This window comes from Pinus tabuliformis, chromosome 4_2 (genome assembly GCF_031772625.1).
Source record: "Pinus tabuliformis cultivar Carrire ecotype Pingquan chromosome 4_2, CPIR1, whole genome shotgun sequence".
NCBI lineage: Eukaryota > Viridiplantae > Streptophyta > Pinopsida > Pinales > Pinaceae > Pinus > Pinus tabuliformis.
In genome coordinates, this window is record NC_142304.1 from 691,390,757 (window position 1) to 691,534,935 (window position 144,179).

Consider the following 144,179-nt stretch of genomic DNA (forward strand, 5'->3'; position numbering starts at 1 on the left):
TGGGTAGCATTAAACTGAAACACAAAGATCGCAGCTAGATGCAGTCATTAGATTATGAAAATTCAGCTTTTAGATGCAAAATATGTCGGCAAACTGGTCATCTCAAAAATGATGTCTAGAATACAAAAAGATAGAAAGAAGAAAACTGGCAGCCAACAAAAGGGATGGAAATTCAACCATTCAGATTCGGAAGAGGAGGAAGAGGAAGTACTTGGACCAAATGAAAGTAGTCAAACAGAAATCCAAACGGAAACACAAAAGACTACTACTCAAGAACCCATGGAATTACAATCCAGAAAGAGCTCAAATACAGGGGAAATCAGTGGAACCAAAAGGCAGCATTCTTCAGATTCCTCAGACCCAAACAAGGAAAACCCCAGACCTAGCAAAGAAAATTCACTTCAACTTGTTCCCATAACCCCGTCCCAAGAACAGTAGCAAAAGGTCGAGAAGAAAAAGGGGAGGAAGACATGACCTCTCAAGTCTAGCTCCTATGTTCTCACTTTTCACATGAAGTTTTGGTTTCTATTTTTTTGGCTTTTATTGTTGCTGCTAAACATCTCTGACAAGCACTGGGCTGATATTTTCCTCATATGACGAGGTTGTGCATATGCTCAGGGGTGCTCTCTACTTGCTTTTAGCTGGACTGAATTCTCAGCCAGTGAGCTCTATGATCCGTAGATTATGGAGAAAAATGAATGCTTCGGCATATACTATGTAACTTTTTATCCCAGTAATAAAAAGTTCAATTTTTTCTTTGGAAAAAAAACCCAACACAGGTTCGGAGCATAAGGCATAGTGCCTTCTAAAACCATATACAATCACCAAACAGTCCTCAAATATTTCATTACAGACCAAGAAGGGTTCCTGTGACCCAGGACCAACTAAACAAACAGAGATGAGACCACGCTCAACAACCAGAGCTGAACTGCACAAAATCACATTCAAGTTCTCAACTAAAATCTCAGCAGAGCCACGACACCAACGACCAACTAACAACCCAAAACTTTCAATGGACAAACAGAACTAAGGACCAATAAAGACGAGACCTCATCTCTATAAAACCAACCTACAGGAACTGTACAAAATCAACAGGAAGGACCCTACCCAGTTCAAGTGGAGACCAGAACGGAAGAGTGAAGGAATAGAAACCATCAAGGACCAAACCCTTGCCACCACCACAGAAGAGCGAATCACCTGCACAACCAAGAGACAACGATTAGAGAGGCAGCATAACCAGTAGATGGAGAGTAAACCGAGAGAAGGGTAAAGAAGAGTACCCTTAAGGTTACCTGAAGTGGAGAGAAGGTTCCATAATCGAACCCAGAACCGACAACGTTCGAGCCATGGCCACAGAGCCACGAAACCCCAGCTACTCACAAGGAGCGGAATTGTTAGCAGGAGAAGAGCAAAGAGGGAGCCTGAAATCGGAACAGAGAGGTTACCTTGTGTGAGAGCTGAACTGTCTCCAGGGAAGTCGGGCTGAGGACCTAACAAGAATATGCACCATGGACACAGTCAAACGCGGTAGAGACAAACCAAAAGTGCAGCAAAACGACTAAAATAACAGAGTAATCACCGCATACCCAGGACGGCCACAAAGCCCGACATTTTTTCGAGAAACCACGCAAGAAGCAGCCACCAAACCCGTCGGTACAAAATCATTACATTTCCCAGTAGCATAGAACCAGAGCCGAGACCGAAACCAGCAGACAGTGGGAGGCAGAGAGCCATTACCTTCGGGCAGAAGAAACCAGGTAAGGGCACAGAGGATCTAAGCAAAACCGGCAGCAACAATGACCAAGCTACAATCAAAGACTCGTTCCTTAGAACCATAGCATGGTGACCAAGACAACCTCGAGAAGGTGGCAAAGATAATGCCCCATTAAGACCTCACCAAAAACCCCAGTTGCATATGAGCGCAAGAAGGGATCACGTGGACTAGTTGCCACGAAGGCACCCACCTCAACTTTGGGGTGAGTCATCAAAAAGCTTCCCCGAGATGGAGACATCTTCACTATTCGAAAAACACCTAGGGGGAAGAAGAGTGCAAGACTCCATGAAATATATGCAAATGTTCAAAACTGGATGAGAGGACACAGTTTGTCATCAGGCCCTCCTTCTAGCACCAGAAATGTTGACGGTGCTGGACCCGCCAGCATGTTAAGGGGATCTCCCGGTAAGAATTCCCAACTAGACCTCAGTCCGTTCGGTGTAGGAGTCCCAGCAGTGGGTCATAAGGTAATGCCTTGACTACAGTGTCGCACAGAGGCAAGTAGAATAACTCTGTCAGCAGCAAGGGTATGACTAATGTAGTGAGTCAAGGAAGGTGTATGATAGGTTCCAACACTTCGAAGGGGGAAGAGGTGAATGTGAGTTCTAGGCTAAAAGGGATCAGTCCAAACTCGGCTAGGAACACACAACATAAAGGACATGCACAGCTTCTGGTGGAGCAGTCCACTCGGATGCGGAAATCACATCATACAAGGTAAGATAACACGTACAACACTCACGGATCAATCCAAGACAAGTGTGACGGTTGTTATAGCAAGGTTCAAGTGAAAGGTATGTCTGATTTCTGGCATAGCAATCGACATGGACGGTGACAACATTAACAACATATGAAACACATTAACAACAAGATTCATATAATTGCATGTGAATCAATTCATACTCAAGTACAAAAGTTAAACAACACATATCATTAAAGCAACCGGAGCAGTCCAACTACAATAACAACATATGTATGTAAATGTGTTGGCTCTTATTATATAAAAGAAGTGTAAGTCACAATCATATAATACATCCATGTAAACCTACTAACCCCAATAGTGGAACGTTACAACCACATCCGCTTGCTCCTCCAAAGAGATGTACTAGCTCCGTGTAGTGGAGAAGCCTAGGCAGGTTACAATACTGTCCAAGCCTTCTTCAAAATAGTCTTAATAGAAGCTTGGCTGGCCAAAAGCCTATACAATGAGTTATGAGGGACTATTTATAGCAAAGGGTGGGGTGACCCTTGACATTCCCCTTTGTGAAAATTCAACTACCCTCATGACTATTCACCTACTCTATGATTGCTACATCCAATTGTTGACACTTGACTTACACTTGACATGACTGAACATTACAATGCGCATGTACTCATGTGAGACAACATGGCTTTAGCAAGCCTTGAAAGACATCAGTGACACTCAGTCCGCTGTGGTGGGACCAACTCCTTGACATTCTTGTGATGGTGAATCTGGTGAGCTGATGCCAGGATTGGTCATTCGTGATGGTGTGCATGCACCTCATGGTGACATCTTGTTGAAGAAAACTCTTACTTTTGTTGCAACCGGTGCATTGATTTGGCCCCTTCATCCAACTCGTCTGCTAACATGCGCATGGTCTTCTTGGGTGTGGCTAAACTAGAAGCACACTGATGTATAATGTTCGTGTTGATCTTCAAGTGTGTGATGGTGGTCATGCGCATCAACTTGCCGAAGTACCCATTCGACTCCAATTGGACTTGCTTCTTGTCTTCGCCTTGGTGAATGTTTTGAATGGGTTGGATTGCATGTGTGCACACAATGGCATGCATGTTGTTGAATCCCTTACATGCCATCAACCACACTTCTCACCATGTCTGCTATGTGTTAGCTGCTGGGATGGATCTTTAACTTGTCCAGGCGTAGTTTCATCCGTGAGCACACATTGTGCCCAATGCTGTTCTTGATCCTACGACAACTCATTTGTTTGTTTGTGCAACTTCATGTTCTTCCTGAGTTTCTACTTTAGAACATACAACTCCTTCTTTGTTACATCTTCTACCTCCACGCGATCTTCATGTCGCACCGTCACTCCATAGCTGGAGTCTCCAAGGTTTCTTTCATCATCAATGGACCTGCTTGTGCTTGCAACCTTGTTCTGCCTCCTTGTTGTCAATAACTCTCCTCTTGCATTTGTTGCATTTGGTATATTGTCTTCAGTTGTATTTCATGATGCTGCCCATTGTGATGCTTCTACTTGATGTCCTTGTCTACGAACAACTTGATGTCTTCATGAGTAGGTAGTCTCCTAGAAACCATTATACCTGTACTGCTGAGAGGCAGATGAACACCTGTAATACCTGGAGACATGGCAACACTCATAGCAAGCAATCGATCAGTTGAAAACCAAAATGAACCTGAGAACTGACTTGCAACATACCTGGGTGAATGATCATGAAGGTTGCGCAATTTCGGTCGGGAGGTCAAGAGACCGACTGCTCAAGGCATAGTCTGGGTTGTTGGGAGACTGGTTGACTGTTGGAATTGTGCAATGCACAGTCCAGTCAAGCTGCTAACTGTTGGGATTGCGCAATGTTTAATTCTATCTGGAAAGGATTACTGGCCTAGGGACAGATCTGCGCAATTTCTTGGGCCACGTAGCCATTGTCCTCTAGAAATGTGCAAAATAGTCCTAGAGGCTAGTGTCGGGCAGGCATGTGCAAAGCTATGGAGGAAGGTGAGCCTTCCTTTCCCAAATTGCACAATGCATCCTTGGTGAAGGCAGAACCTGGGCCAAGATTGGCCCGACTCACCAAAGGGTGACCGAAAGCAAGTAAGTTAGTGAATGCATGGCGACACTAAGTGAAAGCAGAAGTGATTGACATTGCATGCAAAACATGAATGAAATATTCAGCAAACAGATCAACATGCATGTGGGTGAGGAAATTCGCTGGTTGGGCGAAAGTTTGTGCAAAACAGTTTCATGCATGCGACAACAGTGGGATAGCAACAAAAACTGAAACAGAGCTAGTATGTATGTAAACGATAGAAAGAGTTCAAAGAAATCAAGAAAACAATACTCCCTCAAGCGAAAACATGAAAAGTGACAGAAATGAAGCACAAGGCATGGGAAGTGAGCTTACCCCAAAACAGCTCAGATGAATGTGTCGATTGCTCCTATATGTTATGTGTGATGCCAAAGCTACAAGGTTGATGTGAGGAATGAGCTCTGCAGCATTCAGTTGAAGAGTTTTGATAACATCGAGGTTGTGATGTGCATGCCACGAATCTAGGGGAAGCAACACTTGGTGGGATGTTTCGGAATTTCTCCTTCCATGTAACCTCCAACTACTAAACATAGATCCCTGAAACAAGGGATGCCATTGCATGGTGCCTTGGGAGAAGAAGCCCATGCATGAAATTCTGTTTTGCTCAGTCCCGGAGGGAATCGGTCAACTCAACTGCACATGCAAGATACTGCTCGACTGCTGGAGAAAAATGCGCATTTCTGGCTGGGAGCTGGGCTGGTTGCCCATGAGATTTGCGCAATTTCTAGGCAGAGCAGTTGACTGCTACCAAGATTTGTGCAAATCCTGGGGTGAAGAGCCTGCTGCTGGGAAAATTTGTGAAAATCCTGCTAGGAGGGTTGGTTGGCAGGGTTGTGCAATCCTAGATCCCATCAGGTTGTCAGAGAGGATTGCACAATTCCTAGAGGGAAGGCTAGTTTCCCTCCAGAAATGCGCAATTTTCAAGGGGAAACTGCTCAGCCTGTAGCTGGACCAAGTCTGGGTGAGCAGCCTGTGAGGAGAATGGATCAACTATGATTAACAGTCTGGCTTTGTGCGAGGAAAATACTAAAGCTTGAGTACTTGACGAAGCAAGATAAAGTGTTGTGTAAGGCTGGTAAGGAGGCTCCAAAACAGGCACTTTTACTGCAAATGCAAATGATGAAACAACTAGGCTATAGGGTACAGACACACAACACAAAGACAATTTAGACAGAAACAGAGGAACCAACAGAGAGTCACAGCCACACAAAAAATTTCACTGCAAATACAAAATAACTTCGAACTATTCGTTTGAAGCCCAGGCCATCCCTCATGTATTTCAAAAAATTTGTGATCCATTAAAGGAGAGGATCAACGTCTAAATGAAAAAGCCTAATATGCTTTTTCTTGAAATTCCAGTTTTTCTTGAAATTCTCGTGTTAGAGTTGTCTTTTAAAGGCGCATATTATATTGTGTGTTAATTTGTGTGCACTCTGTATATTGTGTGGCGTATTTGTGCTATGTTTTTGCTATTGTGTTTTCTGTTGAATCCATGGGAGGAAAGGAGACAAGATTAGGGTGCATTATTATGAAAGTGACGATGAAGTTCACCTCACCATGCTTCTCCAAAATTGTTCACCTCACCAATCGTCTAGACTAGGGATCGAACTTACGAGGTACGAGGTAATGGCAGTGGCCAAAATTCCTTTAAATTTCTGTAGGATCAGGGTATAAGTCCATAAAATTTGCATAGATCTTTGTTCACTGGATATATTGCAATCTATAATTTAATTTTCAAATTCTTTTCCTGATTTTGAAAGACATCTTTCTTTCTCTGGTTTTACTTCAAACTTCGGCGATTTCTGTGATTTATCCTTAAATTAAATAATTGAAGGCTTAATGAAATATTTCCTCTCTTGTTTATGTTCTTTGAATTAATCTTAAATTAAGTAATAGATGCTTAAAGAAACCATTCTCTCTATTGTCGTGTTCCTTGTTAATTAAATAACCAATGCTTAAAGAAATCATTCTCTGATTTTATTACAAATTATTCCCACTGTCTGCAATTTACCTGTAAATCAAATGACTAAAGGTTTAATAAATTATGTTTCTTTGGCTTTACTACAAACTATTGGGCCTTGTGTGATTTATTTGGGCCTTGGGTGATTTATTTGTATTTATTTAATTAATTAAAGGTTCAAAGAAATCTGCAATCTCTTGGAGAGAGTTTTGTGATTTGTCCATAAATTAAAATTTAACTTGCTCACGGCTTGAATGATCTTAATCATGTAGGTTTATTGCAAGATTTTGGTTCATTTGCACATTTTCAATGTGATTTATCTGTGCAGGACATAGGGTAATCTTAAAAGGATCTTTATCTTGGAATTTATAGCAAATTTCTTGAGTCTTAGCTGCAATTTTCACCCTGATTTGCTCTCACCTTAAGAAAACTTTGCTTGATGCATTGCTTAGGTCTTTTGTTGGAGTTTTGCATCATGTTGAATTCAGTTGGAAATCATCCTGTCAAAAGCATAGTGCTTCTTCTGTTTTAATGTGAGATCTGTGAGGCTATTTCATTTTATTAAAGGAAATATTGCTTTCATTTTAATTTGAAGATGTGTAAGCCTATTTCATTCTGTTGAAGAAATATTGCACTCTTAGGATCTCTCCATTTCTTTATCTCCTACCACAAGCGCTCTGTCTCTCTTGTGTTAGTTATGTGTTAAAAGGCACCCTGTGTTCTAACATGTGTGCGCTCTGTGTTCTTTCTGGAAATAGAGTTGTGCGTTAAAATGCGCCCTATATATTGTGTGTTAATTTGCATACGCCCTGTGCTCTGTATATTGTGTGGAGTCTGTGTGGGGTCTGTGTGTGGAATTTTTTTTCATTTGTGTGTATGTCTTCAGATTTATTTTCTTTGTATCTATGATAAGTGAGAAAAGAAACTATATCAGGGTGCGTTATTATGAAAGTGACAAGAAGTTTCCCTTGTTCTTTTCGGATATTTTTCACCTGTACGTACTGGGGAGTTTGAGTTTTGTGATTTGTCTGTAAAATAGATCATTTAGATTTACTGCAAAATATAGGTTAATTCGCACATTTGCAATGTGATTTAGATGCGAGGCATATATTTTCATCTTAAAAGGATTTTTACCTTGGATTGTTACATGTTTTCCATATAATTTATTCTTAAAAATGTCTAAATGAAAATTAAAAGAAACCTTTACTATTTAAATTGCGATTTATTTGTAAATTCCTAATCTAAACCTCAATGAAACCTTTCATATCCATAAGCAAGTGCTTTCTCTGAATTTTCGCCATGATTGGATCTCACCTTAAGAAAACTTTGCTAGTTTCATTGACGCTAAATTGTTAAGAGAATTACTAATTCGACGGGAAATTAGTGTCATACACTTACTCTACTTTCAAGGTAAACCTATTTTACTATGTGAAAGAAATATCGGTTTCATTTTAATGTGAGATATGTAAAACTATTTCATTTTATCAAAAGAATAATCCTCAGAATCTAGAATTTTGTAAGTTATTGTTTGTGAGTGCAGTTTTTTATAACTGGTTTCTACGTCGAATTTTTATAACTTCTTATCTTTCTTAATGAGCATGAAACATTTTAGGCCTCTTAGTGTTGAAATTTTCAAAATCCTGTCGTGTTCTCTCCCCACAAACAGATGCTTTCTATGATTAACTTAAATAATTGAAGGCATCAAAAATTTCCTCTTTTGTATCTGAAGTAATCATTCTCTCCTGTTTTACTGCAAACTATTGGCATGTTCTACATTTTACATGTAAATTTTCTTAGCCAAAGCCTCTAAACTTCTCTTTAGCTTGTCTTAGTGCAAACTATATTGCCTCATTGTGTGAGTTATCTGTATTTTATTAAATAACTAAAGAATCAAGGAAATCTCATCACTCCTCTTTTGTTTCACTGCAAAGAATCTTGTGATTTATTGGTAAATTAAGTCGTTTGAAGCTTTAAAAAAATATTGATTATATAGACTTATTCCAAAATATTGGTTAATATGTTCATTTTTCTGTATGATTTACCCATAAAGAATATACTCTAACCTTAAAAAGGATAGTTATTCTTGACAAATTAGTGTTTTATTTGCAAATTTTCTATATAGTTTATAAGTAAACTATCTAAATAAAAAGAAATATTTTTTTATTTGGGATTTATACAGCAGGGTCCGTAACTTGCACAAACAAATGAAACTGTGCCTGTACAGGTAGTAGACTCATCAAAACTGCTGGCATCAGGCAGACAGGGTGAACCATCGCAAGAGCAGGACTTTGCTTAGGAGATAGAGCGAGCACTTGAACAGATGGATACAGATATGGAGAAACAGGAGTTAGAGCAAGACATCGACCTCATGCCTCATCACCAAGAGGTTGACCCACCAACTTCACCGAATCCAGAAGAGGAGCAAGTCCCAAGCAACCAAGGAAATGCTGAGATCCTTGGAGATCAGCCGGAAGGAGGGATGCAAAACATCTCATTCAACGAGTCTCAACATAGAGTTGTGAAATATCGTAGAGTGTCGACTCTGGATGATCATACATCAACTACGTAGTTTGAGGAACGATTGATCGTGTCTAAAGTGCACAAACATCCAGCAAAATTGGTTGATGCTACTAGAGCATATGCTGAAGCCACTAGCTCGAGTGTTTGCTTCCTAATAGCTGAGAACGAGTGAATGGCTAAGGAGCTACAGACAGCCAAGCAAGGAGGAGAATTGGTTACAGCATCCACCTGAGCAGAATTGAAGAAGGAAATACTAGATGAAGTATTGTCCCTTGACACAGTCATGCGGGCGTTGTATTCCAAGTTTGGTACCATGCATAAGGTAGTCGTCCATCTCAATGTTGGCAGCAACGATGTTCTAGAAGAGCATGTATCATGTTGAACGTGCATGATGTTGTTGATTACATGCAAACATGGACGATGAGATACAAGGGATCCCCATTACACTTGCCTAAGATGATGAAGCCCAAAGCGGTTGCACTGAACGAACAAATCAGGAGTCAAATCCGAAACTATGAAGATCTCCCGCAGCTCATCACTAGTTTATAGGCTTCCCATGCACATGTATTAAATATTATGGATGTTGTTGTGTGCGCACATGTGATCCCATCTATTGGGACACTCACCCAAGTGAAGACAAAGGCACAGGTCCGATTGGAGCTTGACTCATACTTTGACGAGTTGATGTGCATAGCCACCAGCCCAGACTTGTCAATCAGTGTAGACACCATGCATAAGTATGTTGCTGGTCTGACCGCACTCAAGACGATGATGCACATGCTATCAGACGAGTCAGATAGAGGAGCCCAAGAAGTGTACCCGGATGCTATGGAGGTAAGAGTTTGTTTCCAGAAAGATGTCACCTTAGAGTACACGGGCACCATCGCGGACTACTAAGCTTGGCATCAGTTTGCTACTGTCAACCACCATGAGGATGTCGAAGAGTTGGTCTTCCAACAATTGTATGAGTCACAGTGATGTCTTGCATTCCTTTCTCAAGCCATTTTGTCTCACATGGGTACATGTGCATTGTAATGTAACGTCTTTTCAAGTGTAAGTTCAAGTGTCAATAGTTGGATGTAACAGTCATAGAGTAGATGAAGAGTCATGAGGGTAGTTGAACTGCCAGTAAGGGTAATGTCAAGGGCCACCCCACCCTTTGCTATATATAGTCCCTCATAACTCATTGTAGAGGATTTTTGGTCAACCAAGCTTCCGATAGGACTATCTTAGAGAGAGCTTGGACAGTATTATAACGGGCCTTAGCTTCTCCACTGTGCAAGGCTACTATATCTCTTTGGAGGAGCAGGCGCAGTGATTGTAATGTTCTGTTTTTGGAACTAGTGGTTGGACATGGATGTATTGTATGACTAGAACTTACACTTCTTAATATAACAGAGCCAACACCTTTCATGCATATGTCGTATTTTATTTCAGCGATCTTGTTTACTCTAAATGATATTTGTATTTGTTTGCTTACGCATGCATGTGTAGCTATTTTCTATATATGTATGTATGAATATCTCTGAAATGTGTTGTTGGTTTAACCATCACTTTCGAAGCTTACTTGCCTTTCATGTTGTGATGCATCTTTACTCGTGTGTTCCCTTCTTAACTTCGTGCTTTCACAGGTTTCCAAGGGGCACACTCACCTCACCCTCTGTTGGGCAGCAGATCCCCCCATAGCAGGTTTTTGGGACTTAAAGCCGAGTTTTGGGTCAATGTAATGTAAGACCCCGCAAATGAAGGCGCGGAGTGCGAGAGTCCAGGGTAGTCCACCCTAAAATATTGTAATTTAATATAGAATGTGTCGGCCTACCCATGGTCCGTGGACCATGGGAATGTATAAATAAAGTGAGGCTCTAAGGGTAGAAAGCAGTTTTTGGTAGTTTTCATCTTAAGTGTTATGGGGTTTTGATTAAGGAATTTGCTCTGAGTCTGTAAGTCCAAGTTGTGGTTTGTAATAGTGAGCAGAGGCTCTACAGCTTTGTGCGCAGAGGCCTGGTAGAGTCCATAGCTATGTGCACGGGCCCCTGCAGCTGAGTGTGCAAGGCAGAGTTGAGGTGGTAACAGAACAGAAGCTTAATAAAAGATAAGTTGGTTCTAAAGTATTGTGCATCTGCTCATAGATCTGTGTTTTTATTCTTCTGTCATATTCTTATGCATCCCTTTACAGTTTATGTTTGCGTGCACTTGTTATGAATATTGAATGATTGATAAAGACTCCTGGACCCACAAAATTAAGTTAGATCTATAATAATAACATACTAAGGGTAAGGGATCTAGACAGCGCCTCTTTGCGCTCGGTACAAGAGCTACGCGAAGGTCGGACAGCTACGCGGAACAGTACAAGTGTGCAAGATTGTTTCGTGAACTTCCCAGACCTCATAAGGACATCCCTAGGGTGTGGAAACCTGGTTCCAGCACCCTCCCATACAACCTTGGGTGAGAGCTCAGTCTGCCCTCCACGAACTGTTTCCGAAAGGGCCGGTAGCTTCAGGATTTGTTTGGCTAAATCACTTTTGACCCTGGGTCAGGCCCCAATACGCCAACAAATGGTTCTGTTGCCAGTACCAGGATCTGCCTAAGGGATGTCTGATGTCGAAACACTGGAACCCCACAAAGAAGGAAATTGAAGAGTGGTTGGATCGGAATCTTAGTGAGTTTATGGCATAGGAAAACAGAACTCCACAGATATCCGAGAAAAGGTGGCTGGATCGCTACATATATACGGAAATCCACAAGATCTTCTTCACGTCCTTCTCTTCTGAACTATATGAGTGGATTGTGAGGTTAGCCGACAGCCAGGGAAGGTATAAGCTCGATCAACCGATAGTGTGGACTCCAGAGTTAGTGCGCAGGCTAGAGGCATCAGAAGATAAGATCGCATGAGTTGTGGACCATTGGCTCGATCAGATAATAGGGGGATTTATTACTAAGTTCGCGATAGACACGACCATAAGCTATAACGAAGCAGAACGACGTTTTCTCAAGGGACCGCGAGGTAGGTACATTAAATCTCTGAACACCTAGATTAAGATGTTGTTATGTGAAAAGCAGGTTATGCGAATACATTAATGTTTGGAATGATGCGAATTGGAAAGATCTACCAAGGTATTGAAGGATTAGGAAATAGTCCCTTAATTTCACCTTCACGAGAAAGCGAGGAAGAGCGTGCTTGGGTTTCTCCGAGAAGTGCGGTTAGTTTGATAAGGCAGCGCATTCGGAAGTTATCACCTCCACTTACGCCATCACCCACTTCACCTACTTCACCTCCATCTTCAACCATGACACCTCCACCAAACCCGCAGTTCAGCATGGCGAGCGTGATCAAGCTACCCGTATTCAGAGGAGTATGGAATGAGGATACGGATTAGTTTTGGTTCATGGTAAGAGCAATGTGGGAAGCACACGGGGTTACGGATGACAACATTAAGAAGGCCACATTGGTTAGCACGCTGCAGGATCACGCGTTGACATGGTATATCAAGCATTGAATGATCACCCAATTGCAAGAATAGCAGAGATCCAGAATGCGCTGAACAGAGAATTTAACCGGCCAAAATCAGAGACACAGTCAATCATCGTATTTAAAGATATCGCGATGCTTCCAGGCGAGACCCCCTGGGATCTGGATCAAAGACTGAAGAGTACAATCTGCAAGGCTAAGATGATGCTAATGGATGCGCAGCACAGTGCATGGTTTGTGGCGTCTTTGACACCACATCTGAGAACGACGTTGTCATAGCAGAAGCTTTCAACCCAGGCAGAATCGTTGGAAATGGCAATGAGGTTGCATTAAACACCAATACAGGATTCAGGATTGGGAGTACAACAAATCCATGCGCAACTATAGAATCTATGCTTAGAGATGCAGAGTTTGAAGCGGGACAGGGCGCCACAGCCAGAGGTGCGCGAAGAAGTGTGGTGCATAAAATGCAAGGGCCAGGGCAATGACAAGGATCACTGTCCAGTATTCGTGAACTACTTAGCAGGAGGGGGACCAATGCCGTTGAGAGCAGAGGCACAGGCAGGGCCAAATATGGCACCCGCGCTCTGGTGCACGATCTGTCAGGTGGGAGGAAAGCACACGATGGACAGCTATCATTTGTTGCAGAAGTATACGCAGACCCCCCAGCAGTTGTTTTGCAATTTTTGTCGATCGGTGGGCCACGACAAGCGTACATGTCGTAGCTATGAGTTAATGATGGAGCAGACCCCAACATATAGAATGCAAATGAAAACGCAAGGCCTCGACCCAATCGCGGGAATGGCACGCGTTGGATTTCAAGGGCGAGGTCGAGGACGGGAGGAATGGGACCAGGAAGGGGCCGCGGATAGTTAATTTGTTATAATTGCGGAGGACCAGGACACTACGCTCATGATTGTACCAACCCAACGAGAATATCTTGTTCATACTGTGAGCAGTTTGATCATGAAATGGTAGATTGTCCTACGTTGATCACACAGATGTGTGAGAAAGGTGTACTATAGACTACTCCAACTCAGAATATCCAAATGATGAGGTCTGAACCGCGCGAAGAAGACCCCAATGTGAACATGGTACTCAGAAGTGGCGCAACCACAGGGGAAGATAAAGGGAAGCAGCCCGAGGAAGATACATGGGTTCGCAAGGCTCCTACAATGGAACCTAAGTTTGACTTGGAACGCGTAAAGGAGACGTTTATGGAAACTAAGAAGAGCTTCACGGAGGCCTCTACTTCAGGTAGTAAGGATCAACCAGAGTCGGGAATGGATCCTTCTATGCTTACTACCTTTTTAGACATGCATGAAGCTACTGCTCAACAATAAGGCAGTTAAAGGACTACAAGCGCTGATCATTAGGTGCGCAGGGTCGGGTGAATCGCGCGTAGTCCGGAAGTTGGGAAAGCATGCATTGGGCACTGGGAGGGAAATGAGATTGACGGTGCAGATTGGCGAGTATGAAATGGATCAAGTAATCCTGGACCTAGGTTCGGATACGAATGTGTTACCAAAGCAGATGTGGGGACGCATGGGCAGTCCCGCGTTATAATGGTCTCGTATTCAATTATAGATGGCAAACCAACAAAATATCTTGCCCATGGGGAGGTTGCAAGGGGTAACAGTGGATATCGAAGGCGCAAGCACGCAGATGGACTTTGAGGTAATAAAGATTGTGGATGAAGCAACCCTTACCCTGCGTTGCTAGGAATAGACTAGGCCACTAATATGAATGGAGTCATCAACCTAAAGAAGCGGAAGCTGATATTCAAGAAAAAGTCTCTACGTGTAGTAGTTCCACTAGATCCAGCCGAAGGAGCGTGCTACACTGAACCGGTGCGCGACAATGACAGCGACGATGAGCTGGATTGCATTTACCAGATAACGGCATAAGACCAGGACCGGGTAAACTTGACAGTAGATGGGAGAATATCATGGGAGTGCGACAGTTCCTGTACTTCGGATTCAGATGAAGATATAGAACGATGGCAGAACCGGTTGCACAAAGTAACAATGCTGAATTGCAACATGATGATTAGATCACTGCGGTGCGTGACGACCGAAGCCAGGGAACTTCCAACAGATGATGGGGTAACAAGAGTGGATGAATCCTTAGACAAATTTGAAAGTGCAGTACCGAAACAGCAGCAATGCGGTGCACTAAAATGGGCATTGCGCGCGACACCCGCACGATGGGGGCATACACATCAGAAGACTATGGGGAACTGGTGCGAATGTAGAAGACAGATGCACTTACGGTGTGGAAGTCCCCAGCGTCGAACATGAGATGGGCAGCTAGGATGAAGTAGTTTTCGATGGGTTTGGACATGTGTTGTGCAAGCATACCCCAGATGAAGGATCGAAAATCAGAACCCGACGCTGGGAACGTGACGCATGCCACAAAAATTCCACGTTGGAGCCTTCACAAAGCTATGTGGAATCATGAACAGAGTTTACCAAACGGGACGAACTGATTGGGACCTGCACATGCTAGCGGTCAGATGGGCCTATGGGGCCATGTGCATTAACCTGGGCACGGAAATGGTTCCGAAGATGACGAGGAGAGTCAAGGTCGGGGTTTTGGGGAAGAGTCCTCATGCACTCACTCCCATAATGGTGACAGCACGCGAGGACAAGAGCGAAGAGATTATGCAGCTGCGCAAGGACGAACATATGCAGATTCAAGAGGCCATTCAGCAAGGGAACATTGAGCTTCGCAAACTCGAAGAAGATCAGGTACGACTGAAGCAAAAAAGCATATTAATGGACGAGGAGATCAGAGAATTGAAAACCAAAATCTCACAAATCTTATGCGTCGACCATAGTACAAGGCCCCGTATGGGCAACCATATCACCGAAGATTGTTGTTGGGGGTTCTTGTCCATACTACCATGGCTACAACCGCACCTTATCAGGAAAAACAACCCAGGAGGCGCACTGCATAAGGAAGAACGCGAGGCGATGATTAGTGCAAGGGTAACTAAGGGAGGCTCTCGGACTGGGTCGGAAGATGACTTGAAGCCTCGCACCAATAGTGCGACCACCTGACTATCCATAGGAAGCACAGTCTCAACGCTCCAAGCAGTTGAAAGAAAGCACGGGACTATAAAAGAGTCTGTATGGGAGCTGCGCGACCCGAAAGTTGCACGTAGGATCAATATGACACACAAATTGCGTTCGCGCACAAGGGACTGCGCTGTCAGGCGGATAGGGTGGAAAGTGACCACTGGTGTCACTGTTCATGACAAGATGTCCAATTCAAGGCAAAGAGGAGCGGATGGAGGGAAATTAAGACCACGGAGTCAGAACTAGATTTGAAATGATCTGCTACCAATATAGCATTAATGAGCCAGAAAAGGGGGGAACGATCGAATTTGAATTCCAGCAGGCCTATAAATCCCATATGAGCATCCACCGCACAACCCTTGGCATCTTGAGAATTCTGTTATTGTGCATGGACTTTACGGCTTTAGAGGCTTTAACAGCAAGTTCGATATTTGAAGCATTACCGAAAGAGATGTAGGACCTACTGACCAGAGCAATGTCGACTGCCAAGGAAGCCGCACCGAGCCCTATGTCACCAGTGGGGGACACGCCGAAAATTCAAAATTCACCCCGGACGCCGAGGCCCAAAAAGGATCCACAGGGAGCAGGACCAGTCTGTATGTCTCCACGAAATCTGCGGTTTGGCAAACTGTCGATGGAAGAAAAGGGCAAAACAGTTAATATTGAGAGTGATGATGAGGAGGAGGAGCCTCAGATCTTTGTAGAAGAGATAGAACTAGAGGAAGATATGGAAGAATACATCCAGCCAGTATGCGCCACAGCAAAGCTGCCCAAGTATGTCCCTCTGCGAAAAGGGAGGGTAAAGGTACCTAAAGATTTGGATGTCGTTAAGAGCACACTCAACACCCCGTTCCTCCCCACGGGAGTTCTGTTTGAAGGTTTGTCTGTGGGCCGCGTACCCACTATGAAGTTTGAAGACTGGGACCTCGCAGATAGCTAGAAGTTCCCTAATTTGGAAACTAGCTAGTTGATGGAACAAAGCACAGAGGGGGCAGTTACAACACTGCAACCACGGAAATGGCTGCGTGGGGTGGAGGAAGTTGGGCTACTCCAGCTCCTATCAATTCCACACTTTCATCGAGCCCCAATTACGATATTTGTCATCAGGAAACTGCTTTGCCTGGTGCATGATGGGTACTTGTGGCTGGAGGAGCCCATTCCCATCACGGTGGAGCTCATTCATAGGATTTCTCGGCTTCCCTGTACGGGAATGGACCCCGCATAAATAGTTGTTACAAGTGGAGACTTGGCGATTGCAGATGCCATGAAAAAGAAATATAAGTTGGAGAAAAAGTAGAGGGGTTACATTATTACTAGCATTCAGGACAAAGGGGTTTGCATCGCTACCCAGTTGTTGGCAGGAAAGGTGATGAGAAAATGATGTGGCAATGAGGTACCAACAATGGTCATCGCGCTGGCCAAGCAATGCGCAGAAGGGGTACAATTCAACTGGGCACAATTCCTCTGCGAGGAGTTCCTGACGAACTGCAGGGAGGCCCAGGAACAGGGTAAGACCTTCCACTACGCGTGGTTTCTCTTATCCATCCCGTTGGTTACAGGAGAATTGTCTGAGGATAGTCAGTTTCCTCCCCTTAACCAAGACTGGACAGAGGCAACAAAATACGCATCGCTATGGGCAACGAAGGATGCCACGCGCATCTGAGAAACCAAGATATTATGGGTACTGATGGAGGCGAGCGTACGACTATGGATCAAAAAACGGCCGCACCTATCCCCCTTGGTATATGATAGTTTGAGGAGCTTTGCAGACTTTAAAGCAGATATGCACAATGTGTATATCATGGCGCGAAAGGATCCAAAGCAGAAGTGGACCACGCTCCCCTTCATTGTAATAAATGACGTTGTTTTCACGCTGCTCGACACATGGCCGCCGAAATGGTGCGCAGCAAATGTGGTAGTACATGATGAGACGGAGATTCAATAACAGAAGGTTGTCGCCAAGAGGCTAGCACAACAGAAGTGGAACGAACAACTAGTTGAAGAAGTACGGGCGTCCCGGGAGGCAGCGAAGGCCATCGTAGAAAAGCCAGCATCGGTAGGGGCCACTACGATGCGGGCAGAAAGAGGCCTGGACCTAATCACAGAACAGGGGATAGATGATACAACGAAAGGCGTGGACCCAAGCACCACCTCGACACAATTGAAATGGCCGCACGGGACAGAACGAACAGGGCCACAGGAGAAGACCAAAGCTTCTAAGCTAGATGGGGAGCGTATTACACTAACCGAGGGTGACCTATACGACATTGGTGATGCAGTTCGTGAAGTCACCAGGGAGGCACTCCAGCAGGAAATGACAGACCAGCAGAATGTGTTAGGGGAGCTCAGGGCGCAACTCCAGGAACTTCAGGTGCGGGCACCACAGCAGGGAACGGTAGCCGGGGTTACGGGTACATCAACAACCGAGCAATTGCTGCGGGCCAAAATGGCAAATACCGTTGCACTTCTAGAAGGAGCACTTACAGCAGACAATACGGAGGACAGAGCCATGGTAAGCTGGCTCAAGGGACTGGGTTTAAACTTGGTTGCCCTGCCGTGAGAAATATTATACCAGCTGCAGGATGGAGCGACGACAGAGCTCCGTGCTAGGGAAGGACACGCAGTACAGGTGCTCAGTGAACAGCGAATCAACATCGAGCAGCTGAGCCTCCAACGCGATGAAGCGATAGCACAGGCCCAACAGTTGGAGCAAATCATCGAGGAAGCATGTCGCCGCGTCCCCGAGCTAGAGATTGCAGCAAACTTACCAATAGGTATCCGGATCCACAAACTGGCCAGTGGATTCTGCGAGGCAAAGGAGGAAGCAACAAGGATCTAGATGGACCTCAACCTGTAGATCGCAGAGCTGAGGCTAAAAGCGTAGCCCTCTACATCGCTGGAAGTTAGAGAGCAGCGGCACCGCAACATTCAATCAGGGTTGGAAGCAATAGAGCGCGCCATATAGGATTGCACAGGCTTGTTAGATCAGTCACTCTTCACCCTCACTTCACTGCAGGAAGACCCAACGCTACAGCGGTTAGAGACAGAATTGCAGGAATTGCAGCAGGTTTATGACAATGTTCGGGGGACCGCGCAGAGGGTCACCCTTACTCAGCGACTAGCCAAGATGACGGAGGCCTAGGCTCTCAAGAAGCAAGTGGACGTCACGTGTCAGAAAGAAGCAGTGCTTAAAGAACGCATCCAGCCTTGGCTCGAGGAAGCATTCATGGTCACAACCAAGATCGAGGGAAAGTTGGCACAGATGCAGGGCATATATGCACTTAGGCAAGGAATTTCACCTAACAACGAAGCATCAGAGATACGCGCACAACGGGTACAGTGGACAACGGAAGAATGTGTTGCGGACGTAAGCGAAGCGTAGAGGTTGCTGGATGAACTTCGCGTGAAGATCACCGCACTAGCCGAGTGACTTGGGACGAGTCACGATGATTGTGTTGGGGGCCTATTGGGCAGCGGATCCCCCCATAGTGGGTTTTTGGGACTTAAAGCCGAGTTTTGGGTCAATGTAATGTAAGACCCCTCATAATGTGGGCACGGAGAGTGAGAGTCTAGGGTAGTCTGCCCTAAAATATTGTAATTTAATATAGAATGTGTCGGCCTACCCATGGTCCGCGGACCATGGGAATGTATAAATAGAGTGAGGCTCTAAGGGTAGAAAGCAGTTTTTGTTAGCTTGATCTTAAGTGTTATGGGTTTCTGATTAAGGAATTCGCTCTGAGTCTGTAAGTCCAAGTCGTGGTTTGTAATAGTGAGCGGAGGCTCTGCAGCTGTGTGCACAAAGGCCTGGTAGAGTCTGCAGCTGTGTGCGCGGACCCTTGTAGCTGAGTGCGCAGGGCGGAGTTGAGGTTGTAACAGAACAGAAGTTTAATAAAAGATAAGTTGATTCTAAAGTATTGTGCATCTGCTCGTAGATCTGTGTGTTTATGCTTCTGTTATATTCTTATGCATCTCTTTACAGTTTATGTTTGCACGCACTTGTTATGAATATTGAATTATTGATAAAGACTCCAGGGCCCACAAAATTAAGTTAGAACTATAATAATAGCATAGTAAGGTTAAGGGATCTAGACAACACCTCTTCGCGCTCGGTACAAGAGCTATGCGAAGATCGAACAGCTGCGCGTAACAGTACAAGTGTGCAAGATCGGTTCGCGAACTTCCCAGACCTCATCAAGACATCCCTAAGGTGTAGAAACCTGGTTCCAACACCCTCCCATACTACCTCGGGTGAGACCTCAGTCTGCGCTCCGCGGACTGTTGCCGAAAGGGTTGGTAGCTTTGGGATTTGTTTGGCTAAATCACTTCTGAACCTGGGTCAGGCCCTAATAAGCCAACACCCTTCGTGTGTTAGAACCGCTCATGCACCTTCCTTGACTTACTACATATGTCACACCCTTGCTACCAACATGGAAATCTTACTTGCCTCTGTTCGAAACCGCGGTCAAGGAAATACCGTATGACCCACTGCTGGGACTTCTACACCAAACGGTTTGAGGTCTAATTGGGACTTCTTACTGAGGAGATCCCCTGACATGTTGGTGGGTCCAGCACCATCAACAGAATTGTAGTAAACCAGTAACACCATTTTTCTTCAACAAACAAAGGTTGTCATAGTTCAAGTGTCCAAATCTAGCATGCCACAAAAGACTTGATGGAAATGTACCTTCATCATAGTGAGAACTATATGAAAAGTCTTGTGCACAAGAAAAGGTACCTTGCAGCTTTAGAAGTATTTCTTCTTCTATCCCCGTCATGACAAGTGAGTGATCTGATGCTTTTATGACCTCAACATTGCCATCAAATATATGAATGGAGTGTCCTTGCTGTTGCATGTGGATCAAAGACAACGAGTTTCTTCTCAACTCTGAGAGATATAGAACATCATTTAGAAGAAAGTCTAGAAGACCAAGCAGTTTGAACCTGATGGTGCCCATCCCTAATTGCTTGAGTTTTGACTTGTCTACAAAATATAATGCTCCAACATTGTCAGTGAACTCTTCAAAAAAATCTCTCCTAAAGGTCATGTGGCAATTTGCTCCTGAATCAAACAACCAATCATCTTTCCATGAAGCAAATGAAGCATTAAAAAAGTCTTCATTTACTCCATTGTTACAATGTGCCACAACATAATGAGCGGATTCAGGTGCTTTACCTTTCCCTTTGTCATTGGTTTTACCTTTCCCTTCATTTATTTCCTACTCAATTTTGTCCCGAGGAAACTTACATGTGGATGCATCATGTCAATCTCTATTTCAACGTATGCAATGAATATCAGACATTTCTCCTTGAAACTGTTTGCCCCCCCTGCCTCTAAAATTCCTTCTTCCTCTTCCTCTACGACCACCTCTTCCTCTGGAAGAATCTTGTGCATGATTATTCTCCTTTTGTGCAAGGCATACAACTTCTTCATTAGATTGAGGAGTTGTCTTCTTCCCAAAATCCTTCTCTCTTTCAGCAAATTTATTCTCAAGGGAGTCAAAGGTGATCTCCTTAAGTTGGCCACTTGCTTTCAAAGATTCAAGATAATGTGAATAAGTGGGATATAGTGCCTTGACATAAGTTATGAGAGGGATATCTATCTCAACACTGGTGGCCTTTCTATCATGCATAATTGATCTTTCTTCTGGTCCTAAGGCAAGAGGGTCATCATTTTTCAATTCAAGGTTGGAAAACTTAATCATCAATTGAACAACTTCAAGTTCAGAGTGTGAGTCATACAATCCATTCAACTTCTTTAAGGATTCAAAAGCATTTGAAAATGGCGAAATATGTCGACTCACCTATTCATTTACAGATCTTGCAATCAAGGCATAGGCCTTGCTATTCTTGTTTTCCCAAATGGTAAGCTCCTTATCTGAATTGGGCATTTCAGGTGCATTGTCTCCTTCTCCTATGCAAACCCCTTTCCACCACTCATTGAAAATGAGGGTGTGTTTTATCTTCTGGGACCACTCAGGATAGTTCTCTTCGCCAGTGAGAACTACTCCCACTATAGATATGAGTGAATGCATCATAAAAAACAAACTTTATTCACAACTTTATTTGGTGTCTTTCACTCTTTATTATGGAAATAATCAATACTTTAATTATATGACTTATATGATGGTCCCTTCCCTACCATATAACCATTCCATACCATATATTCATTAAAAAGAAAAGATCAACAATAAATGCATCACACCACAACCTCTTTTTTTTTAATTCCATTATTTACCACTCAATAGAAAGATCTTAATGAAAATCCAAATAGGCATTCAAATTGACTCACATAATTCATATACATAGTGCCTTCATCTAATATATTGCTAGGTACTACCATATTATAGGCTTGCACGGTGATCTGGAAAGGCACACAAGATGGGAGGCGATAAGCAGTCAAGTGACTCCAATCGAAAGAAATGACAGAACTACTTGGTGGGGGTATCATATGATTGCCCCCATGCTCTGTAGGAATAGAAGAAATACTCCCCTGAACAACAGGGGCGGGAGGGTCATTCTTTTATTCATGAGAATCTAAGGAGACGAGAAGAACATGACTAGTATGATCACTACTCTCTTCCAGAACAGAGTGAGCAACTGGTGGCGAAGCCAAGTCATCACTCTTTTCGACCAATGGTTGGTCGGGAACAGACACAAGAGAGTCAGGCTCAGGAAGAGCAAGATGGGCAAGAGATGAATCCAAGTCAATCTCTTTACCAACCGGGGGAGGGTTAGAAGAAATCCTCTGATAACCAACAGGGAGTTGGGGTTGAGAGGCTGCAAGGTCTTCCAAAACTTTGGAAGCTTTATCCATAAGCGGACAAAGGTGAAGAAGATGTTCCCCTTCACATAACCTACAGGGAAATCTAACCTTCCCTTTCTTCTTACCATCGCTAGCCAAGAGTGCAGCTTCGACATGATCTCCAGTGGTCGATGGGGATAATCGATCCAGATTTTAAGACCATACCTCTAAGACTTTGGGAATACTAGGACAATCTTGGAAGAGATGTTCACCCTTACATAACCTACAAGGGAATTTGACCTTTCATGGAGGATTAGAAGGTTTGCTGATGGGAGGTGCATTTGGAGTAACAGCCGCACTGTCGGCCCCTCGCTTAGCTAACTTCTTCGTCTTCACCTTCCTCTTCTACTTCGCCTGGTGAAAGTTTCAAATCTAGTAACCATGAGGCTAAGAAGAAGAATAAGAAGGTGAATAAGTCAGCTAAGTGAGGGGATGACCGTGCGGCTGTTACTCCAAATGCACCTCCCATCGGCAAACCTTCTGATCCTCCATAGAAGGTAAAATTCCCTTGCAGGTTGTGTAAGGGTGACCATCTCCTCCAAGACTGTCCTAGTATTCCCAGAGTCTTAGAGCTATGGTCTCAAAATCTTGATCGACCATCCCCATCGACCTCTGGAGAACGTGTTGATGCTACACTCTTGGCTAGCAATGGTAAGAAGAAAGGGAAGGTTAGATTTCCCTGTAGGTTATGTGAAGAGGAACATCTTCTTCACCTTTGTCCGATTATGGATAAAGCTTCCAAAGTTTTGGAAGACGTTGCAGCCTCTCAACCCCAACTCCCTATTGGTTATCAGAGCCTTTCTTCTAACCCTCCTCCGGTTGGTAAAGAGATTGACTTGGATTCATCTCTTGCCCATCTTGCTCTTCCTGAGCCTAACTCTCTTGTGTTTGTTCCTGACCAACCATTGGTCGAAAAGAGTGACAAATTGGCTTCACCACCAGTTGCTCACTCTGTTCCGGAAGAGAGTAGTGATCATACTGCGCATGTTCTTCTCGTCTCCTCGGATTCTCATGAATCAAAGAATGACCCTCCCGTCCCAGTTGTTCAGGGGAGTCCTTCTTCTATTCCTGTAGAGCATGGGGGAAATCATATGATACCCCCACCAAGTAGTTATGTTGTTTCTTTCGATTGGAGTCAATTGACTGCTTATCACCTCCCATCTTCTGTGCCTTTCCAGATCACCGTGCAAGCCTATAATATGGTAGTACCTAGAACTATATTAGATGAAGGTGTGTATGTTAGCATCATGTCTTCTGCTACTTAGCAAGCTTTGGGCTCCCCACAGCTTGTGCCTGTCACCCAGAATCTGTTGGCTTTTAACGAAGGAACCAATCAACCCTTAGGGATCCTTCCACAGTTCCCTATTGCTTTGGGAGGAAATACCATCTATATAGATGTGATGGTAGTCCAAGGTCTGTTAAATTTCAATCTCCTCCTTTGACACGACTATGTTTATGTCATGGGAGCTCTTATTTCTTCACTTTTCCGTGTGGTTTGTTTTCCGCACGAAGGAAGAATTGTGACTATTAATCAGCTGTTTTTCATTGATCACCAAGCGCTTCCTTTGCAACCATCATCCCCTATCGGCTCTTGTTTGCCAGCAATACCTTCCCCGCCATAGGTCAATTATGTGTCTACCTATTTCATCTCCACATATGTTAATGATCACACAGATGGTATAATACATCGTGTACTGGGGGTATTGGAACCCGATCTGTCATTGGTACCAAATGACATGTATTCCTCTCGGAGCGTGGTTCTTCCATCTAGTGAGGATCTCTTGGGAGCCATGTTCTCGTATGGTCCATAAACAGATGTGAAGAGGATAGTTCTTTGCCTTGTGTCAACCTCGTTAAAAAATGAATCAAGATGTATGAGGATATTTCTTAGTCTTGTGTCAACCTCGTTCAAAAATGAAACAAGAGGTGAGGATAGTTCCCGGTCTTGTGTCAACCTCGTTAAAAAATGAAACAACTCCCTTTTCCAAATCGAGTCTTTGATTACGATCTCGTAAAATCCTAGTCGAGTCTTTCCAAGATCTTGAAAGTGAACCTTCATTCCATCCACCTAGTTGAATGAAATGAAGCTTGGGGGGCATGTACCTCGATTTGAGTCATTATGTCAGGGGCATGCTAACTTATAGCAAGCATAATTTTTTGTTTCAAGCTTGTGTAAACATGAAACCGAATCCAAGCAAAGTTCTCTATGGTTTGAGCTTGTGTAAAAATGAACCCACACCCGATTTACATCTAGTGATTGCCTTTTTTATCCTCTAATTTCTTCTAGATGAGCCTTGGTTGTTTCATTTCATCACCGCCATATCTTTGGCCGATCATATGCTTTCACTTGGTTGTTTGTCCTTTCCTGAGGGACCGCAGCGATGAGTGGTTTTATTAGCCAGCCTCTTGACCATTACATGTTTTGAGCAGTTCCACCATTGTTGGAACCATTTGCTACCCTTTATACCACTCGTTCCTCCAGGACGAGTCACCTTTAAGCTCTTTTCTAACTCGTAAAAGATGAAAATATTTCCGAGTATTTTTCCCTTTTTGACTCGTTAAAGAGAATAAAAATGGGGGTCCGCTTTCAGCTCTTTTCCGACCCTTTAAAATTGAAAAGATGGTCGAGCCCTTGTCGTTTCAAACACGTTAACGGATGCGAAACGTCGTGCGCCTAGTACAAATTTACCCCTTTTTTCTAGCTAGGAGGCACTATTTACGAAAAAGGTATTCCTTGGCTGAAATGGTCAAGTGGTTCTCTCAAGTATTGTTTTCTACCTTTTCGGGCTCGAGAGACACAAACGTACGAAAAGGGACCATGTGGAGTTTTCTTTTACGTGTCTTTTCAAACTCTCTAAATATGAAAAAGACTCTGAGTTTTACCTATGTCGGACTCGTTAAACCCTGACGACATTGGACTTGTCATCATGACAAGACCGAGCTTCTCCTTCCCAGGGCTCGTTTAAAATTACTGGGTCGGATTTGTCCGAAGGACAAACTTATATTTCAAGAATATGCTATCCCCTTCAAGCTTGTGTTTCAAAAATAATTGGGGTACTCGCCAGAAATGGTGGGGGGGAATTTGGAAGTATTCCATTGGTTGTATTAAATATTACGGAAGCTTGTCACTCTTGAACATTAACACTCTTTATGCTTCGTGTCAGGTTGAGATATCTTCACTTTATCGTTGGCCTTCTGGGTTTTGGGTTATCCATTTTGCCTCATTCCATCTGATCCTTGCTGCATCATCATGACCTTTGATCCCTTGGTACCAACACAACACAACAGGGACTTCACCAAATGAGGACTTGAAGGTAGGCCTTCATGACATCAATCATCTAAGGAAATTTTCTTTGGTATTGTCTTTGTTGTGACTGGACCCACTCTAGGGCTAGAGGGGTTGCCTCTATCTGCAGAGGGAACTTGCCTGCATCACACACACACAGACACACACAGATATATATATATATATATATATATATATATATATATATATATATATATATATATATATCTATATATATATATATATATATATATATATATATATATATATATATATATATATATATATATATATATATATATATATATATATATATATATATATATCAACAACTCAATCAACATGTAAGGAGTCGACATACCATTCATAACCGACCTGTGCATTAACCATTTTAACCGACCTAAGGCTTTCCACGTAGACACAGTCATAGCGACCCAGTCACTCCACGCAGAGGCTTTCCAAAAATTTCACAAACAAACAAAAAAATCCAATTGCACCACTTGCTGGAGTGAGTCTATGCCATAGTTTGGTTGGGCAAATTCGTTTTGTGCTTTGCGACCACAAGTGTATTAGTTGAGCAGTGGGTTTACTAGTTCAAGAAGTGAAGCACTCTGCCATTTTACTGGACCAAAACGAGGTAAAAAGTGGATCTACAATCGTACCTAAAGTTTCTAGTGTCGTTGGTCATATGGAAAGGGAAAGGGCATAACAAATGCAGAAGAGACCGTAAACCACAACAATTTGTGGAGTGGATATTTGACAAGAGATTGGATTGGATTGTAACAATAGACGAGACAACAAGTGTTGAAAAAAGAGGGTGTGGTGTTGAAGGGAAGAGATGGGATCTGATGATGATGAGCTACAACAAGGCCTCAAAATTCAACCCAAAGGCCAACATCATGGTCACCACATACAACATGTGCCTGCTAAAAACTTTAATGACATCGTTGCCCACACCAAATCTCATGCAAGATCGGCCACATAGGTACTCTTCCTTGAGAGGATGAGGCCATCAATGATCTGGAGAGTTTTTTTTTTGAGTTTCAGAAGTGTTAGTTATGAAAAAGTATGCAAAACAGAGGCAGGAGGGAGTTACAAGGGCATAAAGGAAGCCAAAAAGGGGTTGGCTATGATACCATGTTAGGCCAGGAGGTAACTCCTCAAAACCAATTGTGTCTTTGCATTAAGATGGATCATATATATATATATACACATGGAGAGAGAGACTCTTGGGTTTCATCTCCCATTGTTTCTTCATCTTCTAATTCTCCTTATTTCTATTTACAACATTTACATGGATTTACCTAATCCCAAAGATTATTTTTCAACAATAAACAAAAAGTAAAAAGGAATAAAATAAGAAAGAGTTAAATTAAGATAAATATTAAATTAATTGAAACTTAAAATAAAGAAATAAAATTTGGCATGTTGGCACATGGAATGTGTGCGTGCATATCCCTTTCCATATCTTGGTCTATTAAATAGACGATGAGGAGTATGAGATTCATCCATTCCTTCATCCATTATCTTAGGAGAAAAGTGTTGCGAGACAAAGGATTCCATGACAGTAGTACATTGATTGAGGGTTCAGGGGTGGCCATTTGTAGAAAGATTATGTGCATCTGAGCCTACGGTTGGGTGGAGAGTCGTCCCCAAAACTTTGTTGCAGTTATCAGGATTCAAATAGCGTTCAACTCCGAAATCACAAGTAAGGAATATCATCACTACATGTAAGTCATCTCTACTCATATTTTTCGAAATTCTATGCTAATTAGTTGAATAGTTGTGTGTTGGTTATAAATTGCATAAGTGATCTAATTACTTGTATATTTAAATTGTGGTTTGTTACATTTGGTATCGGAGCATAGGTTTCAATGTTATTGGACCTTTGGATTTTTATTTCTTGTTTACTAATAATTATAAATGATATTTCTTTCTATTTTACGTATACAAGTTTGGAACTCATAATTATTTTGTAAATAAAATACTCATTAAATATATATAAACCCTAGAATACATGTCTAAATTTTGTTATAGAATCTTTATGTGGATAGAATCATAACTTTAATGATGGTATATGGGCCTTAATATTAGAATGGTAAAAAACACATTAATGAAAAGACAAATAATACATATACCTAACATTTTAAAGAAAGCTAGTATTAAGGATTTTGCATGGCCACGGGGCTTTGGATTGACGGTGAATGGGTGCACTGTTAAGGCACTCCTTGCGATAGGTCACTCGTTCAAAACCCTCGTGGGTGCTTACCTACCAAAAAAAAAAGGATCTTGCATGGAGGGGGAGAGGGAAGGGGGGGGAATGGTTTTGCGGTGAAAATCTCGTGTTTTCGATCACTACAAGAATTAGGGCACAAGTATTTTATACTGCAGTTTACAGGCGGGGGTCGCTGAGGCTAACAACGATTTCATATGTGTCATAGCTCAATAAGAGGCAGGGTTAGTGTCATTAGCGGCATAGACTCCCTAGATGAGTGTGCCGGAAGTGGGTAGCGTTGACTGCAGGGGTGATGTCGACGACGAAGTAGCTGGAGTTTCGAGGAGGATATTCACAACATGGAGATTGATGCAGTAGATTACTCAGAGGAACCATATGAGGGATATATGATCTGGTCAGTTCCTTCACCTTAATACTCCGAGTTGGCTTCTCATATCACAACTGACACACCAGAGATAAATTATTTTCTTTCCTTCTCAGATACCATGGGCATATCTCCATTTTTCCCTAATTTAGGATCACGGGTGGTGCAAAGTTCAAATTTCGAAACATTAGGGTTTTCGGGCTATCTAACTGAAGGTAGAGAATGGCCTCTTTCCTGGGGTCCTAATATCAGTACTGTTGGAATATCGCTCAAGGCACTGAACTTTGCGGAAGAATGTTTTTCCTAGCCGAGCATCAGAGGGGTATCAGTTGTTGAGGGTTTCACCACACCTAAAATACTCATAAACTTAGAAAATAATAATAGTTTTATTAATTAAATATTTAATCAATTGGGGAAAGACTTTCCTTTTTAACAATATTAACAATTTCTCATGAACAATAATCCAGTGATGGAATCACCACGAGAAAAAATCGCGCGCGCTGCTGTTCTGAAGCCGACTGTAGGTTTGCCGCCGCCAAGCTCTTGGACGCTGCCATGAGCGGTCCCGGGGGTGGGGAGTCCGCTCCCACCCCTCCATTATCCTCTGCAGATGCCTTCAGAAGACTGTTATCGCAGAAAGGGAAGAAGCATCAGCACGTTGAAGTGCCGAAATTCATTAAAAAGCTCGACGAAATACCAGAGATAGCACTCCCAGAGGAGCAATCGATTAAAATCGCTCTTGCGTTGTCTGACAGAGGCCTGGTAGGGCAGTTTATGGGCCGATGGCCGTCCACTAAGACCACGGACGATTGGATACAACGAAACTGGAGACCGCAGCTGGAAAATAATGTGATTTGTTATGCTGTAGGGCGAGGCTATTTCATCTTTGAATTTACCACCAAGGAAGATCGCGACCTGGTTTTCAGAAACGGGCCGTACTTTATGGGAAATCAGGGACTGTATCTCAATAAATGGAGTCCTGATTTTGATCCATCCGTTGATGTCCCCAAGGAGGCGCCGGTCTGGGTTCGTTTACCCAATCTCCCTCTTCACTGTTGGAGCTATCAATCTCTGCAGAAGATTGGTAATGGGCTGGGTCGATTCATTGACAAAGCTGATCACAAGGGCCAATATACTTGTGCTAGAATCTGCGTAGAAGTCGATCTGGAAGCCGGGCTTCCAGAAGCGATTAAACTCAAAGTTGGAGAATGGCAGCACTACCAGAAATTGGACTACGAGCAGCTGCCTTTCAAATGTCGAACCTGTCATGAGCATGGACACTTCCAGAGAAACTGCCCAAAAGCCCCAACAGGGAACACAGTTGAAGAAGAAGGATGGAAAGAAATCAGAAAGGGAAAGGCTATTCCAAAGCCTCCCGGACAGAAAACTACCGCCCCATCGGGAAAGCCTCACACCAATCCAAAAGCCGCTGCTGCTTCTAAAGACGGATCTCCCTCTGGAGAAAAGATGGATGATAAGGAGAACCAAGAAGAAACCGGAAATATGGAGAAAAAAGGAAAAACAAATGAAGCAGAATCAACAGTCCCCTCACCCGAGGAATGTCAGAGAGGAAATGAAGGCAATGAAGAACACATTAGTCTAGCCTCAGACTCTGAAGGCGATTCAGAAGAGAGAGATTCTGAATCTGACAATTCGTTAGCCACTCCAATCAAGACGACTAGAGGGCGGAAATCAAAGAAGAAACAGAGAGAGGAAGAAACTTACAAAGATGTCCTCCAGGGATCCCAAAAAACTCTCAAATCAATGATGAATACCAGATCTGGGCGCAAAAGCAACAAGGCTCCAATGGGAGCCTCCTCTCCCCACAAAAGTAAATAATGAAATACGTCTCCTGGAACTGCAGAGGTTTAGGCAGCAGGTCGAAAGAGGAAGCCCTGAAAGATTTAGTGAGAATATACTCGCCTGAAATCCTCCTCATCCAGGAGACAAAGTTGGAGGATCTTTCTCTCCTCCATTCTAGTAAAGTTTTTTGGAACAAAGGTCATGGAAAAGCGGTTAGTGCAAGAGGTGCCTCTGGTGGAATAGCCACCTTCTGGAACAGCACTATATATGACTTTATTCAAGAAAAAAGCAGCGCTCACTGGCTCTTCACTCAGCTACTCCACAAGGATTCTGGTCAGCAAGTAAGTATGTTTAATGTGTATGCTCCTGTTTTGCCAAGTGAGAAAAAAATCTGCTGGAACTCGCTTCATTCATTTCTTTTAGAGCAAAACCCCGAGAATATCATAATTGCAGGTGACCTTAATGTCACCCTTGATATTAATGAGAAAAAGGGAGGTTCCATTGTCAGGGATCCTGCCAGAGAATGGGTTGAAGACATAATGCTGGGCTGGGACCTGGAGGATATTAAACCTTCTTCAGGAAAATTCACTTGGTCCAACAAAAGAACAGCCCCCAACCATATTGCTGCCCGTCTAGACAGATTTCTTGTCCACTCTTCTTTCCTAACCAGCGGTCTTATGGCATCCTCTAAAATTCTCCCAAATCTCACCTCTGATCATAAGCCCATTCTTCTCGAGCTTTCCCTTGATTGCAATCTTGGCCCCATCCCTTTTCGGTTCAGCCCTCTGTGGATCCAGCAAGAAGGCTTTCAAGATGTGGTCTCCGACTCTTGGAATAGGCCCGTCCATGGTTCTCCTTTCTTTGTGTGGGAAGAGAAAATCAGGGTTCTAAAAAGAAATCTTAAAGACTGGGCTAAAAGACTGCAAACCCCAACATCCAAAAGAAAAGAAAATATAAATAGGCTTGCTGCTCATCAACTAGAAATGGAGCATAATCCTGTTTCTCCAAGTATGCTACTAAAAGAAGTCGAGCTCCAAAAAGAGGTTCATAGATCTAGCAGGGAGGAGGAAGAATTTTGGCGGCAGAAGTCTAGGATTCTCTGGCTGAAATCCGGCGATAAGAACACCAGCTTCTTTCATAAGCAAGCGGAAGCCCGAAAGAACTTCAAATCAGTCTCAGAGATTCAACACCAAAATACAGTGATTAAGGATTTCGAAGGCATCAAGAGAGCTGCATACTCCTTCTTCCAAGATCTGTATTCGGCTCCTGAAGAACCAGCTATTGATCCCCACTCTTATCCGATCAATTTAATACCCAATTGTGTCAAGGACTCGGACAATGATATGCTGACAGCTCCGATTAGTATGGAAGAGCTTGAGGAGGCACTGAACAACATGGAGCCTGATAAAGCCCCAGGGCCAGATGGGTTCTCTGTCAGGTTCTTTTTGACTTGCTGGTCAATAATCAAAAAAGATCTACTGAGGATGGTCAGAAAATCCCAGAATTGTGTAAAGATAGGTGGTGGCATCAACTCAGCCTTCCTAGCTCTGATCCCAAAAGAGAAAGGCGCCTCTGACTTTAGTAGATTTAGGCCAATATCTTTGTGCAATTCCAGCTATAAGTTGGTCTCCAAAATAATAGCCAGCAGGCTGAAAAACATCTTGCCAGACATCATCCCTGAAAATCAAGGCGGTTTCATAAAAGGCAGAAAGATTTTGGATAACATTGTGCTGGTCCAAGAAGCAGTCCACTCTAGTTGCCAAAGAAAGGAGAAAGGCATGGTGATTAAGCTCAACTTGGCTAACGCATTTGACAGGGTGAGACATGAATTTCTGTTTGCCGTGATGAAGAAGCTAGGCTTTTCAACAAACTTCATCAACTGGGTGAAAGCCTGTATTGCCTCGCCTTGGATTGCGCCTTTGGTTAATGGCCGTTCTACTGATTTCTTCCAAGCTTCTAGGGGCCTGAGACAGGGATGCCCGTTGTCTCCGCTCCTATATGCTGTCCAAGCCTCGGTGTTAAGTTTCCAACTAGATCATAATCAGCAAATTCAAACACTGCCTGGCCTCAGAACTACTCACAAGGTGAAAGACATTAATCATGCCCAATTTGCTGACGACACTCTGCTGCTTGGAGGAGCCAGCTTGATCTCTGCCAGACATTTCAAGAGGGAACTGGACATTTACAGGCTGATCTCGGGCAGCAAAATCAATTATAGAAAATGCTCTATCTATGGCTGGAATTGCTCGACTAAAGAACTGTCTGACATAGCAAGACTTTTAGAAATGGAAGGAATCCGAAATTGGGAGTCATTTAAATATCTCGGGATCCCAATCTTCAAAACAAAGCCTAAAGTTGCTCACTGGCTGCCTCTGCTTGACAAAATAAAGAATAGAATCCAAGCCTGGGGTGCCTCATGGCTGAACAATGCAGGGAAAGTCATCCTCATGAAATCGGTCCTAATAAGCATGCCTCTATTCCAAAACTCAATCCTCCTTGCCCCAAAAACCTTTCTTAGTAAGTTAGATAGCCTGTTGAGAAGATTTCTGTGGGAAGGTGGGAACAACAATGATAGAAGAATCCATTTAGTGAGCTGGGAAATCCTCAAGAGTCCCTTTCAGGAAGGAGGCCTCCAGCTGCGCAATTTGGCTGCTCAAAACCTTGCTTTGGGATCCAAGATCCTTTGGAATTTAGTCTCTGGAAATACTAGCTGGAGTAAAAGAGTCATTTGGAAGAAATACTTCCATGGGCAGCGTTTGAGATGCCTGGATAAACCTCCAAGAACTCTAAAAGGTTCACCAATATTTAATCTTTGCAATGCTGCTAGGGAGCAATTCAGCCAACACCTATATTGGATCCCTGGTAATGGAAGGAAAATCAATATCTGGGATGATCCGATCTTGGGTGACCAGCCAATGAAGCATGTGAATGGTCTTGCAAACATCAAAGATTGGCTTCAGTCTCGCAATCTGCACACATTGTGGGACATTTCGAACTGGAAAGAAGCTCCTGATAGAACCTGGGATGGGTGGAATCTGGGGGAGGTCCCCATAATGCTGCAGGGGGAAGCCTCTTTACTTCTAGATATGCTCCAAGGAAAATCTCCTTCAAAGGCCACTGCCAAAGACAAAAGAGGCTGGGGGTTCATCTCTGGCCAATATACTGTTTCTGAAGGTTATAAAAGAATTACGGTTGTTCCTCATGTTCCTCCAAATCCGGCCCAATGGAAATTTATATGGGACTTTCCAGCTCTCCCAAAAATAGACTTCTTCTGTTGGACCGTGGCACACCAAAGCATCCTCACCAGAGATAACTTGAGAAGAAGAGGAATGGAAGGACCTTCCAGATGTCCCCTTTGTAGGTCTGATGAAGAAACTACCAATCACCTGTTGCTGCTATGCCCCTTTGCTCAAGAAGTCTGGAGGGGAGTGCTGCTGTTAGAGCCCTTCCTTGCTCTTCCAGACAACATCCCTGCCCTGTTCAGAACTTGGGCCAGCTTATCTCCCTTCTGCCTTAAAAATAAAAGTCTCCTTAAAACCAGCTGGATGTGGATCCCTAAGTTTATTTGCTGGAAATTATGGTTGGAAAGAAACAACAGAATTTTTCGAGAAGAAAGTTGCACTACAATAAGAGTTATCTCTAAAATAAAAGCATTGTTGGGCGAGGCACTGGAAGCCAACACTTCATCAAGGAACGAAACGAGACTGCTCATAGAAGAAGAGAATTGGTTCAAAGAATTAGTTCCAAAGTTGAAGGAAAGGCCCCCTCAATCTGTTCCCGTTCATTCCAGTTGGGAGATTAGGCTGGAAGAACAAGAGTTTATCAAGTGGAGATCGGCCTTGGAAGATCACTGTTTATTCTTCGATGGGGCTTCTAAAGGAAACCCTGGGGTTGCTGGCAGCGGGGGAGTTCTATTGAGCCCTGGAGGCTTTCCGGAACTGAGATTCCATTGGGGTCTAGGAACTGAAACTAACAATAGAGCGGAGGCTCTGGCATTGTGGCAAGGGCTGACACAGGCGATCAAAAGAAATATCCTTTCTCTCTCAGTCTTCGGGGACTCAAGACTCATCATCCAGGCCATGCTTCGTCCTAAGAACTCTCACCAGGTTCAGTTAGCCTCCATCATCAGGAAAATCAGACTTCTGCTGCCCAAATTTAACAAAATATCCTTCTTTCATATCTTAAGGAACCTCAACTCCCAAGCTGATACTGAGGCCAACCTTGGTGTCCTCTGTTCCCGAAGATCCCTGGTAATTAACTCAACAGAATCTTCTTGCTCCATTCCTTAAATCTCCAGCTCGATCCTCCTTTCCTATCTGAAATAAGGGCTCCCTGTTCAATCAATTTTGTAATCCGACAATCCAAGACTGATTCCAGATTCTAGGCTCAGCCCAAAGCCAAAGAACCCTTTCAGTCATCTCGGTTGATTCTCTCTGTTTCATCCCTCAATAGGCTTTCCTAGGAAATTGATATTTGATGTTTATGGGATCAGCTTCTGAGACAACAATCTTGGATTCCCATCAGGTTTTGCTGTTCTAGCTTCCAGGTTTCAACTATACCAAGCTCCAAGGGCAGGAATTCATGATAAGTTTGTTACTTTGGAATCTCTGTATCTAGCAGACTCTTATGCTCTGTTTCCAGCAGAATCCTGCTCTGTCTTGGACGTTGTGTGTCTGTTTGGTTGAATGCACGGTACAGGTGAGCTTCTGGAAGAACTAAAAGAGTCTTTTCTGGTTCCCCATCCACTTGTCGGAAGAAAGCCAAGAATGGCAGCAAAATTCGGATCCTTCCTCTGCCTGTCAACTCTCAAGCTTGTTGAGTCTGTTAGCAACGCATTCCTTTCCAGAACTTAGATTAACTCCAGAAAGAGGATCTTGTGACTGTTTGTTCCATCTCCATCGGCTCCACCGTCCGGTCTTCTGCAAAGGGAATTTTGATTCAAGTATTAGAGCAAGCTGATCTAAACATCGAGACTCATAAAGCATCGGATTAAATAGTCAGAGACAGCAAGTTGTTTGCCCAAGGAAATTGCATTACAATTCTTCAAAAATGTCCTGAGGAATACATGTGATTGATGATTAGAGAGGGAAATCGACATTTCATTTGCCAGATTGAAGAAACTCAGTTCCGAACTGTCTCACTGGCAGCCGAGTTAGAGGTCAGCATCTCAAATTTCTGCAATCTCCCAGGGGCAACAGGTAACAGCCATTGATTGTGTGGAAAATCGCTCCTTTATTGATGTCCAGAACTTTCAGGCAGAGACTCGGCGTTTTTTCCCTAAAAGACGTTTAAGAAACAAAGCAGGTCCATGGATTCACCAGGTAACAAGAATTCTGAGGGTCAAGAATTTTGAGGATCCTTTTCAATGTAACTAGCACGCGGTAGCTGTTTTGCCGCCATTCAATAAAAAACATAACCGTTAAAGTAAAAAAAAAACAATTTCTCATCAATGTTATTTCATTAAATATAATTAGCAATATTTTATTAAACTTAGTATCCTATCCTTAATTATTTAACATTCATTTTAATTATTTTATTCATTTTTCTCTACCGTTCATTTTTAGATCGTTGTGCATCTCTGCAATATATATCAACTTGTATGGATCAGAACTTTCATCATAGTCCTGATGATGAACCACACTAAGTGGTTCGAAATGCATCGACCCAAAAATCTGAAATTTGATTTACTGGAAGAACTATCTTGAAAAAACACTATGAATCACAAAAGTTTGCATTCTAAAAAAAATAGTTTTTAGGAATAAGTACTTTAAAGTCTGTGAAAATATGGTGGAAAACCCCATCAGTCACTGGGACAATGTTTATGAGTGAATCTAATACGAGGTTGACCAAAATGGAGGAACGACGTGATACACTTAAGTTTTTTTTTGGAGAATCCAAATTTGATATATTATTCCAATAAAAAATTATACCCAAAAAAAATAAAATATTTTCCAGATCTGATTTTATGAATAACAATACACTTAGTTCACTAACTTTAGCAAAACTAGAAACCATTTACACAAAAAAAATTTGACGCAGTGATTTACCCTAGAAATCCCAATGGGAAAACTAGCAAACAAGTGATTCTTTTATTTCAACCCATAGAGAAAATAAATCTGGAAATTATTACAACAATTTATGAACATGTACTTGTCCCAAAAATATGAGAAATTCACCCACATAAATCTCCCTCAAAGTGTGTGCTAAAACATCTCTGCACTACGCAGTTTTTTAGGCATGTATGGCATGTTCATACGACAATATGGACTCTATGGAATTTGTACGGTGTGATACAGCAAGTTCTTACTATCCCGCTACTTGGAACTTCGTGCCCAAAATATGTGTATGGCTTGCCTTGAAATGCATGCCCTAGCTCACCCTCCTTGTTGCCCCTGTAATTCCTCATGTTGCAATCCTTTTCCCTCTTCCTCTTCATCTCAAACCCTCACTATTTCATGCAATGTGTGTGTTGTAGCTAAAGGATTTTTTTCCTTATATATATTTTTGAAAGTGCTTGGGGCAAAGAGATGGTATTATAATGTATGTTCACTTTATTAAAAAAATAAAGTTTCTGAATGTTTCATGCAAATTCATTTAAAGCTCAAATTGTGCACACATTGTAGCGTTGGATCATCATTAATTCACAAGGGTTTCAGATTTGGTGGTTCATGTGAATTTCCAACCCCCCTCTCCCCCCCGCAATGGTCGATGTTTAGTGGGAAGGAGGGGAGGCGCAGTCAGAATCCGTACCAAACCGCTTACACTTGATCAACGCATGAGGTTGATTGTGGGGGGGGGGCGCTCTCCCTGAATCCAAAATCACAGAGGTGGGGGTCCGTATTACAAATAGTATTAATAAGGGTGGTTTCGCATGATAGTAGGGCCACACATCCAAAGGATGACAAGTCAGGTGACTTGGCAGACTAGTAAGCAGCCACATCAAATACATATATGCACAAATGGATGTATAGTGATGACGTGGCAGATTATGTGAACAACTATTGTGGAATTCCATGTTAGAATGGCATCATTAATGAAATCACCAATTAAAATACTTTGAATGGATTTTGGATTTTGTGCCCAAAGGAACACAAAGGCTTTGACAAAGTCAAAGGGGGGAATGTTCTATTATTCTATCGCAAAAGGGAAAGACTAGTGAGGCTCATGATGATGATTATTGGCCATCATACAAGGAACCATTCACACTGCCAGTTTTATATGTTTTATATGTTGAGTTCCTAGCCAACATAATCTTCAAGGAATATTCATGGGTAGCTTCATTCACTTCTCTTTGTTCTTTTATAATGACTAAGCCAAAATATGTGAACCCATTCCTCAAGACCCTGTTAATTTAGATAATATGCCATTAATCGACCAGGAAACAGGCATATATGAAACCCATTTCCACCTAGACCTATTTCAAGTTAGAGAAGAAGATTTAAATAGGTTTTCCCATAATTTCAAATCATACCTTCCAAGTATGTGAATCTAGTCTATGGTTTGTCACCATTCCTCATGTGTATCACATCCTTGAGTTTATATCCTAGTGTGAAATGTCTTATATACCAAGTAGTTGAGCTATTATTTCTAGGGATGGTCACGTTGTCCTTCAAATCTCGTCTAAACATGTTAGCGACATGTTACGTTTTTTGTTTATTGAAAACCCCTAGTCGCTCACACGCAAAGGTGTAATTCAATTATATAAGGAGTTGTCAGAGGTTGAAAAGAAAACTATGTTGGAGTCCATGTTACCTATCAGTATCCTTATCTCAAAATTGGCCCCAACATACCAATCAAACGTGTTCTCAGAGATTGTTCAAAAATTTGTCTCTACCATTGTTTGTATCTTGGGCCTTGATGATATAAACTTTTTTGATGAAAAAGTCTTAGGATTTTTCAGCACTCTTTCTTCCATAAGAAAGACAAATGTAAATTTTGATCTTGCTACATACATTTTCGATGAAATTAATTTTCAGCTGTCTAAATTTACGAATACAAGATCCTTCAAGTATCCATCCTTTCTTGTGTACCTCATGTTATATTCCTAGGTCACAAAATGTGTATCCATCCTTTCTTGTGTATCTCATGTTATATTCCTAGGTCACAAAATTTACTGATTTTGAGCTTGTAAAGTCAAAATTCTAAGGCTGAGTAACAATCAGTAGTATATTGAACTTCCATTATAAGGAGAAAGAAGAACGATGAAAGTTTTCAGAGTATCTCACATGTTTTATGTTTGTAGCATTTAAAATTGTGATTGATGAAGTTTCCTAAAGGGTTTTTCTAGAAATAAAGTAAATTTTACAATTAAGTCCTAATACAAGAGTGGGAGATTGGTATGTGTATAAAAACTACATTGAAATAAGAATATATGGTTCAAAAGTGTCTCCTTATCAGTTGCTCATATTCCTACCTATTAGAATTTTTGCATTAGAATATATCTGGCAAAGGATAAATTTAGATCTCATGCATTTTGTTCCAAGGAAGCATGAGGTGAATTTCAAGCTTATGGGTCCATTCAATGTGGACACTAGATAAGCTTTAAAGACGATGGATCAAATGCTAGCCTCAATGAATTTTCCCAAAGGCAAAGTGTGGGCTTACGATTCACCCCATCTTATATCCAATAGAATATTAAAGTTTCAATCAGCACCATATGATCATAATAGCCAGTGTGATCATAATAGAGAACAAGGATTCATGGGTTGAAAAAGAACCAACTTCAGAGAAATATATAGAGATTGATTTGGGAGGTCAAAACATAAATATTAACACCCGTCATCTCAAAGAAAAATGCTCTAAAATGGGTATAATAGAGAAATAATATAATGAATGAGACAGACAATCTAGAAAGAGGCTAAGATGTGAAGAAACAGAAGCAGCAATGGAGTCAATGGAGGTTTCAGGTCAGTCAGTGGGAGAAGCCATCTTGAGAGAGATTTATTTTTAGTTGAAATTATTTAGTCCTATAGCAACTTCTTCCTCTGCAACGGAATTAGATAAAGGAGTATACAAACCAAGAGGTCAGTTGGGAGACAAAATCCATTCACGGTTTGTAAGCTTAAATGAGAAAAGTTTGAATATCAAAAAGGAATTATCATCTCAAGTATGGGCACAGACTACTTCCTTATCATGGACCATATTATTATCTTCTACATATTTTGAAAACAATCAATTAAAAATATCTCTTATACAACCCGACTCACAAGTTATATAAGCAAGTGTATATTCCCAAGCCATTAATATCTCTATGATTTTGAAGGACGTCAATCTATTGGATGAGATTGATTTACATAGATGTATAACATAAGTACTATATAATGACTTGGATACCACTGCTTTGGATATGAATAAAGCTAAACTTTTAATTTCAAAGGTCTCCAATAAGCACGAACAAGAAAGAGTCTCCACCATAGTGAAACAAACAAAGATAGAAGTTTATGTTGACGGTGCTGGACCTGCCAACATGTCAAGGGGATCTCCCCAGTAAGAAGTCCCAATTAGACCTCAAATTGTTTGGTGTAGGAGTCCCAGCAGTGGGTCGTAAGGTAATGCCTTGATCATGGTGTCGCATAGAGGCAAGTAGAATAACTTTGTCAGCAACAAGGGTGTGACCGATGCAGTGAATCAAGGAAGGTGTATGAGAGGTTCCAACACTTCGAAGGGGGAAGGAGGTGAATGTGAGTTCCAGGTTGAAAGGGATCAGTCCCAACTCGACTAGGAACACACAACACAAAGGACATGCACAGCTTCCATTAGAGAAGTCCACTGGGATGCGAAAGTCACATCATACAAGGTAAGATAACATGTACAACACTCACAGATCAGTCTGAGACGAGTGTGACGGTTGTTATAGCAAGGTTCAAGTGAAAGGTCTGTATGATGTCCGGCAGAGCAGTCGACTCGCACGGTGACAGCATTAACAACATATACAACACATTAACAACAAGATTCATATAATTGCATGTGAAGCAGTTCATACACAAGTACATAAGTTAAACAACACATATCATTAAAGCAACCGGAGCAGTCCAACTACAATAAAAACATATGCATGAAATTGTGTTGGCTCTTATTATATAAATAAGTGTAAGTCACAATCATACAATACATCCATGTAAACTTGTTGGCCGCAACAATGGAACGTTACAGCCACATCCTCCTACTCCTCCAAAGATATGTACTAGCTCTGTGTAGTGGAGAAGCCAAGGCGCGTTACAATACTGTCTAAGCCTTCTTCAAAATAGTCTTAGTAGAAGCTTGGCTGACCAAAAGCCTATACAATGAGTTATGAGGGACTATTTATAGCAAAGGGTGGGGTGACCCTTGAAATTCCCCTTTGTGATAGTTCAACTACCCTCCTGACTCTTCACCTACTCTATGACTATTACATCCAACTGTTGACACTTTAATTACACTTGACATGACTCAACATTACAATGCACATGTACTCATGTGAGACAACATGGCTTGAGAAAGCCTTGCAAAACATCACTAAGACTCGGTCTGTTGTGGTGAGACCAACTCTTTGACATGCTTGTGATGGCAAAGTTGGTGAGATAATGCCAAGCTTGGTCGTTCGTGATGGTGTGCACGCACCTCATGGTGACATCTTGCTGAAGCGAACTCTTGCTTTCGTTTCAACCGGTGCATTGGTTCAGCCCCTTCATCCAACTCATCTGCTAACATGCATATGGTCTTCTTGGGTGCGGCTGAACTAGCAGCACACTGATGCATATTGTCCACGCTAATCTTCAAGTGTGTGCTAGTGGTCATGTGTATCAACTTGCCGAAGTACTCGTTCGGCTCCAGTTGGACTTGCATCTTGTCTTCGCCTTGGTGAGTGTGTTGAATGCGTTGGATTACATGCGTGTGCACAATGACATGCATGCTATTGAATCCCTTGCATGCGATCAACCACACTTCTCACCATGTCTGCCCCATGTTAGATGTTGGGATGGATCTTTAACTTGCCCAGGCGCAGTTTCATCCATGAATGCACGTTGTGCCCACTGTTGTTCCTGATCCTGCTACAACTCATTTGTCTGCCTACGCAGCTTCATGTTCTTCCTGAGTTGCTACTTCAGCACATACAACTATTTCTTTGTTATATCTTCTACCTCCACGCAATCTTCACGTCGCGTCGTCACTCCATAGCCGAAGTCTCCAAATTTGCTTTTATCATCAATGGACCTGCTTAAGCTTGCAACCTTGCTCTGCCTCTGTGTTGTCAACAACCCTCCTCTTGCATCCATTGCATTTGGTATGTTGTCTTCGGCTGTTTTTCATTATGTTGCTCGTTGTGATGTTGTCGCTTGATGTCCTTGTCTACGAACAACTTGATGTCTTTGTGAGTAGGCAAGCTCACAGACACTTGATCGACTAAATCCCCAAGCGTGCTCTGAACGGTGTCCTTGCCTCTTCTCTCCTAGAAACCATTGTACCTGTACTGTTGAGAGGCAAATGAACACCTGCGATACCTGGATACATGGCAACACTCTTAGCAAGTAATATGTCAATCGAAAACCAAAATGAACATGAGAACTGACTTGCAACATACCTAGGTGAATGATCATGAAGGTTGTGTAATTTCAAATGGGAGGTCGAAAGACCAATTGCCAAGAATGCTCAAGGCACAGTCTGGGCTGCTGGGAGACTGGTTGACTGCTAGAACTGCGCAATGCACAGTCCAGTATGATTGCTAACTGTCGGGATTGCGCAATTCCAGCTAGGAAGGATTGTCGGCCTAATGACGGATATGCACAATTTCTTGGGCCAAGCAGCCACTGTCCTCCAGAAATGCGCAAAACAGTCCTGGAGGCTAGTTTCAGGTAGGAATGCACAAATCTGGAGAGGAAGGTGAGCCTTCCTTTCCCAGATTTTGCAATGCAACCTTGGTGAAGGCAGAGCCCGGGCCAAGGTTGGCCCGACTCACCGACGAGCGACTAAAAGCAATTAAGTTAGTGAACGCATGGCGACACTAAGTGATACCAGAAGTAATTGGCAATGCATGCAAAACATGAATGAAATATTTAGCAAACAGATCAACTTATGCATGTGGGTGAGGCAATTTGCTAGTTGGGCGAACGTCTGTGCAAAATAGTTTCATGCATGCGACAGCGGTGAGATAGCAACGAAAACTGAAACAGAGCTAGGACAAGCTAGTATATATGTAAATGATAGCAAGTGTTCAAAGAAATCAAGCAAACAGTACTCCCACAAGAGAAAACACGAAAAGCAACAAAAAAGAACCACAAGACATGGGAAGCGGGCTTACCCCAAAACAACTGAGTTGAATGTGCCGATAGCTCCTAGATGTGATATGGGATGCCAGAGCTGCAAGGTTGATGTGAGAAATGAGACCTTCAACGTCCAGTTGATGATTTTTGATAACATTGAGGTTGTGACACGCATGCCACGAATCTAGGGGAAGTGAAACTGGGTGGGAGGTTTCAGAATTGATCCTTGCATGTAACCTTCAAATGCTAAACATAGATCCCTGAAACAAGGGATGCCTTTGCATGGTGCCTTGGGAGAAGCATCCCATGCATGCAAGTCTGTTTTTCTTAGTCCCGGAGGGAATTGGTCAACTCAGCTGCACATGCAAGAGACTGCTCGACTGCTGGAGAGAAATGCGCATTTATGGTTGGGAGCTGGGCTGGCTACCTAGGAGTTTTGCGCAATTCGTGGGCAGAGTAGCTGACTGCAACCCAGGTTTACACAAATCCTCGGCTGAACAGCCTGCTGCTGGGAAAATTTGTGCAAATCCTGTTGGGAGGGTTGGCTGGAAGGATTGTGCAATCCCAGAGCCCAACAGGCTGTCAGAGAGGATTGCACAATTCCTGGAGGGAAGGCTAGTTGCCCTCCAGAAATGCGCAATTTTCAAGGGGAAGCTACTCAACCTACAACTGGACTAAGTCCATGTGAGCAGCCTGTGAGGAGAATGGATCAACTATGATCGACATGCTACCTTTGTGCGAGGAAAACACTGAAGCTTGAGTACTTGACGAAGCAAGACAAAGTGTTGTGTAAGGTTGGTAGGGAGGCTCCAAAACAAACTAAGGCAAAATTTTGGAGGGTGGTTGTAGCCACTAGAACACTTGGTGACACACTAGTAGAACTCCAACTCTCTGAATGGACTTTGTTCATGAAAAGCAAGTCTAACACCTCTGGAAGTATTGTTCAGTTTTCAACTCATCTTGGTTTCACACTAACTTGATTGTAATATGTAGCATCTGCCAAGCCCTTCGTCGATTGACACACATTCCAAGCCAAGGAAACACATTTTTTTTGATTGAGGTTGAGGGGTACATAGGTGCACAAGCAGTATAGTCATGAGAGTCTTAATTTCATCTCTAATGTTGCTCCACTGCCAGCAGGCCTGGACAGTACCCCGATGGAGTCACATAGGAGCACAAGCATGGATTTGCTACCAGAAAGCCTGGTTAGTAACCTGGCAGAGTTACTTGCATCACTCCATGCGCAGGAAACCTTTCTCTTCTTTTTCCTTATTCATTTTTCATTTTTCATTTTTGACTTTTCATTTTTCACTGTGCATAGCACTTATTCATTTCAGAGGTGGAAGAGGGATCCCGACTTATTGAGAGCAGAAGAGGTTGTTCCAGCAGAGAAGTAGTTAATTGTATCTCTGACATGCCTACTAAGGTTTTCCCCTTTACCTTACTCTACTTGACTGAACTGACAAGGGTTAATCCAAAAACAATCAACTAGAGAAGGTGACACTAGTTAGCGCACAAGCATTGTGTTTACACCAAGGTTCACTTCGAACAGTACGTATTTTCCTTTGACGCATCATGGACTAAAAGCATCAAGCTCATGATACAGAGGCAAGATGACAGATAACCAAGTAGTGATAGTTGTACAAGCCCTCTTGTACTTTACCCAGCTTACTTCAAGAGTCATACATGGTTTCATGCATAACTAACCTATGAACAAAACAAGCAAACAAACTAACAATTAACAAATAAAAGCAAGAGCAGAAGCAAAAATGAAAGCGAAGAAAGTAAACAAACAAGAAAACAATCATGTAAGAAAACACTACTCCTACTCCTACACTAACGTTACATGGGCCTTATCACGAGTGCTTGCAATGTAAGACTCCTCCAATGCATGAGAAATGGGATCGTGTAGTTCGAGTGGGGAAAGTAAAATCTAAGTGTTGGATTGATCTTGAGTGCATACAGATGAGTGATGAGGAGCCTTGAGTGTTTGAACAATTTCTTGATTGGAAGTGAAACCAACCTCAAGACAGCGAGGGCCTGACATAACCATCAGCTCAGGCTGAAGTGCCTCGATGGTCTGTGGGGTTTCGACTTCATTGATAGATGGATCTTCGTAGACCAGTGGCTTAGACGGATTAACAATGAGTGAATCAATATCGTGATCGGATGATGAGGTGAAGAGATCACGACAACCAAGATCAAAAATTTTGGATGTTGGTCGGCATCCTCATGGTTGGATGAATCACACAAAGGGGTAGATGAAAAGTGAACAAACTCATCCTCTGTGTTTTCAGAAAAGACAGATGAAGGATCAAGTGGATTTTCAACGAGTAACTTATCCTCTTCATTGTCGAATGATGGACTAACATTCGATGAGTCCTGTGAGTGATCAACAATGGGTGCATACGTTGATGAAGATACACATGCAAAATCATGGACGGCAAGTTCACCAAAGAGGTTAGGAAATGATGGAGGGGACTCGGACAAAAGGGAGTCATCCTTCACCGAGTGTAGATGTTCAAGCTCCCACTCATACTCTTCATGAATGACAGTGCATGTTGATTGTGCAACACCGACTTTGTTAGTTGGTTGTTCCTAGTTCACAACAAGTGAAGAGTCTGGAATGGACGAACACAATACAACATCATCCAGAGGAACACCTAAGTGCGAAGATGGAGGTCAAAGAAAAGAATGCATATGAGAACTCGAAGGACTCACAACCAAATCTACGTGAAAATCAAGTGGAGTGTTGTTGGGAGAGTGTGAAGGATGAACAAGTGTACAAACATGATCCTCAGCATCACTGGTTGATGGTGGAATTTTGAATGAGAGGGAGGCAGACAGTCCGTTGAGATAGTGCCTACTCCCACATGATATTGTGTAGTTCCATCAACGAAGAATGTTGAGCGAGGCTTCATCTCAAGCTTTCTCTTGGGACGGGCAGATTTCTTAAGACAGTACTTGAACCGGTCCCAGAGATAAGGAAATTTCATCTGGCTCCTCGAAGCTTGAAACTGCAAGTCACAGAAGCTTTGCCAAAAATCAATAATGGATTCATGCGGTGCCTCTGTTGTTGTAACAGTTTCCTGTAAAGATAGTCTGGATCAAAATGATAGAACGTGTCTTCAATGAGATCACAGAAGTGCTCAAATGAGTGCATAGTGTCAGCCGGTAGGGTGAGCACCCAACGAAATGGAGATTCGTGAAGTGTGTATGAAAGCAGCAAACCAGCCTGTTTGTCAGAAAACTCATCTTCCTCATAATCATGAAAAGAAAGTTATATAAGTGCTCAAGCCATGCCACTTCACCTTCACCATCATACGTGTGAGTGGACAAGAGATCGAAAAGCTTCCCCGAGATGGATACATCTTCACTATTCAAAAAACACCTCGGGGGAAGAAGAGTGAAAGACTCCATGAAAGATATGCAAAGGTTCAAAACTGGATGAGAGGACACAGCTTGTCATTAGGCCCTCCTTCTAGCGCCAGAAATGTTGACGGTGCTAGACCCGCCAACATGTCAAGGGGATCTCCCCGATAAGAAGTCCCAATTATACCTCAGACCGTTTGGTGTAGGAGTCCAGCAGTGGGTCGTAAGGTAATTCCTTGACCGTGGTGTCGCACAGAGGCAAGTAGAATAACTCTGTCAATAGCAAGGGTGTGACTGATGCAGTGAGTCAAGGAAGGTGTATGAGAGGTTCCAACACTTCGAAGGGGGAAGGAGGTGAATGTAAGTTCCAGGTTGAAAGGGATCAGTCCCAACTCGGCTAGGAACACACAACACAAAGGACATGCACAGCGTCCGGTGGAATAGTCCACTCGGATGCGACAGTCACATCATACACGGTAAGATAACACGTACAACACTCACAGATCAGTACGAGACAAGTGTGATGGTTGTTATATCAAGGTTCAAGTGAAAGGTCTGTCTGATGTCCAGCAGAGTAGTCGACACGAACGGTGACAACATTAACAACAAGATTCATATAATTGCATGTGAATTAGTTCATACACAAGTACGTAAGTTAAAAAACACATGTCATTAAAACAACGGGCGCAGTCCAACTACAATAACAACATATGCATGAAAATGTGTTGGCTCTTATTATATAAAGAAGTGTAAATCACAATCATATAATACATCCATGTAAACCTACTAGCCCCAATAGTGGAACGTTACAGCCACATCTGCCTACTCCTACAAAGAGATGTACTAGCTTCGTGTAGTGGAGAAGCCAAGACATGTTACAATATTATCCAAGCCTTCTTCAAAATAGTCTTAGTAGAATCTTGGCTGACCAAAAGCCTATACAATGAGTTATGAGGGAATATTTATAGCAAAGGGTGGGGTGACCCTTGACATTCCCCTTGGTGACAGTTCAACTACCCTCTTGACTCTTCACCTACTATATGACTGTAACATCCAACTGTTGACATGTGACTTACACTTGACATGACTCAACATTACAATGCACATGTACTCATGTGAGGCAACATGGCTTGAGCAAGCCTTGAAAGACATCACTGACACTCGGTCCGCTGTGGTGAGACCAACTCTTTGACATGCTTGTGATGGTGAAGCTGGTGAGATGATGCCAAGCTTGGTCATCCGTGATGGTGTGCATGCACCTCATGGTGACATCTTGCTGAAGCAAACTCTTGCTTTCATTGCAATCGGTGCAGTGGTTCGGCCCCTTCATCCAACTCGTCTGCTAACATGCGCATTGTCTTCTTGGGTGCGGTTGAATCGGCAGCACACTGATGCATAATGTTTATGTTGATCTTCAAGTGTGTGATGGTGTTCATGCGCATCAACTTGCCTAAGTACCCGTTCGGCTCCAGTTGGACTTGCTTCTTGTCTTATCCTTTGTGAGTGCGTTGAATGGGTTGGATTGCATGTGTGTGCACAATGACATGCATGTTTCTGAATCCCTTGCATGCGATCAACCACACTTCTCACCATGTCTACTCTATGTTAGCTGCTGGGATGGATCTTTAACTTGTCTGGGCACAGTTTCATCCGTGAGCGTACATTTCGCCCACTATTGTTCATGATCTTGTTGCAACTCATTCATCTATCTGCGCAGCTTCATGTTCTTCCTTAGTTGCTACTTCAACACATGAAACTCCTTCTTTGTTACATCTTCTACCTCTGTCTGATCTTCATGTCATGTCGCCACTCCATAGCCGGAGTCTCCAAAGTTGCTTTCATCATCAATGGACCTACTTGAGCTTGCAACCTTATTCCGCCTCCGTGTTTTCAACCCTCCTCTTGCATTCGTTGCATTTGGTATGCTATCTTCAGCTGTTGTCCATGATGTTGCTTGTTGTGATGTTTTCGCTTGATGTCCTTGTCTACGAATAGCTTGATTTCTTTGTGAATAGGCAAGCTCATAGACACTTGATCTACTACATCCCCAAGCATGCTCTAAATGGTGTCCTCACCTCTGCTCTCCTGGAAACCATTGTACCTGTACTGCTGAGAGGCAGGTGAACACCTGCGATAACTGGAGACATTGCAACACTCATAGCAAGAAATCTGTCAATTGAAAACCAAAATGATCATGAGAACTAACTTGCAACATACCTGGGTGAATGATCATGAAGATTGTGCAATTTCAACCTGGAGGTTGGGAGACTGATTGCCAAGACTGCTCAAGGCACAGTCTATGCTGCTGGGAGACTGACTAACTGTTGGAACTGTGCAATGCACAGTCCAGTCTGGCTGTTGACTACTAGGATTGCACAATGTGCAATTCCAGCTGGGAAGAACTGTTGGCCTAGGGACAGATCTATCTAATTTCGTAGGCCAAGTAGCCACTGTCCTCCAGAAATGTGAAAAATAGTCCTGGAGGCAAGTTTCAGGCAGGAATGCGCAAATCTTGAGAGGAAGGTGAGCCTTCCTTTGCCAGATTGCACAATGCAGCCTTGGTGAAGGTAGAGCCCAGGCCAAGGTTGGCCCGACTTGTCGACGGACGACTGTAGTCAGTGAGTGCATGGCGACTCTAAGAGATAGCAGAAGTGATTGACAGTGCATGCAAAAAATGAATGAAAGATTCAACGAACAGATCAACATGCATGTGGGTGAGATAGTTCGTCGGTTGGGCGAACATCCGTGCAAAACAATTTCATGCATGCGACAACAGTGAGATAGCGACGAAAACTGAAACAGAGCTGGGACAAGCTAGTATATGTGTAAATGACAGCAAGCGTTCAAATAAATCAAGCAAACAGTACTCCCACAAGCGAAAACACGAAAAGCAATAGAAATTCAACACAAGGCATTGGAAGCGGGCTTACCCCAAAACAGTTAAGTTGAATGTGCCGACTGCTCTTGTATGTGATGTGGGATGCCAGAGCTGCAAGGTTGATGTGAGGAATGATCTCTGCAGCATTCAGTTGATGATTTTTGATAATATTGAGGTTGTGACGCACATGCCATGAATCTAAAGGAAGCGACACTTGGTGGGAGGTTTCGGAATTGCTCCTTGCATGTAACTTCCCACTACTAAATATAGATCCTTGAAACAAGGGATTTCTTTGCATGGTGCCTTGGGAGAAGTAGCCCATGCATGCAAGTCTGTTTTTCTCAGTCCTGGAGGGAATCGATCAACTCAGTTGTACATGTAAGAGACTGCTCGACTGCTGGAGAAAAATGCGCATTTCTAGCTGGGAGCTGGACTGGATGCCCAAAAGATTTGGCAATTTCTAGGTAGAGCAACTGACTGCTACCCAGATTTCCACAAATCCTGGGCTGAAGAGCCTGTTGTTGGGAAAATTTGTGCAAATCCTGTTGGGAGGGTTGGTTGGCAAGATTGCCCAATCCTGAAGCCCAGTAGGTTGTCAGAGAGGATTACGCAATTCCTAGAGGGAAGGTTGGTTTCACTCTAGAAATGTGCAATTTTCAAGGGGAAGCTGCTCAGCCTGCAGCTGGACCAAGTCCGGGTGAGCAGCCTATGAGGAGAATGGATCAACTATGATCGACAGGTTGCCTTTGTGCAAGGAAAACACTGAAGCTTGTGTACTTGATGAAGCAAGACAAAGTATTGTGTAAGGTTGGTAGGGAGGCTCCAAAATAGGCACTTTTATTGCAAATTCAAATGATGAAACAACTAGGCTACAGGGTACAAACACACAACACAAAGACAATATAGACAGAAATAGAGGAACCAACAGAGAGTCACAGCCACACAAAAAAATTTCGGTGCAAATACATAAGAACTTCTAACTATTCATTTGAAGCCACCTAGGTCATCCCTCATGTATTTCAAAAAATCTAAGCCGTGATCCATTAAAGGAGCGGATCAACGTCTAAACGAAAAACCTTGAGATGCTTTTCTTGAAATTCTTGTGCATAACAATTGGGTAAGATATTGAGATTTGACCTGGGTCCTAAGGTCAAAAGTAGCTGTTTTTCGATTTAGCCGTTGGAGTCTCTGCTCAAACTATTTAACATGCTAAGCTGGATCTGTTTCTTCAACTTGTCCTGACGATGAACCACACTCGTTGGTTCGAAACGCATCGACAAAGGTCTTTCTATATGTGATTTACGCCGAAGCTCTTCTTATAACTGTTATGGATCACAGAAGTCTCAATTCAACAATTGAGATTCTTTTCAAGAAATTCTCTTCACATCCATGTCATCTATCCATGTCAAGGGCAAAATTGGAATGTTCAGGCTTCAATTTGAATATGGATCTAAGTGGAATCTATGATAGTTAGTAAATAGTACTTTACGTAATCTTGGTGCACTTTAAGTAATCTTGGCGCAGGCCTTTTCTGGTCCTCTGCTTTTGGTGGTCACGCATTCAATATAATTGACGGTATTCATTTCTTTACCTTCAATAACGACCTCATCTATTTCCAGGCCATCCCTAGTGTATCTCAAAAAAGTTGTGATCCGTTAAAGGAGCGATAAACGTCTATAACGCCCTGCAAAGCACCCTGTATATTGTGTGTTGTAGTTTGTGTGCCCTCTGTGCTATTTCTCGTGTTAGAGTTGTTTGTTAAAGGCATATATTATATTGTGCGTTAATTTTTGTGCACTCTGTATATTATGTGTCATATGTGTGATATGTTTTTTCTATTGTGTTTTCTGTTGAATTTATGGGAGGAAAGAAGACGAGATTAGGGTGCATTATTATGAAAGTGACGATGAAGTTCACCTCACTGTGCTTCTCCAATATTGTTCACCTCACCAATCGTCTAGACTAGGGATCGAACTTACCATGTACGGGGCAATGGCAATGGCCAAAATTCCTTTAAATTTCTGTAGGATCAGGGTATAAGTCCGTAAAATTTGCATACATCTTTGTTCACTCGATATATTGCAATATATAATTTAATTTTCAAATTCTTTTCCTGATTTTGAAAGACATCTTTCTTTCTCTGGTTTTACTTCAAACTTGGGCGATTTCTGTGATTTATCCTTAAACTAAATAACTGAAGGCTTAATGAAATATTTCATTTATTTTTTATGTTCTTTGACTTAATTTTAAATTAAGTAATAGATGCTTAAAGAAATCATTCTCTCTATTTATGTGTTCCTTGTTAATTAATTAACCAATGCTTAAAGAAATCACACTCTCTAATTTTATTACAGATTATTCCCACCGTTTGCAATTTACCTGTAAATCAAATGACTAAAGGTTTAATAAATTATGTTTCTTTGGATTTACTACAAACTATTGGGCCTTGCGTGATTTATTTGTATTTATTTAATTAAGTAAAGGTTCAAAGAAATCTGCAAACTCTTGGAGAGAGTTTTGTGATTTGTCCATAAATTAAAATTTAACTTGCTCATGGCTTGAATGATCTTAATCATGTAGGTTTATTGCAAGATTTTGGTTCATTTGCACATTTTCAATGTGATTTATCTGCACAAGACATACATACGATAATCTTAAAAGGATCTTTATCTTGGAATTTATAGCAAATATCTTGAGTCTTAGCTGCAATTTTCACCCTGATTTGCTCTCACCTTAAGAAAACTTTGCTTGCTGCATTGCTTAGGTGTTCTGTTGGAGTTTCACGTCAAGAGAATGCTGAATTCGGTGGGAAATCATCCTGTCAAAAGCATAGTGCTTCTTCCATTTTAATGTGAGATATATGAGGCTATTTCATTTTATTAAAGGAAATATTGCTTTCATTTTAATGTGAAGATGTGTAAGCTTATTTCATTCTGTTGAAGAAATATTGCACTCTTAAGATCTCTCCATTTCTTTATCTCCTACCACAAGAGCTCTATCTCTCTTCAGTTATTTATGTGTTAAAAGGCACCCTGTGTTGTAACTTGTGTGCGTTGTGTGTTCTTTCTCGTGACAGAGTTGTGTGTTAAAAGGCGCCCTGTATATTGTGTGTTAATTTGTATACGCCCTGTGCTCTATATATTGTGTGGGGTCTGTGTGTGGAATGTTTTTTCATTTGTGTGTATGTCTGGAGATCTGTTTTCTTTTGTATCTATGATAAGTGAGAAAAGAAACTATATCAGGGTGCGTTATTATGAAAGTGACGACGAAGCTGTCGTTGTGCTTTTCAAAGATTTTTCACCTGTACGTACTAAGGAGTTTGAGTTTAGTGATTTGTCCGTAAATTAGATCATTTAGATTTACTGCAAAATATTGGTTCATTTGCACATTTTCAATGTGATTTACCTGCGAAGGATATATTGTCATCTTAAAAGGATTTTTATCTTGGATTGTTACATGTTTTCCATATAATTTATTCTTAAAATTATCTAAATGAAAATTAAAAGAAACCTTTACTATTTAAATTGTGATTTATTTGTAAATCCCTGATCTAAACCTCAATGAAACCTTTGATATCCATAAGCAAGTGCTTTCTCTGAATTTTCGCCGTGATTGGATCTCACCTTAAGAAAACTTTGCTCGCTGCATTGACGCTAAATTGTTAAGAGAATGACTAATTCGGCGGGAAATTAGTGTCGTACACTTAATCTACTTTCAAGGTAAACCTATTTTAGTGTGTAAAAGAAATATAGGTTTCATCTTTATATGTAAAACTATTTCATTCTATCAAAAGAATAATCCTCAGAATCTAGAATGTTGTAAGTTATTGTTTGTGAGTGAAATTATTTATAACTGGTTTCTACGTTAAATTTTTTATAACTTATTATATTTCTTAATGAGCATGAAACATTTTAGGGTTCTTAGTTTTGAAGTTTTCAAACTCTTGCCGTGTTCTCTCCCCACAAACATAGACGCTTTCTATGATTAACTTAAATAACTGAAGGCTTCAAAACTTTCCTCTTTTGTTTCTAAAGTAATCATTCTCTCCGGTTTTGCTGCAAACTATTGGCAGGTTCTACATTTTACATGTAAATTTCTTAGCCAGAGCCTCTAAAATTTTCTTTAGCTTGTCTTAGTGCAAACTATTGCCTCATTGTGTGAGTTATCTGTATTTTATTAAATAACTAAAAAATCGAGGAAATCTCATCACTCTTCTTTTGTTTCACTGCAAAGAATCTTGTGATTTATTGGTAAATTAACTCGATTAAAGCTTTAAAAAAACTTGACTATATAGATTTATTCCAAAATATTGGTTAATATGTTCATTTTTCTATATGATTTACCCATAAAGAACATAATCTAACCTTAAAAAGGATAGTTATTCTTGACAAATTAGCGTTTTATTTGCAAATTTTCTATATAATTTATAGGTAAACTACCTAAATAAAAAGAAATATTTTTTTATTTGGGATTTACACAGCAGGGGTCGCAACTTGCACAGACAGATGAAACTGCACCTGTACAGGTAGTAGACTCATCATAATAGCTAGCACTAGGCAGATAGGGTGAACCATCGCAGGAGAAGGACTTCGCTCAGGAGATAGAGTGAGCACTTGAATAGATGGATACAGATATGGAGAAACAGAAGTTAGAGCAATACATCGACCTCATGCCTCATCACCAAGAGGTTGACCCACAAACTTTACCGCGACCAAAAGAGGAGCAAGTCCCAAGCGAACAAGGAGATGTTGAGATCCTTAGAGATCAGCCTGAAGGAGAGATGCACAACATCTCGTTCAACAAGTCTCAACATAGAGTTGTGAAATCTCGTAGAGTTTCGACTCTGGATGATAATACATCTCCTACGCAGTTTAAGGAACGAGTGATCGTGTCTAATGTGCACAAACATCTAGCAACATTGGTCGATGATACCATAACATATGCTGAAGCCACTAGCTCGAGTGTTCGCTTCCTAATAGCTAAGAATGAGTGAATGGCTAAGGAGCTATAGACGGCCAAGCGAGGAGAATTGGTTACAGCATCCGCCCGAGCAGAATTGAAGAAGGCAATATTGGATGAAGTATTGTCCCTTGACACAGTCATGCAGGCGTTGTATTCCAAGTTTGGTACCGTGCATAAGGCAGTCGTCCATCTCAACGGTTGGCAACAACGATGTGCTAGAAGAGCATGTATCCTGTCGAATGTGCATGCTTTTGTTGATTACATGCAAAAATGGACAATGAGATACAAGGGAGCCCTATTACACTTGCCAAAGATGATGAAGCCCAGAGAGGTTGAGCTGAAGGCACGCATCCGAAGTCAGATCCGAAACTATGAAGATCTCCCACAGCTCATCACTAGTCTACAGGCTTCCCATGCACGTGTATTCAAGAGTATGGATGTTGTTGTGCGCGCACATGCGATCCCATCTATTGGGACACTCGCCTAGGAGAAGACAAATGCACATGTCCAACTAGAGCTTGACTCATACTTTGACGAGTTGATGTGCATAGCCACCAACGCAGACTTGTCAATCAGTGGAGACACCATGCACAAGTATGTTGTTGGTCCGATCGCACTCAAGAAAATGATGCACATGCTATTAGACGAGTTGGACGAAGAAGCCCGAGAAGTGTACCCAAATGTTATGGAGGTAAGAGTTCGTTTCCAGAAAGATGTCACCTTAGAGTACACGGACACCATCGCGAACTACCGAGCTTGGCATCAGCTTGCTACTGTCAACCAATGTGAGGATGTCGAAGAGTTGGTCTTCCAACAGTTGTCCAAGTCATAATGATGTCTTGCATGCCTTGCCCAAGCCATTTTGTCTCACATGGGTACATGTGCATTGTAATGTAACATCTTGTTAAGTGTAAGTTCAAGTGTCGATAGTTAGATGTAACAGTCATAGAGTAGATGAAGAGTCATGAAGGTAGTTGAACTATCACAAAGGGGAATGTCAAGGGCTACCCCACCCTTTGCTATATATATTCCCTCATAACTCATTGTAGACGCTTTTTGGTCAACCAAGCTACCGATAGGACTATCTTAGAGAGAGCTTCGACAGTATTGTAACAAGCCTTAGCTTCTCCACTGTGCAGAGCTAGTATATCTCTTTGGAGGAGTAGGCGACAGTGACTATAACGTTTCATTGTCGGAACTAGTGGTTGGACATGGATGTATTGTATGACTAGAACTTACACTTCTTAATATAACAGAGGTAGCATGTTTCATGCATATTTCATATAGTATTTCAGTTATTTTGTTTACTCTAAATGATATATGTATTTGTTTGCTTACGCATGCATGTGTAGCTATTTTCTATATATGTATGTATGAAGCTTTCCGAAATGTGTTGTTGTTTTAACCATCACTTTGGATTGCTAGCTTACTTACCTTTCATGTTGTGATGCATCATTGCTCGTATGCTCCCTTCTTAACTGCATGCTTTCACAGGTTTCCAAGGAGCGCACTCACCTCACCCTCCGTGTGTTAGAACTGCTCATGCACCTTTCTTGACTTACTGCACATCTCACACCCTTGCTACCAACATGGACATCTTACTTGCCTCTGTGTGAAACCGCGGTCAAGGCGATACTGTACGACCCACTGTTGGGACTCCTACACCAAACGGTCTCAGGTTAATTAGAAATTCTTACCGTGGAGATCCCGTGACATGTTGGCGGGTCCAGCACCGTCAACAGAATTGTAGTAAAACTAGTAACACCATTTTTCTTCAACAAACCAAGGTTTTCATAGTTCAAGTGTCCAAATATAGCATGCCATGAAAGACTTGATGGAAATGTACCTTCATCACAGCGAGAAATGTATGAAAAGTATTGTGCACAAGCAAAGGTACCTTGCATCTTTAGAAGTATTTCTTCTTCTATCCCCATCATGACAAGTGAGTGATCTGATGTTTTTTTGACCTCAACATTTCCATCAAATATATGAATGGAGTATCCTTGGTGGTGGATGTGGATCTAAGACAACAAGTTTCTCCTTAGCTCTAAGAGGTATAGAACATCATTTAGAAGAAATTTTGGAAGACCGAGAAGTTTGAGCCCAATGGTGCCAAGCCCTAATTGCTTGAGTTTTGACTTGTCTACAAAATATAATGCTCCAAAATTATCAGTGAACTCTTCAAAAAAATCTCTCCTAAAGGTCATGTGGCAAGTTGCTCCTGAATCAAGCAACCAATCATCTTTCCATGAAGCAAGTGAAGCATTAAACAAGTCTTCATTTACTCCATTGTTACAATGTGCCACAACATAATGAGCAGATTCAGGTGCTTTACATTTCCCTTTGTCATTGGTTTTACCTTTCCCTTCATTTATTTCTTACTCAATTTTGTCCCAAGGAAACTTACATGTGGATGCATCATGTCAATCTTTGTTTCAACATATGCAATCAAGATCAGACGTTTCTCCTTGAAACTGTTTTCCCCCCCTGCCTCTAATGTTCCTTCTTCCTTTTCCTATATGGCCACCTCTTCCTCTGGAAGAATCTTGTGCATGATTATTCTTCTTTTGTGCAAGGCATACAACTTCTTCATTACATTGAGGAGTTGTCTTCTTCCCAAAATCCTTCTCTCTTTCAGCAAATTTCTTCTCAAGCGAGTCAAAGGTGAGCTCCTTAAGTTGGCCACTTGCTTGCAAAGGTTCAAGATAATGTGAATAAGTGGGATATAGTGCCTTGACATAAGCTATGAGAGGGATATCTATCTCAACACCAGTGGCCTTTTTATCATGCATAATTGATATTACTTATGGTCCTAAGGCAAGAGGGTCATCATTTTTCAATTCAAGACTGAACAACTTAATCATCAATTGATCAACTTCAAGTTCAGAGTGTGAGCCATACAATCCCTTCAACTTCTTTAAGGATTCAAAAGCATTTGACACTACAACAAAACCCTGTGATTAGCATCCCTTTTTGCTTCCTTTTTTGGGTCTAGAGACCATTTTTGGTGCTATTTGTGTCCATTTATCAAATATGGTGCAAAACTTGATGCAAATTTTTCACTAAGTTTTGCACCAAGTCTTACATCAAGTTTAGCACCAGGTATTGTAATAGGTTTTGCATAAGATTTTACATCAATTTTTACGCCACGTTTTATGCCAAGTTTTGTGCCATCCTTTGCACCATGTTTTGCATCAAGTTTGGCACCTAATTTTGTTTCACCATCTTTTGCATCCTCTATTGCATACACTTTTTGCAGCTACACTTGCATCAACTTTTGCATCATCTCTTGCATCCTCTTTTGCATCATTTTTAAAATCATTTTTTGCATCCATTTTTACATTTTTTTGCATCCCCTTTGTGTCAAGTTTTGCATCGAGATTTGTGTCTAGTTTTTGCATCTAATTTTGCATCTACTTTTGTTGCATTGAATTTTACATCTTGTTTTGCATCCATATTTACATCCTCTTTTTCATCTGTTATTGTGTCCACTATTGCATCCATTTTTCTTGTGCCATAATTTGAACCTAGTTTGACACCTCCCTTTGCACCCTTTTTTGTTTTTAAATTTGCATCCTCATATAAATCTAGGTTTTCATAGACTTTTACATCTATTTTTAATCCCTTTTTATATCCACTTTTGCGTCAAGATTTGCATAAGGTTTTGTGTCTCATATTGCATCTACTTTTGCATAGAATTTTGTTGCATCAACTTTTGCATCATATTTTACATCCATTGTTGCACCCATGTTTACGCCCACTTTTACATCCCTTTTTGCATCCTATTTTTCATCTTCATTTGCTTCTTTTTTTGCATCTATCATTACATCCACTTTTGTTGTGACACAATTTGTGCCATGTTTTGTACTTACTATTGTACCCATGTTTTCTTCCAATTTTGCATCCATCTTCACATCCTCTTTTGCATAAAATATTGCATCTATTTTTGCATCCACTTTTGTGTGGGTTTTGCATCTCATTTTGTATCTTTTTTTGCATGTACTTCCATTGCATCCATATTTTGCATCCAATTTTGTTTCTCATGTTGCACCCGTGTTTGCATCCACTTTTACATCCCTTATAGCATCTTGTCTTGCATCTAAGTTTGCATCTTTTTTCTTCTTTTTTTTGTCTATTATTAAATCCACTTTTTTTGTGCTATGATTTGTGCCATATCTTATGCCTATCATTGCAACCCATATTTTCTTCCACTATTGCATCCACATTTGCATCCTCTTTTGTGTCCAAGTTTGCATCAAATATTATTTATATTTTTTGCATCCCATTTCGAATCTACTTTTACATCCACTTTTGATTCGTCCAATTTTGCAACTAATTTTGTGTTCACTATTGCAGCCATGTTTGGCCCATGTTTACATCCCTTTTTTCATCCAATTTTTCCTCCTTTTTGCATTCAAGTTTATGTCTTTTTTTTTTTTACATTCATTGTAGTATCTACATTTGTTTCACCACAATTCATGCTAAGTTTTATGCCTACTATTGTACCCATGTTTTCTTCCACTTTTTCATCCATGTTTGAATCCTATTTTGTGTTCAAGTTTGCATCAACTATTGCATCTACTTTTTCATCCAATTTTGTGTCAATTTTTCTATCTTGTTCTGCATCTACTAATGTTGTGTCCACTCTTCATCAAAATTTACGTCTATTTTTACCCCCATTTTTTTGCTCACTTTTGCATCCCTTTTCCAACACACATCATATTTTTTGCATTGATGATATTTCTTACATTGAAAATTATGAACAACTGATGACAATGTCAATAATAATAACGATGATGGTAATGAAGATGATGACGATGACATGAATTGTGACTGTTATGATAATGACAATGATGATAAAGACGATGTGAGTTACAATGATAATGATGATGATGATGCTAATGACCATGGCCATTCTTACCAATTTTTAAATGTTGTCATGGTCAAAATCATAAAAATTATCCTTGGCGTCATCTTCCAAGTCATCATCATCTTATCATCATTATCATTATTTTCATCTTAGTCATCATCAAGAACAATAATGACATGAATGATGATTATGATGTTCATGATGAAGATGACAACAATTATGATAAAAAATATATTAGTTATGATGATGGGGATGATGACAATTATAATGTCGATGATAATGGTAGTAATGATGATGATAATCGATCATCTCTAAAAAATAAAGTTGTTATCTTTCTTGCATATATCATGTGTCTTAACAACCCTTTTCGAGCACTCGTAACATTTTTTAGGTTGATGATATTTCTTATGATGCCTATAATTATGAACAATTGATGACAATATCCATAATCATGATGATGATGATGATGATGAAGACATGAATGGTGATTATGATGATAATGAAATGATGACATTGATGGTGGTGATGATGGTGATAATGAAGATGATGACCCCCCCTCTAAACTAGGGAGGTACTCATAATGAGACAAAAAAGTACTCTCAAGTTGAAATATTCATATAAGAAGGGATCTGGATTGATAAGCATCAATGATGATTTACATCATCATAGCCAACATTGTCAAAATAGTAAGGCCTTGACTAACAAGTTTATCTCTCCATTAGATCATAGCACAATGTTGGGAGGTGTAAATTTTGACACCATTACCTCTCTAGGCACTCACCCCACTAGGATGTTCACCAGGTATGTCCTCACATGATCATTTCCTAATCCACTATCATAATATTTGACACCAGGAAATGTCAATCCTCATGACTATTCTTATCTTGGATTAATGTACTTGACTTATGGCGATTAGTCCTAGTCAAAGTCCAAATTCTCAAAGAATATTGGTCCCAGATGTTTATCCAATCCACCATTCTCCCTACTAGTGTCTTTACTAGGCTTACGATTGTTAGTCCTGGCCATAGTACATGACACATGGATAATATGGTGTCTACCCTCACTCCCTCTCAACCAAAGAGGAGACATCCAAGAGCATAAGATTTTCTCAAGAATACCCATCATTTTCATAGAGAATAACATCATTAATTTGTTTTCATCACATGACGCCTTTATGATTAAGCATTCATAGATTTGTGGCAAAATATTTCCCCTTTTGTCATTTGTGATGAAATAAAATCAAAAAGTGAAAGCCAAAATCATTAAAGATACACTATATTGATTTATCTAAGTCTAAACTCTAAGGTTGGAGTGAAAATTGATGTAAATCTTATATCTATGAGTTGTGCCAAACTTATGAAAACCTTATTCCCTAAGTCCTATATCTAAGATGAAAAAGAAATAAAAATAAGGGCCAATGAATAGTAACTCATGTATTCCCTCCCTCTTTGGAAAATATATGAATATATACACTCCTAGTCACACTTGATCACATGTTTGTGATGGTTAAATCATGAATTCCTCTTTTCTCCTTGCATTTTCACTTCATCATTTAAGCACCTAATTGAGGATCTAGGGAATGTTTGTTGCCTATGGCTTTCATGTCTACTCTTGGTTTACTTATGTCACACTATTGTCAATCTATGTGACGGAGTGAAATACATATGTTTGTGGAGTTATTAGAGCGGTGTATTAAGTTAGTCACCACACACACATGTATTACATCTCATTTATCCACATGTGTGGGTTGGAGACTCATTGCACAACTTTAATGGAGACTACTTTATGGCTTTAATGGTATAGCTTAGAAAATATCTTGTCAAATATTGTGATTCATCCTTTCTTTTCCTAGAGACACTTGATAATATTGAAGTCACTCCCAATAATCGATGGAGATGGAGAGTATAAATTACTTGTGCTAGAAATAGAATTGAGAAATAGAGGTTTTCCATTTGCGATATTGGAGTCATAGACATTGGATACATGGTAGTAGTCCTCGATGTCAATTAACTAAAATTGTATTTTTATAATGTGAAAAGAGGTAAACATATTGGTAACCTTGATGTCTTGATCATTTCAAATAATAACCATTCCACCCAAGTATCTCTAAGCATCAATCGCTACTACTTGGAAATTCCTCCTCCATTTTCTAATTATATGAGGTAGAACCTCACTTAATATTTTTTCTTCTTATATCAACATTATTGATGGGTGCTTTGCGTACCATTTTTCATTTAGGAGTCTTTGTTTTCCTTTACTATTGAGGCCCCTCATGTTCCATGAGACTATTCTCATCGAGAATTTACATAGAAAGGAAGTATAATGTGACTTAAAAAAACATGTCTCAAGATTTAAGTGCTTGGACAATTCCACTTCATGACTCATATATTTCCTTAACCTAGGACCGAATGGTGAACTTGATGGCCTTAAGGGAAATTGACCAATGAAAATCTAAAAAAGAGGTGACTTTTGACTTTATCACATACAATTTAATATACTAAAAAAAATATCCATAACAATTTCATCAATCAATGAATCATTAAAAAAAATATCCAAAACAATTTCATCAAGCAATGAATCATTGCATTATAAAATACAATCTATAAACATTTTGGGAACGTTTTGCTAAAACATGCTCAAAAACCAACATATTTAATATTAATATTTAACAATAATATGGACAATAACACATTTTGATAAATTAAATAACATATTATCAAGCCTAAAAAATGTCACTAACAGAAAACTATAAAGCATGCAACTAATGGAAGTGACCACTCAAGGCCACCATAAGACAATTAATCTATTAAGACCAAGATTAATGGGGACAAAGATCTACAAAGGACAAAGGCAAACCTATTTTAACTTTATTGTTTTATTAGCCTGGTTCAAGATGAACATTTCAAGATATCATGAAGAACATAATTAGTTTTATTGCATTAAGAAAACCCAAGCACATTCTATAACTTAGCAAGGAAGAGATGTATAACACCCATCTCAGCGACACAACACATGGCATTGAGTTACTTTTTTATATATAATTTAAACTCCTATCATAAAATCACAAATTTAGCATGAATGAATGTTTAAAATCCATTTTTATAAAAACAAAATATAATTTTTCTTATAGAAAAAATATACCGAAAGCTAAATATATTTTTTTAGAAAATAAAAAACACTGTTGTTCACTTTCGGAAACTCATATGGTGGAATGTGATCTCTTTATCCTCATCTTTAGCTTTTTCCTAAAAAATAAAAGCATACAAAAGCGGGAAAGATCCATAAAGCATCGAGAAGATATTTCCTAAGCACAAAAGCATCTAAAAAGCGGAAAAGGCCATTTTAATATGAGGAAACATTATTCACCCAAAAGATTTTTCCCAAATTGAACTAATGAGGAATTTGGGAAATCTTCATAGCCTTCACTTTCCTATATATTGGAGGCTTGGCCATTGAAAAAATGATGGGAATTCTTGTATTGTCACGCTACTGAGATCTATCTTGAGAGGGAGAGTTTTGGAGCTACGAGTTGGGGGAGGTGCTGTTGCAACTACATCTGATTGTTGTAACTTTCCTCCAACTCCTTTATTCATATAGATCAGTTGTTCTTCCTTCCATATGTTTCTATTCATTCTTTACTTATTGTATTTAACTAATGGATGTATCGAATTTTGGTTTGTACTTATTTATTCAATAATATTTATATGTTTCTGATAGTTTCGATTATCAAGCTATTATGCTGCGAAGGTTGCTTTATTCTCTCTCTTATGTGTAGGACCAAGCTTTGGAGCTAGCTAGGAGTGCTTCCTAGCTATACTGAAAACTCCAAGAAGACCTACATGTGAGGACTCACAAGAATTCATTCTATTTTTCTTAATCTATACTCTACATCTTGATCTACTAAGAATCCTAAGCCTTAGAACAGTCTTTCTCTTAATTGGTTTGTCCTAGGTTTTTGGGATAGACTGAGAGGGTTTTATTTTCATCTAACCATGCATTATATCCTACAGCAAAATGATATTTAGAAACTTTAATATATTTCACTATGTAAATGAACTTAGTAAAATGAACCCATAGAGGGGGTTATAAATGGAAATAAAAGTAAAACTCTAAACAAGAAGCCAAAAGTGGATTTAACCATGGATGCAAAATTGGGTGTAGAATTGGATGTTAAACTAGCCATCAAAACAATATGCAAACAATGACACAAAAATGGTTTTTAAGTAAAATTAAAAAATGGTGCACCACTAGACACAAAGAAGGGAACAAAATAGGGCATATGAAAGGATACCGAATTGGGTAGAAACAAGGATGCAAAAATGGACACCAAAATGAGGATTCAAAGAATGGTGTAAAATTAGGATGAAAAAAGGATGTAAGAAAAGACACAAAATAAGATGCAAAATGGGACTAAAAAAGGTTAAAACCAAGGATGTCAAAAATGAAGCATAACTAGATGAAAATTCAAACTAAAATCTAGGTGAAAGATGAGATGCAAATGTGGACACAAAATGTGGCAGAAAAAAGGATGCAAATTTGGACATAAAAAATGGTGCAAAATTGGACACAAAAGAAGAAAAATTGGTGCAAAAATGGGCATAAAAATGGCTCAAATTTGGATGCAAATTGAGATGCAACATTGGATGTAAAATGAGGTGCAACAAATCATTCAAAACTTGGTGCAAAAACAAATGCAAAAGTAGATGAAAAAATGGCTTAAAATTGAACGTAACAATAGACACAAAATAGGATGCAAAGGTCGATGTAACATATGGTTCAACATAGGATGCAAATTTAGATGCTCAAAAGGATGCAAAATTGGATGCAAGAAATAGTGTTAAAAATGATGCTAAATTGGATGCAAAAAATGATGCAAAAAATGGTGCAAAAATGCATGAAAAATTTGGCACTAAATGAGATTCAACATATGGTGCAAAATTGGATGGAAAAAATGGTGTAAAAAAAGGCAGAAAAACTGGCACAAAAATAGATGTAAAAATAAGTACAAAATTAGAAGCAAAAATGGCATAAGGCCAGATGCAAAAATTGGCACAAACTGGATGTAAAAAAAGGCACTAAATCATATGCCAAAGATGGTGTAAAAATCGATGCAAATTATGACACAAAACTAGAAGTAAAGAATGCCACAAAAAAGGAAGCAAAAGATGATGCAAAAATATGCAAAAAATGGCACAAACCTAGAAGCAAAACCTGTTGTAAAACCAAATGAGAATCTTGGTGCAAAATATGATGCAAAAAATGATCAAAAACTTGGCATAAAAAAGATGCAAATTTTGGTGCAAAAAAGGATGCTTTAAAAATTGTACAATAGAGCCAGATTTAGCGCCAGGCTGCTCATCCCAATTGAGAAAAAAATGCACTAAAATCTAGTGCTAAATTTGGCGCAAATTGCATGTTTTGTTGTAGTGTGAAAATGTCGAAATATGTCGACTCACCTATTCCTTTACAGATGTTGCAATCAAGGCATAGGCCTTGATATTCTTGTTTTCCCAAATGGCAAGCTCCTTATCTGAAGTGGGCATTTCAGGTGCATTGTCTCCTTCTCCTACACAAACCCCTTTCCATAAATCATTGAAAATGAGGGTGTGTTTTATCTTCCGAAACCATTCAAGACATTTATCTTTGCCATTGTGAACTACTCCCACTATAGATATGAGTGAATGCATCAGATAAAAAAAATTAAAAAATTAAAAATAAAAAATCTTCACAACTTTATTTGGTGTCTTTCACTCTTTATTATGAAAATAATCAATACTTTAATTATATGACTTATATGATGGTCCCTTCCCTACCATATAACCATTCAATACCATATATCCATTAAAAAGAAAAGCTCAACAATAAATGTATCACACCACAACCTCTTTCTTTTTTAATTCCATTATTTACCACTCGATAGAAAGATCTTAACGCAAAGCCAAATAGGCATTCAAATTGACTCACATATATTCATATATATATATATATATATATATATATCAACAACTTAGTAAACATGTAAGGAGTCAACATACCATTCAGAACCGACCTGTGCGTTAACCATTTTAACCGACCTAAGGCTTTCCACGCAGACATAATCATAGCGACCCAATCACTCCACATAGAGGCTTTCAAAAAAATTCACATACAAAAGAAAATCCAGTCGCACCACTTGCTGGAGTGAGTCTATGATGCAGTTCGGTTGGGAAAATTCGTTTTGTGCTTTGTGAACACAAGTGTATCAGTTGAGTAGTGGGTTTACTAGTTCAAGAAATGAAGCACTCTGCCTTTTTACTAGACCAGAACGAGGTAAAAAGTGGATCTACAAGCGTACCTAAAGTTGCTAGCATCGTTGGTCATATGGAAAGGGAAAGGGCATAACAAATGTAGAAGAGACCGTAAAGCACAACAATTTGTGTAGTGGATATTTGACAAGGGATTGGATTGAATTGTAACAGTAGGCGAGACAACAAGTGTTGACAAAACAGGGTGTTGTGTTGCAGGGAAGAGATGGGATCCGATGAGGATGAGCTACATCAAGGCCTCAAAATTCAACCCAAATTCCAACATCATGGTCACCACATACAACATGTGCCTGCTAAAAACTTTCATGACATTGTTGCTCGCACCAAATCTCATTGCAAGATCGGCCTCCTAACTACTCTTCTCTGAGAGGATGAGGCCATCAATGATCTGGAGAGATTTTTTTGAGTTGCAGAGGTGTTAGTTATGAAAAAATATGCAAAACAGAGGCAAGAGGGATTTACAAGGGCATAAAGGAAGCCAAAAAGGGGTTGGCTATCACACTATGTTAGGCCAGGAGGTAACTCCTCAAAGCGAATTGTGTCTTTGCATTAGGATGGATCATATATATATATACATGGAGAGAGAGACTCTTGGGTTTCATCTCCCATTGTCTCTTCATCTTCTAATTCTCCTTATTTTCTATTTACAACATTTACATGGATTTACCTAATCCCAAAGATTATTTGTCAACAATTAACAAAAATGTAAAAAGGAATAAAATAAGAAAGAGTTAAATTAAGATAAATATTAAATTAATTAAAACTTAAAATAAAGAAATAAAATTTGGCATGTTGACACATGGAATGTGTGCATGCATATCCCTTTCCATATCTTGGTCTATTTAATAAACGATGAGGAGTATGAGATTCATCCATTCCTTCATCCATTATCTTAGGAGAAAAGTGTTGTGAGACAAAGGATTCCCTGACAGTAGTACATTGATTAAGGGCTCGGGGGTGGCTAGTTGTAGAAAGATTATGTGCATCTGAGCCTATGGTTGGGTGGGGAGTCGTCCCCAAAACTTTGTTGCAGTTATCAGGATTCAAATAGCATTCAACTCTAGAATCACAAGTAAGGAATATCATCGCTACAAGTAAGTTGTCTCTGCTCATATTTTTCGAAATTCTATGCTTATTAGTTGAATAGTTGTGTGTTGGTTATAAATCGCATTAAGTGATCGAATTAATTGTATATTTAAATTGTGGGTTGTTACATTTGGTACCAGAGCATAGGTTTCAACTCTATTGGACCTTTGGATTTTTATATCTTGTTTACTAATAATTATAAATGATATTTCTTTTTATTTTACGTATACATGTTTGGAACTCATAATTATTTTGTAAATAAAATACTCATTAAATATATATAAACCCTAGAATACATGTCTAAATTTTGTTATAAAATCTTTATGTGGACAGAATCATACCTTTAATGATGGTATATGAGCCCTATTATTAGAATGGTAAAAAACACATTAATGAAAGGACAAATAATACATTTATCTAATATTTTAGAGAAAGCTACTATTAAGGATTTTTCATGGAGGGGGGAGGAATGGTTTTGCGGTGTAAAATCTCGTGTTTTCGATCACTGCAAGAATTAGGGCACGGTTAGTTTATACCACAATTTGGCTAACAATGATTTCATATGTGGCATAGCTCAACAAGAGGTAGCGTTAGTGTCGTTAGCGGTATAGACTCCTGAGATGAGTGTGCTGGAAGTGAGTAGAGTTGACTGCAGGGGTGGTGTCGACGACGAAGTAGCTGGAGTTTCGAGGCGGATATTCACAACATGGATATTGATGCAGTATATTACTCAGAGGAATCATATTAGGGATATCTGATCTGGTCAATTCCTTCACCTCAACACTCCAAGTTGGTTTCTCATATCACAACTGAAACACCAGAGACAAATGATTTGCTTTCCTTCTCAGATACCATGGGCATATCTCCATTTTTCCCTAATTTAGGATCAGGGGCGGTGGAAAGTTCAAATATCGAAACAATAGGGTTTTCAAGATATCTAACTGAAGGTAGAGAATGGCTTCTTTCTCGGGGTCCTAATATCTGTACAGTTGGAATATCGCTCGAGGCACTGAACTTTGCGGAAGGATGTTTTGCTCAATTGAGCATCAGAGGGGTACCAATTGTTGAGGGTTTCACCACACCTGAAATACTCATAAACTTAGGCCCCCTATAATCCATTGGAGAAAGGAATATAGGGTTTCCCCTGCAGGAGGAAACCCTATATTCCTTTCTAGATACAAGGGAGGGTTTAGTGGAAAACCTCATTCTGCAATACAAAGGTTAGGCGCACAAGCAAAAATTAGATTATGAAGGGGTACCCTTTCGATGTCATCACTGCCACAAATTGGGCACATTTATAGGGAATGTCCATTGGTACAAAAACATCAAGGAAATTGGGCTTCTGGTGGCTCAACTGTTTTGAAGGGTATGGGTAATAATATGGAAAAGGGAAGGAGGAATGAATGCAGATGAACTCTTCCTAAAGGCAGTAGAATCCTCCAAAAAGACTGTGGAAAAAAATCTTCCTGTCAACCAGGATGGTTCTCCTCCTCAAGTACTCGACAAGGCTTCAAGGTCATCGCTTATGGTGACAAGTACTTTTTCTACTCGTTCCCTTATTATTGGTCAAAACATTGCTTCTATTTTTCAAATATCTATTTTTTTCATGATTCTATGATGGAAAGGGTTTCCAAAACACATGTGGGGTTATTCACTGTCCGATTGAACCAGTAACAGTCTGTTGTCCACTCCTCAGTCCATCCATATATATTTCTAATGGTTCTTCATTTGACTCCTGTAGAATCCTTAGGTACAACTTGAGATCTAGATCAAGACACCTGTCACAGGGGAATACCCAGTTGGGTACAAAGAAGGGCCTTGGGTAGATATCTCCCTCCAAAATACCTAAAATTCATCGTGGTAGGCAATATCATATATCCAAAGCCATTCACTAGGCAATCAAGATATAGTTGTTGGTCACTAACTTTCCTTAGATGGGGTCCTTAGAGCTCGATAAGCCCCGACTCATGTTCCAAAATGAAGTGTATCTCTTTCAATTGTGAGGTTTGGATAGTCATCCTAAAAACCTAGCCTTGAAGCAATTGTTTATGGCGAACATGCTTGATGTGATTTTACTACAAGAGATGTTAGGTGCTAGTATGGAGATCGAAAATGAGCTTAGGGGTATGATTAGTAACTGGGAATTTTTTTCCATATATGCTAGAGGGAGATCAAGGGGAATTGCCATATAGATAAATTGTAGAACCATGAAGGTGTTGAATACATGGGGAAGTGAAGGAATATTAGGTGCATAAATATTTTCAAAAGAATTCGGATCGGAGATCAGGTTGGTTAATGTTTATGGTTCATGTGTGGAGAGGGTGGGTTTCTGGAATAGATTGATGAAAAATCCTTCATGCAAGTGAATAATCTGGTCATTGGTGGGGATTTAAATTTCTCAATGGGACAATCGGAAATCTGGGGGACTCACGCACAACAAGATCACCTGTCTGATTATTTTTCCTACATGATCGAATCCAATCATCTGGTCCATATTTGTTTGACTAGACTCATGCCTACATGGAGAAATCGTAGGACAAGATATCAATCCATTGCTAAAAGGATCAATCAATTTTTCCTTTTATCGAAGATACATTATTGGAAAACATTCCTCTTTTCAGGAAATGTGTAGGGATTGGAGGAGTATCTGATCATTTCCCTATATATTTAGAATTGGCAGGGCAACTTCGGAAGCCAAAATCCCCATTCAAATTCAACAAATCATGGTTGAAGGAGGATTAATTTAAATAGATGGTTAGGGATACATGGTGACATGTTGATATTAATGAATGAGGGTCTACAGCAAGATGTTTTGAAGAAAATATGAATACTATCAAAAAAAAAATGGACTAGGTGAAGAGCAAGAGGAAGTGAGATGAGGAAGAACTTAATAGTATTGTAGAAGAAATCAGGTAAAGGGAGCAGCCTGGAGGGGGGGATACGACAGTATTGACACTAAACTATAGCTCATACAACTAGAATTAAAAAATAATAATCTGCTTAAGAACAGGGAAGAGACTTGTAGACTGAGAAGTTGGGCTATCTGGTTACAAGCAGGGGATGACAATACAAAGTTTTTCCGACAATATGCAAAAGGAAGAAAGGCTATCAACACTATATGGGAATTGTCAGATGCACACGCTGAAAAGGCCTCTTCTTTCAGCAAACTGACAAGAGTCAGGGTGCGATATTTTCATTCCATATTTTAGGCTAATCAGGAAGTATCTCTTCCTGAAATTATCCAGACTGCCTCCCTATTTTCTTGATATGTTGATGATGATTTAAATGTCGAATTAATGGCCCCAGTAACAACTGGTGAACTGGAATCAATTTTACACTTGTTCAAGAAATAAAAGAGTATGGGGCCAGATGGATGGTCAATTGAATTCTTTCTGGGATTTTATGATTTAGTTGGAAATGACATTTTGAAGGTAGCGGAAGAGTGTAGAACGTGGGGTAAAATATATGATGCTTTCAATGCCACATTCGTTGCTCCTATTCTGAAAGTAGATAAACCCTAGTCCTATGACAATTATCGGCTTATTTCCTTATGCAACTGCATTTAAAAGATTATTGCAAATAGGATGAAACCGATTTTGGCCAAACATATATCAAATGAACAGTTTTCATTCTTGAATGATCGTCAGATACATGAAGCCGTAGGAGTCGCACAGGAAGAGATGCAAAACTTAAAGATGAATAAACTGAAGGGTATGATTCTCAAGATAGATTTGGAAAAAGAGCATGATAAAGCCAGTTGGCTTTATATCAAGATGTTACTCACACACTTGGGATTTCAAATAAATTTTATAAACTGGATTATGTTTTGCATCATTTCAGTTTCTTTTGCAATGTTAATTAATGGAGCTACAACTGATTTTTTTCATGCAGAAATAGGGTTAAGGCGGGGATGTCCCTTATCACCATTATTGTTTTTACTTGGTATGGAGGGTCCCAATAGAATTATAATGGATGCAAAAGCAAGATGAGTCTTCAAAGGTGCACTTATCATCAGGAATATATCATTATCACATCTACTATTTGTATGTGATGTTCTAATATTTCTTGACGGATCTAGGAGTGATGTTGTAAAATTGAAACAAATTATTCATCTATTTAGGAAGGCAACGGGCATGGAAATAAGCCCACACAAGTCAACTATTACAGCGGTTGGATGTTCTAGAGATGAAATATCATACATCAGGGAGATATTTCAATTTCGCATGGTCGATATGTAAGAGGGCATAAAGTACTTGGGATTTAGGTTTAAAACCAATGATTACAGGAAGACGGATTGGATGTGGATGATTGTGAAGATAGGAAAAATATTAAACTTATGGTGCCACAGATGGTTATCTCGGGCAGGAAGATTGGTTCTTATAAAATCTGTATTGGAAGCAATTATTGTCTTTTGGATGGTTCTTACCTGGATTTCGAAAGGCATTCTACACATAATTCGTAAGAAATGTTGTGAATATCTATGGCGTGGGGAAAAAGAATGCAGGATCTTTGCATGGATCAGATGGGAATGCATTGCATTACTAAAAAAATGGGGCAGATGGGGTATCAAGGACTTGTTCACTTTCTCAAGGGCATTGGTTGCAAAGGTTGGTTGGAGGTTGATAACGATAATCAACCTTTGGATAGAGATCATCATAAGGAAGTACATTTATCATCTGTCAATTATTGATTGGATTTGTCTGCAAGGCAAATTCAAAAAAAATGTATCAGCCATATGGAAAGTTGCGCTAACATCTTTTAACATAATTGAACTAGGATTGGCATGGAGAATTGGATCAAGGGAACAGGCCCTGATTGGAGTTTATTCTTGGTCTGGCAGCAAATATAGGTACACTCTCCCTCTCGATCTCATAAATTTTCTAAGCGGGCAAGGAATAAAAATGATCAATCAGATATCAGGCCCAAATGCCACTTCAATATGGGGTCGGGGATGGATGACTACACAAAGAATTAATATACCTAAACAATGGCAACAAACTTTGCAGGAATTCACAAATGCATTGTCCAGAGCACATGTTAGGATAACAGACAAGGAGGATGAATTGGTATGGATCCATTCGAAAAGGGGTATATACAATCCCAAAGAAGGATATTTGGTTGCATATGAGTATAAAAAACGTGAAGAAACTTGTTGGTGGTGGAATAGTATTTGGAAGCTGAAAAGTCCTCCAAAAACTATATTATTATTATGGTGTATCCTAACAAACAAAATCTCTACAGCTGAAATTTTAAAGAAAAGAGCCTTACAGAGACCTACATGGTGTTCATTGTGTCAATGTGTTGAATAAATGGTAGAGCGCCTTTTCATTACATGTTTGACAACAAATAGGATTTGGAACCTAGCATATCAATATTTAGGCATCTGATATAGATGGAAAGGAGGCTCGGTAAATGAAGCATGGCAGGAATGGTATCAAGAGCCCAAATCCAAAAATCTATGGAACCTTCCAAGTCTAATTTGTTGGGATATGTGGATAGGGAAGAATAAGAAGATATCCAAAGATCAATTGTTTAATCCAGAAAAGTTGGGAACTTGTCTACTTTCCATATACGAGCTCATCCCAGAAGATCCACTCACTGGTACAAATCATACGATCACAACTAAAATGATTGATAACTCAAAGCCTTGGGCATATTTCAATGGATCTGCAAATGAGAATAGTAGCGGAGGGGGAGCTATCATGTTCCTATATGAAAATCATTTCTTCAAAATGAGTTTTGGTTATGGGCATGGTACAAATAATTTTGTTGAACTTTTCAGTTTGAAGTTGCTACTTTTATTTGCATTAGAGAAGGGGTGTGGAAAATTACAGGTATTTGGAGACTAAAAAATTGTTATAGACTGGTTCAATTGGACAATGCAATGTCACAAACACACTTAGAAATCTATTGGAAGATATCCTCATGATAAAATAACAATTTGATGGCATTTAATGTTTGCATATTTATAGAGAAAGAAACACCATTTCTGATCAGCTATCTAAAGAAGGTGCGCAACAAGTTTCAGGCACATGGATGATCCACAAGCATAATGGGACGAATTACTTTTAGTACTATAGTCATCCTTTATTTATTTATTTTGGCTTACAAATAGGCTGATGGGATATAGGACAATTTGAGACAGGAAACTCTTGATGACAACTCGCAGTTACATGAGATACTATTCATGACACTTATTTATGTCTCTTTTTGGATATTATGTACATATTATCTAGTTTCTGATACGGTTGTATAAACAGTGACGTAGGTATAGACATCAGTAAATGAATCTGTTATGTGGTCGATATTATTATCTGATAGATAGTTTTTGCAATCCAACAAGGATAACAACATCTAAAGAATTATTTTTTCAAGATATGCTAGATAGCACCTACTACATGTAATTTTCATTTTTATTTAATGGAAATTACGATTTTTCCTTTGAAAAAAAAGAAGAAGAAAGAAAGAAAAAAAAAAAAAATGATTTTGCATAGTTTAATTTAAATACTTCACTCAAATATTAATAATTCATTTTTTGTATAAGTACAAAGATAACCCAAAAAAAAAAACGAATTTGAAATGATCTCTTTTATTATTATATTCTGGTTATAACCAAATTAAAGCATTGAAAATAAGCATCAGATCTAATCACTTTGAGAATATTGGTGTTGAGCGCTCAGTTTTAACTAAAATTTAACTACTAGATAAAGCAATCCACTAATTGGAATGTGGTTTAATAATCTAAGAATGAACTACAAAGAGTGTCGTGTATAACAAAAGTATCAAAGTTGGATCGAAGGTTGCGGATGGTGAAATTTGAGGCAATCGGTTAACCACTCAAAAGGGAATTATAACCACTCTGAAAAATATATTAAACCATCATAGGGTTTTGCAACCATGGGATAAGATCAAGTGGAGAATGTGTGTTCATAAATAATTCTACGCTGTTAATCCAAATTGCAGTGTGATTCCAGAGCAGCAGAGATAGGTTTATGAAAAGCAAAAGTCTCGAGCAAAAAAAGTTGCACATCATTATCAAAAAGTATTGTAGGTACCAACATGCTCTCCGTGCCATTAAAAAAAAAAACCTGAATGTAAAAATCATACTCTATTAAACACTCTAATGATACTTATTCCCTGACAAAGGCTACAAAACTTGTTCAAAAAGTCGAAAAGAAAAAAAGAAAAAAATTGTTAATTGTAAGGTGTCGATCCTATGCTCTTAAGCGTTGAAGCCATATAATGTGATTAGTGTGGATAGATGTATTATAAATTACATCTTTTATTTTAACTTTCAAGAAAAATCAATTAATCTAAAATATTATATTTTAAATAATGATAAATAATAATAATAATTGTGACAAAAGAAAAGTAATGTTTAAAAGAAATAGCATATATTTTATTTTGGAAAGAATGCATGCATGTTTTGACATATGTCATTACAAAGTTTTATTTCACGACATCACAACTATTCTGGTTTTTACTTTGTAAATTTGAGTTTTATGAGACCTTTTATTATTCCCTCAGCAGCAGGGTAATAACGTATTCAAAAATTATTGATGTTGACATTAATTTTAAATTTACTAACAATTAAATGATTTTATCTAATGTTTACTTTTGAAAGGAAAAAAAAAAATTAAATCTTTTTTTTCTACATTTGATTGGTTAAAGTCTTATTTTGTAATGATAATATGTACTTTGACAAATTGATGGTAATGCACAAAAAAATCTTAATTGATTACAAAAATTTGACATACTTCTTCCAAGTAATTAAAACCCATGGTACTTATTGCAGGAGAAAATTAATTTTTTTTATTTACTGACAACATCACGATTTCATTCGATAAAGTTGATGTACTTCGATAACTCCCGACAGCTCTGGTGTAACGGCTCACTCCGTTTTGGTGTGGCCGTACACGAGGCTGATGCCACGTCCTCCTGAAAGAAAATAAATAATATATTTCCTACAGTCTTCAATGCATAGCACTCATGGCACCACATATCAAATTACATAATGTTTAAAAGATTACTCATCGTATAATGGAATCACAACCATTGCAACATCAACGCATATAATAAAATCCAAGCTCATAAAAATCCCAAAGCACATGCAAATTCTTGATTTTATTAGTAGGAAATTTTAATCAATAGAATGGCTTTAACGCATAATGGGACATCGATCAATATACATGCCATATACCACACAACCATACATATGTTGCAGGAGTGAACACACCAGAAGTTTGGACCATTCAATGCTTCAACAACATTCTAGAGAGTTAGACAAAAAAAAAATCGCTTTAGTCACCCCTCTGAAAAATACTACTAATTTGGCGGTTGCTTCCATGCTAACTTATCCTCTCTTTATTTAATGCTTTCCAACTTCCACAATATCTTACCGCTAAAGTAACTTCGTGGCTATTTATATTCCAAATCTCGATATTGTGTGTAATTTGGCTGAATATTCCAATCCCATACCACGTCTTTCCACAAATTTCAAGTGTTTGTTGTTTTTATTGTCTTTACTATGAGAGGTAATTTAATTTAATTATCCACTTTAATTGGTACCTGGAATTTTGACAATGATATTATGTAATAACATATTTAAAAAATATTGATGTTGACATTAATTTTAAATTTCCCAAAAATCAAATGATCTTATATAATGTTTACCTTTGAAAAAAAAATATTATTATTATTATTTTTAAGTCTATTTTTTTTACACTCTGATTGGTTGACAAATTAATGGCAGTATACAGAAAATCTTAATATAACTATTCTTCGATTGTGCATGTGGTTGTGATGACGTTTAAAATAAAATTAAAAAACGAACCATTGCCTTTTCCAAAGATTGCAATGAGGGTTGGCGTTTTGCATAAACAAGATATAAAATATTAGATTAGACACAAAGATAATCATTGATTTACAACTTGTCGTGTGTAACTTGTATGAAAACTTTGCAGTTGCAATTTAGTAATGGAGCATTAAAGGGAGTCCTCAAAAATAGTACAATATAAATAATATATAAGCGATAGCGAGAGGAGTTCTCCGAAAGTGGCAGGAGTTACGTCTTTGCATGTACCATGTAAAATATTTTTTTAATATAAAAGAAAGATTTTTTTAAAATTTGATGGTACATTGTAATAAAAGGTTTGTACAAATTATTATAATTAGATTACAGATGTCATTTTTATATTTTTTTTCAAATTAATGTTTTATATGTTATTTTTTATTTCTGATAAATAGAAATTAAACTCCATAAAATTTGTCTTTTTAATATTCTAGATCAATCACAAATTAAAGTTTTTGAATTTCAAATATTTTATAAATAATTTTAATTTTGGAAAAAAATATTTTAATATGATAATTTTTTAAGAAGTTTAATAAACTTTATAAATTGTTTCAAAAATTTAAGATGAGAGTTCAAAGGTTTTTTACTATAAACTGATTTTAATATAACTAGCCTAAAAGTAGGTATAATAATGCAATTTTTATTTTCCATGGACTTGTACTTTAAATTCCATTAAAAGTAGGTATAATAATGCAACTTTTGTTTTCCATGGATTTGTACTTTAACTTCCATTTATTGTTGTGGTACACAAACAAGAAGGATAATAATGGAAGAATGTGTAAAATTAATGTGAAGTAAAATTAAATTATATTATATTTTTATTGTATTCACTCGCTATTGGGAATAATTTATATTAGCAAGAAATAAAATATTATATATGGCTATGTTATTGTCAAGTAAAGTGAAAGAATTAATGGTTGAAGTGATCTAGCTTTTTAATAAATATCAAATAGCTTAAATCTAGTTTTTTTTTTTTTTCCCCTAGGAAAAAGTCGTAATTTTATTCATAATTGATAAAATTACATTTTGTAGATGCCAAGGCATATGCAGATGGCTGATCCTGTAATGACAGGCAGCGAACAGAGACAATAACACTAAATAGCAAAAGAACTATTCCTGTAAAGACAGGAACCAACAGAGTAACAGAAAAAAGAAAAAAATAATATGTTCCAGCAAGCCTATACTTTTCTTCCCTTCTTCTTCTCCACCCGACGCCATCCTCCCGAGTCAGCAGTGGGTGTAATAATAGCTAGCTGGTTTTCCATTGTGTTCATTTGTAGTTCTTTGTCTGATTCTGAGCCCTCTGAGCCGTGGGTTCTCTTTATGCCACTTACTTCCATTTGTAACTCTTGATGCAGATCTGTAATGATCGGCCCCGTGTGAGTAGAAGGGGTAATCGCTTCCTGAGTTTGTTTCTGTCCCATTTGAGAGTCTGGTTCCGTCTGGTTCTCTGTGGGTTCCTCATTTATGTCCTCTTCTTCCAATGGGTCTGTGTGCTGCCAGCCTTTGGGCTTTTTTTGTTGTTTCTTAGTTTTCCGGGGGTCCTTTCGAGCTAATGGGCAGTCATATTGAAGGTGCCCTGTCCGCGTACAGCTCCTGCATCGGAATGCTGTGTTTTCGTAGTCAAGCTGTTGTATCCATTGAGTATTATTGAAGTTCAGCGTGATGTGGTCAGGTAGCCCCTCACTCAAGTCCACTTCTACACATATTCTGGCAAATGTAAAGATTCCCCTGATAGCTCTATCTTCATCCATTTTTAGGAATTTCCCTAGAGAATTCCCAATGGCGATTAACACTTTTTGATGCCAGAAGTGTAGTGGGAGTCCATGTAGCCTCACCCATACAGGCATTTTTGAGACTATCATTGTAGTAGCATCAAAATCCGAGAACCAGGGGGTGGTAAAGAGGCCGGCACTGCCCCAGAACCAAGGCCCCTGATTGATAATGCTGTCTCTTTCCTGTTCTGTATTAAATCTAACTATGAAAAACCCCTTGGGGCAGAGATAAATTTCACAGTTAGGTGTCCATGTTGAGTAGATCCATTGATGCAGGGCATCTGATTTAGGCCAGAAGCCATTGAATCTACAAATAACTGCAGTATTAGATAAATCGGTGTATAGGCTATTTACCTCTGGCATAGTTACTTGCAGAGTTGGTGATTCTGGCTTTTGTTCAACGATGTAGGGTCCTGGCAACCCTGATGGTGGTGTTGTTTTATTTTCCATTTTTTTTCCTTTCACTGCATCCCGAAAAGAGCTGGTATTTTTTGAGCTGGAACCAGTGCTTCCACCACACAGTCGCAGATTAAGAGTGATGGTTGAATCGTTGGTAATACCGTAGTGCTGGAGTGTTTGGTTGTCCTGCAAACTGAACCCAGAATATATAAGGTTTTGATATTGAGCTGGGGTTCCAAGGTGACCCTGGATCTTCTTCTTTAACTCGTGTATGCTCATCCCCTTACTGATTCTCATGCAAAAATGTTTGCCTTCAATCGATTTAATGAAGATCTGGATCAGATCTGTGTTCGTGAGGAGTAGGCCCTGATTCACTGGTTTATGAGCCAGTTCTGGCGGAAATATGGCAGATCTGGGGTTCACATATCTTCCTACTGTGGGAGAGAAAAGTCTGCCTCCATCCACCGATTTACCCGATGCTGCTATCGCAGATTCGATGTGAACTGCGGCAGATCCAGCTCTTTCAGCATTGATGTCCATGAGAAAGCCCCAGATCTGGCCATCCTCACTCTGTTTGGCTCCCGCACACACAGCCATCTCCAGCCATTCCGCTTCGCCCTTGTCCAAAAGCGCACATAATGCCTCTGATTCAAGATGGTGTTCTGAATACGTTTGCGGATCTGGTCGTTTGCTAGCTGTATCATCCTTGTCGTGACCTGTTTCAATAGAAGTAAACAGTTTGCAATAAAAATGACCCTTAGACAGGTAATAAGGGCTCGTCCATGACCTGTGGGCAGTCAAAACGGCCTTCAGGGATCGATTTGGTGCAGAAAGATTGTGTTTTGTTCCGCTACGGTACCAAATCCATGACGGCGTGTACAGATCCGTTATTCCTGCGGTCGATTTCCCCCAAGGTCTCTCCGTTTCCTCAGTCCCTTCGCAGTGCTGCAGAGTGTTGGCGGCCCCAAAAACCCTAGCCATCTTCGCCGATTTCTCCTGGTTCCCTCCGTTTCGTAGCAGCCACTCAAATGTTTGAATATTAAGTAATCAGCTTAAATCTGGTTAGACAGGGAAGTCAGGATAAAATGTTTTGTATTGGTTATGCTACAAATGGTTTCAACAATTTTTCAAGCCAACAATACAAATTTCTTTAAATGGTGGATTTGGTGAATTTTGTCCATTGTCAAACAAAGCTTTTCAACTAAAAGTAAAAGTAAGAACGTGCAATGGGCTTAAGTCTCTCTCCAAATTCATGTTAAATATTTTGGAAATTATTTTTTTTAACTGAAAATTTTAATATGCCCTATATTTTTAGTTTTTGTTGTATTTAATTATTTTGTATCTTTGAATCATTATTTAATTGTTTTGCATTTTAGAAATTATATTAAATTTCAAATTCTAAATGATACAATTATAAAATTGTCATATATACTATCAAATAACATATTACATCATATAAAATAACAAATTACATCATATAAAAAATAAGTTATCAAATAATAAATAATACATTTCATTTTGAGAAATATACAGATTATTAAAAAAATGTAATAATTAGCTAAATTATTATTTTACAGTAGTTAGATTACATAACCTTTAATCTATTTGTTCTTGAAATACACCTTGAAATATCCATTTTTGACCGAGAAATATTTCAATCATATTTAGTTTCAAAGTCTTTGACATAATGGCTAGTTAAAATATAATTTTATATTGTTTAAATGACATTTTTAATATCAGTTTTGCCAAATACTTTATTCATTTTGAAATGTCATAAGATAATTAATGCAAATGTAAATTTTTTATGTTTTTTACAATACATTGCAATCTAGTTATGTAAGTCATGGTCAAATTGTCACTAGTGAATTTTGCCTAAAATCAAATAAAAATTAATTAAAATATCTTTAAATTATTATGCATTCAAAAACACATTATTAAAAAAATATATATCATAATTTTGCTAAAAATTATATCACCTAAAATTAATAAGGTAATTGTGTCTTTATTACATAAAACGTTACAATGTCAATATTTTCTTAATTTATTAGTTTGTTTATTGTGTTTGATAAAAATCTCTACTTGAGTGTTTGTTTCACTTGTGTAGAACATATATTTTATGTTCCTATATATATATATATATGTGTGTGTGATGCTTATCTTTAGCATATTCATATGTATTCGAACAAACGTAATATTGTGTAAAAATAGAATTCAATGAGAAGTTATATATATGTATATGTTAGCAGTTTTAGGTAGCAGATTTCCAATGCAAGATAACAATATTTTTTGTACTATTTTTGGTAGAAACATTTTTTGGTTAGGAAGTATGGTTCTAGAATTTTTGTTTCAACATTGGATATCAATATATTTTTTTACCACTTTTGGTAGAAACATTTTTTTGTTTGGAAGTATGGCTCTAGAATTTTGGTGTCAACGTTCAAGTACTAAGTCTCAGGTCATTAGCAGTATTTTATGGCTACTAAAAACACTTTGTTCAAGTACTAAGTCTCAGGTCATTAGCAGTATTTTATGGCTACTAAAAACACTTTATTCATTCATTCGTGTATGTCTTATTTGTGTCTTACTCTAATTTAAGAATACTTAAAATAAACAAGAATATCTACAAAGTAGCCCTTGTTCAAATACAATATTTAGTTCATACATTTCAAAATTCAATAATTGAACTAAGCTGCAGGTAAGCGCTAGCTATGCGGCCTTGTTATACATGCATTTATTTATGAATATCATCTATTCACGAATGTTATGGAGTGGTTTTCTTAAGGTTAGAGAAAGTAATCCCATCCTTAAGGTCTAATATGTTGGAAATTTATTTTCTCGCCCTTTTTGTCTAGCAGCAGATGTTGTTCCCATCACTGTCAATGAGGAAAATTGATTAGATTGCCCCCACCTTTCTTTGTTTTTGTTTTTCATGTATATGATTGTGATAGTTACACTAACTTAAATTTATATGTATGACTGAAATTGTCGTTTTAAAAATATATTAATTGGCTAAGGTTCTCTTGTACCCTTCCTAAATAGCTTCAACCTTGATTTCTCTTATGCAAATTAAATCAATTTACCACAACACAAACTTAAGTTATTTTAGTCAAATTTATTTTTTAGTTTACTTTAGAAGAAAGAAAAAAGAAATTTTTTTAATGTCCACGAGGCTAAAGATAGCCTATGGGACAGATTGCTTCTTCACATGCTTGATGTATTCGGCCCTTTTTCTGTGAAGCTTCAAAATAAATGCTCCCAGATTCTCAACAAACCCCTCACTAAATAGATTATCCCAAGAGCTAGCTGTCAGCATAGCTGCATAACTTTCCCTATTGTCTTTGAAGGCCTCACATTCTGAAATGAAATGTTTTTTTGTTTCCACTTTTCCGGAAGAACAAAAAATTCATACTCTTTCCTCCCACACTTCCTTTGGCATTTTCCACCTCCCTGTTTCACAACGGAGTTGATGAGAATTAGTCCTTAACTGAGCAATAAAAATTTTGGCTCTCCAAGACATATTGGCCTCTATGTATGCTTTTGGTTGATGACTATGAGTGGGATTAAACACTTCAATATAGTAATTTTTCTTTCTTCCTAGCTCTTTATCCCAAGTACGCTTGTGGAACTTTTCCAAAACAAAAGCTTTTATCTCTTTCTTGTTTATGGGACACACGTTCAAGCAAATACCCCATTTACTAAACCATTTGTTATTTTGTTGCATCCAAGTTTTTTTGCTCTTGCACAAAATATCATTAAAGACAACCTTAGGCCATCTACCCTCTTCCATTTGCTCAATATGTTTTACATACCTTATGACTTGCACCATAGCAATTGCTTTAATAGGAGTCATCCATGGTTCACTTAACAAGATATCATAAGGAACTGCACTTTTAATCTTAAATTTGTTTATAATCAAACGCTTCTGAATTTTCTCAATTTGTCTCCACTGCATGTCGGATGTACTGCTAGCCCATAGTTCACAACCATGGAGAATCATCAAAATCACTAGAAGCCCAAAAAGAGTTTGAGTGGTTTTCCAGTCCCATAACTTTGTCTCTCTACACCTATTTTGAGCATAAAATTCTTTCCAACCCCCCAAAGTTCTTTTCTTTCTACAACTATTCTAGCTTAGATTTTTGTTGAAGTCAATTATGAGGTATTTGTAATCTACAACTTCTTCTAGAATGTTGCCTTCAAAGTAGAACTTATGTTGGTTATGTTTTCTTTTCTTAGAGAAGACCACTACTTTCATTTTGTTGATATTGACTTGCATCCCCACACATCTACAAAAATTCTTAAGGGATAGTAAGTGTTCTTGCAAACCAAGAGTCGATTTAGCAATCAGAATAAAGTCATATACATACAAAATAAACCTTATAACAAACTTACCCAAATAGATACCATCACCCCCTTGCGAATTTAACCACTCCTCAAGCTTGTCAATATATAAACCAAAAAGGGTAGGAGACAGTGGGCAACCTTGCTTGATCCTGATATCGCTTCTAAAACTTTCATAAATGCATGCTAAATTTCTAATTTTGACTTTCACCTCTTCATATAGCCTATGCACAGCTGCTCTCAAATGTTTAGGAACCCCAAGTTCCTCCATTCTGGGCCAAAGCTTATCCCTAGGAACCGAGTCAAACTCTTTTCTGAAATCAACAAAGCAACAAAAGTCTTATTCCTTTTTCTCACAAAATTTTTCAATGATGTGCCTTAAAGTTATACAATGATCAAACTGTGGAATGTTTAGGTCTAAAACCTGCTTGCCCTTTAGCACACTTATCTCTTTCTTCTACCCACTTGCTAATTTTGTTTTCTATCATGCTTCCAAATAGCTTTGCAAACAAATGGTTTATCATGATGGTCCTCTAATTGGAGGGATTATTGACGTCACCGCTCTTGAAAAGAGGTATTGTGAGACTAGTTGTCCAATCTGTGGGGAGCCCTTGTTTTATGATGTTGTTGAAGATTTTTATAATGTGAGGTGCAATAATCTTTGAGCCCCACTTTACATATTCTGCTTGGAGTTCAGCTAAGTTTTTTGCTTTTCCAACACCCAACTTCTTGATACCCATCTCTACCTCTTGTACCGTGAAGAGTTCAATATCAATGTTGACCAAGGGGGGAGGGTCAAACTTGGGAACCTGCTCATAGAGTTGTCTTGCATAGTCAAACCATTTAGAAGTTGTAATATTATTTCCATTCTATCTTTTTCGGTTGGAGCTCATTCCAAAATAATTTGGGATTATTTATAAATAGCAAATTAAATAAATAAATATTTTTGTGAAGGAAGGTAATGTTTGTTTCGATAAATTAAGTGACCAGAAATAGCTTTATGTATTTAAGTGAGCCCCAAAAAATGTGTTCTTTAATATTAAGAATTTTGGATATATATGAATTATTACTTTGTGAGAATTATGGTGGTGAAATAAAAGGTCATAATGTGTGGTAATTAAAACATGAAGAAAAATATATATATTGGATATTATGAAATATAATTTTTAATTTTCAAATTCTTTTTGGTGTTGATGTTGATATATTATTAATAGCAATGTTGAGGTATTATAAAATGAAAATATATGGTGATGTTATGTAAAGGAGTTAATAATATTATTATAATGTTACTATGATATAAAATAAATTTCATATATATAAAAAGGGGTTTATAGTGATTAAAATATGGTTTTTGTTTTTGTTTTTGTTTTTTTATTATTATAATATATATGTAAATTAAGCAAAATTAAGCAATTTTGGTTGTTAAATTTGTTAAAGTTTTGTGAATTTAGTGATGGAACTCAAACTCAAAAATGGATTATAAAGTTTTTTATTTATTTATTTTTAATTATAAGGGAAATGAAGTAAATGAATTATAATGAATGAAGGTAGAGAACATGGTCAACTAATAATAATGTTGTTCTTACAATGCATTTATACTAAGAGATTTAATTGTAAATTGAGATGTATGATGTTCAAAAGTTAGACTTCCAAGGTTGATATATGTGTAGGAAATTTAAGGTATAAAGTTGTTGTAAATTTGGCACTAATGATATGTTTTCAAAACGAAAATATAGTTTGATATGAATGATGAATATTGATATGACGTTATATTGACAAGTGGTGCTATTTATTATGTGATGTCATGATATGTCTTTGATGCTGATATGTTGATGTTATAATTTATGAGGGTATTTTATGATGTGAAGCATGTGGTAATTGCATGCAAATTTATGATAGGAAACAGTATGCAGCTCTTTACTATTCATGAAGTTGTCTTTAACAATGATATTATGTTATCATAATGACGTGCAAGACTTGGCATGTGGATTATTTGCTATGATACTATGATGTTATAATTAATGCATTGCTTGCATGTTGAGATGTGGTGCTTAACAGGAAATCCAGAAATGGGTCAAGAGGGTCAATTATTTGATGATCTTGTGGGAGCTCATAACTGCGAGGGAGAACATGAAACACCATATGTGTTGGGGACATACTCAATCAAAACTACATATGCCAGTGATCCCTTTGTCTTGTATAGCTCTTGAGGGGTTGTGAGACCATCTTGAGGAGGCCAAGTGCCTAATAATAGATTGGGATGTCGAAGTCTCGTGGGGGTGTAAGGACTTCGATGCCTGGGGTTGTTCACCTTAGTGAGTGTGCCGGGAGTGGGCCAACCTTTCAAGATGCCTGGAGTACTACTGCATGGAGTATTGAGCCAGGTCCCTGCCTTGGGGTAGATGAGGTATGAGTCGAGCGTGAACCTTGGGCTATGGTGCAAACCAATAAGGCTTTATGCATGGTTCCAAAAGTTTGGAAAAATGACAGAGATTCCTTGGGATTTCAGTGGTGATGTGAAAACTTTCGATGTCTGCTGATTATACTAGTTTAGAAAAGGGTGTAGGGCAAACGTGAAGTAATAAATAACTAAATTAAATAAAATGTTAAATGGTTCAACTTAACTTTGGGACAAATTTCCTTAAAGAGGGGGGAGTATGTAATGCCCCTAATAAAAAAATTAAAAAAAAATAGTAATAATAAATAAATAAAATAGTAAATAATAAACTGAAGCTCTAAATATATATATATATATATATATATAAGTAAACTATCAAAATAGTAAGAATAAGTAAAGTTGACAAAAAATAAAAAGGAATAAAATAAGAAAGAGTTAAACTAAGAGAAATAATAAATTAAGTAAAACTAAGAGAATGTGTGCATGAGGATCCCTTTCCATATTTTGGTCTATTTAAAAGACGATCGCGAGGATGAGATTCATCCATTTTTTTGAAAGAAAAGTGTTATGAGACAAAGGATTCCCTGTGATCCAGATGGATGTTGGTGGCCACCTGCCTATCCCACTTGGACCCCCACCACTGTCTCTTTCAGCTTTTCAGTTTCGTTAATTTTAGCATACTTTACTATTTTTAGCAGTTTTTTAGGTCCTGAACTTTCGGATCCGTTTTGAGGCCCTAAACGACGTTTTGTTTGGAAAATAAAAATCCAGTAATTTCTATGGAAATTGCGTCAACAACTGTAGTCCTCGGAGATATATTTCCAAAAAGGTATCATATGCGTTAAACGGAGATAATATGACCAAGTTACGACCCTAGGAAGTTGACTGCTCAACTAACCCAACGGGGCCCATAAACTTTTGGTGTCACATCTCCTCGGGTTAGGGTTTTGGTTGTTTAGGGTTTTCTCTTATTGTTCAATAATAAAAAGGCCCTTGAGTCTCATTATAACTCAGTTCAGAGGCATGTAGCCGCCACATCTGTTCTCATAGATAAGTTACCATCGCCCAAGCTATCTTATTTCCATTTTGTTTGAAAGCATAGTTAAGTATTTTTCTATTAATGAAATGAAGTGTTTTTTGTTGCATCTCTATGTTTATGACTATATCTGTAATTTGTTGTGTTCTTGTTTAAATCTGGATCAGTGGTATCAGAGCAATCTGCTCTTTCTCTGTTTTTCTTTGCATGTCCCCAACGAGATCGGGATATAAGGAGTTAGGTCTTGAACTGGTCGAACCTTTGCAAGACCAGCCTCGCAAATCCTGATGGCCTCACATGGTGGATGAAAAGAAAGATGAGGGGGCAAGAGATCCCATCAAAATCTTGCTCGAAGAAGCCCTCGAGTGACAAAGGAACTCAATGATGGATAGTTATTCTTGACAAATTAGTGTTTTATTTGCAAATTTTCCATATAATTTATAGGTAAACTACCTAAATAAAAAAGAAATATTTTTTTATTTGGGATTTACACAGCAGGGGTCACAACTTGCACAGACAGATGAAACTGCGCCCGTACAGGTAGTAGACTCATCAAAATAGCTGGCATCGGGCAGAGAGCGTGAACCATCGCAGGAGAAGGACTTCACTCAGGAGATAGAGTGAGCACTTGAACAGATGGATACAGATATGGAGAAACAGGAGGTAGAGAAATACATCAACCTCATGCCTCATCACCAAGAGGTCCAAAAGAGGAGCAAGTCCCAAGCAACCGAGGAGATGTTGAGATCCTTGGAGATCAGCCTGAAGGAGAGATGCATAACATCTCGTTTGACGAGTCTCAACATAGAGTTGTGCAATCTCGCAGAGTGTCGACTCTGGGTGATCATACATCTCCTGTGCAGTTTGAGGAACGAGTGATCATGTCTAATGTGCACAAACATCTAACGGCATTGGCCAATGCTACCATAGCATATGCTGAAGCCACTAGCTCGAGTGTTCGCTTCCTGATAGTTGAGAATGAGTGAATGGCTAAGGAGCTATAGACGACCAAGCGAGGAGAATTGGTTACAGCATCTGCCCAATCAGAAATGAAGAAGGCAATATTGGATGAAGCATTGTCCCTTGACATAGTCATGCGGGCGTTGTATTCCAAGTTTGGTACCGTGCATAAGGCAGTCGTCCATCTCAACGGTTGGCAGCAATGATGTGCTAGAAGAGCATGTATCCTATCGAACGTGCATGCTTTTATTGATTACATGCAAACATGGACAATGAGATACAAGTGTGCCCTGTTACACTTGCCAAAGATAATGAAGCCCAAAGCGGTTGAGCTGAAGGCACGCATCCGGAGTCAAATCTGGAACTATGAAGATCTCCCGTAGCTCATCACTAGTCTACAGGCTTCCCATGCACGTGTATTCAAGAGTATGGATGTTGTTGTGCACGCACATGCGATCCCATCTATTGGGACACTCACCCAGGAGAAGACAAAGGCATAGGTCCAACTGGGGCTTGACTCGTACTTTGACGAGTTGATGTGCATAGCCACCAACCCAGACTTGTCAATCAATGGAGACACCATGCACAAGTATGTTGTTGGTTCGATCGCAATCAAGACGATGATGCACATGCTATTATATGAGTTGGACTACACGGATGTTATGGAGGCAAGAGTTCGTTTCCAGAAATATGTCACCTTAGAGTACACGGACACCATCGTGGACTACCAAGCTTGGCATCAGCCTGCTACAGTCAACCACCATGAGGATGTCGAAGAGTTGGTCTTCCAACAGTTGTCCGAGTCATAATGATGTCTTGCATGCCTTTCTCAATCCATTTTGTCTCATATGGGTACATGTGCATTGTAATGTAACGTCTTGTCAAGTGTACATTCAAGTGTAGATAGTTGGATGTAACAGTGATAGAGTAGATGAAGAGTCATGAGGGTAGTTGAACTGTCACAAAGGGGAATGTCAAGGGCCATCCCACCCTTTGTTATATCTAGTCCCTCATAACTCATTATAGACGCTTTTTGGTCAGCCAAGCTACTGATAGGACTATCTTAGAGAGAGCTTGGACAGTATTGTAACGAGCCTTAGCTTCTCCAATGTGCAGAGCTAGTATATCTCTTTGGAGGAGTAGGCGACAGTGACTGTAACATTTCGTTGTTGGAACTAGTGGTTGGACATGGATGTATTGTATGACTAGAACTTACACTTCTTAATATAACAAAGCTAGCACGTTTCATGCATATGTCATATTGTATTTCAGCTATTTTGTTTACTCTAAATGATATATGTATTTGTTTGCTTACGCATGCATGTGTAACTATTTTTTGTATATGTATGTATGAATCTTTCTGAAATGTGTTGTTGGTTTAACCATCACTTTGGATTGCTAGCTTACTTACCTTTCATGTTGTGATGCATCTTTGCTCGTATGCTCCCTTCTTAATTGCGTGCTTTCACAGGTTTCCAAGGGACGCACTCACCTCACCCTCCGTGTGTTGGAACTGCTCATGCACCTTCCTTGACTTACTGCACATGTCACACTCTTGATACCAACATGGACATCTTACTTGCCTTTCTGCGAAACCATGGTCAAGGCGATACCTTACAACCCACTATTGGGACTTCTACAACAAACGGTCTTAGGTTTAATTGGGAATTCTTACCATGGAGATCCTGTGACATGTTGGCGGGTCCAACACCGTCAACAGAATTGTAGTAAAGATAGTAACACCATTTTTCTTCAACAAACAAATGTTTTCATAGTTCAAGTGTCCAAATCTAGCATGCCATAAAAGACTTGATGGAAATGTACCTTCATCACAGTGAGAATTGTATGAAAAGTCTTGTGCACAAGCAGAGGTACCTTGCATCTTTAGAAGTATTTCTTCTTCTATCCCCGTCATGACAATTGAGTGATCTAATGCTTTTCTGACCTCAAAATTTCCATAAAATATATGAATGGAGTGTCCTTGCTGGTGGATGTGGATCAAAGACAACAAGTTTCTCCTCAACTCTAAGAGATATAGAACATCATTTAGAAGAAATTTTGGAAGACTGAGAAGTTTGAGCCTGATGGTGCCAAGCCCTAATTGCTTGAGTTTTGACTTGTCTACAAAATATAATTCTCCAACATTGTCAGTGAACTCTTCAAAAAAATCTCTCCTAAAGGTCATGTGGCAAGTTGCTCCTGAATCAAGCAACCAATCATCTTTCCATGAAGCAAGTGAAGCATTAAACAAGTCTTCATTTACTCCATTGTTACAATGTGCCACAACATAATGAGCGGATTTAGGTGCTTTATATTTCCCTTTGTTGGTTTTACCTTTCCCTTCATTTATTTCCTACTCAATTTTGTCCCAAGGAAACTTACATGTGGATGCATCATGTCAATCTCTATTTCAACATATGCAATCAAGATCAGACGTTTCTCCTTGAAATTGTTTGCCCCCCTTGCCTCTAAAATTCCTTCTTCCTTTTCCACTATGTCCACCTCTTCCTCTGGAAGAATCTTGTGCACAATTATTCTCCTTTTATGCAAGGCATACAACTTCTTCAGATTGAGGAGTTGTCTTCTTCCCAAAATCCTTCTCTCTTTCAGCAAATTTATTCTCAAGCGAGTCAAAGGTGATCTCCTTAAGTTGGCCACTTGCTTGCAAAGATTCAAGATAATGTGAATAAGTGGGATATAGTGCCTTGACATAAGCTATGAGAGGGATATCTATCTCAACACCAGTGGCCTTTCTATCATGCATAATTGATCTTACTTCTGGTCCTAAGGCAAGAGGGTCATCATTTTTCAATTCAAGAATGAACAACTTAATCATCAATTGAACAACTTCAAGTTCGGAGTGTGAGTCATACAATCCCTTCAACTTCTTTAAGGATTCAAAAGCATTTTAAAATGGAGAGATATGTCGACTCACCTATTCCTTTACAGATGTTGCAATCAAGGCATAGGCCTTGCTATTCTTGTTTTCCCAAATGGCAAGCTCCTTATCTGAAGTGGGAATTTCAGGTGCATTATCTCATTCTCCTACACAAACCCCTTTCCACAACTCATTGAAAATGAGGGTGTGTTTTATCTTCTGAAAACACTCAAGACAGTTCTCTTTTCCAGTGAGAACTACTCCCACTATAGATATGAGTGAATGCATCACATAAAAAAATAAAAATAAAAAATAAAAAATTTCTTCACAACTTTATTTGGTGTCTTTCACTCTTTATTATGCAAATAATCAATACTTTAATTATATGACTTATATGATAGTCCCTTCCCTACCATATATCCATTAAAAGGAAAAGCTCAACAATAAATGTGTCACACCACAACCTCTTTCTTTTTTAATTCCATTATTTACCACTCGATAGAAAGATCTTAACGCAAAGCCAAATAGGCATTCAAATTGACTCACATAATTCATATATATATATATATATATATATATCAACAACTTAGTCAACATGTAAGGAGTCAACATACCATTCAGAACCGACCTATGTGTTAACCATTTTAACTGACCTAAGGCTTATATCTATATATATATATATATATATATATATATATATATATATATATATCAACAACTTAGTCAACATGTAAGGAGTCAACATACCATTCAGAACCGACCTATGCGTTAACCATTTTAACTGACCTAAGGCTTTCCACACAGACACAGTCATAGCGACCCAGTCACTCCACGCAGAGGCTTTCAAAAAATATCACATACAAAAACTAATCCAGTCGCACCACTTGCTAGAGTGAGTCTATGATGTAGTTCAGTTGGGAAAATTCGTTTTATGCTTTGCGAACACAAGTGTATCAGTTGAGCAGTGGGTTTACTAGTTCAAGAAGTGAAGCACTTTGCCTTTTTACTAAACCAGAACGAGGTAAAAAGTGGATCTACAAGTGTACCTAAACTTGCTAGCGTCGTTGGTTATATGGAAAGGGAAAGCGCATAACAAATGTAGAAGAGACCGTAAACCACAACAATTTGTGGAGTGGATATTTAACAAGGGATTGGATTGAATTGTAACAGTAGGTGAGAAAACAAGTGTTGACAAAAGAGGGTGTGGTGTTGAAGGGAAGAGATGGGATCTGATGAGGATGAGCTACAACAAGGCCTCAAAATTCAACCCAAATGCCAACATCACATACAACATGTGCTTGCTAAAAACTTTCATGACATCTTTGCTCGCACCAAATCTCATTGCAAGATCGGCCTCCTAACTACTCTTCTCTGAGAGGATGAGGCCATCAATGATTTGGAGAGAACTTTTTTTGAGTTGCAGAGGTGTTAGTTATGAAAAAATATGCAAAACAGAGGCAAGAGGGACTTACAAGGGCATAAAGGAAGCCAAAAAGGGGCTAGCTATGACACCATGTTAGGCCAGGAGGTAACTCCTCAAAGCGAATTGTGTCTTTGCATTAGGATGGATCATATATATATACATGGAGAGAGAGACTCTTGGATTTCATCTCCCATTGTCTCTTCATCTTCTAGTTCTTGTTATTTTCTATTTACAACATTTACATGGATTTACCTAATCCCAAATATTATTTGTCGACAATTAACAAAAAGTAAAAAGGAATAAAATAAGAAATAGTTAAATTAAGATAAATATTAAATTAATTAAAACTTAAAATAAAGAAATAAAATTTGGCATGTTGACACATGGAAGGTGTGCATGCATATCCCTTTCCATATCTTGGTCTATTTAATAAACGATGAGGAGTATGAGATTCATCCATTCCTTCATCCATTATCTTAGGAGAAAAGTGTTGCGAGACAAAGAATTCACTGACAGTAGTACATTGATTGAGGGCTCAGGGGTGGCTAGTTGTAGAAATATTATGTGCATCTGAGCCTACAGTTGGGTGGGGAGTCGTCCCCAAAACTTTGTTGCAGTTATTAGGATTCAAATATCGTTCAACTCTTGAATCACAAGTAATGCATATCATCGCTACAGGTAAGTTGTCTCTGCTCATATTTTTCAAAGTTCTATGCTTATTAGTTAAATAGGTGTGTGTTGGTTATAAATCACATAAGTGATCTAATTACTTGGATATTTAAATTGTGGGTTGTTACATTTGGTACCAAAGCATAGCTTACAACTCTATTTGACCTTTGGATTTGTATATCTTGTTTACTAATAATAATAAATGATATTTCTTTTTATTTTATGTATACATGTTTGGAACACTCCAAGTTGGTTTCTCATATCACAACCGACACACCAGAGACAAATGATTTGCTTTCCTTCTCAGATACCGTGGGAATATCTCCATTTTTCCCTAATTTAGGATCAGGGGTGGTGGAAAGTTCAAATATCGAAACATTAGGGTTTTTAGGATATCTTACTGAAGGTAGAGAATGGCCTCTTTCCCGGGGTCCTAATATCTGTACAGTTGGAATATCACTCCTGGCACTGAACTTTGCGGAAGGATGTTTTGCTCAACTAAGCATCAAAGGGGTATCAGTTGTTGAGGGTTTCACCACACCTGAAATGCTCATAAACTTAGGCCCCCTATAATCCATTGGAGGAAGGAATATAGGGTTTCCCCTGTAGGAGAATAGGGTTTATGGACCGATTTATGGATATATCCTAGGCCATCTCGATTTTGAGCTTCATGCAGGAACAAACACAGCAGCAGATTATTCACAGAGTCAAACCCTACAATCTAGTGGGGTTCCTATTGTCATTGAAGATGATGGGACGCAGAATTTATAGTCAGTCAAGCATCTGGGGGAGGTTTTGATAAAAAGAAAGAATAAGAACACAAAAAGTACCAAGGTAAAATAACAAGATAAAGCGTTAATTTTGAGGAATGGTAAAAAAATTGACGAAATCATGGATATCACTAAAAGGGTGTTGGTGGGCAAGGTTTGGGGCCGAAGATATATGATTGCTCAATTGAAGAAATGGGTACATGAGAACAGGAGTAAGGATCTGAAATCAACGCATGACGTTCATTTTCTATCGGGAGGTTGATTTGCCTTTAAATTTTACAATTCGAAGCAGCTTTGTTGGGTAATAGCCAACCACTAGAATATTGAACATATGCCTATACATTTTAAGAGATGGATGCCTATTTTCGATGTGGAAAGGGAACAATTGGGTGTTGGAACCATTTGGCTCAGGTTGCCAGGATTCCCTATGCATCTCTAGACTGAGGATATCTTCCGACGTATCAGTGACGATTTGGGTAAGTTTCTGGATTATGATAAATCATTCATAGAGACTGGTAACATGTCATTTGCTTGAGTGCTCATTTTTTTGGATACTAGGGAGGGTTTAGTGGCAAACCTCATTCTGCAGTATAAAGGTTACACACACAATCAGAAATTGGGTTATGAAGGGGTACCATTTCGATGTCATCATTGTCATAAAGTTGGGCACATTTACAAGGAATGTCCATTGGTACAAAAACATCAAGGAAATTGGGCTTCTGGTGGCTCAACTGTTCTGAAGGGTATGTGTAACAATATGGAAAAATGGAAGGAGGAACGAATGCAGATGAACTCTTCCCAAAGGCAGCAGAGTCCTCCGAAAAGACTATAGAAAAAAATCTTCCTGTCAACCAAAATGGTTCTCCTCCTCAAGTACTCGACAAGGTTTCAGGGTCATCGCTTCTAGTGACGGGTACTTTTTCTACTCCTTCCCTTATTATTGGTCAAAACATTGCTTCTATTTTTCAAATATCTATTTTTTTCATGATTCTATGATGGGAAGGGTTTCCAAAACACATGTGGGGGTTATTCACCGTCTGATTGAACCAGTCACTGTCTGTTGTCCACTGCTCAGTCCATCCATATATATTCCTGATGATTCTTCATTTGACTCCTGTAGAATCCCTAGGTACAACTTGAGATCTAGATCAAGAGACCTGTCACAGGGGAATACCCAGTTGGGTACAAAGAAGGGCCTTGGGTAGATATCTCCCTCCAAAATACCTAAAATTCATCGTGGTAGGAAATCTCATATATCCAAAGCCATTCACTAGGCCAGTCAAGATATAGTTGTTGGTCACTAACTTTCCTTAGATGGAGTACTTAGAGCTCGATAAGCCTTGACTCATGTTCCAAAATGAAGTGTATCTCTTTCAATTGTAGAGGTTTGGATAGTCATCCTAAAAACCTAGCCTTGAAGCAATTGTTTATAGCGAACATGCTTGATGTGATTTTACTACAAGAGATGTTAGGTGCTGGTATGGAGATCGAAAATGTGCTTAGGGGTATGATTAGTAATTGGGAATTTTTTGCAATATTTGCTAGAGGGAGATCAAGGGGAATTTCCATATGGATAAATTGTAGAACCATGAAAGTGTTGAATACATGGGGAAGTGAAGGAATATTAGGTGCATAAATGTTTTCAAAAGAATTTGGATCGGAGATCAGGTTGGTTAATGTTTATGGGTGATGTGTGGAGAGGGTGGGTTTCTGGAATAGATTGATGAAAAAATCCTTCATGCAGGTGAATAATCTGGTCATTGGTGGGGATTTAAATTTCTCAATGGGACAATAGGAAATCTGGGGGACTCACGCACAACAGGATCACCTGTCTAATTATTTTTCCCACATGATCGAATCCAATCATCTAGTCCATATTTATTTGACTAGACCCATTCCTACATGGAGAAATCGTAGGACAAGCTATCAATCAATTGCTAGAAGGATCGGACAATTTTTTTATCAAAGATACATTATTGGAAAACATTCCTCTTTTCAAGAAATGTGTAGGGATTGGAGGAGTATCTGATCATTTCCCTATATATTTAGAATTGGTAGGGAAACCTTGGAAGCCAAAATCCCCATTCAAATTCAACGGATCATGGCTGAAGGAGGATTAATTTAAATAGATGGTTAGGGATACATGGCAACATGTTGAGATTAATGAATGAGGGTCTATGACAAGATGTTTTGAAGAAGAACTTAATAGTATTGTAGAAGAAATCAGGTAAATGGAGCAGCCTGGAGGGGGGGGATACGACAGTAATGACACTAAACTATAACTCATACAACTAGAATTAGAAAATAATAATTTGCTTAAGGATAGGGAAGAGACTTGTAGACTGAGAAGTTGGGCTATCTGGTTACAAGCAGGGAATGACAATACAAAGTTTTTCCGACAATATGCAAAAGGAAGAAAGGCTATCAACACTATATGGGAATTGTCAGATGCACACGCTGAAAAGGCCTCTTCTTTCAGCAAACTAACAAGAGTTGGGGTGCGATATTTTCACTCCATATTTTAGGCTTATCAGGAAGTATCTCTTCCCAAAATTATCCAAACTGCCTCCCTATTTTCTTGATATGTTGATGATGATGTAAATGTCGAATTAATGGCCCCAATGACAACTAGTGAACTGGAATCAGTTTTACACTGGTTCAAGAAAGAAAAGAGTTCGGGGCCAGATGGATGGCCAATTGAATTCTTTCTGGGATTTTATGATTTAGTTGGAAATGATATTTTGAAGGTAGTGGAAAAGTGTAGAATGTGGGGTAAAATGTATGATGCTTTCAATGCCACATTGATTGCTCTTATTCTGAAAGTAGATAAACCCTAGTCTTATGATGATTATCAGCTTATTTCCTTATGCAACTGAATTTATAAGATTATTGCAAAAATTATTTCAAATACGATGAAACCAATTTTGGCCAAACATATATCAAAAGAACAGTTTTCATTCTTGGATGATCGTCAAATACATGAAGCCATAGGAGTCGCACAGGAAGAGATGCAAAACTTAAAGATAAATAAACTGAAGGGCATGTTTCTCAAGATAGATTTGGAAAAAGAGCATGATAAAGTCAGCTAGCTTTATATCAAGATGTTACTCACACACTTGGGATTTCAAATAAATTTAATAAACTGGGTTATGTGTTGCATCATTTCATTTTCTTTTGCGATGTTAATTAATGGAGCTGCAATTGATATTTTTCATGCAGAAATAGGGTTAAGGCAGGGATGTCCCTTATCACCAATACTGTTTTTACTTGTTATGGAGGGTTCGAGTAGAATTATAATGGATGCAAAATCAAGAGGAGTCTTCAAAGGTGCACGTATCATCAGGAATATATCATTATCACTTCTACTATTTGTATGTGATGTTCTAATATTTCTTGACAGATCCAGGAGGGATGTTGTAACCTTTAAACAAAATATTCATCTATTTAGGAAGGCAACGGGCATGGAAATAAGTCCACACAAGTCAACTATTACAGTGGTTGGATGTTCTAGAGATGAAATATCATACATCAGGGAGATATTTCAATTTCGCATGGTCGATATGTAAGAGGGCATAAAGTACTTGGGATTTAGGCTTAAAACCAATGGTTACAGGAAGACGGATTGGATGTGGATGATAGGAAAAAGATTAAACTTATGGTGCCACAGATGGTTATCTTGGGCAGGAAGATTGGTTCTTATAAAATCTGTATTGGAAGAAATTATTGTCTTTTGGATGGCTCTTCCCTAGATTTTGAAAGGAATTCTACACATAATTCGTAAGAAATGTTGTGAATATCTATGGCGTGGGGAAAAATAATGCAGGATCTTTGCATGGATCAGATGGGAATGCATTGCATTACTGAAAAAATGGGGCAGATGGGGTGTCAAGGACTTGTTCACTTTCTCAAGGGCATTGGTTGCAAAGGCTGGTTGGAGGTTGATAACGATAATCAGCCTTTGGATAGAGATCATCATAAGGAAGTACATTTATCATCTGTCAATTATTGATTGGATTTGTCTGCAAAAAAAATTCAAAACAAATGTATCAACCATATGGAAAGTTGCGCTCACATCTTTTAACATAATTGAACTAGGATTGGCATGAAGAATTGGATTGAAGGAATAGGCCCTGACAGTAGTTGATTCTTGGTCTGGCATCGAAGATAGGTACACTCTCCCTCTCAATCTCATAAATTTTCTAAGTGGGCAAGGGATAAAAATGATTAGTCAGATATCAGACCCAAATGCCACTTCAATATGGGGTCAGGGATGGATGACTACACAATGAATTAATATACCTAAACAATGGCAACAAACTTTGCAGGAATTCACAAATGCATTGTCCGGAGCACATGTTAGGATAACAGAGAGGGAGGATGAATTGTTATGGATCCATTCGAAAAGGGTATATACAATCCCAAAGAAGGATATTTGGTTGCAAATGAGTATAAAAAACGTGAAGAAACTTGTTGGTGTTGGAATAGTATTTGGAAGCTGAAAAGTCCTCCAAAAACTAGATTATTATTATGGTGTATCCTAACAAACAAAATCTCTACAGCTGAAATTTTAAAGAAATGAGCCTTACAGAGACCTACATGGTGTTCATTGTGTCAATGTGTTGGATAAATGGTAGAGCGCCTTTTCATTACATGTTCGACAACAAATAGGATTTGGAACCCAATATATCAATATTTAGGCATCAGATATAGATGGAAAGGAGGCTCAGTAAATGAAGCATGGCAGGAATGGTATGAGTAGCCCAAATCCAAAAGTCTATGGAACCTTCGGAGTCTAACTTGTTGGGATATATGGATAGGGAAGAATAAGAAGATATTCAAAGATCAATTGTTTAATCCAGAAAAGTTGGGAGCTTGTCTACTTTCCATATACGAGCTCATCCCAGAAGATCCACTCACTGGTACAAATCGTACGATCACAACCAAAGTGATTGATAACTCAAAGCCTTGTGCATATTTCAATGGATCTGCAAAAGAGAATAGCAGCGGAGGGGGAGCTATCATGTTCCTATATGAAAATCATTTCTTCAAAATGAGTTTTGGTTATGGGCATGGTACAAATAATTTTGCTGAACTTTTCAGTTTGAAGTTGCTACTTTTATTTGCATTAGAGAAGGGTGTGGAAAATTACAGGTATTTGGAGACTAAAAAATTGTTATAGACTAGGTCAATCAGACAATGCAATGTCACAGACACACTTAGAAATCTATTGGAAGATATCCTCATGATAAAATAACAATTTGATGGCATTTCATGTTCGCATATTTACAAAGAAATAAACGTGATTTCTGATCAACTATCCAAAGAAGGTGCCCAACAAGTTTCAAACACATGGATGATCCACAAGCATAATGGGACGAATTAATTTTAGTACTATCGTCGTCCTTTATTTATTTATTTTGGCTTACAAACAGGCTGATGGGATATAGGACAATTTTGAGACAGGAAACTCTTGATGACAACTAGCAGTTACATGAGATACTATTCATGACACTTATTTATGTCTTTTTTGGATATTATGTACATATTATCTAGTTTCTAATACGGTTGTATAAACAGTGACGTAGGTATAGACATCAGTAAATGAATATGTTATGTGGTCGATATTATTATCTGATAGATGATTTTTACAATCCAGTAGGCATAACAACATCTACAAAATTATTTTTTCAGAATATGCTAGATAGCACCTACTACATGTAATTTTCATTTTTATTTAATGAAAATTGTGATTTTTCCTTTGAGAAAAAAGAAAAAAAAAAAAATTACATGGTTTAATTTAAATATTTCACTTATTCTTGTTATTTAAAGCATTGAAAATAAGCATCAGATCTAATCACTTTGAGAATATTGGTGTTGAGCGCTCAATTTTAACTAAAATTTACATACTACATAAACCAATCCACTAATTGGAATGTGGTTTAATGATCTAAGAATGAACTACAAAGAGTGTCGTGGTCTAACAAAAGAATGAAAGTTGGATCGAAGGTTGCGGATGGTGAAATTTGAGGCAATAAGTTAACCACCCAAAAGGTAATTATAACCACTCTAAAAATATATATTAAATGGCTTCGGCCTACGACGGTTATCTGTTGACTTCGGCCTTTGATTTGTAACGGCTATGCCGTAATATTCTGAATTCCGCTGGCTTCGGCCATATGTTGTAAATATCTGCCGGCTTAGGCCATATGTTGATTTTCCCTCTGAAAAAAAAAGGGTTTTGCAATGATGGGGTAAAATCAAGTGGAGAATGCGTGTTCATAAATATTTTCTACACTGATTAATCCAAATTGCAGTGTGATTCGAGATAGATTTATGAAAGGCAAAAGTCTCGAGAAAAAGAAATTACACATCATTATAAGAAATATTGTAGGTATCAACGTGCTCTCCGTGCCATTAAAATTGCAGTGTGATTCCAAAGCAGCAGAAATAGATTTATGAAAGGCAAAAGTCTCGAGAAAAAGAAATTACACATCATTATAAGAAGTATTGTAGGTATCAACATGCTCTCCGTGCCATTTACAAAAAAACCTGAATGTAACAATCATACTCTATTAAACACTCTAATGATACTTATTTCCTCACAAAGGCTACAAAATTCGAAAAGAAAACCAAAAAGAAAAAATTGTTAGTTGTAAAGTGTCGATCCTATGCTCTAAGCGTTGAAGCCATATAGTGTGATTAGTATCTTTTATTTTAACTCAAAAAAAATCAATTAATTTTAAATATTATATTTTAAATAATTATGAATAATAATAATAATTGTGACAAAAGAAAATTAACGTTTAAAAGAAATAGCATATATCTTATTTTGGGAAGAATGCATGCATGTTTTGACATATGTCATTATAAAGTTTTATTAGACACCCCACAACTGTTTTGATTTTTATTTGGTAAATCTGAGTTTTATGAGACCTTTTATCATTCCCTAATGTATTCAAAAAATATTGATGTTGACATTAATTTTAAATTTACTAAAAATTAAATGATTTTATTTAATGTTTACTTTTGAAAAAAAAATTATTATTATTATTATTATTATTTTAAACTATTTTTTCTACATTCTGATTGGTTAGAGCCTTATTTTGTAATGATAATATGTAATTTGACAAATTGATGGCAATGTACAGAAAATCTTAATTGATTACAAAAATTTGACATACTTCTTCCAGGTAATTAAAAACCATGGTACTTATTGCAAGAGAAAATTAATTTTTTTTATTTACTGACAACATCACCATTTCATTCGATAAAGTTGATGTACTTCAATAACTCCCGACATCGCTGCTGTAATCACTCACTGCGTCTTGGTGTGGTCGTACACTTGAGGCGAATGCCACGTCCTCCTGAAAGAAAACAAATAATATATTTCGGGCAGTCTTCAATGCATAGCACTCATGGCACGACATATCAAATTACATAATGTTTAAAATATTACTCATCATATAATGGAATCACGGCCATTGCAACATCAACGCATATAATAAAATCCAAGCTCATAAAAATCTCAAAGCACGTGCAAATTCTTGATTTTATTAGTAGGAAATTTTAATCAATAGAATGGCTTTAACGCATAATGGGACATCGACCAATATACATGCCATATACCACACAACCATACATATGTTGCAGGAGAAAACACACCAGAAGTTTGGACCATTCAATGTTTCAACAACATTCTAGAGAGTTAGGCAAAAAAAATTCGCTTTAGTCACCCCTCCGAAAAATACTACTAATTTGGCGGTTGCTTCCATGTTAACTTATCCTCTCTTTATTTAATGTTTTCTGACTTCAACAATTTCTTACCGCTAAAGTAACTTCGTGGCTATTTATATTCCAAATCTATATTTTGTGTAATTTGGCTGAATATTCCAATCTCATACCACATCTTTTCACAAATTTCAAGTATTTGTTGTTTTTATTTTGCGTCTTTACTATGAGAAGTAATTTAATTTAATTTTATCCACTTTAATTGGTACGTGGAATTTTGACAATGATATTATGTAATAACGTATTTAAAAAATATTGATGTTGACATTAATTTTAAATTTACCAAAAATTAAATGATCTTATCTAATGTTTACCTTTGAAAAAAATAATTTATTATTATTATTATTATTAAAGCTATTTTCTCTACTTTCTGATTGGTTAGAGTCATATTTTGTAATGATAATATGTACTTTGACAAATTAATGGCAGCGTAGATAAAATCTTAATATAACTATGCTTTGATTGTGCATGTGGTTGTGACGATGTTTAAAATAAAATGCCGTAGTCTAATTAGCCGGAGGAATAGCTTGTAAAGTTAAGGAAATTCTGGTCATATTTAGAGAAAATTCGGCAAGGATTTTTGTAAATCTAAGTTATAGTTGTTGAAGTTCAAATTTTTAGGTGTCCTAGACGTTTTTAATGGTGTTGAATCCATTTCCACCATCAAAAACACGATTCAAACACTGTGTCTACAAGATTTTTTGAAATTTGTTGCCCGGATTTCGACCACTTTTCGTCGTTTGCGCGATTCCTCCGCTTCGTTAGACGACTCCAAATAAAATTAAAAAACAAACCATTGCATTTTCTAATGATTGCAATGAGGGTTGGCCTTTCACATAAACAAGATATAAAATATTAGATTAGACACAAAGATAATCATTGATTTACAACTTGTCGTGTGTAAATTGTATGAAAACTTTGCAGTTGCAATTTAGTAGTGGAGCATTAAAGGGAGTCCTGAAAAATAGTACGATATAAATAATATATAAGTGACAGAGGATTTCTGGGAAAGTGGCAAGAGTTACGGCTCTGCATGTACCATGTAAAATATTTTTTTAATATAAAAGAAAGATTTTTTAAAAATTTGATGGTACATTGTCATAAAAGGTTTGTACAAATTATTATAATTAGATTACAGATGTCATTTTTATATTTTTTTTCAAATTAATGTTTTATATATTATTTTTTTATTTCTGACAAATAGAAATTAAACTCCATAAAATTTGTCTTTTTAATATTCTAGATCAATCACAAAATAAAGTTTTTGAATTTCAAATATTTTATAAATAATTTTAATTTTGAAAAAAAAAATATTTTAATATGATAATTTTTTAAGAAGTTTAATAAACTTTATAAATTGTTTCAAAAATTTAAGATGGGAGTTCAAAGTTTTTTTTACTATAAATTGCTAAAAGCAAGTATAATAATGCAACTGTTGTTTTACATGGATTTGTACTTTAAAGTCTATTTATTGCTGGCATTACAAAAACAAGAAGGATAATAATGGAAGAATGTGTAAAATTAATGTGAAGTAAAATTATATTATATTATATTTTTATTGTATTCACTTGCTATTGGCAATAATTTATATTAGCAGCCCCGGATGCGGGTGCTGACGTGCGGAGAAGGGGCGGGCCACATGCCCAACATGTGCCACCCCGTGTTAAACCCACGGCTCCTTGAAGGAAGCCGTCAACTGGCATTCTATCTCCTCATCCACGCAATGCAGCAGTTAATGCCATTGATGGCTGAGGAAAGAGGTAGATGGAGGAGCAGAGCGCAGTTATGGAGCGCCTGCAACGAGGGAATGAAACAGAATATGAGGAGCTTAATGTGTCGAGCAAGGAATATTGGTCTGCCGAGTACTGGAGGGTGCAGAAGCACAGTGAGTTCAGGCCGGTGGAGATTTCATCACCCCGCGGCTCAGCTGAAGCCTGTCTCTGTGGCCATCCTTGCCGCTGGTCCGAGAGAGGAAGGCAATTGGCATACCACCAACGACAATTGGGAAAATGGAATGGTCTGGAACCAAGAGGGAGAATTCAATCTGAGTTCTGTGCACCAGAGGACAAAAAGGGAAGGTATTGGCACTGCTACCGAGTTCAAGTTCATTCTCAGGCAATCAGAGGAGGCATTAGGGACACCATGGTTAAGGTACGAGAACGACAGCCCAGCAGAAGGGGACCATGGAGAGGCTCCTCCTCACGAGCCCCTGCAGCAGATGAGCATCATCATTGTTGTTGCTGTTACTGTCATCGACGAGCCCGAGCAACCCAGCTCCCCATTAGACAATTCATGGAGGTTGGGAGTTCCAGCGAAGGGAAGCCGGTGCTTCCAGCCTTTGGCTCTGTGGTATTCACTCTGGGCAACTCTGCAGACATTGCAGGGGTCAATGCCCACATTTCAGTCTTATTCACCAGAATTCCGGAAGGAATTGAGGATGGAAATCCTCAGGGCACATTGGAGATGCCAATGGAAGACTCTGGAAAGGAAATTGATGTTGGAGACGGCACGACGGAGATGCCAATGGAAGGCTCTGGAAAGGAAATTGAAGTTGGAGAAGAACCGGCTGTGGAAGAGGTCACTGAAACTGAGCCACCATCGTCTGAAACCGGAGGCAAGGAGGACCAAAATTCGCATGCCCTCTCACCTCCATTGGGGCCAGCCCCTCCAGGCGTCGACGAAGAGGTATGGAGGAAAATGTGGGAAGGACGTGAAGAAGGTGACGGGTGGGCGTACGTGGTCGAAGACAAAAGCCTCTGTGACGAGGCGGAAGAACATCTGGCAGCCTGCCTCCCATCCACCGCCCGACTCCAGGATTAATGCTTCCACGGGTATTCTGATTTTGTCATTCGGTTATGTTTGCTGGCAGTCGTTACTTGTGTCTCTGTTATGTTCAAATTTGTCTGGTCTTTGGTTTAGTCTCACTTCTGTTAGGTCTATGTGGGGTTACAGTAAATGCATTAATCACCATGGCTATCATGCGCTCTCAGAAGCTAGCCCCTGCGTGGGCAGTCATATGTTTGGTCTAGGTAATGTTATTCCCCAGAGTTTCTGATAGATTTTGCCCCTGGGTGGGGGCTTTTGTTGTCATGAGAAGTTTTGAGAAGTCTTGTCGATGCTGCCCCTGCGAGGGAGCTTTCAAGTCTACAGTCAAGGTTCCCAGGGTGCTTCTGCAGGCCCTGGAAGACATGTCTTTCTGTTTGTAAAGTTTTTTGTACATATAATTTGAAAGTTTAGCTAGTTTTACAGAGAAAAAAAAAAAAATTTATATTAGCAAGAAATAAAATGTTATATATGGCGATGTTATTGTCAAGTAAATTGAAAGAACTAATCGCTGAAGTGATCTAGCTTTTTAATAAATATCAAATACCATAAATTTGGTTAGACATGGAAGTCACAATAAAATGTTTTGCACTGGTGATGCTACAAATGGTTTTAGCAATTTTTCAAGCCAACAATACAAGTTTCTTTAAATGGTGGATTTGGTGAATTTTGTCTATTGTCAAGCAGAGGTTTTCAACTAAAAGTAAAAGTAAGAAGGTGCAATGGGCTTAAGTGTCTCCCCAAATTCATGTTAAATATTTTCGAAATTATTATTTTTTAACTGAAAAATTTAATATGCCCTATATTTTTAGTTTTTGTTGTATTTAGTTATTTTATATATTTGAATCTTTATTTAATTGTTTTCCATTTTAAAATTATATTAAATTTCAAATTATAAAATGATACAATTATAGAATTGTCATATATACTATCAAATAACATATTACATCATATAAAAAATAAATTATCAAATAATAAATAATACATTTCATTTTGAGAAATATAAAATTTATTAAAAAATGTAAATATTAACTAAATTATTATTTTACAGTAGTTAGATTACATAGCCTTTAATCTATTTGTTCTTCAAATACACCTTGAAATATCCGTTTTTCACCGAGAAATATTTCAATCATATTTATGTTCAAAGTCTTTGATATAATAGTTAGTTAAATTATAATTTTATATTGTTTAAATGACATTTTTAATATCAGTTTTGCCAAATACTTTATTCATTTTGAAATGTCATAAGATAATTAATGCAAATGTAAATTTTTTATATTTTTTACAATACATTGGAATCTAGTTATGTAAGTCATGGTCAAATTGTCACTAGTGTATTTTGCCTAAAATCAAATAAAAATCAATTAAAATCTCTTTAAATTATTATGCATTCAAAAACACATTATTAAAAAATATATATATCATAATTTTGTTAAAAATTATATCACTTAAAATTAATAAGGTAATTGTGTCTTTATTACATAAAATATTACAATGTCAATATTTTCTTAATTTATTAGTTCGTTTATTGTGTTTGATAAAAATCTCTACTTGAGTGTTTGTTTCACTCATGTAGAACATATACTTTTTGTTTTGTTCATATATATATATATATCCGTGATGTTTATCTTGAGCATATTCATATGTATTCGAATAAATGTAATATTGTGTAAAAATAGAATTCGATGAGAAGTTATATATATGTATATGTTAGTAGTGTTAGGTAGCAGATTTCCAAATGCAAGATAACAATATTTTTTTACTACTTTTGGTAGAAACATTTTTTGGTTAGGAAGTATGGTTCTAGAATTTTGGTTTCAACGTTGGATATCAATATATTTTTTTACCACTTTTGGTAGAAACATTTTTTTGTTTGGAAGTATGGTTCTAGAATTTTGGTTTCAACTTTCAAGTACTAAATCTCAGGTCATTAACAGTATTTTATGACTACTAAAAACACTTTATTCATTCATTCATGTATGTCTTATTTGTTTCTTACTCTAATTTAAGAATACTTAAAATAAGTAAGAATATCTACAAAGTAGCCCTTGTTCAAATACAAAATTTAGTTCATACATTTCAAAATTCAATAATTGAACTAAGCTGTAGGGAAACGTTAGCTATGCGGCCTTGTTATACATGCATTTATTTATTAATATCATCTATTCGTGAGTGTTACGGAGTGGTTTTCTTAAGGTTAGAGAAAGTAATCCCATCCTCAAGGTCTAATATGTTGGAAATTTATTTTCTCACCCTTTTTGTCTAGCAGCAGACGTTATTCCCATCGTTGTCAATGAGGAAAATTGATTGGATTGCCCCCACCTTTCTTTGATTTTGTTTTTCATGTATATGAATGTGCTAGTTACACTAACATAAATTGATATGTATGACTGAAATTGCCGTTTTAAAAATATATTAATTGGCTAAGGTTCTCTTGTACCCTTCCTAAATAGCTTCAACCTTGATTTCTCTTATGGAAATTACATCAATTTACCACAACACAAACTTAAGTTATTTTAGTCAAATTTACTTTTTAGTTTACTTTACAAGAAAGAAAGAAAGAAATTATTTTAACGTCCACAAGGCTAAAGATAGCCTATGGGACAGATTGCTTCTTCATATGCTTGATGTATTCGGCCCTTTTTTTGTGAAGCTTCAAAATAAATTCTCCCAGCTTCTCGACAAACCCCTCGCTAAATAGATTATCCCAAGAGCTAGATGCCAGCATAGCTGCATAACTTTACCAGTTGTCTTTGAAGGCCTCACATTCTAAAATGAAATTTTTTTCTGTTTCCACTTTTCCGGAAGAACAAAAAATGCATACTCTTTCCTCCCACACTTCCTTTGGCCTTTTCTAGCTCCCTGTTTCACAACGGAGTTGATGAGAATTAGTCCTTAACTGAGCAATAAGAATTTTGGCTCTCTTAGAGATATTGGCCTCTATGTATGCTTTTGGTTTATGACTATGAGTGGGATTAAACACTTCAATATAGTAATTTTTCTTTCTTCCTAGCTTTTTATCCCAAGTACGCTTGTGGAACTTTTCTATAACAAAAGCTTTTATCTCTTTGTTGTTTATGGGACACACGTTCAAGCAAATACCCCCATTTACTAAACCATTTGTTATTTTGTTGCATCCAAGTTTTTTTTGCTCTTGCAAAAGATATCATTAAAGACAACCTTAGGCCATCTACCCTCTTCCATTTGCTCAATTTGTCTTACACACCTTATGACTCGCACCATAGCAATTGCTTTAATATGAGTCCTCCATGTTTCACTTAATAGGATATCATAAGGAACTGCACTTTTAATCTTAAATTTGTTTGTAATCAAATGCTTCTTAATTTTCTCAATTTGTCTCCACTGCATGTCGGATGTACTGCTAGCCCATAGTTCACAACCATAAAGAATCACCGGAATCACTAGAACCAAAAAGGGTATGAGTGGTTTTTGAGTCCCATAACTTTGTCTCTCTACACCTATTTTGAAAAGCATAAAATGCTTTCCAACACCCCAAAGTTCTTTTCTTTCTACAACTATTCTAGCTTAGATTTTTGTTGAAGTCAATCTGAGGTACTTGTAATCTGCAACTTCTTCCAGAATGTTGCCTTCAAAGTAGAACTTATGTTGGTTATGTTTTCTTTTCTTAGAGAAGACCACTACTCTCATTTTGCTGATATTGACTTGCATTCCCACACATCTACAAAAATTCTCAAGGGATAGTAAGTGTTATTGCAAACCAAGAGTCGATTTAGCAATCAGAATAAGGTCATCTGCATACAAAATAAGTCTTATAACAAACTTGCCCAAATAGATACCATCACCCCCTTGCGAATTTAACCACTCCTCAAGCTTGTTGATATATAAACCAAAAAGGGTACGAGACAGTGGGCAACCTTGCTTGACCCCGATATCAATTCTAAAACTTTCATAAATGCATGTTGAAGTTCTAATTTTGACTTTCACCTCTTCATACAACCTATGCACAACTGCTCTCAAATGTTTAGGAACCCCAAGTTCCTCCATTCTGTGCCAAAGCTTATCCCTAGGAACCAAGTCAAACTCTTTTTTGAAATCAACAAAGCAACAAAAGACTTAGTCCTTTTTCTTGCAAAATTTTTCAATGATGTGCCTTAAAGTTATACAATGATCAACTATGGAATGTTTAGGTCTAAAACCTACTTGCCCTTTAGCACACTTATCTCTTTCTTCTACCCACTTGCTAATTTTGTTTTCTAGCATGCTTCCAAATAGCTTTGCAAACAAAGGGTTTATCATAATGGTCCTATAATTGGAGGGATTATTGATGTCATCGCTCTTGAAAAGAGGTATTACGAGACTAGTTGTCCAATCTGTGGGAAGCCCTCGTTGTATGATGTTGTTGAATATTTTTGTAATGTGAGGTGCAAGAATCTTTGACCCCCGCTTTACATATTCTACTTGGAGTTCATCGAAGTCTTTTGCTTTTCCGACACCCAACTTCTTGATACCCATCTCTACCTCTTGTACCGTGAAGAGTTCAATATCAGTGTTGACCAAGGGGGGAGAGTCAAACTTGGGAACTTGCTCATAGAATTATCTTGCATAGTCAAACTATTTAGAAGTTGTAATATTATTTCCAATTTGTATTTTTTTCGGTTGGAGCTCCTTCCAAAATAATTTGGAATTATTTATAGATAACAAATTAAATAAATAAACCATTTTTATTTTTTGTGAAAAAAAGTAATATTTGTTTCGATAAATTAAGTGACCAGAAAGAACTTTATGTATTTAAGTGAGCCCTAAAAATATGTGCTCTTTAATATTAAGAATTTTGGATATATATAAATTATTACTTTGTGAGAATTATGGTCGTAAAAAAAAGGTCATAATGTGTGGTAATTAAAATAGGGAGAAAAAAATATATATGGGATATTATGAAATATAATTTTTTATTTTCAAATTCTTTTTGGTGTTGATGTTGATATATTATTAATAGCAATGTTGAGGTATTATAAAATGAAAATATATGATGATGTTATGTAAAGGAGTTAATAATATTATTATAATGTTATTATGATATAAAATAAATTATATATATATAAAAAGGGGTTTATAGTGATTAAAATATGGTTTTTGTTTTTGTTTTTTATTATTATTTTATATATATAGATGTAAACTAAGCAAAATCAAACAATCTTGGTTGTTAAATTTGTTAAAATTTTGTGAATTTAATGATGTAACTCGAACTCAAAAATGGATTTATTAAGTTATTTATTTATTTATTTAAGTATAAGGGAAATGAAGTAAATGAATTATAATGAATGAAGGTAGAGAACATGGTCAACTAATAATAATGTTGGTCTTATAATGCATTTATACTAAGAGATTTAATTGTAAATTGAGATGTATGATGTTCAAAAGTCAGACTTCCGAGGTTGATATATGTGTAAGAAATTTAAGGTATAAAGTTATTGTAAATTTGGCAGTAATGATATGTTTTGAAAAAGAAAATATAGTTTGATATGAATGATGAATATTGATATGACGTTATATTGACAATTGGTTCTATTTATTATGTGATGTCATGATATGTCTTTGATGTTGATATGTTGATGTTATAATTTATGAGGGTATTTTATGATGTGAAGCATGTGGTAATTGCATGCAAATTTATGACATGCAAGAGTATGCAGCTCTTTACTACTCAGGTAGTTGTGTTTAACAATGATATAATGTTATCATAATGACGTGCAAGACTTGGCATGTGGATTATTTGCTATGACACTATGATGTTATAATTAATGCATTGGTTGCATGTTGAGATGTGGTACTTGACAAGAAATCCACAAATGGGTCGAGAGGGTCAATTATTTGATGATCTCGTGGGAGCTCATACCTGCGAGGGAAAATATAAAACACCATATGCGTTGGGGACATACTCAATCAACACTACATACGCCAGTGATTCCTTTGTCTTGTATAGCTCCTGAGGGGTTGTGATACCATCTTGAGGAGAACAAGTGCCTAATAATAGATTGGTATGTCGAAGTCTGGTGGGGTTGTAAGGACTTCGATGCTTGGGGTTGTGCACCTTAGTGACTGTGCAAGGAGTGGGCCAACCTTTCGAGATGCCTGGAGTGCTACTCCATGGAGTATTGAGCTAGGTCCCTGCCTTGGGTTAGAGGAGGTATGAGTCGAGTGTGAACCTTGGGGCCAACCTTGGGCTATGGTACAAACCAATAAGGCTTTATGCATGGTTCCAAAAGTTAGGAAAAATGACAAAGATTCCTTGGGATTTCCTTGGTGATGTGAAAACTTTCGATGCCTGCTGATTATACTAGTTCATAAAAGGGTGTAGGGCAAATGTGAAGTAATAAATAACTAAATTAAATAAAATGTTAAATGGTTCAACTTAACTTCAGAACAAATTTCCTTAAATAGGGGGGAGTATGTAATGCCCCGAATAAAATTATATATATATATATATATATATAGATAATATTAAAATATAAGTAAATAAATAATAAGTAATAAAGAAAATATAATAATAGTAAATAAATAATAAATAATGAAGAGAATATAATAATAACAAATAAATAAAATAGTAATAATAAACTCAAGCTCTAAATAAATATATATAAAAGTAAACTATCAAAATAGTAAGAATAAGTAAAGTTGACAAAAAAATAAAAAGGAATAAAATAAAAAAGAGTTAAACTAAGAGAAATATTAAATTAAGTAAAACTAAGAGAATGTGTGCATGAAGATCCCTTTCCATTTTTGGTATATTTAATAGACGATCACGAGGATAAAATTCATTCATTCCTTCATCCATTTTTTTGGAAGAAAAGTGTTGTGAGACAAAGGATTCATTGTGATCCAAGTGGTTGTTGGTGGCCACTTGCCTATCCCACTTGGACCCCCACCACTGTCTCTTTCAGTTTTTCAGTTTCCTTAATTTTAGCATAGTTTGCTATTTTTAGCAATTTTCCGGGTCCTAAACTTCCAGAGCCGTTTTGAGGCCCTAAACAAGGTTTTGTTTGGAAAATAAAAATCCAGTAATTTCTATGGAAATCGTGTCAACAACTGTAGCCCTCAGAGATATATTTCCAACAAGGTATCATATGTGTCAAACGTAGATAATATGACTAAGTTACGACCCCAGGCAGTTAGCTGCCCAACTAACCCCAAAGGGGCCCATAAACTTTTGATGTCACATCTACTCGGGTTAGGGTTTTGGTTGTTTAGGGTTTTCTCTTATTGTTCAATAACATAAAGGCCCTTGAGCCTCATTATAACTCAGTTCAGAGGCATGTAGCTGCCACATCTCTTCTCATAAATAAGCTACCATTGCCCGAGTTATCTTATTTCCCTTTTGTTTGTAAGCATAGTTCAGTATTTTTCTATTAATGAAATGAAGTCTTTTTTTGCTGCATCTCTATGTTTATGATTATATCTGTAATTTGTTGTGTTCCTGTTTAATCTGGATCAGAGCAGTCTTCTCTTTCTCTGTTTTTCTTTGCATGTCCCTAATGAGGTCGAGATATAAGGAGTTAGGGCTTGAACTGGTTGAACCTTTGCAAGACCAGCCTCGCAAATCCTGATGGCCTCCCATGGCGAATGAAAAGAAAGACGAGGGGGCAGGAGATCCTATCAAAATCTTGCTCGAAGAAGCCCTCGAGTGACAAAGGAACGCAATGATGGACAACTTTGCCCAAATCCTTCAGCGGCTACCTAGGCGTGACACATCTACTTCCAGCAGCTACTCTAGAAGCGCCACACCCTTTAAGGTACAAGTTAACTTTGACATTCCCATATTTGAGGGTCATATAGATGCGGATGACGTAGATAAATGTTAAATCTACTAGAAGGATATTTTTTTGTTCATGATTTTTCTAGCCGGGAAAATATCACTTTTGCACTTCTCAAAGTTGCCCCCCACGTCAAGGACTGGTGGGAAACCTACTACAAGTAGAAGGATGAAAGTACAGCTTCACTGTTTTTAGCCGCACCCACTTGGAATTCATTATGGGATGCCATCAAGGAGCAGTACTACCCTATTGGACGCTATGAGGATAAATACATAAAGTGGACCACATTGTGGCAGGGAAGGGACCAAGATGTGTTGGAGTTTACCAATGTTTTACATACCCTTCACACAAAGTTGGGTATAAAGGATTCTAAGCAGAATTTGGTACTCAAATATTGTGGCTGCCTACACAGGTACATCTAGGACAAGATGGAGTTACTAGACATATCCTCACTTAGCATGGCGTATCAATACATTGTCAAGATCGAGCAGAAGTTTAAACAAAAGAAGCGAGACTCTGGATCTACAAATTCGAAGAATAAAGGACAAAGCCAAGGTGGGGTGACCGAAGACAACTCATCAAAGCCGCAAGAAAAGAACACCACGACGAAGTCAAAGAAGGACATGGGAAAGTGGTGTGAATTCCACAATAGCCCCACTCATAACACAAGTGAGTGTCGGGCCAAGCAGTTGCTCGTGGTCGAGTTGAAGGCTTATGAATCAGATGTATGTTCTGACTCTGAGTCAGAACCCAACAAGAGAAATGAAAAAGGGAAGCATATTATTGATGTGGAGCCCAACGCCACTATTGCCACCGCTAAGATCAAGAAGAATGAGCCTGAAGATCCAGAGGAGGGGGAGCATCTCTTCCACTCACAAATGTGGGTGAAGGGTTTGCTACTACAATTCATTGTCGACAGTGGGAGCTAAAATAACCTCATTTCAGTAGAGGTCATGAATCGGTTGGGTCTATCGACTACACCACACCCACAACCATACAGTATCAGGTGGCTTCACCAAGGACGAGATCTTCGAGTCAACCAACAGTGTCACCTTCCCTACAAAATCAAGCCCTTCACAGATGAGGTATTGTGTGATGTTGCTCCTCTTGAAGTTTGTGATGTGTTATTAGGACAACCATACTTATGGAAGCGACATGTTGTATATGAGTCTAGATCGTGCTCAGTTATTATTTCTTTGGGCAATAAATTATACAGGATACTGGAGGTAGCCCCACCTACCACCACCTCTTTGATCTCTACAAAGAAATGCAGTAAAATCATCTCCCAGACTAGGAAATTTATTTTCTTTATGGTTCGCTCTCAAAGTAAGGGAAGATGGTAGCCACATCCATGGCCCTCAGGAAGGGTTCCTCCATCCAGCAAAAGCAGGTGGATATGGTCATGAAAGAATACAGGGACATTTTCTTCTCACCCACAGGGGTACCATTGCACTGTCAGGTCAAGCATTCATTCAATCTGACTCCTATAGCACCTCGACCCAACAGGATGATATATCATTGTTTCATTGCGAAAAATTCCAAGTACAAGCAACGACATGATCAACATCAGGTGCCACAAAAGTTTCAGGTGGGCGACAAAGTTTGGATGCATTTGCAGAAAGAACGCCTTATAGGAGCCCATCGGAAGCTCAGACCACTCTGCTATGGTCCTTACACCATTACCAAGGCTATGGGAAACAATGCTTTTGAGCTCAGCATTCCCCCATTCCTTAGCCTGCACACAGTGTTCAATGTGGATTGCCTTCGATCATACTTTCCATCATTGTTGGACACATTCGACATTGCAGAACAACTCGCACCAACAAAGTTAAATCCAGACTGCATGGAACTTGTTGCACCTGATTGGATCATGGAACACTCGCCAGTAGAAGATCCAGCTGTATTGAGTTGTCAAAGCCGGCCAACTCCTACACCAAGGCAAATGGCTCACCAGGGACCAAGTTCAACAAGAGTTTCCCCATCTCATGGAGGCACTCAACGCAATGGGTACCATTGCTTCCTTGGGGGGTGGGGGGGGGCAATGATCCAGGTGGATGTTGGTGGATACCCGCCTATCCCACTTGGACCCACACCACTGTCTCTTTTAGTTTTTCAGTTTCTTTAATTGTAGCATAGTTTATAATTTTTGGTAGTTTTTTAGGTCCTGAACTTCTGGAGCCGTTTTGAAGCCCTAAACGACGTTTTTTTGGAAAATAGAGATCCAACAATTTCTTAAGAAATTGCGTCAGCAGCTATAGTCCTCGGAGATATCTTTACAACGAGGTATCATACGCGTCAAACAGAGATAATATAACCAAGTTACAACCTTGGGAAGTTGGCTGCACAACTAACCCCAACAGGGCCCATAAACTCTTGGTGTTACATCTCCTCGAGTTAGGTTTTTGGTTGTTTACCATTTTCTCTTATTTTTCAATAATAAAAAGGCCCTTGAGCCTCTTTGTAATTCAGTTAGAGGCATGTAGCCACCACATCTCTTCTCAAAGATAAGCTACCATTGCCCGAGCTATCTTATTTCCATTATGTTTGTAAGCACAGTTCATTGTTTTTCTATTAATGAAATGAAGTTTTTTTTGTTGCATCTCTGTGTTTATGATTATATCTATAATTTGTTGTGTTCCTGTTTAAATCTGGATCACCCTGGCAGTAGTACATTGATTGAGGGCTCGGGGATGGCCCAATGTAGAAGTATTATGTGCAACTGAGCCTATGGTTGGGTGGAGAGTCGTCCCCAATTTTTTTTTGCAGTTAGTGGGATTTAAATAGCGTTCAACTCTGAAATCATGAGTAAGGAATTTCATTGCTACAAGTAAGTTGCCTCTGCTCATATTTTTCAAAATTTTATGCTAATTAGTCAAATAGTTGTGTGTTGATTATAAATCACATATTTGATCTAATTAGTTGTATATTTAAATTGTGGGTTGTTACATATTGAAGGAATTGTACATGAAGATGTTATGATTAGAATATTTCTTCAAAATCTAATAAGACCTTCCTATGATTGGCATATTTCCCTGCTTGTTGACTCAATTACTTCTTTTGATGATATAGAAGAAGCCTTCGTAGGAAGATATGATTATCCCATTCCATATCAACCTTGCTTACTCAATTTACTCTAATTCATCTAGAAAAGAATGAAAATATTAGATATTTTAATCTCAAATTCTTTAAGACTTTACAACAGATACTATAGGATACTCACCCTAATGACCTACCCTAGTTATATTTGTTTGTTATAAATGTGCAATGTATGTAATTGTCAAGTACACTATAAATTTTACATGTACCAATAGGAAAATATGTTGGAAAGTAATGTTGATACAGAGACCATTTTGGGAAAATTACAAAGAGAAATGTCATCCTTGAAAATATCAAACATAAAGAAGTTGGCATCGATATGAAGTAATCAAGATACAATAGTTGGAAGAGGAAATTTCCATGGGATTCCTCCCAACGTGTAGAATGTCCCTATATTAGAGGAACCATCCCCTTTAAAGACTGATTCAAAAATTGCACAATTGAATAGAATAGTCAATTAGATGCATAATGAAATAATATTATTAATGAGAGGAGATGAGAAGAGGTATCGACCTTAGGAATGTTGGAGGACAAACATATGGTTTCAAATAAAGACCTGAACGAGGTTAAAATGTTAACGATGTACCCCCAAGGGTACATAGGTCTCCAAGATTTCAAAATATGAGTGTTCTAGTAATGGAAGAAGAAATATAAAAAGGAGAAGACATAGATTCACCTCAAATTCTTACTAATGATAATTTGGCCACCTTAGAATCTATAGAGATGGGATACACACTGTTGGAAAATGTGACTATGTTTGGTCTTCAATAATGTACTTGAGTCATTATGTAATGTACTTGTCAAAAGAATAAAGAAAAGAATATTTATTATTATTGTTGTGCCTTATTAAAGCATGGGTTTCATGCTTGGGTTGCCATGTTTTAGGTCAAATTCCCCATTGATGACTTCTAGGATTTATTTTGAGACTATAGAATTATTGTACATTTAAAGAGACCCTTCTCAGGCTTTTGAATCATGTAAAAAGGTTTAGCATTGAGTCAAATATGAATTATGGAACCCCCACACCATGTCAGACTAAGGGAAGATCAAGTTAGTCGAAGACCCTATTTGACCCCACAAGGAGCCTAGAAAAGGAAGGACATTGAATTCATTTGGAGCATCACTTCTCATCAATTTTGAACTCTCTTTTCTGGGCATAAGTGAGAAGTTCTCTTTTTGCTCGGCAGAAGTGCGAAGTTCTCTTGTTGTTGGGAAAGTTTGTTGACGAGAAGATAAAGTGAATGTGAGTTTGGGTGAGTCTAAGGAGACAAGGAAAATCAAAATTTTGGTGGTGGTCTCTCTTTATTTCGTGCTCTGGGTTGGGAGATCGAAGTCTTCCAAGTTGTACTATTGCGAAAACTGTTAGTTGTTGCAAGTTGCTGCATAGTCGAAGTTGTTGGGAAGAGGTCAAACTTTTGAAGGCTGACTTGGTGTGGAGGGAAGGTCTGGTCTTGGTGTAGGGTGAAGAGTCTCAAAGAATACTATCGAAAGGAAGAATTAATTTGACTGGGATTTCCCCTCGAGGGGGGTTTTGTCTTGACATCTGACTGCATCTTGTGTCCATTGTTTTATGTGCTACTGCTTTTGGTAATCGGTTGATGAACCAAAGAAAGAAGATATAAAGAATCATAATGATAAGAAACATCACAAGTAATTATCAAGATAAATAAAATCTTTACTGCCTTTCTGATTTTCCAACATGGTATCAGAGCTTTGGTGAAGAAGAAAGAAAAAGGCAGTCTCAAGCACTTGATCCATTCATAGGTATTATCTCAGGAAAGGTGTATATTATATTCAAGGAAGATGTATTACTCAATCAAGGGTGAGAACACACTTGAAAGAGCATCTAACTTGAGATCTTGGAAGAAGAGGATTGACCTAATCCTCGAGAAGAACAAGGTTTTGAATTTAGTAAAAGGAAATGTAAATAAACCTACAGAAGATGCAAGTGATTCCGACAAAGCAAAATTCAGGGATTTAGAATTTGTGGCTATTACTCTAATGGTAGAAGGGATGAAATACAATCTTGTCCCATTCATATCTAACCTTGATCGTGCTCAAGAGATCGAAGGGACCGAGGAAGAATGTTGACATGTCTAAGATAGAGTGCTATTAATGTCATAGTAAGGGTCACTACAAAATTCATTGTCCCAAGAATCCAAAGAATAAGAAGAGAAGAAGAGATCAAGCCAAATTTGTTGAAGAAGGAGACTTAAAGAAATTCAAGCTCGAAGAACCTGACATTGGGGACTTACACTACTAAGTCCTTTGCTTATAGCTTTAAACATCTTGTTTTATATGTTTTAGAATTTGTAGGGTTATAACACATTTTGGAAAATACATTTTTGTATTGTTTTAAGTTTGTAGGTTTCCCTCAAGCTTTGGAGGGAGCTCCCAACTACTCCCAAAGATAAGTCTCATGTCTTTTTAGTTTTGGGTTCATGTACTCATTTTGTTTTGATTATATTAAATACTAATCACCTTTCTCCCTCTGTTGTCTCAACTAGGAAAAACATCTGTAATAAGGAGGATCTCTTAAGACAAGGTTAGTCAGGAAACAAAGGTATGCTTGGAATACATTGATTAAAAGGATTATTCATTTGGTGATTTACTACTAACTTTGTTATGACTAGCTGTATTGAATCTTAGTGATTCTTGTTTGGGTGATTCATCTCTTGATAAATCTACCCACCCCACTCATATTCTTGATTGACTATGTAGAACCCTAGACATATTCTGGAAAACCATAAGCGAAGGGTATGTTAATGTGAATGTCTGAAATCCTAAGCTGCTTAGGGTGATTGTGAAATTCTAGTTGAAGTTTTATTGATGATGTCTTGTTTGGGATTTTGATGTGATCTAGAAATCCTAACTTGTCAGGGTTGAATGATGAGGTCTAAAATCTCAAACCCTTGAAGTTTTGGTAATGTTGGGTTTGCTATGTTTCTACATTGGAACCCCAGCTCATTGGGGCTTGGTGGAATGTGTGATTCTACATTGGAACCCTAACTCATTGGGGTTTGGTGGAATGTGTGAGCAAGACCCTTACATTGTCTTAAGAATGTTTTCTTTGGTATGTGTTGGTTTTTTTTATCAAGCCCTAGTGTAATCAAGATTGGTTGTGTGTCTAACTCTTATTGATATTTGTGTAGTTGGGTTTGACTAACACATGATATGAAATGTATTTGCATGATGATGAAATATAGGCATATATAGATATGTGCTTGCGAATGAAATCCGTGGTTGGTTTAGGTCAAGATGTTTTGATCTTTTTGGGCATATGATATGCTTATGTATGGTTATGAATTCTTAGATATGTGTTGACCTAGTCATTGATGGTCATGAGTCTTAGGATTTAATGAAAGTCGTTCTCTGAGTTTCTATGATGATGATATCTCAAAAAAATCTAGGGTGTTATAGCTAAACCCTAGTGAAGTTAACTTGTCTAGTATGTGTGATTTAACAATATAAAATCTATTAGATGATTGTTGAAAATGAAATTATAGGGTTTTGTAGTTAAATCTTAGTAGTGACAATGTCTAGTGTGAAATGTAACAATCTGAATGATTGTTCAAATTGTGGAATTCTAGGGTTTTGGAGTTAAACCTCATTCAAAGTAAAATCTCTAAAATATGATGATCTGTTTAAGATTGTTGAATTTGTGAAAATAGAATCGTAGGGTTTTGGAGTTGAACCATAGTCGAAGTAGAAATAGTTGATGAATGTTGACTATATGGTAATTTGAGATTTGTGAAAGATTGTTGAAATTTGAATTTTTGGTTGAGATTGATAATTGATCGAAAATCTAGGGTTTGCAACTAACCCTAGCAATAATTGGTGATGTTAGTGACTGATTGATGGTTGATTGAAAAATCTAAGGGTTTAGAACTAACCCTAGTAGAGGTTGGTCAAGGTAATGACTAAGTTGTGATTGACTTTGATTGATTCTTTTGTATGAAATCTAGGATTTATATGAATCCCTAGTGAGAAGTCTAACATGTGTATTTTGAAAGGTTGTTAGATACTTTATAGATCTATATTTGTCTGAATTGTTTCTAGGGTTTTCTATATGTTGTAGTAAGGTATGTCATACCTTTGGAAGACACATTGAAACCCTAGATGGAATAAATGTTGTTATGAAGGAGTCTAGTGTGTATAACAAAGTCCCTAGGAAGATGTTGAATAACATATCTCTTGTTTGTAATTGAGTCTGGGTATGAATAAATTTGAAATGCTTCCGTGATTCTGATATGGTTAACATCATGCTTCTATAGATTTGGTTGTACTTTCTATTTAAGTTGTTTTGGAACACAATATTCAACTGGGTGAAGATATGATGAGCATGATGGGGATGATGATAACTCTGATGAAATGGTTGGAAGCCACGAAATATTCTTCAATGTCGAAAACAAGAAGTTGATCTTCTAGAGGAAGCATGAATAGAAGAGATCTCCCTAAGATTAAGGAGTCTGGATAAAGAGGTGCTTCTTGGTTGAGAGGGAGGGCATAACTTGGTATTAATTCAAGAATGAATTTTAGAGGATATGTTATTGCATAATAAGTAGGAAGGAAATCATATGATCTAGGAATCTTCTGCCAAATATTCGGTTGATAGTCCTACTATGAAAAGTTGAGAAGCAACATCTGTTGTCTGTAAGACCCTAGAGGTTTGTATTTAATTATCTACATGTGAAAGTATATTATTGATTGGGGTTGTGTTTGTACAGGTGAATCTCTCGAAGGATTTGATAACATGCTAGTTACCAATCAGTTTGATTGGGAGAGATTTGTTATTCTTGATCTGTTGGATCGAGGGGTGTTGAGCCTTTGTGAGTGAAGCATTGCCTCAAAGGAAATCTAGCTGACACCTTGTGTTGATGTCTTGAAGTTGGAAAGGTGGTGCTAAACAAAGAGCTCCGTTTTGAATACACACCTAGATTTTTGGGTTCATGATTAGCAAGTAATCTTGATGGTACCTAGAGGGGCTGAAAACTTGAGTCCATCTTAGTCCCACCTGGACAGATTGCCTTTAGTCCTTAACATTGTGGTGCCTAAACTAATGAGTGACTACTTGGATAGATTACCCTCATAAAGGATCTAGTCCATGGCATTGTGGTGCCTAAAGTTCTTCATGGTTCATATAGTTTTAGATCTTCCATTGTATATGTACATTATGGATACCTCCCTAGTTAAGAGGGAGTGTTGGAAAATGTAACTATGTTTGGTCTTCAATAATATACTTGAGTCATTATGTAATGTACTTGTCAAAAGAATAAAGAAAATAATTTTTATTATTATTGTTGTGACTTATTAAAGTACGGGTTCCATGCTTGGGTCACCATGTTTTAGGTCAAAGTCCCCATTGAGGACTTCTAGGATTTATTCTAAGTCTATAGAATTATTATACATTTAAAGAGACCCTTCTCGGGCTTTTGAATCATGTAAAACGGTTTAGTATTGAGTCAAATATGAATTATGGAACCTCCACACCATGTTGGCCTAAGGGAAGATCAAGTCGGCCTAAGACCCTATTCGACCCCACAAGAAGTCTATAAAATGAAGGACATCGAATTCATTTGGAGAATCACTTCTCATTAAGTTCGAATTCTCTTTGTTGGGCAAAAGTGCGAAGTTCTCTTATTGTTGGGCAGAAGTGCTAAGTTCTCTTGTTGCCGGGAAAGTCTATTTTCGAGAAGCCAAAGTAAATGCGAGTTTGGGTGAGTCTAAGGAGACAAGGAAAATCAAAATTTTGGTGGTGGTCTCTCTCTATTTCGTGCTCTGGATTGGGAGATCGAAGTCTTCCAAGTGGGAATGTTGTCGAAACCTATTAGTTGCTACATAGTCAAAGTTGTTGGGATGAGGTCAAACTTCTGGAGGCTAACTTGGTGTGGAGGGAAGGTCTGTTCTTGATCTAGGGTGAAAAGTCTCAAAGAATACTATTGAAAGGAAGAATTTCTTTGACTGAGATTTACTCTTGAGGGGGGTTTTGCCGTGGCATGTGCCTACATCTTGTGTCCATTGTTTTATGTGTTGTTGCTTTTGGTAATTGCTTGATGTACTAAAGAAAGAAGATATAAATAATCATAATAATAAGAAACATCACAAGTAATTATCAAAATCAAGAAAACCTTTACTACCTTTTTGATTTTCCAACACATCCAACTATTCTCATTAGAAGAAGAGCTTACACATGAAAGTTAAAAGCTTGTGGAGCAAGACAATATTATTCATAGAAAAGCTCAGTTGAGTTGACAAAAGTGAAGGGTTTGACTCAACACACCAATACAAGGAATCAAGGAGAAACATTGGCACAAAGAAATACTCAACAAGAGAAATTTGGACCAGTCAAAATCAAGAACAATAATCCAGACAATCCAACTAAAATGTTTTATAATTTCATGTATGACTTATGCAAACTCCAGATTACTCTACCACTTTCAGATTTGATAAATATTCCTCAAAAAGAAGAGAATATTGTCAAATCTCTTACAATCAACGTACACGAGTAGAGGAAGTTGTTATATCTCATCAAAAAAAGAATCATGCCCCTCCCATTAAGACTCAAGGTAAAATGCCTCCTTTTTATATATTATTACTGGAAACTCCGGTGTTTATATTGCATAATTGCTTGGTAGATAGTGGTGCAACCAATAATATCATGTCATTCCACATTATGAAAGCAATGGGTTTGTATTGCACTAAGTACTATGATATGGGAGAAAGTATTTATGTAAATGATTCAAGAACAATACTAGCTTATGGTGAAATTAAATATTTCTGTGCCTCCATAAGTTCGGCACCATATATTAAAATTGCCTTCACCATAATAGTGGTGGACTTACATGTTGCATATGGACTAGCCTTAGGAAGATACATGATGCATGATGCATATGGACTAGTCTTAGTCCTAGTTTTCCTCTATGTGGATACATGATGAATGATGGAAGTTGTAAGATGCTTGCAAATAAATATGGCCACATGATAAGGATACCATGAGAATTGAGGAATCCTACCTTTTTCGAGGAAAAAGATATTGATAGGACAATCAATTATATTGATAATGATCATGGAAATTATGCCATATTGAATTATGTAAATATTGAAGATATAGTAGTGTAAATGTATCTCAAAGTAAATGGAAATTGTTCTTTGATGAAGCTTCTTCAAATATGGGATCAAAGTTTGGTGTAATATTTGAAAGCCCATATGCAGAGTGGTTTCCATATGCTTTTCATTTAAAATTCACATGTACAAATAATGAAGCAAAATATGAGGAATTAGTTCAAGGTCTACTTCTTGTTCAACAAAATGGGATCAAAAACATTATTGATTTTGGAGATTCTTAACTATTAGTCAATCAAATTAGAAAGAAATATAAGATTAAGAAAAACAAATTGAAATCTTATGCAAAGAGAATTTGGGAGTTACTGTCATTTTTTTGTTACTTTGAAATATTTTTTGTTCCAAGGAAACATAATAAAAAATATGATTCTTTAGCAAAAGTGGCTTCTCTATTTAATTATGGATCGATTGATAATTCATATAAAATTGAGATCCTTTTTCGCCCATCCATTCCCGATAATCAAGAAAATTGTCAAGGTTTTGATAATGAAGAACATATCATAGTATTTCTTTTTCATGAATGCGAGGAGAATGAAGAATTGTCTAGAAAAGTTAAAGTACCAGTGTTGCTTGAATTAATGTTTATCGAGAATGATCCAATATAGATGTTCCAATTATCATAAGAATTATCAAAGAAGAAAATTTAGAATTGTCAAATAAGAAAATTCACGAAGTAAAAAAGGTGAATATTGGAAGTCCTAAAGCACCAAAATGGTTGAATATCGAGACAACATGTTCTCAACATGAAGTTCATCATACATCACCCTATTTAAAATATTCCAAAATGTTTTGCATTGACATACCAGGGAATGAAAGAATACAATAACAAGATCATCCAACATGTCACTCCTTTGAAGGATGGAGCAAATCTAGTCATGCAAAAGCCATAGATTATCAATCCTAAATAGAAGCCTTTAGTCAAATTGGAATTTGAAAAGATGGAAAATGTTGGAATCATGTTTCCAATTAGGCATATGGAATGGATTGCAAATCCTTTTATTGTTAGAAAGAAAAATGGTGAATAAGCCTATGTATTGATTTATGTGATCTCAATAAAGCTTCACTCAAAGTCAATTACCCTCTTCCAAATATGGAAGGTTATTACAACAAGTCACTAGAGAAGCAATAATGTCAATACTAGATATATTTTTTGGATATAATCAAATATTGATGGCATAAGAGGACATACATAAGACTACATTTACCATGCCATGGGGAACTTATGCTTATGCTCGAATGCCATTTGGATTGAAATATGTTGGGGCAACATTTTAGAGAGCCATGGATTACACGTTCAAAGAAATGATTGGTAAAATCATGGTTTATTATCAGGATGACTTAATTGTGTATTCTACTGTTGGAACATCTCACTGGGTCACCTACAACAAATTTTTGAAAGGTGTATCCAATATGGAGTATCCCTTAATCCAATAAAAGCTTATTCCCATCTTTAAAGGGAGGTTTGCTTGGCCATATAGTGAGACAAAATGGAATCTATATAGGCCAAAAAAGAGTCAAAGAAATAAGTGAGTGAAAGCCTCCAACTACAAGAAAATCAATGTAGTCATTCTTTGGAAAAAAACATTTTTGTGAGACACTTTGTTCCTAATTATGCATCTGTCATTAAGCCTATAAATAAGTTGTTGAAGTAGGACATTAAGTTTGAATGAATGGAAGAAACTAAGGAAGCCTTCAAAGACATGAAGTTAGCAATAGCCTTAGCTCCCATTTTAATCAATCCTAACTTTAGAAAATATTTCATCTTGTACAATTTCACATTTGATGAAAACATTACTGCATTATTTGCCTAAAGAACGGAACTGAAAGCATAAAATTATTTCTTTAATGAGTAATAAATTACAAGAACATGATTTTAAGTATTCTTTGATGGAAAAACAAGCTTATTCTCTAGTTAAAACTACTACATATTTCAGAAGTTATATTTTGAGAGCATATGTGATAACTATGTACCCTATCCACCTCTTAAGATGGTGTTGACACAACAATTGAGAGAAGTGAAATGTGCTAGTTGGTTGGCCAAAATACAAGAATATGACATTGAAATCAAATTTCCTAAAGCTATAAAGGGACAAGGATTATGTAAATTAATTGGAGCGATTGAAGTAGTAAACATTGAGTCTTCTAGTGAAGAAGGTCAAGATGATATGCTACAAACATCTAATAAATACAAGGATGTTGAATTTCACTTGAGATCGATACAAATCCCAAATGCATGATAGGCAAAGAAATATGAGCCATTAAGATGAAATCAAACTCTTATGTGTTTATATATATATAATCTTATTTAGAAGAAATTATGATGGAGTATTGTTAAGATGCATCCGTCAAATAAAAACCTTGGAGATTATCACAGAAATGCATGGAAGTATATGTGCATGGAATTTTGCTCCCATTGTAAGAACTCATAAAATTCGTAGTGCTAGATTACATTGACCTAAACTTTTTAAGGACATGCACCCTTACACAAGGAAGGGCCTTCCATGTCAAAAGTTCTTAAGAAAGCAATGGAAGTTTGATATGTTTTTTAAGATGATTTATGTGTGTGTTCCTTTTACTTAGTGGGTATTGAATGTTATTGGTCCAGTTAATCCTAAATCAAGTGTCGGTCATGCCTACATCATAACAGTGACAAATTAATTTACTAAATGGACAAAAGTGGTAGCCTTGAAGCAAGCAAAAAATCTTTCCTAGAAGGAAACATTCTTGTAATATTTGGTGTTCCCGAGAAATTTATCACAAATAATGGATCTATGTGCATTGGATCCAAATTTACAGAATTTTATGGAAGACACTGGACACTTACAAGACAATCTTCCAATTATTATCCATAAGGAAATGACCTTACTAAATCAACAAACAAGACTCTGGTTAATTCCTTAAAGAAAACAATGGCAGCAAATCAGAATAAATGGCATAAGAAGTTATTAAGTGTCTTATAGGCTTGTACGGTCACTCCAAAAGTAAGCATTGGACAAACATCATATCTCCTAGTTTATGGAAAGGGTGTAAGTTTACCTATACACATGGAAATTAATGCACGAACTATAGCAAAACGGATACAAGATGAAGATGAAAACACTCTTATGCAAATTAGACTTCATCAACTAATTCAGCTAGAAGAATAAAGAGAATAAGCTTTCAGAAGGATTCAAAGGAGACAAGAAGATGTAACTAGAAGTTTCAACAAGCAAGCGACAGTGAAACAAATTTTAAGAGGCAAGTTAGTGTCATTATGGAATAAAGCTAAAAGGAAGCCTTCAATGCACAATAAGTTTGATAATTTATGCATTGGACCATATATCATAAAAAAAAAAAAAAAAAAATGGTTGCAATTCATATATTTTGAAAGGGATCGATGACCAAATATTGAGATTACCCATTAACGGGTAACAATTTCTTTTCATATAACTCCTAAGCTACTTCTCTATATATAAAAGTGTATATCCTTGTACATATCTGAATTTTGTTTCATTTCATCCACTTGTATAGTTTGACTCCATGACCCATAGAAAAAGGCAATTGGGTCAACTTTTGGCATTCTTAGAAACCCACATAGGGTTATGTTAACGGTGTTGGACCCGCCAACATGTCAAGGGGATCTCCCAGGTAAGAAGTCCCAATTAGACCTTACACCGTTTGGTATAGGAGTCCCAACAGTGGGTCGTAAAACAATGCCTTAACCGTGATGTCGCATAGAAGCAAGTAAGATAACTCTGTCAGTAGCAAGGGTGTGACCGATGCAGTGAGTCAAGGAAGGTGTACGAGAGGTTTCTAACATGGGTGGGTTGAGACGAGTGTGCCCCTTGGCAACCTGTAAGTGTACTCAGCTAGGAAGGGAACACACGAGTGAAGATGCATCACAAGCTGGAAAGTAGGTGAGTCCGACAATCCAAAGTGATGGTTAAACCAATAGCACGTCTGCAACAAGATTCATATAATTGCATAAAAAAGTGTTCATACACAACTATGTAAGTTAAACAACATACATTGCTACAACAACTGGAATAGTCCAACTATAATAACAACATATGCATGAAAACATGATGACTCTTATTATATAAAGAAGTGTAAGTTCCAATCATACAATACATCCATGTGAACCTGCTAGCCCCAATAGTGGAATGTTACAGCCACATCTGCCTGCTCCTCCAAAGAGATGAACTTTCTCCGTGTAGTGGAGAAGTTAAGGCGCGTTACAATATTGTCCAGGCTCTTTCCAAGATAGTCTTATCAGAAGCTTGGCTGACCAACAGCCTATACAATGAGTTATGAGGGACTATTTATAGCAAAGGGTGGGGTAGCCCTTGACATTCCCCTTTATGGTTGTTCAACTACCCTCATGACTCTTCACCTACTCTATGACTGCTACATCCACTATTGACACTTGACTTACACTTGACATGACTCAACATTACAATGCACATGTACCCATGAGAACACAATGGCTTGAGCAAGCCAAACTAGACATCACTCTAACTTATACAACTATAGAATTCCAATTGCTCAACATCCTCATGTTGATCAACAGTAACATATTGATGCCAAGCTTTGTAGTCCTTGATAGTGTCTATGTGTTCTGCGATGACATCCATCTGAAACCTAACCCTTGCCTCCATAACATCTGAGTACACTGCTTGGGCTCCTTTATCCAACTCGTCTGAAAAATGCTCATCATTGTCTTCAATGTGGTCAGACCAGCAACATACTTCTGCACTGATAGGTAAGTCTGGGCTGGTGGCGATGCACATCAACTCGTCGAAGTATGAGTCAAGCTCTAGTCAGACCTGCTTCTTTTTCGTCGCCTGGGTGAGAGTCCCAAGTGATGGGATCGCATGTGTGCGCACCACAACATCCATGCTCTTGAATACTCGTGCATGGAAAGCCTGCATTCTAGTGATGAGTTGCGGTAGGTCCTCATAGTTCCAGATTTGACTCCAAATATGTGCTTTCAGCTTGACCGCATTGGCCCTTATCATCTTTGGCCAATGAAGCGAGGTTCCCTTATACTTCATTGCCCATGTTTTCATGTCATCAACAACAGCATGCACGTTCGTCAAGATGTGTGCTCTTCTATCACATCGTTGTTGTCGTCCGTTGAGATGGATGACTGCCTTGTGCACGATACCAAACTTGGAGTATAATGCTCGCATAACTGTGTCAAGAGACAAAACTTCATCTAGTATTGCCTTCTTCAGTTCATCTCGGGCGGACATTGTCGCCAAGTCTCCTCCTTGCTTGGCAGTTTATAGTTCCTTTGCCATTCACTCATTCTCAGCTATTAGGAAGCGAACACTTGAGCTAGTGGCTTCAGCATACACTCTGGTTGCATCAGCCAAGGCAGCTGGATGTTTGTACACATCATTCACGATCACTCGTTCTTCAACTTGTGCAGGAGACATATGATCCTCCGGAGTTTACACTCTGCGAGACTTCACAACTATATGTTGGGATTCATCAAACGAGATATTGTGCATCTTTTCTTCCAGTTGATAACTAAGGATCTCAGTGCCTCCTTGGTCATTTGAGACTTGCTCATCATCTGGATGCATCGAAGCGGGTGAGTGGACCTCTTTGTGGTGAGGCATGAGGTCGATGTCTTGTTCCAACTCCTACTACTCCATGTTTGCATCCAGTTGTTGAAGTTCTTGTTCATCTCATGAGCAAAGTCTTGCCCCTGCAATGGTTCACCCTATTCGCCTGATGCCAACTGTTCAGATGAATCAACTACTTGTACGGGCACTACTTCATCTATTTGCACATGTTGCACCCCCTATTGAATCTGCTACTACTGTGCTTCCCTCTCTTGTTTGCATAAATCTTGTTCCTTTCGGAGTTGCTCCCTCAACTCATGCAACTCCTTCTCTTCTTCTTCCATTCTCTTCTTGTCCTTCTACCTTTGTGCGATGCTCTTGTCGTGTTGCTGCCTCTTTGACTCTATAGCCATAGATGCTTTCTCTACAAGTGGATATGCTCGAAACTTGCAGCTTTTCTCCTCCTCTATGCAATCGACAATCTTCCTCTTCCCTTTGTCACGCACTAGTATGATTGGCTCTGTTGCCACTGCTGCTATTGCTGGTGCTCTCCATGATGTTGCTTCATGCTGCTTCGCTAACTACTCCACAGCAAAACCGACTAGTTCATTAGGTCTGGAGAAACTGTAGCAATATCTCCATGGGTCCTCCTAAGCCCAATGAAATGCGTCGTGGATCCAGTTGAACTGAACTCTTGTGCAGTGATCCTTCAAAATGCAATGTGAGTCATATGGATTGTAGCTTCAAAGGTTGAATGGGTACTTCTTCATCGATTCTGCTTCGACATCCACTTGCTTGATACTCTAGATCTCATATAACCCAATCCACAACGGAAGAGTGGGACAAGGTGCCTTATTCTTCTGATGCAGTCTAGATGTCAATCTTACCGAGATGTGATATGCTACTTCCTGCATGACAAGTACGTCCAAGGAAAACTTTGGAAGAACATGCAAAGGCTTCTCCGCACTAAACATTCAGATGAAAGCGTCGGACGGTGAGGCATACCAATCTACAATGCCTATCAATGCCTCCATTGCTTCATTTGACATGCAGGGTGGATCCTGTGTGAATATCATCTTGTACATCGGGGTGACAAAATGGTTGGACAACTGTGTGATTACTCCTTTGAAGCTGCATTCAGAAAACAACTTGAAATATGTGTTCACAGCAATCTACGCCGGTGACCATGCCCACTCCAAGCCCGGGAACTCCTGTCGGGCACAGACTGCACCTAGGATGTAGGCGCACATGTAAATCTCTGCTTGCATACCTTCGGGTGATTGTCGAGCCTTCGTTACTTGTTCCTTCAACTGATGAGCCAGTATGCCAGACCAGTTACATGGTTTTCCTTCTCTAGTCAATTTGTCCAGTGCAACCACCCAACTCTGTGGGAAGGTTTCCATGCTTGCTTGGCCATATATTTGACAAGAAAATATGATCAAGTATTGGTACGCCATCCTCAGTATCTTTGTCTTATAGATCTGGTTGGGTGTCAACCTGAATCGAGTTGGCTCCTACACCCAATTCTTCAGAATGTATCTGGAGTTAGCACTGTTGTTGGGTAAGCTGAATGGAGTCTCCATGACAGTCATGGGCTCTAACATCTAATACATCTTATCATAATTTTGTTCCCACAAAATCGCAAGCTTTGTCCCACTGACATTGTTCAAGGTCATTGTCTCAAGATCAGTGTGAGAGACGATCGAGTGTATCATGTCCAGGCATGGGAACACGAGATATCTACGTGCAATTTGGTACAAGTCAGATTTGTGAATGTTCGCGTACACCTGACAGTCTTCGAGGTGTTCCCCAAAAGTGCCTGCAAATGTTTCATTGACCTCTTGCCACTTCATTTTGATGTCATTGTCTAGATACAACTTTGTATCTTCATAGATCAACAGACTAGAGGACACTTGCTCAACTGTTGCTCCAGCTGCATTTCCATCAGTGTCCTAAGATCCTATTCCCTTGGAAGCCATTGAGACAAATGAACACTTAAAAGTTCTGGAGACAATAAACATGCATGGCAAGAAATCTGTTAGTGAAAACAAAGCAACTTCGTGGAATTACACAACACATACCTGGGAAACTGATGGGCAAGATTGCGCAATTTCTCCTGGGAGGTTGGGTGACTGGCTGCCAGAACTACGTAAAAGGCAGTTTGGGATGTCTGGGAGGCAGGATTGGTTGTTACATTTGTGCAATATGTTATTCCAACTTGGAGTGACTACAGGCTCAGGGACTGCATTATGCAATTTTCTAAGCCAACAGTCACTGCCCCTCATAAATGTGCAAAATAGTCCTGGAGGGCAGTTCTGAGTAGAAATGCACATTTTTGGAGAGGAATGCAGAGCCTTCCTTCACCAGATTACGCAATGCAATCTCAGTGAAGGCAGAGTCTGGGCCAAGGTTGGCTCGACTCGCCGACAGGCAACTCAAAGAATATAAGATAGCGAATGCTTGCTAACACTAAGTCATAGAAGAAGTGATTGACAATGCATGCAAAACATGAATGAAAGATTCAACAAATAGATCAACATGCATGTGGGTGAAGCGATTCGTCAATTTGGTGAACGTTCGTGCAAAACTGTTTCACGCATGCGACAATAGTGAGATAGCAATGAAAACTGAAATAGAGATAGGACAAGCTAGTATACATGTAAATGACAACAAGCGTTCAAAGAAATCAAGCAAACAACACTCACACAAGCGAATACACAAAAAGTGACAGAAAAGCTGAAAAAGACAAGTTGAGGCCACTTACCCGTGAATAGTTGAGCCAGATGTGTCGAATATTCCTGGATGTGTTGTGGGATGTCAGAGCTTCAAGATCGATGTTAAAGAATGAGCTCTGTTACATCAAATAAATAAGTTTGGGCTCATGACGCGCATGCCAAAAATCTAGGAAAAAATAACACTTGGAGGGAAGTTTCTAAACAACTTTGCATGTAACCCTTGACTGCTAAAAATAGTTCCCTGAATAATGGGATGCCTTTTACATGTTGCCTTTTTCTATTCCAGGAAGAGCAAGTCATGCATGCATGCAAATCAAGTTTCCTTGGTCCTGGGTGGAACTGGTCAATCGGACTACTAATGCATGCAGCTGCTCAACTGCTTGAGAAAAATGCACATTTCAGGTTGGGAGTTGGGCTGGCTTCCTAGGATGTTTGTGCAATTTCTGGGTAGAGCAGCTGACTATTGCCCAGATTTGCGCAAATTTTGGTCTGAGCACCCCTGCTGGGGAAAATTACGCAATTCCTGTTGGGAGTGTTGACTGGTAGAATTGCGCAATTCTGGAGCCCAGCCGGCTACCAGACAGAATTGCACAATTTTTGGAGGGAAGGATGGTTACCCTTCAGAAATGCGCAATTTTCTTAGGGAAGTTACTCAACCTGCATCTGGACTAAGTCCAGGTGGACAACATGTGAGGGGAATGCATCAAGTTGTGCTCAACAGGCTGCCTTTGTGCAAGAAAACACCAAAGCTTGTGTACTTGACGAAGCAAGACAAGGTGTTGTGAAAGGTTGGTAGGGAGGCTCCAAAACGAGCTAAGGAGAAATTTTGGAGGGTGGTTGTAACTGCTACAACACTTGACGACACACTGGTAGAAATCCATCTCTCTGAATGGACCTTGTTCGTGAAAAGCAAGTCTAACACCTCCGGAAGTATTGTTCAACTCTCAACTCAACTTGGCTTCACACTAGCTTGATTGAAGGATGTAGAATCTACTAAACTCTTAGTTGATTGACACACATTCCAAGCCAAGGCAAAACAGTTATTTCGATTGGGGTTGAGGGGTATATTGGTGCATAAGCAGTATAGTCGTCAGAGTCTTAGTTTCATCTCTAATGTTTCTCCGCTACTAGCAGACCTGTTCAGTACCCCAGCGGAGTTACTTGCATCACCTCCCTGTGCAAGAAGCCTTTCTCTTCTTTCGCCTTATTCATTTTTCATTTTGAATTTTTTGACTTTTCATATTTTTCATTTTTCATTTTTTCAACTATGCATAACATTTATTCATTTCAGAGGCGGGAGAGGGATCCCGACTTATTAAGAGAAAAAGAGGTTGTTCTAGCAGAGAAGTAGTTTATTATATCTCAGACGTGCTTGTTAAGGTTTTCCCCCTCACCTTACTCTACTTGAATGAGCTAACAAGGGTTAACCCAAAAACAACCAACTAGAGAAGGTGACAATAATTAGCGCGCAAGCGTTGTGTTTTCACTAAGGTTCACTTCAGACATTACGTATTTTCCTTCGACGTATCACGGACTAAAAGTAACAGGCTCTTCATACAGAGGCAAGATGACACATAACCAAGTAGCGATAGATGTACAAGCCCTCTTGTACTTCACCCAACTCGTTTCAAGAGTCATACATGGTTTCATGCAAAACTAACCTACGAACGAAACAAGCGAACTAACAAACAACAAATCAAAGCAAGAGCAAAAGCAAAAGTGAAAGCAAATCAAGTAAGCAAACAAGCAAGTAGACAAACAAGCAAACAAAGTGAATAAGCAAATAAGCATGCAAGCAAACTGATTGAAAGCAAACATTACTCCTACTCCTACACTAATGATGCATGGGCTTGATCACGTGAGGTGATATTTCCAATGCAGCCACCGGTGCAATGGTTGACCCATGTTGGTGAAAGCTTGGTCCGTGAGCAACCCAGTTGTGAGAACCAGCAAGCAAGAAAGATATAACAATGAAGACAACCATACTTCGTGTTTGACAATGCCCACGGGACATAAGTGAGTGCAAGTGCATGACGAGCAGTCTGTGGACTTATCATGGTGTTGTGTGACACTGTGTGCAACTCTGAAGCACAAGCACACTCTTGATTGAGACATGCAAACAAACAAAATAAACAAAGATAACTTGCGTCGTACACGTGTGCTTGCAATGTAAGATTCCTCCAATGCATGAGCGATGGGATCATGTCGTTCGAGTGGAGGAAGTATAATCTATGGGTGAAATTGATCTTCAATGCATACAGATGAGTGATGAGGAGCCTTGTGTGATTGAACAGTTTCTTGATCGGAAGTGAGACTAACCCCAAGAGAGCGAGGACCTGACATAACCATAAGCTCGGGCTGAAGTGCCTCGACAGTCTTGGGTGTTTCAACTTCATCATCAGATAGATCATCATAAACTGGTGGCTTCGAAAGATCAACTGTGATAGATTCATGATCGTGATCAAATATAGAAACAAATGGATCACGACCGCCACGATCAGAAAAATCAATGATTTCATCGGCATCCTCATGATCAGATGAATCAAATAGAGGGGTAGATGAAAAGCGAACAAACTCATCCTCTATGTTTCCAAAAAAGACAGATGAAAGATCAAGTGGATTTTCAACGAATAACTTATCATCTCCGTTGTTGAATGATGGACCATCATCCAGTGAGTCTTGCGAATGATCAACAATGGGTGCATCCATGGATGAAAACACACATGCGAAATCATGGTTGGCAGTTTGACCAAATATGTTAGGAAAGAACTGAGGGGGCTCGGACGGAAGGGAGTCCTCCTTCGCTGAGTGTTGATGCTCAAGCTCCCACTCATACTCTTCATGAATGATAGCACATGTTGGTTGTGCAACACCAACTCCGTCAATGGGTTGTTCCTCGTTGACAACAAGTGAAGAGTATGGAATGGACGAACAAAAGACAGTTCCATCTGGAGGAACACCTGAGTGCGAAGACAGAGGTTGTAGAACAGAATGCATGTGAGAACTCTATGGACTCACAACCAAATCTACACGAAAATTGTGTGAAGTGATGTGGGGAGAATGTAAAATATGAATAGGTGTGTGAGCATGATCTTCAACATCACTAGGCAGTGGTGGAGCTGTTGAATGAAAGGAAGGCGGATAGTCAGTCGAGACAATGACCGCACCCCTATGAGATTGCATAACTCCATCAGTGAAGAATGTTGAGCAAGGCTTGATCTCAAGCTTCTTCTTGGGATGGGCAAATTTCTTAAGGCAATACTTGAACCAGTCCCAAAGATAGGCAATTTTCATCTGGCTCCTCGGAGCTTGAAACTACAAGTCACGGAAGTGCTGCCAAAATCATTAACCAATTCATGCGGAGCCTTCCGTTGCTGTAACAGTTTTTGGTCAAGATAGTCTGGATCAAAATGATAGAAAGTGTCTTCAATGAGATCACAGAAGTTCTCAAGTGAGTGCACGTTGTCAACTGGTAGGTTGAGCAGCCAATGACGTGGAGATTCGCGAAGTGTGTGTGCAAGCAGCAAACTGGCATGTTCGTTAGAACACCCATCTCCTCATGAAGCATGGAAAGAAAGCTATGTAAGTACTCAGGAAAGGACACTTCGCCTTCAGCATCATACATGTAAGTGGACAAGAGATTGAAAAACTCCCCCGTGATGGACACATCTTCACGATTCGAAAAGCACCGCGGGGGGAGAAGAGTACAAGAATCCATGAAAGGTATGCCAAGGTTCAAAACTGGATGAGAGGACACAACTTGTCATCTGGCCCTCCTTCTAGCGCTAGAAATGTTGACGATGTTGGACCTGCCAACATGTCAAGGGGATCTCCCCGGTAATAAGTCCTAATTAGACCTCAGATCGTTTGGTGTAGGAGTCCCAGTAGTGGGTCCTAAAGCAATGCCTTGGCCGCGATGTTGCAAAGAACCAAGTAAGATAACTTTGTCAGTAGCAAGGGTGTGACCGCTACAGTGAGTCAAGGAAGGTGTATGAGAGGTTTCTAACGCACGTGGGTTGATATGAGTGTGCCCCTTGGCAACCTATAATTGTACTCAGTTGGGAAGGGAACACACGAGTGAATATGCATCACAAGCTAGAAAGCAGGTCAGTCTTGCAATCCAAAGTGATGGTTAAACCAATAGCACATCTGCAACAAGATTCATATAATTGCATACAAAAGTGTTCATACACAACTTCGTAATTTAAAAAACATACATTTCTCCAACAACCGGAACAGTCCAACTACAATAACAACATATGCATGAAAACGTGCTGGCTCTTATTATATAAAGAAGTGTAAGTTCCAATCATACAATACATCCATGTAAAACTGCTAGCCCCAACAGTGGAACATTACAGACACATCCACATGCTCCTCCAAAGAGATGAACTAGCTCTGTGCAGTGGAGAAGCCAAGGTGCGTTACAATACTATCCAAGCTCTTTCCAAGATAGTCTTATCAGAAGCTTGGTTGACCAAAAGCCTATATAATGAGTTATGAGGGACTATTTATAGCAAAGGGTGGGGTGGCCCTTGACTTTCCCCTTTGTGACTGTTCAACTACCCTCATGACTCTTCACATACTCTATGACTGTTACATCCACTATCGACACTTGACTTACATTTGACATGACTCAACATTACAATGCACATGTACCCTTGAGAACACAATGGCTTGAGCAAGCCAAACTAGACATCACTATTGCTTAGACAACTATATAAGTTCAACTGCTCAACATCCTCATGCTGATCAATAGTAACATATTGATGCCAAGTTCTGTAGTCCTTGATAGTGTCTGTCTGTTCCATGGTGACATCCGTTTGAAACCTGACCCTTGCCTCCATAGCATCTGGGTACACCACTCGGGCTCCTCTGTCCAACTCGTCTAAAAGCATGTGCATCATTGTCTTCAATGTGGTCGGACTAGCAACATACTTGTGCATGATGTCTACACTGATAGGCAAGTTTGGGCTAGTGGCAATGTGCATCAACTCGTTGAAGTATGAGTCAAGCTCTAGTCGGACCTGCTTCTTTATCTCGATTAGGTGAGAGTCCCAAGTGATGGGATCACATGGGTGTGCACCACAACATCCATGCTCTTGAATATTCGTGCATGGGAAGCCTGTATGCTAGTGATGAGTTGCGGGAGGTCCTCATAGTTCCGGATTTGACTCCGGATACGTGCTTTCATCTCGACTGCATTGGACCTCATCATCTTTGGCAAGAGAAGTGGGGCTCCATTGTACTTCATCGTCCATGTTTGCATGTCATCAACAACAGCATGCACGTTCGTTAAGATGAATTCTTTTGTAGCACATCGTTGCTGCCATCCGTTGAGATGGACGACTACCTTGTGCACGGTACCAAACTTGGAGTAAAATCCTCACATAACTGTGTCAAGCAACAAAAAATCATCTAATATTGCCTTCTTCAGTTCATCTCGGGTAGACATTATCGCCAAGTCTCCTCCTTGCTTGGCAGTTTGTAGTTCCTTTGTCATTCGCTCATTCTCAGCTATTAGGAAGTAGACACTTGAGCTAGTGGCTTCATCATACATTATAGTTGCATCAGCTAAGGTAGTTGGATGTTTGCATACATCATTCACAATGACTCATTCTTCAATTTGTGCAGGAGACGTATGATCTTCCGGAGTTGACACTCTCTGAGACTGCACAATTCTATGTTGGGATTCATCAAACGAGATGTTGTGCATCTCTTCTTCGGTTGATCACCAAGGATCTCAATGCCTCCTTGGTTATTAGAGACTTGCTCATCATCTGGATGCATCGAAGTGGGTGAGTCAACCTCTTTATGGTGAGGCATGAGGTGAGTGTCCTGTTCCAACTCCTACTGCTCCATGTCTGCATCCAGCTATTGAAGTGCTTGTTCTATCTCATGAACAAAGCCTTGACCCTGCGATGGTTCACCTTGTTCGCCTGATGCCAACTGTTTAGATGAATCAACTACTTGTACGGGTGTTGCTTCGTCTGTTTTCACATGTTGTGCCCCTTGCTGGATCTGTTGCTGCTACACTTCCCTCTCCTGTTTATGCAGCTCTTGTTCCTTTTGGAGTTGCTCCCTTAGCTTATGCAACTCCTTCTCTGCTTCTTCCATTCTCTTCTTGTCCTTTTACCTTCGCGCGATTCTCTTGTCGTGTTGCTGCCTCTTTGCCTCTATAGCCATAGCTGCTTTCTCTACAAGTGGATCTGCTCGAAACTTGTAGCTTTTCTCCTCCTCCATGCGATCGACAATATTCCTCTTCCCTTTGTCACGCATTGGTATGCTTGGCTCTGTTGCCAATGCTGCTACTGCTAGTGCTCTTCGTGATGTTGCTTCATGCTGCTTTGCTAACCACTCCACAGCGAAGCCGACCGGTTCATTGGGTCTAGAGAAACTGTAGCAATATCTCCATGGGTCCTCCTCGACCCAATGAAATGCCCCATGAATCCAATTAAACTGAACTCTCGTGCAGTGATCCTTCACAATGAAATGTGGGTCATATGGATTGTAGCTTCGAAGGTCGAATGGGTACTTCTTCATCAGTTCTGCTTCGACATCCACTTGCTTGATACTCTGAATCTCATATAACCCAATTCGCAACGGAAGAGTGGGCCAAGGTGCCTTCTTCTTCGATGCAGTCTAGCTGTCAATCCTGCCGAGATGTGATATGCTACTTCTTGCATGAAAAGTACGTCCAAGGCAAACTTTGGCAGAACATGCGGAGGCTTCTCCGCACTGAACATTCAGATGAAAGTGTCAGATGGTGAGGCATACCAATCTGCAATGCCTATCAATGCCTCCATTGCTTCCTTTGACATGCAGGGTGGATCATGTCTGAATATCATCTTATACATTGAGGTGACAAAATGGTCGGACAACCGTGTGATTACTCCTTTGAAGCTGCATTTAGACAACAACTTGAAATATGTGTTCATAGCAGTCTCTGCCGGTGACCATGCCCACTCCAAGCCCGGGAATTCCTGTCAGGCACAAACTGCATCTAGGATGTAAGTGGACATGTAAATCTCTGCATGCATACCTCTGGGTGACTGTCGAGCTTTCATTACTTGTTCCTTCAGCTGATGAGCTAGTATGCCGGACCAGTTACATGGTTTTCCTTCTCTAGCAAATTGGTCCAGTGTAACCACCCAACTCTGTGGGAAGGTTTTCGTGCTTGCTTAGCCATACAATCGACAAAAAAATATGATTAAGTATTGGTAAGACTTCCTCAATATCTTTGTCTTGTAGATTTGGTTGGGTGTCAATCTTAATCGAGCTGGCTCCTTCACCGAATTCCTTAGAATGTCTCTAGAGTTAGCACTGCTATTGGGTAAGTTGAATGGAGTCTACATGACAGTCACGAGCTCTGACATCTAACACATCTCATCATAATCTCGTTCCCAGAGGGTCGTAAGCTTCATACCACTGACACTTCTCAAGGTCATCGTCTCGGGATCAGTGTGAGAGATGACCCAACATATCATGTCCGCACATGGGAACATGGGATATCTGCATGTAATTTGATATAAGCCGAAATTGTGAATGTTCACGTACACCTAACGGTCTTCGAGGTGTTCCCCAAAAGTGCCTGCAAATGTTTCATTGACCTCTTGCCACTTCAGTTTGATGTCCTTGTCTAGATACAGCTTTGTATCTTCATAGATCAGCAGACTAGAGGACACTTTCTCAACTGCTGCTCCAGCTGCATTTCCATCAGTGTCCTGAGATCCTGTTCTCTTAGAAGCCATTGAGACAGATGAACACTTGAAAGATCTGGAGACAAGCAACATGCATGGCAAGAAATATATCAGTGAAAATAAAGCAACTTACACAGCACATACCTGGGAAACTAATGGGAAAGATCGCGCAATTTCTCTTGGGAGGCTGGGTGACTGGCTGCCAAAACTACGAAAATGGTAGTCTGGGCAGTCTGGGAGGCAGTATTGGCTGTTGGATCTGCGCAATGCACAATTTAGACTAGTTGTTGGGATTGTGCAATGTGCAATTCCAACTGGGAGTGATTGCAGTCTCAGGGACTGCGTTGAGCAATTTTTTGGGCCAGCAATCACTACCCCTCATAAATGCGCAAAACAGTCCTGGAGGGCAATGCTGGGCAGAAATTCACATTTTTGGAGAGGAAGGCATAGCCTTCCTTCCCCAAATTGTGTAATGCAGTCTCAATGAAGGCAGAGTCCGGGCCGAGGTTGGCCTGACTCGTCAACGGGAAACTGAAAGAAAATAAGGCAGTGAATGCATGGTGACACTAAGTGATAGCAAAAGTGATTCACAGTGAATGTAAAACATGAATGAAAGATTCAGCAAACATATCAACATTCATGTGGGAGAAGCGGTTAGCTGGTTCGGCGAACGTTCGTGCAAAATAATTTCATGCATGCGATAGGAGTGAGATGCCAACGAAAAATGAAATAAATCTAGGATAAGCTAGTATACATGTAAAAAACAACAAGTGTTCAAATAAATCAAGAAAACAACACTCACATAGGCGAATACACAAAAAGCAACATAAATGTTGAAAAAGACCAGTTGAGGCCACTTACTCGTGAATAGCTGAGCTAGATGTGTTGAAGAGTCCTAGATGTGCTATGGGATGTCAGAGCTCCAAGATCGATGTGAAAGAATGAGCTCCGATGTGTCGAATAAATAAGTTTGGGCTCATGACGTGAATTCCACAAATCTAGGAAAAAGCGACACTTGGAGGGAAGTTTCTAAAATAACTTTGCATGTAACCCTAGGCTGCTAAAAATAATTGCCTGAATCATTGGATTCCCTTTACATGTTGCCTTTTTCTATTCTGGGAAGAGCAAGTCATGCATGCATGTAAGTCAACTTTCCTTGGTCCCGGGTGGAACTGGTCAACCGAACTGCTCATGCATGCAACTACTCAACTGCTTGAGAAAAATGCACATTTCAGGCTGGGAGCTGGGCTGGTTGCCCAGAAGGTTTGCACAATTTCTTGGCAGAGCAGCTAACTACTACCCAAATTTGTGCAACTTATGGACTGAGTAGCCGTATTGGGGAAAATTTTGCAATTCCTACTGGGAGTGTTGACTAGCAGAGTTGTGCAATTATGGAGCCCAGCAGGCTGCCAGACATAATTGCGCAATTTCTGGAGGAAAGGTTGGTTTTCCTCTAGAAATGCGCAATTTTATTGGGGAAGCTGCTCAGATTGTAGCTGGACTAAGTCTGGGTGGACAGCCTGTGATGGGAATGCATCACGCTGTGCTTGACAGGCTGCCTTTGTGCAACACCAAAGCTTGTGTACTTGACGAAGCAAGACAAGGTGCTGTGAAAGGTTGGTAGGGAGGCTCCAAAACGGGCTAAGGCGAAATTTTGGAGGGTGATTGTAGCCCCTACAACAGGTTACTATCTCACAGTAAGAGTCGAATGTTGATGTATTTTTCATACTCCTATTGCTTCAAGACAAGTGTGCAAACATGCTCTTCAGTCCACACTCCACACACCTCTGCACTCCATATCAAGCTTTCGACATTCCCAACACTTAGCCACTTTTCTTTGTGTAGAAAAATCCATCCATTGTTTCACTGCACATCCATCCTCTACACACACCAATCCCCACACGTCCATCCTCCTACACAACTACATCTTCACACAACATGTCATAACTTACCTCTTTGTTTCCATTCCACACTTAGTGAAAAGATCAATCGTTTTCTCCTTTCAAGGCTAATTGAGAGATCATTTAAAGAAGTCTAACCATGAAGTAGAGAAATATTCTTGATATCGTATTACATTAACCATATCCACCTCCATCTTGATATCATTTTACATGAATTATCCATGTGTCATGTCCTTATCCTTTCACTAATGGGATTACTTAAATTCATTGCCTTAACATTGTACTACACAAATTACTTTATATGACACCTCTTTAAGACTGGTTGTAAGCTATTAAATTCCACTATCATTCTCGCATGGCTCAATGAAGGTGGTACGTGAAAAGGTGACATTCTATTAAAGATTATTGTAACTCAAGGATTTAATAACTAAGACCTCCACTAAGGCATTATTGATTTCACATGCATCTCCATAATACGTTAAGCCAATGAGGAATATGACAACTGAAGGAAGAAAGAAGGCAATTTGTGGAGACACAACCAACTCATTGGCCAGGCAAGACACAATTTTCCATTGGTTTGTTGTGTATCAAGAGTACTTAAGCTTCGCCCTAGAGGACATATATAATAAGTAATTAAAATACAATTAGTTCATAGGTAAAAGTATACAACATTATCTAGTGAGTATTAATATAGTGGAGGATAAGCAACATGAAGATTTAACATGGAAATTAGTTATGATTCTATAATGGTTTCCACATATTCAAGCTTGACAACAATGTTGTTTAAAGTTTTTGAAGTGGGGAATGTTAGGGTTCTACCTTGAGCTCTCTAATTGGGAGACTTATGGGTAAACTAATTATGTATGAGGCCATCTTGCTTTGATAAGGTCTACTAGGTAGTTGGTATGTGGTTAATTAATGTAAAAGGGTCATCCTTGTGGAATAAATCCAATTAGGTGGTTGGTACTCATTAATATTATGACCACTAGTGATTAGGGTTTGGGTAGCGAACAACTCTTTATATAGGTAGGAAGCCATTTATGTTAGTGTCGAGTCTTCTCATTGTATTAGAGATCTACTCAATTTGGGGTTGGTCCCAAGGAAAGACATGTGAACATTACTCAAGTGCTATATTCTAGATTATTTCTCTTTTATTCCCAACAATTTTCATTTCTTCATATATTACTCATAAATTTTATGTACATGTTATGTACGTATACTACAAGTTGTGTTGGATAAGTTATTCAACTCACAATTTTATTTCAAGAAAGCCACTAATGTTAAAATGGGTGGATTCTGTGGGGCCAGACCCTCAATTCATAGATAGTTTCCTAGCCATAAGGTCCATGGTAGAGGAAATGTATAAGGATTTTAGAAAACACAAGGATGAAGATGCATCAAGCTCCAAACAAGACAAAGGAGAAGATGAGTCTTTCCTCCATGACCACTCAAAAGGCAAAGGGAAAGAAGAAAGCTTTCTCACACCTCCTAATAGCCCTGAACATAAAAAGAAGGCATCTTTGATTAAGCTAGATGTTAAATTTGATTTACCTATATATGATGGAGAGTTGAATGCATAAAAGCTGGACAATTGGATCAGACAAATTGATGTTTATTGCAGAGTGCAGAGTATCGATTCAGACAAGAGCAAGATTCAGCTGGCAAGCCTACGCCTTGGAGGCACTGCCTTAGTTTGGTGGGAAGGCAGGACCCAAGCTAACATGAAGAGACATGGTAAGACTATTTCTGTCTGGAGTGAATTTGTTTCTGCAATAAAAAAACAGTTCTATCCATTGGCCTACATGCAGCAAGCCATGATGTGTTGGCAAACTCTTCGACAGTTGAAATGGCAAAGTGTATAAGGATACACCCAAGAATTTAGGAAGAGAGCATTGATTCTAGGAATCTCATTAGACTCATCTGAGACTCTATTGAAGTACATCAGTGGTCTACACAGCTACAATGAGGCACACTATCCTCATGTTTAATCCCACTAGTATCGATGAGGTATCTGTACAAGCTACTCATCTAGAAGCTAGAGGAAAGAATGGAAATCCAGAAGTTGGGGGATCATCCCAACCCACTGCAAGCAAAAATAAGGAGAAAAGAAAACAGAAATGGAAAGTAAGGAACACTAACATTGCACAGAAGAGCAAGTCTTCATGCACTCACTGTAAGAAGGATGGGCATGATGATGAGCACTATTGGATTCTGCATCGGGAGCTGAGGCCTAAAAGTTCGAGGGCAGGAAGAAGAAGACTGCTGCAGCTATTCAGAAAGATTTGGGGTCAGACTTAGGATATGAAACAACTATTGCAGCCATAGGTATTAAAGCTAAGAATTCTAAAGCATCTACTAGTAATTCTGCACAATCTACTATTGATGAAGAAAATGAGAGAAAAAGACATGAGCTTTTCCATATTCGAGTTATGTCCAAACATCAAAAGATTGATACTTTGTTTGATAGTGGCTCACAAGTAAATTTAATTTCTAAAGCAATTGTAAAGAAGTTGGGATTACTGACCACACCTCACAAGAAACCATACTCATTAGGATGGTTAAATGATAAAGCACAACTACAAGTGACTAGACAATGCAAGCTCAAGTTTTATTTTGGGTCAACATTTGTAGATGAGGTTGAGTTATACATAATTCCTTTGGATATATGTGGAATGGTTTTAGGAAGTCCTTACTTGTATGACAGAAAAGCTATCTTCTATAGAGCTAAGAACAAGTATCTACTCGTTAAAGATGGAATCAAATACTTTGTAAGAGCTCGTTAGCTCAAGAATAATTATACTCTTATAAACTCAGGGAAGATGATGATAAATTCATGCAAACAATTCTTACTGATGGTTGTAAAGGAAAAGAAACCTGATAAAACCAATGGATTTTAAGGCTGTGATGCTAAACAGCAAGCTGATTTAGAAAAAGTTGTTTCAGAGTATGACATCTTGTTTCAAGAACCTAAAGGTCTACCACCCAAAAAGGAAATAGTGCATGAAATTAATTTGCAGCAAGATGCTCCATTGCCTAACATTGGAATGTACAAGTTGTCCGCTTTAGAGAATGCTGAAATCAAGAAGCAGGTGCAGGAGTTGCTTGAGAAGGGGTTCATCAGACCTAACACATCACCATGTGGATCTCCAATCATTTTAGTGAGAAAGAAAGATGGCTCGTGGAGAATGTGCATTGATTACCGAGCACTGAATAAGATGACAATCAAAAATCGTTATCCCCTTCCTCGCATAGATGATCTGTTGGACCAATTGAAAGAAGCTGTTTATTTTTCCAAGTTAGACTTGCATAGTGGATATCATCAGGTCAGAGTTGCAGAACAAGATGCATGGAAGACTGCTTTCAAAACAAAGCATGGATTGTATGAGTGGCTGGTTATGCCTTTTGGCTTAACTAATGCTCTTACTACTTTCATGAGAATAATAAATGATGTACTTAGACCTTTTCTTGATGATTTTGTTATTGTGTATCTAGATGACATTCTGATATTTAGCAAAACACGGGAAGAACATTTAAAGCATGTTAAGCAAACACTAGATGTTTTGAAAAGAGAAAAACTTTATGTTAAACTCTCAAAATGTGAATTTGGCAAAACATCTTTGAATTATTTGGGACATATAGTAGGGGGTGGTGAATTGAAGATAGATCCCTCTAAGGTGGAAGTCATTGTAAACTGGCCTAAACCCAAATCTGCTACCGAAGTTAGGAGTTTCTTAGGAGCAACACAATATTGGAGAAAGCTCATTTCTAACTTTTCCTTAATTGCAGCTCCCTTACATGCTTTGACAAGATTGAACAAGGTGTTTCAGTGGGGAGGCAAACAGCAGAAAGCCTTCGACACCTTGAAATAAAAGATTAATACAACACCGGTACTAGCACTACCTGATCTTCAAAGACCATTTGAAATCCAAATGGATGCCAGTGACTATGCCATGGGAGCAGTGTTGACACAACACGGTAAACCCATATGTTATCATTCTAAGACTTTTAATTTTGCAGTAGTTAACTATCCTACATATGATAAAGAATTGTATGCATTAGTACAGAGTGTGAAGAAGTGGAAACATTACTTAATGGGCAAAGAGACAGTAATACATACTGATCATCAACCACTTCACTATCTGCACTCCCAAACTAAGTTGCAGCAATCAAGACACTATAGATGGATGTGTTTTCTACAACAGTTTCATTTAGTCATCAGATATAAAAAGGGCATACACAATAAAGTTGCAGATATGTTATCTAGACCCATTATAAATGCATCTACTATACTTAAGCATAATTTTGTGTTACATGACAGCTACATTGAACAATATGCTCAAGATATAGACTTTAAAGATGTAAATGCAACTTTGAGCCAAGGCAAACGAATAGAAGAATTAGATTATCATGTAAAGGACCGACTCCTATATCATTGTGGGAAGCTATGCATTCCACAAACTAAAAGAGTAAAGATAATTCGAGAAGCACACACTTCTCTAATATCCGGTCACTTTGGGGTAAGTAAAACAGTTGCACAGCTGCAAAGATCTTGTTATTGGCCAAAAATGAACGAGACAATTTCTAGATATGTAAGAGGGTGTACTATGTGTGCTAAAAGCAAGCCTAGCAACAGAAAACTAATCTTGTACACTCTGTTACCAGTACCTTCTCATCCTTGGGAAAGTGTTTCCATGGACTTTGTTGGAGGACTGCCTAAATCTAGGAAAGGTCATGATTATCTATATGTTGTTGTGGATAGGTTCAGCAAAATGTGTATTTTGATACCTTGTAGTAAACAGATTACAGCTGAACAAACTGCAAAACTGTTCTTTCAACATGTATGGGTTCATTTTGGATTACCCACTTCCATTGTATCTGATCGAGACACTCGATTTGTGGGGAAGTTTTGGTCAAGTCTGTGGGAACTAATGGACACCAAACTGAAGAAAAGCACAACTTTCCATCCACAAACTGATGGCCAGACAGAAGTAGTCAACAGGACAGTGATCCAGTTGCTCAGAGGATATTGCAGTAAGCATCCTAAGCTTTGGGATGAACATTTGTGTTATGTGCAGCATGCTTACAACCGAGCAAAACACTCTTCTACACAGAGATCTCCTTTTGAGACCTGTTTTGGTTTCACACCAAGGTCTCCTTTGGATTTTGTCTTTGGTAAAGACACAACAGTTGATGGACACAGTGATGTGGACAAGGCAACTAGGTTCATTGAACAAATCCAAGAGATTCACCAGGTAGTACAGGAACAGCTAGAAAAGAGCCAAGCCAAATACAAGGCAAGGCATGACAAGCATCGGATGGAGCATAGTTTCCAAGTTGGTGACCAAGTCTGGCTGTATATTAGCAAGGACAGAATGCAAGGTGAAGGTAAAAAGCTAAAACCTATCAGGTATGGACCTTTCAAGATACTTGAGAAAATTGGTGAGAATGATTTTCACCTTGATTTTCCAGCTTATATGCACATCTACTCAATCGTAAATGCAGACAACTTGAGACTATTTGAACCTTCATTAATTGAGGATCCCGAAGAGCAGAGTCAATTGCCTTCTATTGATGACCTATTACCTGAATATCTTAATGAATTGTAGGAAGACACAGTTCTGGATAGGAAGGTGAGAACGACGCACAGGGGAGATGTTGAGTACCTCAGAGTTGGGCTCAAGGGTTCAAAGCCAAGCAATGCAAGATGGATAGAGATTGGACAAGTGGGACAATTGTATCCTCACTTAGTCGATGCTTGAAAACCAACTTTTGGTGGTCCAAAAGCTTTTTCAATGGGAAAGCCGTGATTCGAATTGGATCCATGAAAAATTATCAGAGTTCAATGACTGTATCAAATCATGACAGACTTCAAAAACTTGTGAACAAGAGCTATCAGGAAGGACCTCTAGACAATGGCAGTTTATAGCCAGCACGGAACAACGAGGACCTCGGTTAAAGCGCACTGACTGAGGCCCATGGATACCGTGCAATGGCATAAAACTAGCAATTGGGAAATCCAAATCAGAAAATGGAGGCCATTTCTATCGTTGGGCAAAACCCCTCGAAATGGAATAGCCCCGAGCGCTCGGTCACAAGGGAAACTCGAAAACTGTGGGAAAAGCGCTAAACTGAAAGGCAGGTCCCGTGCTCCAAAATCGGCGGAATATCGGAGGCGTTTTGGGCGGTAAGCGGGTTTGTCAGGAGACCCAACGCTTCCATAAGTTGGATGATGCGTGTCCGACGGATGAGAGAGAAAATCGCTCTTTTTCGTGGGCTAACGTCCGAGCAAGTCAACCGCACGATAAGAGCGATAACCATAAGATCTGGAGGCCCCAGATCTAATGGTGGAGATTGCACC

The 144,179-nt window shown here is 38.8% G+C and overlaps 1 protein-coding gene across 1 annotated transcript; it reads left to right on the forward strand.

Annotated features, from left to right (window-relative positions):
- The first annotated feature begins 28,851 nt into the window (after nucleotides 1–28,851).
- LOC149171364 (uncharacterized) lies at nucleotides 28,852–75,754 on the forward strand. Its single transcript, XM_089425945.1, has 5 exons — nucleotides 28,852–29,496; nucleotides 29,584–29,951; nucleotides 30,161–31,537; nucleotides 31,916–34,205; nucleotides 75,695–75,754. Exons 1-5 carry the CDS (start codon nucleotides 28,852–28,854, stop codon nucleotides 75,752–75,754), a joined length of 4,740 nt encoding a protein of 1,579 aa, XP_089282071.1.
- The last annotated feature ends 68,425 nt before the right edge of the window (nucleotides 75,755–144,179 follow it).

What these genes read in the sequence shown, in the direction of transcription:
- LOC149171364 (XM_089425945.1), top strand. Translation starts at nt 28,852, where the DNA reads ATGAGCGGTCCCGGGGGTGGGGAGTCCGCTCCCACCCCTCCATTATCC. An exon ending in CAGAAGCGATTAAACTCAAA is followed by an intron (nt 29,497 to 29,583) that starts GTTGGAGAATGG and finishes GGACACTTCCAG; the next exon opens with AGAAACTGCCCAAAAGCCCC. An exon ending in CCAGATGGGTTCTCTGTCAG is followed by an intron (nt 31,538 to 31,915) that starts GTTCTTTTTGAC and finishes CGCATTTGACAG; the next exon opens with GGTGAGACATGAATTTCTGT.